Here is a 137,500-nt window from a genome sequence, read left to right on the forward strand (position 1 = left end):
TGATTCCCCAGACATCTTTTTACCTCGCCTAGTTCCGGGACAGCGACTGTTTGTCATCAAATCAATCAAAAGCTCAACACACAGGCTATTTGCAATGTGTGTTGAAATGTCTTTGTACGGCAATAACACCTTTAGATATTACAAGGAAAGCATTTCAACCTTTAGATATTACTAGGAAAGCGTTTCAACCAAGCAAAATATATTCTGAAATTTCGTTCAATTATCTTTACTCATGTGGAAGGACTTGTACATGTTGTTTCCGCTAATTTGTTGTAACAATATTTATGCATGTTAAACATACTAGTTCGAGAACATCCTCATTATAACAGTCAGTATTTGTCGTGTATTAACAAATAAAACACGCGATTCTCCCACTTACATATAATCAATTTGCATAAAATGTAATACGCACGTTGCGGGCGTGGAATGCAAGTAATCTATGGAGTTGATTCTTAATGCAAAATAAAAATTGTTGGTACTTTTTTGTGGAGACTGTTCGTAGTTTTGGACAGATATTCGGGGGCTAATTGCTCGCACTGACGCACCACAACAGATGCACTTTTGAAATACTAATCTTTGTTTTGTTTTATTGACAAAGCTAAACAATACATAAAATAAAGGTACATAATTTAAAGGAGTCTGATCATTTATTCAAAGAAAAGGCCACTTTTAAGGCAAATTAATGCAGGGAAATAGACGTCACTTTCAATTGGAGTCTACAGTGTCCACGAAACCTGTCAAGGCGTCGGTTGTGTTTTTGTGCAAACCAGATGCCACTGGTGAGCGCTCAGCGTGCTTCTGAATGAATGTCAGTCGGGCTTCCAAATCTAGCTGTGGACCATATAGCAAATATCTATTGTTGTAACATAATAAATGCGTTTCTCAAACAGAAACCGAGTGAACGAAAAAGGCATAATTCTCCAATCTTGCTTGGCGACGTTGTAACGTGTTTTAAAGCGTATAACAATCAAAACTGGTATTAACATAGAAACATAGAAAATAGGTGCACGAGTAGGCCATTCGGCCCTTCGAGCCAGCATTGACATTCAACATGATCATGGCTGATCATCCAAAATCAGTACCCCGTCCCGGCTCCCCCCCCCCATATATCTTGATTCCCTTAACCCTAAGAGCCAAATCTAACTCTCTCTTGAAAACAGTAGCGACGTGGGTGGTCAAACCACTGAAATTATAAGCTCTGTGTATAAAAGTTGCTTCTAAAGTTTGTCGAAGATAGACACTAAAAGCTGATGTAATTCAGCGGGCCAGACAACATTTATGGAGAAAAGGAATAGGTGACGTTTAGTGTCGAGATCTTTCTTCAAAGTTTGTCATTGAATTTCGAAAGGGAGCATCAAACGCCACATCATCTTTGAGTGTACTCGATTTTAATTATAGCCGATTAAGTTGAAAAATATATTGATTGAATTCAAATACATTATAATGGAATAAGATTGCCTTTCCGAGTGGGGGCGGGGTAATAATGATTATGCGTTGCCTTTGTTACTTTAGGATTGTCATGGTTTCCTCTTTTATATTTGTTCTGTATGAGTTTTTTAGCAGGCAAGTGTATTTAGTGACGCAAACAAATGCCACATCCCTTAAGCAAACAAATTGATGTTTAGTTTCAAAATGAATTTTGCTATTTGAGAAGACTTCGTTAAAACGATATCAAATTGTCTAATTGTGTTGATTGACATATTTACTGTAATCTTCTACATTGCAGTCCAAGCTTCTTTCACAAATGATTCCCTTTAACTGACAATATTAAAGGAGAAAGAACAACATTCCCGGAAATTCGAAAAATGGTTTCATATAATGTCAACTGGATATCCAACATTTCAAGAACAAATTGTTACTATCGTCCACACTGATAAGTAACGCAGATTAATCAGTTCTCATTTTTATTTAGTGGTTCTTAATTTCTGTCCCGACCTAAAGCCTCACTGTGTACTCTTTCGTTGACAAGGAAACATACGGGAACTTTGCGAATTTCAAGATCATTTAAAACGTTTCGTTTAGGTCAAAAAGTTTTCATTTATTTTCTTGTAAAGATAAACAAGTCAACGTTGTTACCTAAGTCTTTGGTTTAAGGTAGGTGTCTCAATGTAGAAAATTAATAATACTTGAATATAGTTTATGTAAGTTGATCAGCAGTTGTTGAGAAATTTAAAGTTTAAAAGAAAACTTTATTTTCAAACATCGCTATTTTCCAGTCCTTCCCTGTAGTGGAATTTCTGATTTGAAGGTCGTTATTTTTTTTAATTTCCCCTCATCTAATACATAAAAAGTAAACACAGGTGTAAAATGAATAAAAACTCATCCGTGGGAAACTTATCTATCAAAAAACATTCGTCATGGTCCTGCAGATGAAAATAACACCCAATCCTATATTTTCATAGACACAAGGAACTGCAGAGGCTGGTTTACAAAAAAGAAGACACAAAGTGCTGGAGTTACACAGCGGGTCAGGCAGCATTCGAGGGGCGACGATTCATACCGGGACCCTTCTTCAGACCTTTGAAGCAGAAGTATAATCAAGAACAAATCATCTATGTATCTTACATGGAATGTGACATTAGACTGGGCAAACGTTTTTTTGACACGAACAATAAGTTACAATCGACTACCCCACTGTAAATGTGTGGACAGTTGGAACTATTGTTGCTAGCAATATTAAGATTTTCAACCAAATATTTCGTCGAAGCGTAACAATTTGAACAGATTCAACATGATAACCAAACTACCACCCCGAATTAAAATAATTTTCAATCATTTATCCTTGACTCTCCCACATCTCAGGCAATGAAACAACAATGGCGAAATTGTAGTTTGTAAAACGTTATTCGGTTGGTTAAAAATGAAGTTGCCTGAAGAAGGGGTCCGACCCGAAATGTCACCTATCCATGTTCTCCAGAGATGCTGCCTGACCCGCAGAGCTACACCAGCACTCTGCACTCTGTCCTTTTGTGTAAACCAGCAACTGCAGTTCCTTATTTCTATTTAAAAAAAAAGAATGCATTAATTTTGTAATCTGAAAAAAAAACAAAACAAAAGGTTGATTTTTGGAACTACTGTGCTTTTGCAGCTGATATAAGAGGTTGGTATCAGTGAGTTTGTCTTCTCTTGCACAGTTGCCTTACCCTGACTGCAGCGCTTTGTCCAAGCGCACTGGCGGGCGTCACGTGTGGGCGGCGTGCGGGTGAAAGGTCGCGGCGCTCTGGCTGGCTGTTGATCTGCCTGCGCCATGCGGCTGCTTGGTCGCTCGCTCGCTCGGCTGCTCGGTCTGTCTCTGTGGGTCGGTCGGTCGGCAGCGCTGCTGGCTGCGGGCGGGGGAAGCCGGTTCCAGTTCCAGGTGAGTTTGCTGCTCCACAGCGGCGGCCTCACTCCTCAGGCTCGACAGCATGAAGGGCCGTGAGCGCTGCTCTTTTATCACTGTCGCCTCTACAGGCGAGTAGAGTAGGCCTGGGCCGAGACATTCGCTTTTCCGGGCAGGGCCTGGGTTTGCAGCTTAGTTTTCACATGATCAGCAATAGAGACGCTGCAGGAGAGAGGGTGCCCGGACACTGGTGCAACATTGCACGGGCCTCCAGACCTGTAGACGTTTCCCATTAAAATATACAGCTCTCCGGCTGTGATATATGCTTTTAGGCTCCGTGTGTATTTGCAGATTGATGTAAGCAGTTTTCCTGAATGCACTGCACCGTTTGGAATTATTACTAGTTGTCAGGGAACTGAGGGATATGGATAACATGCAGGCAGAGGAGTTTCCCTAATTTAGCAACATGTCCAGCACAGACATTGCATTGCGGGCCGATAGGCCTCTTCCCGTGCTATACTCTTTTATGTCAGCTTCATTTTATTGATCATTAAATTAAACGCATTATAAATACATTAAATCGTCGATTCTTTCAGGCGATTTGAAACTACTACATGACACTTTTTGAGAGTAAGTGAGTTTCTCTGGCGTTCTTGCTAGGTTTAATCTCGCAATTAACGTCATATGATTGCTGTTCATCTGACCTGAATGGCTGAAGAAGGGTCTCGACCTGAAACTTCACCCATTCCTTCTCTCCAGGGATGCTGTCTGGCCCGCTGAGTTATTCCAACTTTTTGTGTCTATCTTTGATTTAAACTGGCATCTGCAGTTCCTTCTTACACACTGAATGTTATTATATTGGCTGTTGTACTGCTCTGCATGTAGAAAACTTCAAAAGCACTTAAAGTAATTTGAACTACTTTAAGGAACTATATAAATTAATGTTTGTTCTTTATAGTCTTGAAATAGGGTGACATTTTAAATAAAGCTAATACATTTCCTATCCTATTCTTCTTGCGTATGGCGTGCACGGCCTAAAGTTGTAGGTCAACTTTTTCTATCTGTTTGTGCATGTCAGGTTGATTGCATTAGTCGAAACGGGGTGGACTACGTGAGGGTTACAATCTCCCACCCCTCCTATCATTTTGAATTATACTTATTTATATTTGACAACATTGTATTTGAATAATGTGCATACATTACCTGAGGCTGCATTTTTAACACTTGGTGCCTTATCAAAATGAAATTTCAGAATGTGGTAGCTATAGGTATAATATTATGTGGACTATCATTTTAAATATAGATATACAATATATCTGATTCTATTTTGATATATGAATTTGCTATTTTTGCAGATCTTGAGTTGCTTGTGCATCCCGATAAATTGATCAGATTATCCAAATTGATATCAATTTGAGTAAACCAAAATGGGAGCAATGCTTTCTTATTGGAGGGTAAGTGAGCAATTACACAATGGTTCAAATTGTATATGAACAGTGAGCTTTAGTGCAAACTGTGGGAATGTATTTTTGTAATCTAAGCATCTCGTGCTTTTGAAAAGTGAAAACTGTGGCAAGGTTTCAAATGTAATGAATCTGTAATGAAAATGTAAGTTTGTGTTTAAAAGTTCTTGCCTTATTAAAGGCAACATGTTTGTAATCTTTAAAAAGAAGATAAATCAGATTGCTGAAATTATAAAGGTATTTCCTTGCGCTTTACTGCAGGAAACAAGTATTGCCCATAACCTCTTACTTCCCCTTTTTCAAAGAGGAACTAATGCTGTCAAGATTATCTGGGAAAATAAATAAATTAACTTCCAAGTTAGTAAATCCTTTTGGAATTTCAATTAATATTAGACCATCTTGCAGCATGACATGATCTTTATTGCCTGTTAAATCCAGGAGAAAAATTGGGAGGGGATGGCAGGAATCAGTGACTGTATATGGTCTTCATTCATTTGATAAATACATTGGGGCTGGCTATAAATGAATACCCCCCAATATTTACTTGGGTCTGAAGCTTTCTTTGCAATCGGTTGACTCTCACCATTCTCTCTATTGACTGGAAGATGGATCTGTTCATCATACAATTTGGGGGTTTAAAAAGTGTTTTTATTTTCCTAATCTTGTTCTCCACCTTCCCGTGAATTATTCTTGCCTTCTTTGGAGACTGTCCTCGTTTGAATTGACATCCAATAAAGAATGGATGAATGGCTCTTTAACCTCTGGGTCAAAACCTGAAATTTCAATGAAACCATCATGGTTTTGCCATCCTTCCACACACTGAAGATAATGTTTGGGATCATTTCGAGCAAAACTGCATATAGCTTAGGATTCTTGATTGATGTTGTTAACGCAAAGATGTTCTGTCAGCATGCTGCAGGCCTTGTATTTGATATATCATAAATTATTATTGAGGCATTGGCCGTGGAGACAATTAGTACTTTGAGAGTCAGCAAAATGCTAACATCAAATTCAGCATGCATTTCATTGTACTTGCAATTGCAATTCAATGCTTCCTCTGCATTCTCACTGTTTGTGGCCTATAAAAGGAAATTAAGCTCCAGGTTTATAACAGTCCTGAAACCTAATCTCTACGAATGATCTCTTTGGAAGGATGAGGGTTATCTCTTTGAAACTGACCAGCTAATGAAAGGACTAGATACAGTTGCCATGGAAAGGATGTTACCAATCATTGGAGTGTCTAGAACAAGAGGGCACACAGAGAATACAGGGATATACCAAAATAGAGATAAGGAGAAATTTCTTCAGCCAGAGGATGGTGAATCTGTGGAATACATTGCCACAGATGGCTGTGGAGGCCAAGACATTGGGTATATTTAAGGCAGAGATTTGATAGGTTTGTTGATTAGCAAAAACGTCAAAGGTTTCTGGGGAGAATGTGTTGGGAGGAACTGAAGATGCTGGTTTAAACTGATGATAGACATACAAAGCTGGAGTAACTCAGCGGGTCAGACAGCATCTCCGGAGAAAAGGAATAGATGACGTTTCGGGCGAGATCCTTTTTCAAACTGAAAGTCGGGAGAGAGAAACGAGAGATATAGACGATGATCTCTTGTTTCCCTTTCTCCTGACTCTCAGTCTGAAGAAGGGTCTCGAAACGTAACTTATTCCTTTTCTGGTTTAAACAACAGGCACAAAAAGCTGGAGTAACTCAGCGGGCCAGGCAGCATCTCTGGAGAAAAGGTATAGGTGATGGTTCGGGTCGAGAAGAAGGGTCTCGAACCGAAACATCACCTATTTCTTTTCTCTGGGGACTGGGATTGAGCAGGAAACATAAATAGAGTAGACTCAATGAGCTGAATGGCCTAATTCTGCTCCAATGTTTCATGGAAACCTGTCTGATATGCCGAGTACCTTTCGAGTCTGGTGAGGTATCACCAAATCAGGCATCAACAGGGCTCGAAATTAGCGGTTGCCCGGTTGCCAATGGCAACCTACAGTCCAGTCAGGCAACCTAAAAGCCAGGCCACCTTACACATGCACACAGCCGCAACCTGCACATCCTCTCCCTCCACATGCGCACAACCACGCCAGCACATCATCTGCCGCCCTGTACATGCGCACTGCCACGGCAACTGGTCGGCGTCGGCCACTTTCTCCTTCCCTTTGCATTGTGGGAGATCTGGCCGCCATTGCTGTCTGGTTGCCGCCTAACGGCGACCGTTGAAAACCAACGCAGAATCACTAGCTTCTGGGACACATGATAATAAAACTCTCTTGATTCTTGACTTGGACTTAAGCAAAAAAGGGTTCTTGGGGGGGGGAAAAATAACTACCTTAAATTTAATTACGTCTGGTTGGGTACCAATAGTAGGGTGAAGACTATTCCATGCTTTAATTGTGCGGGGGAACTCCATGGAACAGCCAGCAACTCTGGATAGAAGAAATTGGGTGACGTTTCGGGTAGAGACCCTTCCTTAGATTTCCTCTGGTTTTAGTGTTTTAGTTTAATTTAAAGATACAGAGTGGAAACAGGCCCTTCGGCCCACCGAGTCCACGCTGACCACCGATCACCCGTACACTAGTTCTATCCCACACATTAGCGACGCAAGTCAAGAGTCAAGAGTGTTTTCTTCTCTCACGTCCCGATTAGAACAATGACATTCTTGCAGCAGTACAACGGAATATGTAAACATAGTACTCTGTAAACAATGTTATAACGAGAAAACAAAAAAGTTTACATTTATATATGAATGTATAACCACACACACACACACACACACACACACACACACACACACACACATTTTCCTCCTGGGATTAATAAAGTTCTATCGTATAGTATTGTGTGTTAGGAACTGCAGATGCTGGTTTAAACTGAAGATAGACACAAAAAGCTGGAGTAACTCAACAGGTCAGACAGAATCTCTGGAAAAAAGGGAAATATTACCTTTTAGGTTGGGTCTAAAAAAGGTTCCTGCACACCTTTGGAATGTGGAAGGAAACAAGAGCACCCAGAGAAAACCCATGCCATCAAAGGGTAAAGGAGCAAACTCCATACAGACAGCACCAATATTCAGGATCAATTCCGGGTTTCTGGCAATTTTAGGCAGCAACTTTATGGCCAATGTACTGTCCCATAGGCTTGAACTGAATTAAAACGTACAGTAGCTGTAAAGGGGGACATAGCGTCACTTAGAGATTTAAGACTGAAAATGGATAGTTTTTTTTTAGTAACCAAAGTTATCAATGTATAATTTTTTGCGTGTTGGAAAATAAAATATAGTGGCACAGCTGGTGGACTTGCTGCCTCACGCGCCAGAGATCTGTGTTCGATCCTGTCCTCGGGCACTGTCTGTGTTGAATTTGCACATTCTCCCTGCGTGTAGGTTTCCTCCCACATCCCAAAGACGCATTGGCTTTGTAGGTTAACCTGTCTGTAAAATTGCCCCTAATGTGTAGGGAGTGGGTGAGGAAAGTGGGATAACAGAACTTGTGTGAATGGGTAGACAAAAATGCTGGAGATACTCAGCGGGTGAGGCAGCATCTATGGGGCGAGGGAAATAAGCAACGTTTCGGGTCGAGACCCTTCTTCAGACTGATGTGCTGGTGTGGGGTGGGGGGGGGGGGGTGGGAAGAAGAAAGGAAGAGGCAGAGACAGTGGGCTGAGGGAGAGCTGGGAAGCGGAGGAGAAAGCAGGGACTACCTGAAATTGGAGAAGTCAATTTTCATATTTTTGCCCAAGCAAAATATGAGGTGCTGCTCTTCCAATTTACAGTGGGCCTCACTCTGGCCATGGAGGACCCCCTAGGACAGAAAGGTCGGATTTGGAACGGGAGGGGGAGTTGAAGTGCTGAGCCACCGGGAGGTCAGGTTGGTTATTGCGAACCGAGCGGTGGTGTTGGGCGAAGCGATCGCCAAGTCTACGCTTGGTCTCACTAATGTAGAGCAGCTGACACCTAGAGCAGCGAATGCAATAGATGAGGTTGGAGGAGGTGCAGGTGAACCTCTGCTGTACCTGGAAAGACGGCTTGGGTCCTTGAATGGAGTCCAGGGGGGAGGTAAAGCGACAAGTGTAGCATTTCCTGCGGTTGCAAGGGAATGTGCCAGGAGAGGGGGTGGTTTGGGTGGGAAGGGACAAATTGACCAGGGAGTTACGGAGGGAGCGGTCTCTGCGGAAAGCCGACAGGGGAGGAGATGGGAAGATGTGGCCAGGGGTGGGATCCCGTTGGTAGACAAAGCTGGAGAAAATCAGCGGGTGAGACGGCATCTGTGGAGCGAAGGAATAGGCGACGTTTCGGGTCGAGACCCTTCTTCAGACTGATGTCGGGGGGGGGTCGGGAAAAAGAAAGGAAGAGGCAGATTGCAGGAGAGCTGGGAATGGGAGGGAAAGGAGGGAGAAAGCAAGGACTACCTGAAATTGGAGAAGCCAATGTTCATACCGCTGGGGTGTAAACTACCCAAGCAAAATATGAGGTGCTGTTCCTCCAATTTGCGGTGGGCCTCACTCTGGCCATGGAGGAGGCCCAGGTCAGAAAGGTCGGATTTGGAATGAGAGGGGGAGTTGAAGTGCTGAGCCACCGGGAGGTCAGGTTGGTTATTGCGAACTGAGTGTAGATGTTGTGCGAAGCGATCGCCAAACCTGCACTGGGTCTCACCGAGGTTAATCATACGCTGAATAATCCAACCAAAATTTTGTTTGGAAGTGGAAAGAAATAATGGAAATTGCATTCATTGCAACGTGTAAAAAGAGATGAGATACTGTATTGTGATGTTGCTGCATGTCATTGTGGTATATATTATAGAAACATAGACATAGAAACATAGAAAGTAGGTGCGAGAGTAGACCACCAGGTCCGTCGAGCCCGCACCGCCATTCGCTCATGGCTGAACACTAAACAGACACACTTACCACAAACAGTAGACACAAGACACAGAACACAAGACACTACCCTCCCCTTTATACCTCTATCACCCCTCTCCACCCCAAGAACCTCGTGATCTCCTGGGGGAGGCAAAAAAACGGATAAAAACCCAGGTCCAATTCGGGAAAAAAAACAGGGAAATTCCTCTCCGACCCCAATCCAGGCGATCGACACTTGTCCAGGAGATCACTCAGGTCTTACTATACTAACCATACCTAGGTCCATATCCCTGCCCTCTCCCCGTAGCCCCTTATCCCCTTGGCAGCTAAAAAACCATCTATTTTAGTCTTAAATATATTTAAAGTTTCTGCTTCCACTGCTCCCTGGGGCAGTGAATTCCATAAATTAACCACCCTCTGGGTGAAGAAGTTCTTCCTCATCTCAGTTTTAAAAGAGCCCCCCCTTATTCTGCAACTGTCCCCTAGTTCTAGTTTCCCCGATCATTGGGAACATCCTCGGTGCATCCACCTGATCAAGGCCCCTCACGATCTTATATGTTTCAATGAGATCGCCTCTCATTCTTCTAAACTCCAAAGAGTTCCAGCCTACTTAACCTTTCCTCATATGTCAATCCCCTCATTGCAGGAATTAATCTTGTAAACCTTCGCTGCACTGCCTCCAGGGCTAGTACATCCTTTCTTAAGTATGGACCCCAGAACTGTACACAGTATTCCAAATGTGGTCTCACTAATACTGTGTACAGCTGCAGCAAGACCTCCGTGTTTTTATACTCAATCCCCCTAGCAATAAAGGCCAAAACTCCATTGGCCTTCCTAATTGCTTGCTGCACCTGCATACTAACTTTCAGTGATTCATGTACTAATACCCCTAGATCCCTTTGCATTGCATTACAACGCAGCTCCTCCTCATTTAGAAAATAACTTGCCCTATCATTTTTTTTCCCAAAGTGAATGACTTCACATTTATTAGTATTAAATTTCATCTGCCAAGTTGTTGCCCACTCACCTAGCTTATCTATATCCTTTTGCAGACTCTTCCTATCCTCCTCATCCCCTACTTTTCCTCCCATTTTTGTATCGTCCGCAAATTTTGATATATTACACTTGGTTCCCTCCTCCAAATCATTTATATAAATTGTGAACAACTGGGGTCCCAGCACCGACCCTTGCGGAACCCCGCTAGTTACCGGTTGCCATCCCGAGTATGAACCATTTATCCCCACTCTCTGCTTCCTATTTGTTAGCCAATCCTCTACCCATGCTAATATATTACCCCCAATCCCATAATTTTTTATTTTTAGCAATAGTCTCTTATGTGGCACCTTGTCAAAAGCCTTTTGGAAGTCCAAGTATACCACATCCACTGGTTCCCCTTTATCCACCCGGGTTGTTACTTCCTCAAAGAATTCGAGCAGATTCGTTAAACAGGACTTCCCCTTCACAAAACCATGCTGGTTCTGTCCGATGAAGTCATGTTTATCCAAGTGCCCCGTTAGTGTTTCTTTAATAATTGTCTCTAACATTTTACCCACCACCGATGTTAGACTAACCGGTCTATAGTTACCCGCCTTCTGTTTACTTCCTTTTTTAAATATAGGTGTTACATTGGCCATTTTCCAATCCACTGGGACCGTTCCTGCCTCCAGGGAGTTTTGGAAAATTATCACCAATGCATCCACAATCCCCACCGCTATCTCCCTCAAGACCCTTGGATGTAATCCATCAGGCCCAGGGGATTTATCCTCCTTCAGTCTCATTAATTTCCCTAATACCACCTCCTTGGTGATCTTAATAGTATTTAGCTCCTCCATTCCTACCGCCCCCTGTTTATCCAGCGTTGGAATATTTTTTGTGTCTTCTATGGTGAAGACTGATACAAAATACTCGTTTAATGCCTTTGCCATTTCCATGTTCCCCACCAACAACTCTCCAGTCTCACCCTCCAATGGACCAACGTTCACCTTAGCCACCCTTTTTCTTTTTATATAGCTATAAAAACTCTTACTATTAGTTTTTATGTTGTTCGCTAAATTCCTTTCATAGTCTATTTTCCCCGTCTTAATTAATCTCTTAGTTATTTTTTGCTGACCTTTAAATGCTTCCCAATCCTCTACCCTCCCACTATCTCTGGCTACCTTATATGCCCTTGCCTTCAGCCGAATACTATCCTTTATAGTTTTACTGAGCCATGGCTGACTGTTCTTACCCTTACCCCTTTTTTTCTTCATAGGAATAAATTTTTCTTGAAGGTTATACAGTATTCCCTTAAACGGTTATACAGTATTCCCTATTATGTCTTGATTGGTTAATATGTTTAATATGTGAATACTTCATTGACCATAATTCTGACTGGTAACTACGCACTTCGTCCGAGCACATTATCGTACGTGTCATGCAAGCCGTCTTAAATGGCCACCTAAACTATCATTTGGCAACCTAAAAAGCTGCCTAGGTTGCCCAGCTGGCAACAGGGAAAAAAAGTTAAGCGAGTGCCCTGCATCAATGATGCCTCCAGAATATCCCAGGCATCAAGCAAGAAGTTTTCCATACTAATGCTAGCATTCTCATTGATCCATTGAGATTCCATTGAAATTAACCACCGGGCTGGGCATTGCTCGGGGATGCCAGATTTTAATCTAACCAAATAATACAGTTCACACTGTATTAGTGATGTCAAAGACAGTAAGAAGAAATTCCAAAATGATGCCTTGAAAATTAATCTTACAGAAACACGCATTCATCAAAAGATGAGAGAAGTGAACAACCGTTTGGCCTCAATTGTGCCATCGGCCAGCGAGATGTGTAAGGATGAATGTTTTTTCTCTGAAGGTGAAAAGCGAGAGAGATGACAGAACATGAAATGACTCTCTGCCATTGGGGTGCTGACCTGTGAGAAAATGTCAACACCTCTTGGCCACTTTACTGCTCGAGGATCAGGCCTCACAGAACTTGTTAGTAAATGTGGTGTTGAGTGTTTGCTGACAACCGTCTCATTAGTGAAACTTTACGAAAGGGTAAAAATTGTTTGTTATAGCTGTCAGATGTTCATAATGTTGTTGAGAATTTGGTTTATTGATTTGCATTTTGAGGAATATAGAAAGGGGCACTGTTTTTACGCTGAAGTGCTTCTTATCTGTTTCAATTAGGACACGATGGTTCCCAAACACGAAAATTGGAATGAGATTGTGCTCCTTTTAGCAGTAATTTAAACATCGAGTTTGCTTTTAAGAAACTAACTAGGCATGGATTTTTCTTATGGTGGAAAGAGTTGACCCAAATTGCAGCATTTTGAAAAGTTAAAATGGGTCAGAGGTGTAAAGAGAAGTGATCACGGTTTTGTATAAGTGATTGCCTGAAGAAATAGATTTTGATATCAGATCTATGGTAAGTTTGGCAAGCTGTCTAGCAGATTTCAAAATGAAACTTGTCTTGTGGAGGGAGGAGCCTCCTATGTTGTACATAACCAAGAAGCTATTCCATAAAGGTCACTGTTTCTTGCATGTTTATTTCCCCTAAAAGTAGCAGCAGTGATTCAATATGCCCTTGTATTGGTCTAAAGAGTGGCTTAGCTAAAGGTTAATTGCTGAAACTTCGTGTTGGCTTGTTTGTAGCATACAGTCCTTTTCCAAGATCTGGAGCTGGTGAGTGTATCTTGCATATTGGCTTGACATATCAGAAGCAATTACAAAATAGTAGTATTGCAATTGAGTTTAGCTGCATTACGTAATACCCTAACAGTCGATTAAATGGTATCAGATATATTGTGTTACAATAGCATTAGAATACAATTGCAAGAGCATCAATGTATGCACTGGATTTGGAAAGGGCAGTTTTGCTCCTTTTTCGTTGCGTTTTTGACACCACGATGTTATATTAAATTGGAAAATAAGAAGAAAATAATGAACTCGCCCAAAAATCGCTACTACCATAGGATCGTTGGGTTTTTGAAAAGCATTAGAGGTTTGATGCCTCCTTGATTTAACTTACGGAGGTACTGACCCCGATAACGGTCGTTGTGACAATGGACACCAAGCACAACGACCGTTACGGAATCTTTGCTAGGCGGAATACCAGACATGTTACTGTATTTTTCTCCTGGTATTGAAGATATTTCCCATGATCATTATCAAAACATATATGCATGAGGGGGCCATATGAAGTTTATTTATACATTAAATATTCATGACAATGTTTCATATGATGGGTAGATTTTGTAGATTTTTGTTAAGAACAGTGTAATGGTGTAAAAACCATATATCCTTCAGAATACTCTGCAGTAATTTGCTCAGCACAGATGATGGGCTCAATGGTCTATAGTTCTAAGGCTTTTTCTTTAAGCACTTCTTAAATGGAGGCAAAACATTAGCCACACTCCAGTCTCCTGGCACCTCACCCATGTCTAATGATGATTTGGATATCTTCGCCAGGCTGCTGGTCATTTTTTCTATAGCTTCCTACAGTGTCCTTGTATAACTGATCAAACTGGGAAATTTATCTACCTTCATGTGCGTAAGGGTGTCCAGCACCTCCTCGACTAATACGGACTATCCTTAAGACATCTCCATTTACTGTCCCATGTTCCCCAGTCTTCATGTCTTTTTCCACAGTAAAATCAGAGGAGAAATAATCATTGAGGACCTTGCCCATCTCCCGTCGCTCCACATACAGATGACTCCTTTGATTACTGAGGGGGCATTATCCCCATTCTAGTAGTGTACTTTATCTAATCTATATCTATATCTATCTATATAATATTAAAACTCTGTGGCTGGCTGGCTGTGTGTGCGTGTTTCTGCCTGACTTGTGGGTGCCAGCCTTTGATTCGTTGCTACGCCAACACCAGACCCAGAAACGCCGAGATGTTTTCCATTTCGGTAGAGATTTCACTTTTCATTCCAAGTATCCACTCCTCATTAAATTTCGTTGTGTTTATGTACACATTTTTAATAAAATCCTTCTTTCCCCTCCCCCCCCCTCACTCATTTTGTCGCCTCCTGCTGGCCAGCGACCATAACGGCTGCTGGCACCCGCCTCTCGCCTCAAAGACGCCATTTAAAAACAGCCGCACTGCTGAGTGCTGGAATCTTATGTTCGGGAACAGCTTCAGTTGGAGGACCACGTCTCCCGTGAGGGCAACGGGTAGGGAACGGCTGCGTTGGGAGAGCAGACCCAACGGGTCTGCACTTGGCCTAGTATACTTATAAAAGCATTTTCGATTTTCCTTCATATTATCTGCCAGAACTATCTACTGCTCCCTTTTATTCCCTCCTGGTATCCTTTTTGGGTCTGCTGCTCACTTCTAGAAACTCCTCTAGGGATACACTTTATCCTAGCTGCCTAAACCTGTTACCAAACAACCTGCTTCGATAAACTTTAGCAAGTTCCTGTCGAATACCGAAAGTTGGCCTTGCCCCAATTCAAAATATTATTGTTGGCCCGCCCTGTCCTTTATCCATGACTATTTTAAAGCTAATAGAGCAGTGGTCCCTGGTCCCAAAATGCTCGTCCATCGATACTTCAGTCACTTGTCCTTCCTAATTACCAAAGAGTAGATCAAGCCTCTCTGAGGAAACTTTCCTGAACACATTTGACAAATTCTATCCTGTCGAAACCCTTGGCACTGTGACAATCCCAGTCTATATTGGGAAAGTTTTAAATCCCCTACTACAACAACCTTGCTTGTCTTGCAGCTGTCTGCAATCTTTTGGCTTATTTGGTCTTCTAATTCGCATGGACTATTTGGGGGGGTGATAAGCACACTCTCAACAAGATGATCATCCCCTTATTGTGTCACACCTTCACCCATCTAGCCTCACTGGGTGAACTGGGAGGAGGAGCCATCTTGGGGAACGGCTGCTATCCAGCAGCCGTCCGTTTAATTCTTTTTTTTTTTTAAAGTTTTTAGTAAGTCTTGTTCTTCTTGTTGGAGAAATGGACTTCTTAATGTGGGGGGTAGGGGGTAATTATACTTCTAGGTCCCTACCTGGTCAGTGAGGCAGCTTTTTTCTCCGGGCTGCCCGTCGACCCTTCCTCGTGGCCTACCAGCGGGCATGGAGCACCGTTTCCTGGCGGGGACCGCCCAGCACCTCGGCTTCGGTGGCGGCACAGCGCTGGAGCACTATTGCGGAGCGGGCGATGCCTTGCATGGGTCGCCACGCTGGATGGACGCGCTGGAGCTCCAGTGAGATGTGACCGCCGAGATCAACACCTGCGGGTCTGCGGAGCGGGCGGCGCCAACCTTAACATTGGGAGCTCCAACCCGGTGCGGCCCTGCCTAGGAAGCGGCCGTTCCAGGTGGCCCAGCCGCTGTGAGGACTCTTCCGACGCCGGGGCAACACCACCCGGCCAGAAAGGCCAGGAACAACGGGCCTCCGTCGAGGGAATAGCGGTGGCCTCAATAGGCCTGACTTTGGATGAACTGGGGTTGGGGACTGGACTTTGTGCCTTGTGATTTTTTGTGTGTAAGTTAACATGTTAGTCTGAGTCCAAGATGGCTGTCGGAAGGGAGAGTGGACGCTGGCGCGCTTTAGCTGCCGCTGCTCTCTCTTCACATTGTGTTTTTTGATTTTTTGATTTTGTGTCTTTGGAACGATTTCTATCTTTAATTTGTGTATTGATGATGTCCTTATTATTTATTTTTCTCCGACTATATATATTTTCTTCTCTTCTGTTAACTTTTGTAAGGTGTCCTTGAGACTTTGAAAGGCGCCCGAAAATAAAATTTATTATTATTATTATTATAACTATCTGATATATATTCACAAATGTTCAATTAATGCAAGACATAATCTAATTCAATTTAAAATTGTACATAGATTATATTATTCAAAAACAAGATTGAACAAATTTTATCCAAATATATCCGCCACTTGTGATAAATGTCTAGCCCAAAAGGCAACTATAACACACTCCTTAGTTTCCTGCATAAAACTTTATAGATTTTGGAATGATATTTTTGAAATATTTACAAAATTATTCAAGACAAGAATGGAACCTAATACTGAAATGATTATATTTGGTGTAATGGAAGATGGGAATACAATTGAACACATCTCAAAATCTATTCCTTAACTATGGTTTAATAATAGCAAAAAAATTAATACTTAAATTTTGGAAGGGTACATCAATACCAACGCTTAAAATGTGGATTGCAAGTATGTTGGACACCGCTCATCTTGAGGAAATGCGATTCCTCCTAATGGATAAATCAGACCAATTCATAACGAGTTGGTCTCCATTCGTCATTTTTTTGGAATCATATGGTGCAACTCAATTGTAAAAAATAACTGTTTCAGGACTGGACGAGGGTTGGTCAAGATTATAAATAATGATCTCCTTTTCTTTTTTAATTTATTTTCTTTTCACTATTTTCTCTCTCTCAACTTTCTTCATTTACTCGTTTTCTTTCTTCACACACTATATATTTCACATCTTTCTATCCTTTACTACCTAACTTCTTTTTCTTATTCTCATCTTTTTTCAATGTAACAAAAAAAAAAGAAGTTGTACATAAAATGTATTATGAAAATATATATTAGGCACTTTGGTGCCATATGACTGTACTTCTAATAAAATAAAATATTTAAAAAAATAAAAATAAATAACTATCTGCAATGTCACCTCAGACTATTGCTGTGACACTAACCTTAATCAATAAAGCAACACCTGAACTTTCACCCCCACTGCTATCTCTCCTAGATGCACCCTGGAACATTAAGCTACCGGCCCCATACCCATCATAATCAGGTTTCAGTAAACGCTACAACATCTCAGTCGCATGTACCATCCATGCCCTGGGTTCATCCACTTTAACTGTCAGGCCTCTCGCATTATGATAAATGCAATTCAATCCAAAAATCCTTTCTTGCATGTCATGCTCCTTATTCTGTCCATTGGATTTTCTTTCACAGCATTCCATACTGACTTCCAGCCTCTCACCTGATGCCGTCCTGCATTGGATCTTGCCCTCCTGCTTATCTAGTTTAAACGCACCTGTGCCAACTCTGGAACTTCTGACTTGAATCTGAGCAGTGAAATAAAATTATTGAAATTATCAGCACAGAAGAAGATCATCTGGCCCATTGTGTACATGCTTGGTAGAAAAGAACGATCTGGTCTAATCACACTTCCCTTGGTTCATAGATTTGCTGATTACAGTATGTCCAAGTTGTTTTTCAAGGCTGTTAAAATCTCTGTCTCGGCTAGAATTTATGGCAGCAAGTTTTAGACCTTCACAATCCTTGGGGTGAAGGCATTTCTAACCATCTCCGTTTCTACCTTTTAGAATTTTGAGATAATAGAAATCCCCTGCTATTCTTTTGTACTATTTTCCCACTTCTGAAACATTGCCCTTTTGTCTCTTGCAGCTGTGCCAACTGCAGTATTTGGTGGAGCTATCCAAATATCTTTTTTCTCTATAGAGCCTGCATAACATGCCTCTTCATGTATATTTCCAAGCCCCAAATGAAATATATGATTGAATTGCTTCCAAACCTCTTCATTGTTCTAAATCGGACATCTGTATAATTAAAAGTCTCATCTTGACCATTTCCTGTCTGCGCTGTATATTGATTTTAGAAAAAACGCTACCATATATCGCTATGATTTTTGGCCATCTTACTCACAGTCCTCCTCGCTGAGCAGGCCCCGAGGTAATGCCCCTTCCCGGGGGGGGTGGGTGGGCCGGGTGGGCCGGGTGCCTGGACGTGACTAAGTCACTCTGCAAGAACGCAAGGGAGAGGCCACGATTCTTATTCTAAGCTGAACTGTGAGTGCAAGGTATTTGCAATAAATGATTTGTTAGCCGTTAATGACAATGCCATGAGTTGGTTGGCCTGCTGCCCTGCGTGTGCTTGAAAATGCAATGCATTATTAGGTCCGACTGTATTTGGAAGGAATAAATGCTTTATTAGGTCCGGCTGTGTTTTGTTCAAAAGTCCCCGCTCATTTCCGCTTAGTAGACCGGTCGCGCTGATTGCGTAATTTCCGGTGAGTGCAGAGGTCACTCTAAATGCGAAAGTGCCGCTGACTGCGGAAGCCCCAAAGTGGGGAGGCCGCGCTCAGCCGTGTGAGTATTCAAGAAAGTTTACTGCCGCGTGTGTGTGTGTGTGTGTTCACGATGTCCATACTAGCCCTCTGGATACCAGTCCCTTCGGCCCACAACACCCATGCTAGTGTTCCAGAACCCCCTCCTGGCCAGCAATATTGGAATTGGTGGAGAGGTGGAATATTGCGCTGGTGGACCAGCCCTCCCATGTGAAGCTGGGACCCAATGGATCCCACTTAGTCTAGTATGTGTTAAAGGAAACAAACACCATGCTGTCCTACTGGTTTCTTTGCCAATTTATTGAAATATTTGCCAAATTTGTATACACCTCAACCAGTGCGAATAGTATTTTCTTAACCAGTAAGAAAATATCTTAAACACTTCAGCAGATGCCTTTCAGATCATAACCAAATTGTTGTTGTGCAAGTCTTGATTGTTTATTGAAGGAAAATTGATCTTTGAGCCTGACTTAATCATTTTACGCCTGCAAATATGTGATCCCAGCCCGAGTTACTGAATTTTATTTTCCTTCTTGGAGGCCTTGTTGTGGGCACCATTGACGGACTAGCAGAAGTACATTAATTCAACGCATGAAGCCCAGATAGATGATTTCATGGTGGATTGCCTATTAAGGTTTGTTTTTACTTCAAACGGATAACAACACAAAAGTTAGTAACAAAGTACAGGTGCGCAACCTTTTATCCGGTGTTCCGGAAACCGAAAAACTCCGAAAACCGGCCATTTTTTCCAGGATGTCGTCGGGCAAACCAAAGCTCGCGTTTGGCGCCAAACTTGACCCGAAACGACCCACGGTCAACCCAGGTCTGTACTACTGTAGCGGCTGCCTCACTTAAACATCTGTAAATCATTGCTTAAATGTTAGTTAGTTAGTTAGTTTGGAGGGCTTTTATGTGAAGGGGGGGGGGGGTTGAAGGGGTAAACTTTAATTCTTAGTCCCCTACCTGGTCGGAGAGGCGGGGAGCGGTCAATGCCTTACCGGGGCGCTGTGCGGTAAGCTCCAGGGCGCTGAGGCCACCTTCGCCCAACATTCGCGGAGCTGGGGCTGTGGGCGGCGCCGCATGTAGCTCCGACCCCGGCAACTCTACCCCTGGCTGCGCGGCGCTCCAAATCCACCGCCGCCTGCGGTCGGCGGCGTCGCAGCGCTGGCATACCAGCGGGAAGCGGGCAATGCCTTACCGGGTCGCCATGCGGTAAGCTCCAGGGCGCCGAGGCCGCCTTCTCCCAACATTCGCGGAGCTGGGACTGCGGCGGCGCTGGATTTGGAGCACCTCGCAGCCAGGGGTAGAGTTGCCGGGGTCGGAGCTACAACCGGCGCCGCCCGTGGCCAGACGGAGCCCCCCAGCTCCGCGATGTTGGGAGTCGCCGACCAGGTAGGGGACTAAGAATTAAAGTTTCCCCCTTCACCCCACCCCACCACCACCACATAAAATCTCTCCAAACTATCTGACTAGCATTTATGCAATGATTTACAATGATTCCCCGGTCTCCGGGGAGGAGGCAGCCGCTCCAGACTTTTCAAGCCGCCCGCGGTACCTACCTAATCTACGCTAAAGATCTTCCATTCGGAAATCCGAAAATGTCCGAAATCTGACAAGTGTCTGGTCCCAAGGCTTTCGGATAAAAGGTTGTGCACCTGTAGTAAAATCTTTATTTCGCCCAGGCGGGTGTGGCAGTCAACTCGCACAGTATGTAAAATACAGACTATAGTCACTCTATCCCCACACACAGAGGTAATGTTCATATACAATATATACTATATATATATATATATATATACATACACAGATATACACACACACTCTCTTATGTATATGTGTGTACATATATATATATATATATATATATGTGTGTGTATATATATATATATATATATATATATATATATATATATATATATATTGTGTGTATATATGTATGTGTATATATATCTATATATCTAACTATAACTATAAGTCTGATCTTGACCACTTCCTGTTCCGTATATTGATTTTACAAAAAACGCTGCCACTTATGGCTGTGATTTTTGGCCATCTTACTCAGTCCCCCTCCGCTGCGCAGGACAAGAGGATTTTTCCCATCGATGAAAAATAAAAGAATTATTAGTGTTAAAAAATGTTGAGATTCTCTCTCCTGAAGGCCACGCCCCTTCCGGAGGGACTATAAAACCCAGAAGTGTTGAGTGCCTCAGTCAATCTCTGCAAGATGGGGGAGCGAGAGGGTCACGTCTCTCAGTCTGAGCTGTGAATAACACTGAACACATGTCTACTAAGTGCCCTTAATGTGGTTTGAAAATGTAGTTTGAAACTACCTCAGTGTTTTTTTGCTTTGAAAATGCCTCGGTGTTGCCTCTGCTTTGAAAGTGCCTCATTGGAAAGTGGTTGGTGTTGCTTCTTATTATGTAATTAAAAGTCTAATCTTGACGACTTCCTGATTGCGCTGTATATTGATTTTAGAAAAAACGCTACCACGTACGGCTGTGATTTTTGGCCATCTTACTCAGTCCCCCTCCGCTCATCAGGTGCCGAGGACCCATCGATTTAAATTAAAAGAGTTATTACTGTTTAAAAAATGTTGAGATTCTCTCTCCTGTCAATCATGCCATAAAGGCCACGCACCTTCCTGTAGGATGGGGAGGGACTATAAAACCTGGAAATGTGGATGTGGCTCGGTCTCTGCAAGATGGGGAAGGGAGAGGTCACGACTCTGTCTTTAGTGGCCTTGCACCCTGCTTGAAGTGGCATGACACTGCACTTCAATTCGGTGGCATTGCACCCTGCTTGAAGTGGTATGAAACTGCACTTGAATTTGGTGGCCTTGCACCTTGCTTGAAATTGAATTTCAAGGAATAGCCATGAGTCAACTGCCAGCCCACCAGCCGTGAGTGAGCTGCCTGCCCAAGAATCCATTCGGCCACAATGTCTATACTAGCCCTCTGGAAACCAGTCCCTTCAGCCCACAATGCCCATACTAGTGCTCCAGAAAGACCCCCCCCCCCCCCCCACACACACTGTCCACCAATAGTGGAATTGGTGGAGAGTTGGAATATTGTGTTGGACCAGCACTCCCGTGTGAACATGGAACCCAACGGGCCCCACTTAGTCTAGTACATGTATAAGTGTGTGTGCGCGTGCGTGCGTACACACACACACACACACACTCACACTCACACTCACACACACACACACAGCAATAGGCTGTTATAGTTCAGAGTTCGTTTGAAGTTGTGTTTAATAGTCTGATAGCTGTGGGGAAGACCCTGTTCCTGAACCTGGATGTTGCAGATTTCAGGCTCCTGCATCTTCTGCCTGATGGCAGCGGAGAGATGAGTGTGTGGTCAGGATGGTGTGGGTCCTTGATGATGCTGGCAGCCTTTTTGAGACAGCGCCTGTGATAGATTCCCTCGATGGTAGGGAGGTCAGAGCCGATAATGGACTGGGCAATGTTTGCAACTTTTTGTAGCCTTTTCCACTCCTGGACGCTCAGGTTGCCGTACCAAGCCATGATGCAACCAGTCAGCATGCTCTCTACTGTGCACCTGTAGAAGTTCGAGAGAGTTCTCCTTGACATACTGACTCTCCATAATCTCAGGAAGTAGAGGCGCTGATGTGCTTTCTTTTATGATTGCATCAGTGTTCTGGGACCAGGAGAGATCTTCAGAAATATGCACGCCCAGAAATTTGAAGTTCTTGACCCTTTCCACCATCGACCCATTGATATAAACGGGACTGTGGGTCCTCATCCTACCCCTTCCGAAGTCCACAATCAGTTCCTTGGTTTTGCTGATGTTGAGAGCCAGGTTATTTTGCTGGCACCATTTGGTCAATCGGTCGATCTCACTTCTATACTCTGACTCATCCCCATCAGTGATATGTCCCACAACAGTGGTGTCATCGTCGCACCATGTCCGGCTAGGCAGTCATGAGTATAGAGTGAGTACAGCAGGGGGCTGAGCACGCAGCCTTGAGGTGCTGCTGTGCTGATTGTTATCAAGGATGACACATTTCCACCAATACCAACAGACTGTGGTCTGTGAATGAGGAAGTCGAGGATCCAATTGCAGAGGGATGTGCAGAGACCCAGATCTGAGAGCTTGGTAACCAGCTTGGAGGGGATGATGGTATTAAATGCCGAGCTGTAGTCAATGAATAACAACCTGACATATGAGTTTGTGTTGTCCCAAGTGATCCTGAGCGGAGTGGAGAGCCAGTGAGATCGCATCTGCCATTGATCTGTTGTGGCGGTAAGCGAACTGCTGTGGGTCCAGGTTTTTGGTGAGGTATGAGTTGATTTGTGCCATGATCAGCCCCTCAAAGCACTTCATCACCACGGACGTTAGTGCCACTGGTCGATATTTATTGAGGCACGTCACCTTGCTCGTCTCGTATTATTGATGCCCTTTTAAAGCAGGTGGGAACCTCAGACCTCAGAAGTGAGAGGTTGAAAATATCCGTAAAACTCCAGCCAGTTGGTCTGCACAGCTTTTAAAATGCCCGGATATACCATCAGGTCCAGGCGCTTTCCGAGGGTTCAACCCTCTGAAGGATCTTCTGACAGCCTCTGTGACTGTGACTGAAATGGCATCACGGCGAATGGGGGCTCGGGAAGGCACATCAGTGTTCTCCCTATCAAAGCGTGCGTAAAACGCATTGAGCTCGTCGGGGAGTGATGCTTCGCTGACATTTGAGCTGTCTCCTGATTTCGCCTTGTAGGAGGTGATTGCATTCAAGCACTGCCACAGTGGCTGAACATCTCTCATCCTCCAGCTTGGAGCAGAAATCCCTTTTGGCCTTTTTGATGGCCTTACCTTGTATCTCAAGCCCTGAATGCCTGGGATGTGTCTTCAGAAGAATGCGGATCTCATGGTTCATCCAAGGCTTCGGAAACACTCGGAAGGATTTTGTTGGGATGCAATCCGCCACACATTTCTTTATGAAGTCTGTAGTGTATTCATTCAGGTTCGTTGCCGAGTCCCTGAACATTGCCCAGTCTACAGACTCCAAACAATCCTGGAGTTGTTCCTCTGCCCCCCCCCACCTCCAATTGCTGGCATGAAGAAGGAGCAGATTTACCAAAGTGAGGGCGGGGGATAGAGCGATAGGCATCCTTGATGGTCGTGTAGCAGTGGTTGCTGGTGCTGCAGGAGACATGTTGGTGGAAGTTAGGGAGTGATTTCTTAGGTTGGCTTTGTACATATATTTATACCCTAATAACCAGATATATTTATACCTTAATAATCAGCAATTCTTTATCTTACAGAACATTGTACAGCCTCTTGCCTGTTAGGATTGACAAATTCTTCCAATAAAGGTTAGCCCATATATGGTTATGCTGAAGAAGTTATTTTTTTGCAGATTCAAGCAGTTGTTTTTTGACCTTGTTGATGTGCATTACTATGTGTGGAGTAAAGGGTAGGAACAAATCATCTGAACATTTTTCTGATTGTTTATATCATAGAGCAAAAACATTAATGTTATTGTGCTGTAATCTCGCTAGTGTTATAAAAGAAAGGCGAAAACATTTCTGTTATTGTGCTGTACTCTTGTTAGTGTTAATCGGAGAAAGGTTAAGCATCCATTTTATTGCTTCTAAATCTACAGCAGAATCCATTTTGTAACTTATAAATCTTTAAACTCTTTCATGCCTTTTTACTGATCAACTGGCACCTACATTGACATTGGTATAGTTTATCTTATGACTGGGTAACAATATTTTATTTAAATTGAGTGGAAATTAATTGCTTTACAGAATAAATGCATATGTTCTGGTGGCAAACATAAGCTGTGATTATCATCTAACAAAAAAATTAAAGCTGCATTTGTTTGTGAAATAGGGTAACCCTCCAGTATTATCATTATTCTGATGTGGAACTGTGTACCTGCACTATTTGATCTCTTTGCTCTGCAGCAATCTCCAAGGCCCTGCTATTCACTGTGAAGGTCCTGCCTGGACCTCACACTTTTCTGCATTTAACCATTCCTCAGCCCGCTTGCCCAACTGATCAAGATCCTGCTGTAATTTTTGATTACCAACTTTGCAATCAACAATACCACACTTTAATATCAGCTGCAAACTTACTAATCATGTCTTCAACATTCTTATCTAAATCATTGATATAAGCCACAAATAACAATGGGTCCAGCACCAATCCATGATGCACACCACTGGTTACAGGCCTACAGTCAGAAAAACCAACAAACCATCATCCTCTGCTTTCTTCCATGAGCCAATTCTCTATCCAGTTGGCTAGCTCCATGAGTCCTATGCGATCTAACCTTCCAGAGCAGTCTACCATGCAGAACCTTATCAAATGCAAAATTGCTAACTTTAATATATCAACGAGCTCTGCATTACAGAAGGCTGTTTCGTGATTTTCCACGATGCCAAGACATTATCTGCACATTCATCAAGTAACAAGAGTTGAACAAAAATCTGTGTTGGTTATTTTTCACAAATTTATGAGAGCAAATTTTATTCAGCTTGTTTCATTTTTGGGTAGTGGTTTACGAAATTTGCAAGATCAAATTTCCATAATCCAAATGGCCATAATGCAATGCCCTGAACTGAATAAAGAAGCTGTAAATGAATGCAATTTCTGCTCATGAAAAGCAATCTGGTTCATTGCAGATCCCGGTTTAGTGTCTTGATTTATCCTTTATGTTAAAAAAAAATAAACAGATCTTGCTTTGTGCTAAAGCTGTGCATTATTTCAATTTCTCTAAGTTTCACATAAAATGTTTTAAAAACAATGTAATACCGTCACTGTTTTCAGAGTTACTTGATTTATATTGGATTACATTTATAGGTAATGTAATTATTGGTAAGCCTATATGTGCTTTGTTTCAGTTCACTGTCTGCAATGCATGCACAGCCATTTTTTATCAGAACCCCATGGAGTCTGTAATTCCAGCTATTTAGGTTCTCCTTTCCAGTATCTGGATGTCTGCTATTTCTATGTAGTTTATCCTCATATTCTCTAACCTTTGCTGCTGGGTCTAGGTAGAAATGTTTCTGTCTGTTTGGTGGAGTACAATTTGACACATTATACATATTGTTTTTCACTGAAGAAATCAAAATATGTTCTATACATTATTTTAATTGGCTCTGGTCTTTTCAAAGTTGAAAACAAAGTGAAGGACAAAACAGAAGAGCAGCAGAGTTGAATAAGTAAAAGCAACATTATAAAATGAAACGCTTTTAACATATATGCAAAACTTTAGAGAATCCTGGCAAAATGTATTGATTGTCCAACTCTTTGCTTTAATAAAATGGTGATGGACTGCCTTTTACTAGTTTGTTGCTGTCCTGTGGTAACATCTTTGTGTGAAAGACTGTTAAGTAGGACATTTCAGGAATTTAATGCTGCAGTGGTGAAGAATGGTTATGGTGCTATACAGTCTATACCAGATTGTTCCAAGGACATTTCTTAAGAAGAAAAAGTCACTTTTTAACTTGCAGGAAACAAATTTAGGAAAAAATCCTAGTTAATCAAACTAAATCTTGTCATATTACATTAACTTGTTGACCCGTTCAATCCCTCTAATTATGTTTCTGTGATCAGATGCTAAATGAAAGGATTATTCTCTGTGAAGTAAGAGTCTGCACAAAAAATAAGAAATCACTTTCCAAAGTTAGTTTATCTCCTATCTGTCCAATCATCGAATGGATAATTAACATGCCTTAGAATGATAATTCTGTTAATCCTGCACTGGTCCCTCATTTGTGCAAAATTTCCTCTTCCCCATCACAATTCACGAGTCTTTTCAGTTGAAGTTCCTTGCATATCATAAAATAGAAAAGCTGTTTTTTTTAAAAAATGATTTGGAAATTACTGCTTCATCTTGCATGCTCCAACTACTGTTTACTTCTCTATCCCTTGCATAGGTAAGTATACACATCCAATTATAGATTTGAATTAATATATGACATATCTGAAATAAGCCTGAAACAGGATACATTTGTCTTCTCTCTCCTATCAGAATATTTCAAAATCTACCTGCAAATCCACTTCAGTATTGTAAATTAATGATTTGATAAATGGTGCATCATTGGTAGCTTTCACTGTTCCAAGAAAGTTAGACATACTATGAATTGAGTTTTTATGTGGATATGATATAGGAAAGAAGCTTAATTGTGTGAGCCATGCTCAAGACATTGGTGCATTTCAGTTGATTTATCATACATAGGACAGTACAGCAAAGGGACGGGCCCTTTAGCTCACAATATTTGTGCCGAACATGATGCCAAGTTAAACTGATCTCATCTGCCTGCACATGATCCATATACCTCTATTCCTTGCACTTCCATTTGCCCATCTAAAAGCCTTTTAAATGCCATTATTGAATATGCATCCACTACCACCTTGGCTACCTGGCTATCCCTAATTAGCCCATTGAATCCTATCTTAAAAAAATGCTCTCCCATTGTTTCCCTACCACTGACAGGAGGCTCACCAGCCGAAAGTTCCCTCGAATCTCTTTACTTCCCTTCTTAAACAAAGGAACAACACGGGCCTCTCTCTAGCCCCCAGGGACCTCGCCTATGGCTCGAGAATAAACAACGATCCTTGTCAAGGCCCCCGCAATCTCTCTTGCCTTCATCAATAACCTGGAATAGATCTCATCAGGCCCTGGGAACTTATCCACCTTAATGATCTTCAAGAGCCTCAGCACCACCACCTTCTCGATTTCAAACTGCCCTTGCATCATTGTACTTTCCACACTGATCTCGCTGACCTCCAAGTCCTTCTTGGTGAATACAGATGCTAAGTTCTTGAGCACCTCTCCTACATCCTCTGACTCCAAGCATAGATATCCCCCATTATCTCTGAGAGGTTGCCCTCTTGTTTTTGAACATGTGTGTAAAAAGCCTTTGGATTTTCCTTAATCCGACTTGCCTATGACATTTCATGACCCCTTTTGACCCTTCCAATCACCCTCTTAAGTTCTTTCCTACATACTCATAAGTTTTTTTCCTTACAAGTTGTTTCCTCATAAGCCCCGATTGATGCCACCTTCATAGACCTGACATATGTTTTGCTTTTCTTCCTGACCAAGCTTACAACTTCTTTGGTCATCCACAGTTCCTTTACCTTACCTTCATATCTATCCCTCCTCCTTACTGGACCATTCACTCTGATCAGCTGCCCTTTAAACATCTCCCAGCTGGGGACTTGTCCAATAACAACTGCTCCCAATCTACCCTCCCCAGCTCTTGCGTAATGACATTGTAATTTGTTTTTCCCTAATTAAGTACATTTCCCCAACATTACTATCCCTATTTAAAATAATCTTAAAAGGAGTTGTCATCACTATCTCCAGTATGCTCTTTCCCTGTAACACCAGGCAGCTGGCCAGACTTGTTTCCCAATACAAGGTCCAGTATGGTCCCTCGAGTCGGACTATGCACGTACTGTTTAAAGAAACCTCCTTGGATTCACCTAACATTCTGCCTTGTCTAATCCTATTGCACTAAGCAAGTCCCAGTGAATATTGGGGAAGTTAAAGTCATCCACTACAACAACCCTGTGGTTCTTGCATCTGTCCTTAATTTGTCTACATATCTGATCCGCTATTCCCTGCTGGGTATTGGGTGGTCTATAATATCCCATTAGGGTGTTTGCTCCTTTCTAATTTTTGCGCTCAACCTCTAATGCCTCAATTAGATGCACCCTCCAGTACGTCCACTCGAGTGCCACTGTGACACTCTCCCTGATTAGTAAAACAACTCCTTCACCTCTTTTACCTATCTCTCTATCACATCTTTGTGGATGGGAATTTGAGACTAAATGCTGTGTTTTGCTGAGGAAAGCATATTTGGATCAGGTAATGGTTATAATTTAGTCCTCTTTTACATCTTACACTTAGTCCTTTTTTCCTATTTCCATTGTGAAATTCAGTGTTCATACACAACAACAGCATCCTATGTAAACTTGTTACACATTCATATGGTGGAAGAATGTAATTAACACTGATAAATTAAGTTTGGATTCCAACTTTGGATATACGAATTTAAAGTCATAGTATAAATGTGCCCTGTAAATCAATGAGTAAATTTATCATGCCACTATGATCATATATTAAAATCTATCTATCTTATATAACTAAAAGTCTTGTGTTTGTGCCCAAGATGTGTCTCTGTGTCAATCTGGTTAATTCCTATCTTCTTCCAAATGCTAGGCCACAGCCTTCCCATTTTCACACATCCTATTCTCCTTTTTCCCGTGGTGGTGATAAACATCTGCCACCTATTTCTAAAGTTATTCGCGATTAAAGCTTAAAAAATGCCAACTTTAACAAGATTTTTACTGTTAAAATCCTTCCTCCCAGCTTCCAACACACATCGATACTAGTTGCAAGACAGGAACACTGAATTTCACCTCAATGGGATATTTCAACAGGAGGGGGGAGGGCTAATTGGTATTGCAGTTGGAACTGCTGCAGCAGACAGGGGAGGTGCAATTGGAATTTTTTTTTAAAGTCCACTGCTGAGGGAGGCAGGGGAGTGCTGGAATCTTGCGGGAATGGTTTCAGTTGCTTTGGGGGTACGGGTGAGTGGTGGAATCTTGCATTGGGGGGTCTGCACTTGGTCTAGTGTATAATAAAAGTTATAATTTTACAAAATGGTGTTGGTTAGTTTTCTGTTCGTTTTTCCTGTTGGACATTTTCTGAGTGCATTGACTTCAAAAGGATGATATTGACGTTTATTTTTTCCCTTTTATGTGCTTGTGATAATAAACAATGTTAATCAAAGTTGCATGTAGGCCTTGCATAACAATGTCAAACAAAGTTGCATTATGGCCATTTGTTTAGTCGTGTTAACTTATTATCATGGAAGGTATGGTTATACAATACTCTTTTTTGTTTAGTAATGCTGTATACCAGTGTCTTTTCAAAGCTGCTCATGTCATCATTTGTCCTAGTTGACATTATGCTCATTCTTGATTCTATTCCATTGCAAAGCAACTGGTAGATTTATTCATTGTATGACTCCGTCAAACGTGAACTATTTGGTAAAGGGTCCATCAAATGTAAAAGGAGCAGTGAACCTTTTTACTGTAATGTATTGCATAAATATAAATACATCATATATAATGTACATAATATTACTTAAATAGTTTTTTTGTACACGATTATGTGAATATGTACCTGTATTTTTACATTTATTTTTATCTTTAACGCAGGCAAAGCCTTCCACGATAGAAATATTGGAAAAAATTGACAAGGTACCATTTTTTAATTCATCGAATACGGAATTCAAATCTCATTCAGCATTAGTGGAATTTATATTTGGTCAATGATCTGAAATGAAAAAAATGGTAATGATATCCACAAAAATAGCAATTGTCATTAAAATCCCAAAACCCATTTTACTATTATTTTTAGGGGAGGTAATTTGCCAAGTCTTGCTTAAATGTGACTCCACACCCACTAAAATGGTGAACTCTGAAATAACCTAGAAAGCCAATCAAAGTTTTCAAAGGTATTTCATTGTCACATGTTCCAGATCTCTTACATTCTGAATGGGTGGGGGATGGAGGGTGACGGCAGGTGGAGAGATGGTGGGAAAAACGGAAGCACACTGGGACAAGTTGAATCAGTTGTGATCTTATTGAATGACAATACTAGTTCAAGGGACCAATTGAGGTTACTCGCACAGAAGTAAGCTCCACCGCCCGCTGTCCTGTTATCCATTGCCCGCTGACCCACTCTGCTTTAGTATCTTTGCTCTTCAGCTGGTCCCCACACTGTCCGGTCTCCGAGCCAGGTCAAAAATAGGGATAACGAGAATTTCAAAACTAATACCAACTGCTTTTGTGCGCGTCTGTTGACAAGGCAGCATCATTCTTATTCTCTCTATTATTCTCACTTGATCTACAATTGTCACACGCCTCCAAAGCATGGCCCTCTGCAAATTTACATTGAAAGACACGAACCGGACAGTGAATGCCATACAGTCTCGCCCAGCGCAGCAAGTGAGGCCATATCCTGCTCCCGGCGGCAGTCGGAATTTAAGGATTTGCGGGAAGCGACTGACATGAGCGAGGCCTGCGAGCGCAGGAGAGAGGTGTTCAGACAGAGAGCACTGCCAGAGGTGAGCGGGCTGGCAGAAGGCGCTGAGGTGGCGGCCGGTTCCGCTGTCTGGTCCCGAGCTACTTCCCTCACCGGCCACAATGCGGTGGCTCCGCGCCTGGAGTGCCGCGGCAGCGGTGAGTGAGTTGCTGGCATGATCCCCGACCCCCCTCCTTCTCAACACTCCTGCCTGTGCTGACCCGGGCCAGATTCCCCACACGCTGTGAAACAAACTATTTCCCCCCCCACCCCCCCACCCCAGCGGCGCTGTCCTTTTACAGCCGCTTCATCAGCTGGCAGCAATGAGGGATATACTTGGCTATCCCTCCGTACAGTAACATCGTTCTTGATGTTGCTGTACTGAGGAATAGCCAAGTCTATCTTTCTTGGCTAACAACCTAACCTTCGGCCTCCAAGACGCAGGTAAATTTTCGTGCCTTATTTTGGGGTAAAAAATAGGGTCTTCATTGCCGGTATTTAATTTGTGGGGTGTCTTCAAAGCATTTCAGGGAAAGGGAGAGAAGGGCGGAATAAAAGAAATGGGTAACTAGGCCATGGGTAGGGTGAGTGGGAGTGGGTGGTTGATGAGCAGACAGCAGAGCGGAAAGGGGCAGGGTGATTGCAGTGTTGGGTGAAGGTCGGAGAAATGTGTGCGCACCGAATTGGGTGGTGGGGTTAGGCGGTTAGAACCTAAAATTGGTGAATTTGGTGTTCATCCCGTTTGATTGTATATCGGCCACCCAAGCAGAATATAAGATGCTGTTCCTCCCGTTTGTGTGTGGCCCTGATCTGGCAATGGCCAGGGACAGAGGTCGTTATGAATGAATGTATGAATAAGTTTATTGGCCAAGTATGAACACATACAAGGAATTTGCCTTGGTGCTGTGCTCCCAACCATTAAAAATAAGACATAAAACATTAAAACATTAAGAATAAAACATTACAGTTTAAACATATGAATGAAATAAAATACCAGAGCAAACGGAGGCTAAAGGAAGGGTGTTAAAGGAAGGGGGTTAAAATGGTAAGCAACCAGGAGCTCTCGCAGGCCTTGTTGGAGAGGGTCCAAGTGTTCAGTGAAACGGCACCTAGTCTATGTTTGGTGTTGACAATATAAGGAGGCCACATCAGGAGCACCGAATGCAATAGGTGTATTTGGAAGAGGTGCAAGTGAACGTCTGTCTCATCTGTAGAGCTGCTGGTGTCCCTGGAAGGAAGTGAGGGAGCAGGTATAGGGACAGGTGTTATAACTCCCAACTGGACATCAGGGGAAATGAAAGGTGTGGGATAATTGTATCAAAGGTCTGTGAGAAGTCAAGAACAATGAAAGGTATTTGCTCAACATGGTTGGGGAATCTAATTGATGACCATATGATCGTTTTGGTGCTGTGGTGAGGCCAAAAAGCTGATTGTATATGTTGCAATAATGGGAGGTATTTTACAAGATTACATTTTCAATATCCGTACAATGGCAGGAATGTTGAAGTCACTTTACTGTGTTCGCATTGAGTGTTTCTTTATTGAGAAATGATGGTAGAACTGAGGACAGACAAAAATGCTGGAGAAACTCAGCAGGTGAGGCAGCATCTATGGAGCGAAGAAATCGGTGAGGACAATGGGCGATAGGAGAGGATATAATGTACAGTGCATTCAGAAAGTATTCCAACCCCTTCACCTTTTCCACATTTTGTTATGTTACAGCCTTATTCTAAAATGGATTAAATTCTTTTTTTAATTATCAATCTACACACAATACCCCATAATAAATAAGCGAAAACAGGTGTTTAGAAATTTTTGAAAACGTAAATAAAAAGAATTAACTGAAATATCACATTTACATAAGTATTCAGACCCTTTACCCAGTACTTTGTTGAGGCATCTTTGGCAGCAATTACAGCCTCAAGTCTTCTTGGGTATGGCGCTACAAGCTTGGCCTGTATTTGGGTAAATTTTCAAATGTTTCTCTGCAGATTTTCTCAGGCTCTGTCAGGTTGGATGCACAGCTATTTTCATGTCCCTCCAGAGCTGTTCGATCGGGTTCAAGACCGGGCTCTGGCTGGGCCACTCAAGGTCATTCAGAAACTTGTCATGAAGCCACTCCTGCGTTGTCTTGGCTGTGTGCTTAGGGTCACCAGTCTCCAGGTGTGAACCTCCACCCCAGTGTGAGGTCCTGAATGCTCTGGAGCAGGTTTTCATCAAGGATCTCTCTATACTTTGCTCCTTTCATCTTTCCCTCGATCTTGACTAGTCTCCAAGTTCCAGCCGCTGAAAAACATCCCCACAGCATGATGCTACCACCACCGTGCATCACCTTGGGTATGGTATTGGCCAGGTGATGAGCGGTGCCTGGTTTCCTCCAGACGTGACGCTTGCCATTCAGGCCAAAGTGTTCTATCTTGGTTTCATCATACCAGAGAATCTTGTTTCTCATGATCTGAGAGTCCTTTACGTGCCTTTTGGCAAACTCCAAGCGGGCTGTCATGTGCCTTTTACTGAGAAGTGGCTTCCGTCTGGCCACTCTGCCATAAAGGCCTGATTGGTGGAGTGCTGCTGATATAGTTGTCCTTCTGAAAGGTTCTCCCGTTTCCACAGAGGAACTGTGGGGCTCTGTCAGAGTGACCATCGGGTTCTTGGTCACCTCCCTGACCAAGACCCTTCTCCCCCGATTGTTCAGTGTGGCTGGGCGGCCAGCTCTATGAAGAGTCCGGGTGGTTCCAACGTTCTTCCATTAAAGAATGACGGCAGCCACTGTGCTCTTTTCTGGACCTGTAATACTGCAGAAATTATTTTATACCCTTCCCCAGATCTGTGTCTCGACACAATCCTGTCTCGGAGGTCTACGGACATTTCCTTCATCTTCATGGCTTGGTTTTTGCTCTGACATCCACTCAACCATGGGACCTTATTTCGACGGGGTGGAAGATTGCAACCTTCACATAGTCCGCCCTGTTTCGACGAATGCAATCAGCCCTTCATGCACAATCAAATAAGATCAAATAGAACAAGTTGTCCTCCAACTTTAGGCTGTGCACGCCATACGCAAGAAGAAGAAGACAGGTGTGTGCCTTTCCAAATTGTGTCCGATCAAATTAATTTACCACTGGTGGACTCCAATGAAGGTGAAGAAACATCTCCAGGATAATCAATGGAAGCAGGATGAACCTAAGCTCAATTTTGAGTGTCATAGCAATGGATCTGAATACTTATGCAAATAATTCTAAACATCTGTTTTCGCTTTTTTATTATGGGGTATTGTGTGTTGATTGATGATAAAAAAAAAAAAAGAATTTAATCTGTTTTAGAATAAGGCGGCAACTTTACAAAATGTGGAAAAATTGAACGGTTCTGAATACTTTCTGAATGCACTGTGTTTGTGGGAGTACAGAAGTGGTCAATTCTTAATTTACTCATAGGTGAGAGGAAAGTGCTGCATCAGAAATTGAAGAAAGAAAATAATTCCTATCTTGGACACTAAACCTTGATGGGAATTTGGAAGACAAAGGGAAGGAAGAATACAGTTAAAGCCAGCTGAGCAATCACAGTTATAATGATCAAGCCCATACACTTCTCACACTTGCGGGAAGCCAAGCAAGACTTGATTCCTAATCGTAAAGAAAAGAAACGTGAATATTTTTCCATTCTGGATTAGTCCAAAAGAAGGGAGGAGCTGCACCAAATAGAGGGTCTTGATGTAGTTCTGCCAGAACTAATGATGAATGTCTAGCGTTTGCCTGTTTAAATTGAGGTTTGTGCCCAGTGGGCGTAATGTGTAGACTAATCAAGAATGTTTGCCCTTGAAATCTTGCCCAAGTAAGGGGAATGTAAGGTTACACAGAAAAGCTGGAGAAACTCAGCGGGTGCAGCAGCATCTATGGAGCGAAGGAAATAGGCAACGTTTCGGGCCGAAACCCTTCTTCAGACTCCAGCCTCCAGCTTTTCTGTGTAACCTTCGATTCTCCAGCATCTGCAGTTCCCTCTTAAACAAGGGGAATGTAAGGACTGTTTAGAGAAATATCCACATTATATTTTAAGAGGATTAATAAATATATATATATATTTATATTTATATATATATATATATATATATATATATATATATTTTTGTCCTCCCCCCCCCCCCCCCCCCCCCCCCCCCCCCCCCCCCCCCCCCCCCCCTCCCCCCTCACCTTATACTAGTCCGACCCTGCCCACATTTGGTTTATATACATCTAAACCTTCCCTATTTATGTACTTGTCCAAATGTCTTTCAAATATTCTCATAGTACTTGCCTCCTCTGGCAGTTCGCCCCATATACCCAGTGTGGAGAAAGTTGCCCCTCAGATTCCTATTAAATCTTTCCCTCACTAATTGAATATATGTCCCCTGATTTCCCCTATTCTGGGTTAAAGATTCTGTGCATTTATCCTATCAATTCCCCTCATGGTCTTATACGCCGCGACAAGATCATCCCTCATCCTCCTGTGCTCCAAGAAATAAAGTCCTAGCCTGCTTACTTCTCCCTATTGCTCAGATTCTCAAGTCCTGGCAAGATCCTTGTAAGATAGTAGTGTAGGAATTCCAGCAATGATTTCACACTTCATTGCAGCGGTACTGTTTTGAGTCCTCCAAGGATTTACCTTTTGCTTAAAAATGGATTAATGTTGTGTCAGCATCCTCCAAAGACATTTCAGGTTTCACGTGTACATTACTGATCTCACCTCTGCCTCGCTACTTCCACTCTGGATCACGCTAATGTCTTAGATTTGTCATCCTGTTTATCTGTTGTGTTGAGGGAGCGGTTATTTCTTCAAACTAAATGGAGGAAGACGAAAGTTATTGTTTTTGATCCCTGCCAGAAACATAGCTCCCTGGCCTCCATTCCCATACCAGGAAATCTATAAAGCTAAGTCAGATTGCTTGTGTTTTGTTTTGTAGAGCTTTATTTTACGTGCATGTTTGCTCCACGGAGGCAGACTATTTCCTCTAATGTAATATCATTTGGTCTACTATTGACTCGGTTCATGTTCTGCTGAAGCAGTCTCCCATGCCTTCAACTCTGGACTGTGCTATGACAATGGTCTCCTGGCCAGCCTCACAGTTTCTATCCTGTATAAAATTGTGTTTATTCAAAGCTTCGAAGATTGGACCTGAGTTTGCAATAAGGCTCATTTAACAGTCATGCCTGTGCATGCCAATCTATGCTTGGACTATTCATCAATTTTAAAATCTTAATGTTGACCCAATCCATGTTCACATTCATGTCCCAGACCCTCACACGATGACTACTTCCAGCTTTGCAAGGTACTTCGATATCAATGATTCTCTAATAATGTCCCTTGTGCGCGCTTAATTTAACTTGTTCCACATTTGAAGACCTAAGCTGCTCTTGGATTAATGTTCTATACTTTTATCCCTAATATGTATCCCACAGTCCTTTTCCATTCGTGCACCACCCCTCACCTCTCTGCATCCTTGCTCATAGATGTAATTTCTAATCTGATTAAAACAGTAAATATAGGTTTGAGAAGCTAGATTGCCAAATGTTGTGATGTATAATATTTTAACAGTGATAGGAAATTATCTTCTATTAGTAATGTTTAGTATATTTGACAGCAAGCGGTGAAACTGCTTAAATGTAATAGGACTTTTTGCCACCAACAAAGATGTCAGTTAATACCTCTGCGCATATTGCACTTTGATTCAGACGTCGGAATTGAACATTTGATATCGAGTACAATAAACTAAATTTAACTGTTTCTATTTATAGGAAATAAATACATTAGAAGAATTCAAGGAAAAGAATCAAAGACTTCAAAAGATCTGGATTGGAAGACTGGTACTCTATTCATCCACAATTTATATCATAGCTTTTATAATTGTGTACATGTGGTGTTTTCCGGAAGAATGGACTGCACGACTAACCTTGGCGCTTCCAGGATTTTTATTTCCTTTATTGTAAGTAATTATATTATCAGTTCAACTAAGTTGAAGAAAGTCTCTGGATTGTCTGCCTCTTTTTTTTATTGCTGCTGCTTAGAATGATTGAAAGAGATAATTTTATTTTGCACTAATATAAATATGCATATTACACATAAGTGACTAACTGATAATTGAAGAGTTCATTAAAGTATTGTTTAAACCAAACCAGTTTTAAATAAAATGAAATATCATTATCTGCACCCGAGTCAAACATTAGATTCTTATTATTGCTCTTTTTTAAATCATAGTTGCCCAGTAATGCACATTTAAGATGATTACATAAGATGCAATAGGCTAATGTATTCCTAACTTGACACTGTTGAGCCTTTAAAACAAGATTGCAGTATTCTGTGTGTTATTATAGCTGATACAATTGGTAAAAAAGTTTATCACATGGTTCCGTGTAAGACTGCATAAAAATTTGTGAACACTGCTCAGTCCATCACCGCCTCTGATCTCTCCATCATCAAAGGGATTTATCGGAGTCGCTGACTCAAAAAGGCAGCCAGCATCATCAGAGACCCACATCACAGTGGCCACACACTCATTTCCCTCCTGCCATCGGGAAGAAGGTGCAGGAGCCTGAAAATTGTAACGTTCAGGAACAGCTTCTTCCCTGCAGCCATCATGCTATTAAACTACAACCTCAAATAAGCTCTGAACTACAATAGACTAATTAATATTATTATTGTTATTATAGCACTACTATTGTCTGGTTTTTGTATGTACATATGTGTGTGCACATGTATGTGTGTGTGTGTGTGTGTGTACGTATATGTATAAATGCGCGTGTGTGTATATATATCTTCTATACTATTACTAAAACTCTCATCTTGACCACTTCCGGTCTGCGTTGTAATTAAATTTGCGCAAAAACAATCCCCCCATAGTGCTACGTTTTTTCGGGGGGAAAAAAACCTGAGTGAGACGTGAGGCAGGACGGGATGCTCCGGGAGGGAGGGGCACTCCAGCGTACTCGCGTGACGACGCTGCCGATGCCCGACGGGGAGGGTGGTGCCGGAGCTGGAGCGAAAAGCCGAGCCCGGGGCCAAAAATGAAGTTGCTGCTGGACCCATGGACATGTCCGGGGTCAGGGCCGAGCCCACTGGAGCCCAGGCGGTGGCCGAGCTGACGGCTGGGATCTACAGCCAGTGCCGGGCCGAGCACGAGAACCAGGCCGAGTTCCAGGCCCTGGCGCTGCTCTATGACCTGGGTAGGTCCTGGGGCAGGGAATGGGAGTGAGGGGAGAAGGATGAGGGAATGAGAAGAAGGGAGATAGAGTGGGATGGTATGGGGGGGGGGGGGGACATGCTGCTCTCCCACACATCTCTCCCCATCCCCCTCCCTCATCCCCTTCCCTGCTCTCTTTTCCCTCCAAAATCTGTCATGTTTCCTCCTCCTCCTCTCCCCTCCCTCTCCTCTTCTCACCCCCCCCCCGCCCCCCCCCCCCCCCCCCCCCCCACCCCCACCTGTGAGTTTGGGGGGTGGTTAATTTGAGTGTGTGATGCCGCAGCCCCTACTCCCCCCCCCCCCCCCCCCCCCCCCCCCCCCCCCCCCCCCCCCCCGCAAACGCTGATGGGGAAACAGACCCAACGGGTCTGCACTTGGTCTAGTATCTATTAAGTCTCTCCTATGATGTTCCAGAGAAAACAATTCCAGTCTAATAAACCTCACTGTAGCTGAAACCATCAAATCCAGGCAGCATTCTGCATCTTCTCCAAAACCTCCACTTTTTTCTATAATGGGGCGACCAGAATTGCAAGCCAAAGTCATATAGAGCTGCATCATGACGTCTTTACTCGTATTCAATGCCCCTAACAATGAAGGCAATACAGAGAGTCGGTCGGTGGGGGCAAGCCAGCGCCCTGTCAGCAGCGTGTCCGTTTTTTTCTACTTTTTTTGTTTTTTTATTATGTTTTACAGTATGTTTTTGATGTTTCTCGGTGTGTTTTGTGTGTGTGGGGGGGTGAGGGGGAAACCGCTTTGGTCGCCTCCTCCACGGAGAGGTGACTTTTTCCAGGTCGCCTCCCCGTGGCCTAACAACAAGGATCGGTGCGGTCATTCCCGGAGACGCGCCAGGGGCTTCAGCTGCGGGCGCAGTGCGGACTCGGCGTGGAGCAGGCGAGCCCTCGCTGGAGGGAAGCGCTCCGTTTCGCTGGCCCGCGGCAGCCTGAAGCCGCGGTCTGCAGAGCTCCAGCTGGTGTGCCGTCTGCAGCCCGGGATCCCTCGTGGGGGGACCCGGGAGGGAGAAGAAGCTCCGAATGCCGGCCCGCGGCCAACTTCTACCGCGGGCCCGGCGTGGACTTACCATCACCCCTGGAGGGGAGCTTCGATCGCCGGCCCTGCAGTCTGCGGTGCTTCTGATTGCGGCGCGAATTTTAAATCTTCGACCACCGGCCTGTGGCCCACACCAGCCTGAAGCCGCAGTCTCCGGTGGGGAAGAGCCGATCCTGGACTTGCGTTGACTTTCACCGTGTCCTTTATCATCTGGACGACGGCTGCGGAGGGTTGAGGTCCCGACCACGGGGGAAAATGGAGGAGGACTGGCCAATTTCTGTGTCTTCCACCACAGTGATGTATGCTGTGGTGGATGTTTGTGTTAAATTTTTATTGTGTTTGTGTGTTCTTTATCATTGTACCACTGCTGACAAATTCATCTCACTTGCACTTTATGTGCAATGTGACGAATAAAACTGATCGATGGATTGAAGCATCCATACGCCTTCTTAACCACCCTATCTACTTTTGTTGCTGCCTTCAGTGAGCTATGAATTTGTACTCCAACATTCCTCTGCTTGATGCTTCTCATCTCATGTCTTTACATGGTTATCAATGTTTATGGATTGAGTTTGAACTAACTTTTTTTGACGATGGTTATGTTAGAGGAAGGCAGCTCCCGGTGTCATAATGGCCTTTGTCCAAGTAGGGACAAAACAAGTGGATAGTATCTACCCTTGATTTCTAGGTAGAGTTTACTGAGTGAGTTGCCAAGGAGGAAGCATGGAAGGGTAGTGGGAATTGGGGAATTTGCTCCATTAGCTGAAGTTATAACTGGAAAAAAGGAAGATGATTGCAAAAGGTTAATCATTAGAGCCACATTGCTGCATGAGCTGCTTCAGGCCCACTTATCTTCAGTTTCGCCACAATAACCTTTCCTGTCATATGACCAGTATTCTGTTGATTGCGGCATTTGTCTCTATTTTTGGTTCCACGCCTAATGAAGCAAGAACTGAACAATGTTTCAATCCTGAGCAGGAGTGCCTAGTAACACTTTTACCATACAAGTGTACAAAATAATAATATTAACCACCTCTCCTTGATATTTGGCATCAGTTGTCAACATCCTGCGATCATCATTGATGAACTTAACAAGAGCAGCCACACCAATATTCACACTACATGAGCAGGCTAGGGTTCTGTGACTCACATCCCCGCTCCCCAAAGTAATTCCATCATCTACAAGGTATAATCAACTGGTGCAATGAGGTGCGCTCATTGAATTCGGTTCCAATGTTTGACATCATTCTAGTCAATCTTATTAGCAACCCACCCATCACCTTAAATACTTATTCTCTTCATCATTGGGAAACACAACAGTGGATGTCATTTATGGACATGTTGCAGCAACTACTCAAAGTTGTGTTTTGTCTGGCACCTTGTAAACTCATGTATTCTGCCAGCTAGAAAAAGTAAAGACAGCAGGTGCATAGAAATACAAACCATGCCAAGCTAATTTGCAGGAAAGACATATGATTTATTTCTTTCATTGCCATCAGTCATACTGCTGGAACAACATTTCTGGTATTCCTTGATATAGAGTGATTCAGGAATGCACCTCAGCATCACCTTTTGGAAGGTACTCAATCGGTGATGAGCAATATATTTTGGATTTTTCCAGATTTTTCCATATGTTCTGAAAAAGTTAAACAAAAATCAAACAATACGATTTAGTGTGCAGATTATTCACTGTAACTAAAATATGTCTGGTACAATGAACCTTTTTCTAACGTAGTAATGAACAGGACTAATGTATAATTTCCAACAGCTTTTTGTAATCTTTTTGAATTAACATTTTCGCTGCAGACTGTAGAAAGGCATTGTTTTTAATTGGAGTTCATTAGAATCTATCTGGCAAGGCAGCTTTAATCTTGTGTTTCACAAATAAATCAAGATCTTTACCATAAAGTGTCATGGATGTTTGGCAATTTAGCTGTTTAGGCTTCTTATCTACATGAATAGCTAATGTACTAGAAGATTAGCAGAATTCTCCCCAGTGAAAACTATTTCCATCACCTTCAAGAAGTGGTAATTTACCATTATTCCTGCTCTCTAGTTCACTGAGAAGAGGACGTATTTTCCATGGGTTTAATAGCCGCAGCTACTGGCTTTATTAGCTTGAAGTTCAAAGTTATATTTCCCACCATTTAACTGTAGTTATGACTTTTGGAAAGCACTGAATGGTGCATATGTGGGTTCCCTCTTAACCTTAATAGAGGCATTCTTTAAATAATTGCCCTTTTACAACCCATGTTGATTTTTGGTTTATTACCTTGAATTTATCTCAGCTGCCTGTTAATAAAAAGCTGCTATGTTTTTATAATGACACTAGACTAAGTGGGACCCATTGGGTCCCTGTCACACTGGAGGCCTGGTCCCCCAACACAACCCGTTCCCCAAAGCAATATTCCACCACTCACCCATAGCCCCCAACTATGCAGGCGCGCTCATTTCCTTTCATCCCCTGGCACCCTCTCCCCCTCCCCTTTATCCTCCCTCTTCTTTCCCCTCTCTGCCTCCCCTCGCCAGTCGCTCCTTCGCTCTCCTTTCCCCTATCCTCAGTCACAACCCCCTTCCTTCCCTCCCTCCCTCCCTCCCTCCCTAACTTCCTCCCACCCTATCCCCCACTTCTCACCTCCCCCTATTCCCTCCTCACCTCCCTCACTGCCCTCCTCACCCTCTATTCCCCACTCCTACCCCCTCCAGACCAGCCCCTCCTCCCTATTCCCCCCCCCCCTCCTCCCCCCCCTCTCCCTCCTCTCCTCCTCCCCGACTTTCCCCCCCCTCTCTGTCCCTACCCCCTCCTCCCCCCTCAATCCCCCCCACTCTCCCTCCTCACTTCCCCGGGATCGCGAGGGTGCCGCTCCTTTCCCTCCTTGTGTGCCTCTCACCTCTCCCTCCCTCTCCTTTCCCCTACCCCTCAGTCACTCCCTCCCTCCCTCCATAACTCTTCTCCCCTCCCCTACCCTTGTTCTATCCCTCAACCCCCCCCCCCACCTCCCCATCCCTCTATCCCTCCTCACCTTCCCCCACTGCCCTCCTCTCCCTCTATTACCCACTCACTATCTCCCCCACTCCTCTCCCTCCTCCCCCACTTTCCCCCCCTTTCTGTCCCCTACCCCCTCAATCCCTCCCCCCCCCCCCCCCCCCCCCCACTCTCCCTCCTCACCTCCACAGGTCCCCCTCCTCCCTCCCTACCCCCCCCCCCCCCCCTCTATTCCCCCTTCTCCCCCACTCTCCCCCCTCACCTCCCCCACTTTCTCCCCCCCCCAAATTCTCCCTCCTCACCTCCCCAGGATCTCGAGGTTGCCTCTCCTTTCCCCTGGAGCAGCGGCGCCTACGGCCGTGGCCCGCAGCTGTGACCCGCGGCGGCTATGACCGTCCCCTCCAGCCAACTGGCTGCGTGGCTGTAACCGTGCAACGTTGGGCAAAGCTGGGCGAGGCGGGGGCCGCCGGTGAATGACAGGACAGGAGATCATTCTGCGTGCCGGTCACTGATGGGAGAAGAGACCAGTCTGTGCATGTGCGGTTTTAAGATTTTCAAACCTTAATAACTTTGAAACTGTACCAGCGATTGGAACAAAACTTGGTGCACTTGAGCACAGGAGAATGGTAAGGTGGCGAAATCGTGTACCGTTTTTGCGCAAAGAGAAAGAAATGCAAACCGGAAGAGCACACGATCAGAGTTTTAGTTATAGATCGATAGATATATGTTAAGCTAATTGGTTCCCCACCCTTTTTTTTCGAACAATGGAGTTAAAATTTACAACCTCCAGTTGAGTAGCAGTTTTCCTGAATCTGCGGACTATTGGCAAATAAAAGCCAAATAATCAATTATCTGGACTACACTTCTACCCACCCTGCTTCCTGTAAGGACTCCATCCCCTACTCCCAATTCCTCCGTCTACGCCGTATCTGCTCCACGGATGAGGCGTTCCACACCAGGACATCTGAAATGTCCTCACTATTCAGGGGAACGGGGGTTCCCCTCCTCCACCATAAATGAGGCTCGCACCAGGGTCTCTTCCATACCCCGCAACACTGCTCTCTCTCCCCATCCCCGCACTCGCAACAAGGGCCGAGTCCCCCTAGTCCTCACCTTTCACCCCACCAGCCATCACATACAAAAAATAATCCTCCGTCAGTTTCGCCACCTCCAACGTGACCCCACTACTGGCCACATCTTCCCATCTCCCCCCATATCTGCCTTCCGCAAAGACCGCTCCCCTCCCTCCATAACTCCCTTGTCAATTCTTCCCCTTCCCTCTCGGTCCACCCCCCCCCCGGGCACTTTCCCTTGCGGCCGCAGCAGATGCAACACTTGTCCCTTTACCTCCCCCCTCAACTCCTTTCAGGGACCCAAGCAATCGTTCCAGGTGCGACAGAGGTTTACCTGCATCTCTTCCAACCTCATCTATTGCGTCCGCTGCTCTAGATGTCAGCAGATCTATATCGGTGAGACCAAGCGGAGGTTGGGCGATCGTTTCGCCGAACACCTCCGCTCGGTCCGCAATAACCAAGCTGACCTCCCCGGTGGCTCAGCACTTCAACTCCCCCTCCCACTCCATCTCCGACCTCTCTGTCCTGGGTCTCCTCCATGGCCACAGCGAGCAGCACCGGAAATTGGAGGAACAGCACCTCATATTCCGTTTGGGGAGTCTGCATCCCGGGGGCATGAACATCGACTTCTCCCAATTCTGTTAGTCCTTGCTGTCTCCTCCCCTTCCTCAGCTCCCCTGCTGTCTCCTCCCACCCTCCAGCCTTCCGGCTACTCCTCCTTTTCCCTTTCTTGTCCCCACCCACCCCCACCCCTGATCAGTCTGAAGAAGGGTTTCGGCCCGAAACGTTGCCTATTTCCTTCGCTCCATAGATGCTGCTGCACCCGCTGAGTTTCTCCAGCTTTTCTGTGTAACCTAATCAATTATCTCGCCACCTCGCTGTTTAAATTTCCAGTTTATGAGATAGGGTTGAAAATGTGACCCTATTGTCTCACTGTTTCATCTTGACATTTTCAAATCTTCTGATGACACAGGCAGTCAATTGATAGCCCATAAAATAATCACAAAAAGCTGGAGTAACTCAGTGGGACGTCACCCATTCCTTCTCTCCAGAGATGCTGCCTGTCCCACTGACTTTTTGTCTATCTTCGGTTTAAACCAGCATCTGCAGTTCCTTCTTACACATCTTGCCCATAAAATTATAACGGAAAACTCTGGAGGTCAGTTCATTATGAAGTAAAATACAAATCATTACATGAATGTATCTGTGTAGGAAAGAACTGTAGATGCTGGTTGAAACTGAAGATAGACTCAAAGCTGGGGAACTCAGCGGATCCGACAGCATCTCTTTTCTCCAGAGATGCTGTCTGACCCGCTGAGTGACCACAGCTTTTTGCATCTTACTGGGTACTTATTTTAAGACCACTGTCTGAATACATCAGGACCAGTGACTTGTTAGCCTGCATATTTATAAGATACTGTTCAATCTAATGTTTCTTTCCGAAGAATTATGTGCATTTAAATTAAGAGGAAAGTTATTAAGAGGAAAGTTATATTGCAGTGAATTACAATTTATGGTTTAAATTTGTTTTTAATGACTGATCTTTTCACTCCATTTGTATTTATATGCATGTGTCATGTTGCTTCTGTTTTGTTTTTAGGGTCTGGTTAATAAGGAAAGTTTTGATTTGGTTATTTTGCCGAAGAACTGAAAAGAACAGTGAGTTTTTCTTGGATCTTTGTACATTGCTTTAAAAAATGCAAAATGATGTGTAACAATATATTTGCCATCTGTTATATTTGTAAACTATGACTAACGCTCAACATTTCATTACAGGTGAAGCTCTCGAAGATTTAAAAATCCAAAGAAAGAAAATAGTAAGTAACACTAAAATGATTTTCTATTCTTTAATCTTCCTTTAAAACAATGTTATTTGGAGGCATTTGCTGTCCTCATTACCAATTTAGTGGTGATTAAACACGGAAAGCCTTTGGAAGTTTATAATAAATTTTCTTGTTAATCTCCAGTGTCTGGGCAAGAAACTGCAACCTAAACAGTGCTTTAGCAATTATACAAGTAAATATGTGGATTTGTACATAGAAAGCTTTACAGATTCTTAACTCCTTTAAAAATGCTTGCCTTGACCCGAGCAGGAATTATCCTGCTAATAGGCTGTGATAATTAACTTGCTCTGACACATTAGGTTATCTTGGAGATATTTGCAGCCACGACTCCCCGTAAAGGCAAACAAATCAATTCAACAGTGAAGCAAGATAAAGTGGACTAAACAAAAGCTGGAAAGTTTAGAACATTTATCATTTAAAAAAAAAAAAAAGAAAAAAAAAAAAAAAAAGCAAAGAAAATCACAATGCAACGAGTCTTGAATATTTTTTTTTTACTATAACAGATTTTCTTTTTCATTTGAATTGATCTGAAATTTGAGAGGAATAGTGATTAAAAATAAATACATTGGAGGGAAAAAAGCTAAGTGTTCAACTCATCGATGGTTGATTTTTTTCTGTTGGATTGATCCTTTGGTAATTTAATATGGAATAATGTTGGTCAAATAACAGATATGTACTTCTGGTTCCTTTTATTACATTGTTTATCATCTCATTCATCTTAAATTTGTAATATTAATCATTGTCAATATTGCATTTGCCACATGCACGTAAAATGCACAGCTTTCATGTTCATCTTATAAACTGCAAAATCTGTTTCAAGAACGATAGGAATGACTGAATATTCTGCATTAGTGGAATTATTTCGTTGGATCGATTCACTTAGTACTTAGATACTGCTCGCATAAAACTAGTTAACCCAATTAGGTCTTGGATATTACTTAAGTACTAGTGTAATAGCTTTGATGGATTGTAGATAGTTAGATTTATGGTATTATACAACATTGAATTGGGCTTTTCAGTCCAATCTGTTCATGCTGACCAAGATGCCCATCCATGCTAATCCGATTTGCCTGCATTTGTCATGCATCCTTCAAAACCTTTTAATATCAATGTACCTGTTGTCATGTGTTTTAAGCCTTGTAATTGCACCTGCATCCATTATCTTCTCTGATGGCTCATTCTATGTAACAACCACATGTATGGGGCAAATCCTCCCCCTCCAATTATTTTTAAATCATTCCCCTCTCACCTTAAATGTATTGGCGCCCTCTAATTTTAAACTCTCATATTCTTGTAAAAAATACCATGACTCTCTCCCCTATCTAAATAAATTTATATGTTAGATTATCACATCACTGCCTCCTCATTTCTCCTTGTAACTCGAACCTTCCAGTCCAGGCAACATTCCCTCATGCCTTTGTAGATGGGGCACTTACTCATGTATCCGCTGTGTCCTGCCGTTCTCTTCATGCCCAGACAGAACAACGTTAGACTTCTCCAGGTGCTCGCTTTCCACCTAACCACATTCAACACATTGTGTAGGAAGGAACTGCAGATGCTGGTCTATATATAGCGAAGATAGGCACAAAATTCTGCAGTAACTCTGCAGGTCAGACAGCATCTCTGGGGAAAAGAAATAGGTGATGTTTCAGGTCGGAACCCATCTTGAGACTGAGAAGTCTGAAGAAGGATGTGTTCACATCCAACAGAACATTCTGAGGTGTTCCTGCCACCTTCAACTTAATCCCACTGAAGATGAATAGATAACAGAACCAAAATTTCTCCCGGCCTCCCCCTCTCCCCGCCTGCCCCTCTCCCCGCTTCTCATTCCCATACCAACCTTTTTGTCATTGACCTCCTCCATTGCCAGAAGTCAAGAGTCAAGTCAAGAGTGATTTTTTGTCATATGTCCCAGATAGAACAATGAAATTCCTACTTGCTACAGCACAACAGAATATGTAAACATAGTACATAACGGGAGAGAAAAAAAAAGTTCAGTGTGTGTATACACACATACTCAATAAACAACCACTTACAGTGCAATTATAATAATAAGTCACTTGTGGTTCAGAGCTTATTTGATGTCGTGTTTAATAGCCTGATGGCTGAAGGGAAGAAGCTGAACGTTAGTTCCCTGAACGTTACAGTTTTCTGTCTCTTGTACCTTCTTCAGGATGGCAATGGTGATTGTGTGGCCAGGATGATGTGGGTCTCTGATGATGCTGGCTGTCTTTTTGAGGCAGCGACTTCGATAAATCCCTTCGATGGTGGGGAGGTCTGGGCAGTGGTCACATCTTTTTGCAGGCTTTTCCGCTCCTGGGCGTTCAAGTTGCCGAACCAAGCCATGGTGCAACCAGTCAATATGTTCTCTACTGTGCACCTGTAGATGATCAAGAGGATCTTCGACATACCGAATCTCCATAATCTTCTCAGGAAGTAGAGGCGCTGATGTGCTTTCTTTATAATTGCATCAGTGTGCTGGGTCCCGGAAAGATCTTTGGAAATGAGCATACCCAAGAATTTGAAGTTTTTGACTCTCCACCATCGTCCCATTGATATAGCAGCTTGTATTCCACTTGGGTATCGTACAACCCAAAGGTATGAGCATTAAATTCTCCAATGTTAAGGACTACTCCCACCCCCACCCCAGTGCCTTTTCATTTCTCCCACCATCTCATAGACGTAGCAAATTATCGTCATACACCATAGAAGCAGGGCCTTTGGCTCAAGATGCTCACGCAGCCCAAGATGCCCTTTCTACAATAATCCCACCTGCCTGCATTTGACCCAGATCCTTCTAAACCTTTCCTATCCCTGCACTGTCTAAATGTCTTTTAAATGTTGTTATAGTACCTGCCTCAACCACCACCTCTGGAAGCTCATTTTTTTATACCCACCAACTGTATGAAAAGGTTGCCCCTCGGGTTCCTTAAAAATGTTTCTGCTGTCACCTTAAACCTTTGTTTGGTCCTTGATTCCCCGACTCTGGGTAAAAAAAAAATTAAAAAACTCTCTTATGATCGTCTACACCATAATAAGATCTCCATTAATTCTCAGCTGCTCCAAGGAACAAGGTCCTAGGCTGCTGAATTTCTCCCTATAGCTCAGTCCAAGCAAATCCTCATAAATCTTCTCTGCACTCTTTCCAGCTTCTACCTCCCGTGTCACTCTGCGTCTTTCACCTCCTCCAAATGTTCATCTCCCATTCCCGAGTCCTATGTTTCCCTCCCTCCGAATTTACATTTCCCACCTCCTCTTCTTTTCTGGTCTGATGCCCCTTTGTCTCCTTTTCATCTTTATAGCCCTGTCCCACAGCATGAGTTCATTCCAAGAGCTCTCCCGAGTTTAAAAAAAATCAAACTTGTGGTAAGCAAGGAGAATGAATGTAGCGGGTACGTCGGAGCTCGGGGACGTCTCTTAGCGCTAACGGCAGGTACTCGGGAAGACTCGCTAATGGCAGGTATGCACGGGAAGACTCGTGAAGATTTTTCAACATGATGAAAAATGTACACGGGAGCCCTGAGTACCGACGAGTGGCCATTACCGTAAATCTCCAAGTTTGAATCAGGGCAAACTCGGGAGAACTCTTGGAATTAACTCGTACCATGGGACAGGGCTTTTAGTCTTTGTCACTTATTCCACCCTCCTGCCCATCATTTTGCAGGCTTTGGCTCATCCCAGCTTTCTCTCCCTGCACCATCAGTCTGAAGAAGTATCCCAACCCAAAATGTTGTGTGTCTATTCTCTCCACAGACACTGCCTGTCCCGCTGAGTTCCTCCAGCAGTTTGTTTATTCCTCAATATTCCTGTGAATCCTTTGTGCATCCTCTCTTATTTAATCACAACCTTCCTGCAGCATGGCGACCGGAACTCCAGACATTATTCCAACTGCGACCATATAATCATATAACAATTACAGCACGGAAACAGGCCATCTCGGCCCTACAAGTCCGTGCCGAACAACTTTTTTCCCTTAGTCCCACCTGCCTGCAATCATACCATAACCCTCCATTCCCTTCTAATCCATATGCCTATCCAATTTATTTTTAAATGATACCAACGAACCTGCCGCCACCACTTCCACTGGAAGCTCATTCCACACCGCTACCACTCTCTGAGTAAAGAAGTTTCCCCCTCATGTTACCCCTAAACTTCTGTCCCTTAATTCTGAAGTCATGTCCTCTTGTTTGAATCTTCCCTATTCTCAAAGGGAAAAGCTTGTCCACATCAACTCTGTCTATCCCTCTCATCATTTTAAAGACCTCTATCAAGTCCCCCCTTAACCTTCTGTGCTCCAGAGAATAAAGACCTAACTTATTCAACCTATCTCTGTAACTTAGTTGTTGAAACCCAGGCAACATTCTAGTAAATCTCCTCTGTACTCTCTCTATTTTGTTGACATCCTTCCTATAATTGGGTGACCAAAATTGTACACCATACTCCAGATTTGGTCTCACCAATGCCTTGTACAATTTTAACATTACATCCCAGCTTCTATACTCAATGCTCTGATTTATAAAGGCTAGCATACCAAAAGCTTTCTTTACCACCCTATCTATATGAGATTCCACCTTCAAGGAACTATGCATGGTTATACCCAGATCCCTCTGTTCAACTGTATTCTTCAATTCCCTACCATTTACCATGTACGTCCTATTTTGATTTGTCCTGCCAAGGTGTAGCACCTCACATTTATCAGCATTAAACTCCATCTGCCATCTTTCAGCCCATTTTTCCAAATGGCCTAAATCACTCTGTAGACTTTGGAAATCCTCTTCATTATCCACAACACCCCCTATCTTGGTATCATCTGCATACTTACTAATCCAATTTACCACCCCTTCATCCAGATCATTGATGTACATGACAAACAACAAAGGACCCAACACAGATCCCTGAGGCACCCCACTAGTCACCTGCCTCCAACCCGACAAACAGCCATCCACCATTACCCTCTGGCTTCTCCCATTCAGCCACTGTTGAATCCATCTGCTATTCCTGCATTTATACCCAACAGTTTAACCTTCTTAACCAACCTTCCATGAGGAACCTTGTCAAAGGCCTTACTAAAGTCCATATAGACAACATCCACTGGTTTACCCTCGTCAATTTCCCTAGTAACCTCTTCAAAAAATTCAAGAAGATTAGTCAAACATGACCTTCCAGGCACAAATCCATGTTGACTGTTCCTAATCAGACCGTTTATCCAGATGCTTATATATATTATCTCTAAGTATCTTTTGCATTAATTTGCCCACCACTGAAGTCAAACTAACAGGTCTATAATTGCTAGGTTTACTCTTAGAACCCTTTTTAAACAATGGGACAACATGCGCAGTACGCCAATCCTCGGGGACTATTCCCGTTTCTAATGACATTTGAAATATTTCTGTCATAGCCCCGGCTATTTCTACGCTAACTTCCCTCAATGTCCTAGGGAATATCCTGTCAGGACCTGGAGACTTATCCACTTTTATATTTTTCAAAAGTGTCAGTACTTCTTTTACTTTGAAACTCATAGTATCCATAGCTACTCTACTAGTTTCCCTTACCTCACATAATTCAATATCCTTCTCCTTGGTGAATACCGAAGAAAATAAATTGTTCAATATCTCCCCCATCTCTTTTGGCTCTGCAGATAGCTGCCCACTCTGTCTCTCCAATGGACCAATTTTATCCCTTGTTATCCTTTTGCTATTAATATAGCTGTAGAAACCCTTTGGATTTACTTTCACCGTACTTGCCAAAGCAACCTCATATCTTCTTTTAGTTTTTTGCTAATTTCTTTCTTAAGATTTTTTTTTACATTCCTTATACTCCTCAAGCACCTCATTTACTTCATGCTGCCTATAATTATTGTAGATCTCCCTCTTTTTCCGAACAAATGTCCAATTTCCCTTGAAAACCAGGGCTCTTTCCAAATTTTACTGTTTCCTTTCAACCGAACAGGAACATAAATATTCTGTACTCTTAAAATTTCCCCTTTAAATGTCCTCCATTTCTCTTCTACATCTTTCCCATAAAACAAAATGTCCCAGTTCACTCCTTTTAAATCATCTCAAGTTAGGGCTTTATTCTTTGGAGCGCAGAAGGTTAAGGGGGGACTTGATAGAGGTTTTTAAAATGATGAGAGGGATAGACAGAGTTGACGTGGAAAAGCTTTTCCCACTGAGAGTAGGGAAGATTCAAACAAGGGGACATGACAGTTTAGGGGTAACATGAGGGGGAACTTCTTTACTCAGAGAGTGGTAGCTGTGTGGAATGAGCTTCCAGTGAAGGTGGTGGAGGCAGGTTTGTTTTTATCATTTAAAAATAAATTGGATAGTTATATGGATGAGAAGGGAATGGAGGGTTATGGTCTGAGCGCAGGTATATGGGACTAGGGGAGATTATGTGTTCGGCACGGACTAGAAGGGTCGAGATGGCCTGTTTCCGTGCTGTAAATGTTATATGGTTATATGGTTATATGGTTATCTGGCATCTCATCAAAGTTAGCCTTTCTCCAATCAAAAATCTCAACCCTAGGTCCAGTTCTGACCTTCTCCATAATTATATTGAAACTAATGGTATTGTGATCACTGGACCCGAAGTGCTCCCCAACGCATACCTCCGCCACCTGTCCCGTCTCATTTCCTAACAGGAGGTCCAGCACTGCCCCTCCTCTAGTAGGTACCTCTATGTATTGCTGCAAAAAACTATCCTGCACACATTTTACAAACTCCAAACCATCCAGCCCATTTACAGAATGTGTTTCCCAGTCTATGTGTGGAAAGTTGAAATCTCCCACAATCACTACCTTGTGCTTACTACTAATACCTGCTATCTCCTTACATATTTGCTCTTCCAATTCTCGTTCCCCATTTGGCGGTCTATAATACACCCCTATAAGTGTTGCTACACCTTTCCCACTTCTCAGTTCCACCCAAATAGCCTCCCTAGATGAGCCCTCCAATCTATCCTGCCAAAGCACTGCTGTAATATCTTCCCTGACTAGCAATGCAACACCTCCACCTCTTGCCCCTCCAATTCTATCACACCTGAAGCAACGAAATCCTGGAATATTTAGTTTCCAATCACAGCCCTCCTGCAACCATGTTTCACTGAACGCCACAACATCATACTTCCCGGTGTCTATCCAGACTCTAAGCTCATCCACCTTTCTTACAATGCTCCTAGCATTAAAATATGCACATTTAAGAAACCCCCCGTCTCTTCTTCTCTGTTTATTTCCTTTTTTTTCTTTCTCCTCTTGTGTCCGAGTGCTTCCCTTTTCTGCTTCCTGCCTCCCATTCTGTCTACTAGCTTTCTCTATTTGAGTCCCTCGCCCCAACCATTCTAGTTTAAAGTCTCCCCAGTGGCCTTTGCAAATTTCCCCGCCAGGATATTGGTCCCCCTCGGGTTCAAGTGCAACCCATCCTTTCTGTACAGGTCCCACCTTCCCCAAAAGAAGTCCCAATGATCCAGAAACTTGAATCCCTGCCCTCTGCACCAGTCTTTCAGCCACGCATTTATCCTCCACCTCGCTCCATTCCTACTCTCACTGTCGCGTGGCACAGGCAGTAATCCTGAGATTGTTACCTTTTTGGTCCTTTTCCTTAACTCTCCTCCCAACTCCCTAAATCCTCCCTTCAGGACCTCTTCCCTTTTTTTACCTATGTCATTGATACCTATATGTACCACGACCTCAGGCTGATCTCCCTCTGATTTCAGGATATCCTGGATGCGTTGAGACACGTCAGAGACCTTGGCACCAGGGAGGCAGACCGCCATCCTGGTCTCCCGACTGTGTCCACAGAAACGCCTATCCGACCCCCTAACAATAGAGTCCCCAATTACTATTGCCCTCTTTTTTTCCCTAGCTTTCGGAGCAACAGGGCCGGTCTCTGTGCTGGAGGCCCGTCCGTTGTTGCTACCCCCAGGCAGGCTGTCACCCCCATCCGTACTCAACCAGGAGTACTTATTTGCTAGGCGTACCGACATTGGAGTACTCACTCGTTCCTGCCTCTGCCCCTTGCCCTTCCTTAGCGTGACCCACATGTCTCCCGTGGGTTTGAAGTGACCACCTCCCTATAACTCCCCTCTATGACCTCCTCACTCTCCCTGACCAGACAGAGGTCATCGAGCTGCTGCTCCAGGATCCTAATACGGTCCCTTAGGAGCCCCATCTCGCTGCACCTGGTGCAGATGTGGACGTCTGGAGGGCCATCCGACACCATGACCTCCCACATCTGACATCCAGAACAGTACACTGCTCTGACTGTCATTCTCCCGCCTTACCCTGGATGAAAGGAAGCAGAGCATGCCTTTCTTTTCACCACTCTGTCTATCGGTGTTACCACTTGTAGGGGACTATATACTTGTACTCCAATGAATCTGTTGATAATTGAGAGGCATTTTTCTCAGAATAGCCAAGAAATGCTTCACATCTTTGGTTAGTCATTTAAACAACCCCAATTCAACAGCATGGCGTTCAAGATTTTGTATCTTCTGCTCGATATGGGAGACAAGAAGAGGGAATGATGGAGAGAAAATGGCCCTTGATTATGTTGGCTGCTTTCTTGAGGCTGCATGATGTGTAGAGGGAGTTACTAACTGGTAGAGAGTGTCAGACAGCACGGAAACAGGCCCTTCGGCCTAACTCGTCCAAGGTGACCAAAATACCTCATCTAAGCTAGTCCCATTTGCCCGAGTTTGGCCCATGCCCCATTTGCAACCTTTCTTATCTGTGTAACTGTCCAAATATATTTTAAATACTGTTATCATATCTGCATTAGCTACCTCCACCAGTAGCTTGTTCCAAATACCCTCCACCCTCTGGGAGAAAAAATGACCCTGATTAAATCTTGCCCCTCTCACCCTAAACCAATGTCTTCTGGTTCTTGATTCCCCTACCCTGGGTGGAAGAATCTGTGTATTCAACCTAGAAATTCTCTTGATTTTCTTTACCTCCATAAGATTGCCCTGCAGCCTCTGTGCTACAAAGAATAACGTCCACACCTGCTCAACCTTTCCTTATAGTTTAGGGCTTTGAGTCCTGACAACATCCTTATAAGCAATCTCTGCTCTCTTTCCCGCTTACTGCCATCCTTTGTATAACAGAGTGACCAAAACTGAACACTGCTCCTAATGTGGCCTCACCAATGTTTTGTACAACTGTCCCAACTTCTATACTCAACACCCTGACTGATGAAGGCCAGTGTACCAAAAGCCGCCTTTACTGTACTGTGAGGCCATTTTCAGGGAACTGTGTATCTGCACGCCTAGATCCCTCTGCTCTACAACACTCCCCAGGGCACGATCACTGGGAAGGACCTGCCTTTTTTTGACTTCTTAAAATGCAACACCTCACACTTATTTGCAATAAGCTCCATTAGCCATTTCTCAGCCCATTTGCACAGCTGATCAAGAGCTTACTGTAATTTTTGATAGCCATCTCCACTGTCTAAGATACCACAAGTGTCATTTGCAAACTTGCTAATCACGCCTTGCACATTATCATCCAAATCGTAGATGTAAACTGCAAACATTAATGTACCAATCCATGAAGCACACCAATAGTCTCAGGGCTCCAATTGGAAAAACAAAACCCTCCACCCTGCTTCCTACCATGAAACCAATTCTTTATCCAGTTAGCTAGCTTTATCTGGATCCCATGAAATCTAATCTCTGGACAGCCTACTGCGCAGAACCACATCGAGGGGTTCGTTTTGGTTCATATAGACACCATCTGCGGCCTTGTCCTTGTCAACCTTCTGTGTTACTTCAAAAAAAATTCAGTCAAAATCATAAGACACGTACTCCCATGTGCAAAATCATGTTGGGACAAGAAGATGGAAACTGACACGATAGGCCATTTTTATAGTTTCCTGTGATGTCATATACCACTAGATCTAGTACTGTGAATATTGGGGTTTTAAAATATGATAGAACAAACTTGAAAGGTGTATTACTTTTGCTCAGCCATTTCCATGCCTCTGACATACCATAAAAAAAGTTTTGGGATCACAGTTAATTCAAGTTTATTTAGTTCCAAACTTAGGATGGAATTAAACTAGGGAGACTGAGACTAGAGTCATTAAATTAAAAAACAAAAAAATGATAATCTGGTTAAATAGTGAACCAATGCAAAATATTAATGAATATGGAGCAGGTCCAATAGCAAAGTGAACAGTTTTGTTTTTTATCCAATCGAATCAGCATATAACTTTTTCTGCTTGCCTTTCTAAAAAAAAAAAACAACTTAATATCTATGAAGAGAATTATTTTGTTTATTATGACTAGAGCCAGGATGTTTGGACACTAAAAAAACTGAAATAGGCAGGCAAAAAGGGCATAATAAAATTACAAAAAAGGCACGAAAAAGGCATTTATTGACAAAAAAAAGGCATGTATTTCTATCACCAAAAATTGTTAAAAATGATAATATAGAGGTATACTACATTAAATGAAAAGTTGCCTGGTTGCACATAATTACTAGCATTTTTTTCAAATTATCTGGTGTTAAACTATGCCGTCTGTCAGACAGAATATGCTTCAGTTGTGAAAAATCTCTACCTCAGCTGAGGTCACTGGTGCATACCCGAAACAAGCTACAGACTCTATATTCATGTCGATATCTTGTGCATCACAACTACCTTTGAGAACTTTGGCTATGCTTTGTATTTCTTCAAAATCTTTGTTAGCTAAAATCACTCTCTCACATTTTCCTTGTATGTCTTTACCTATATCACCAGGAACTTTATGAATATCGTCAGCTACTTTGTTGAAAACCTGCATGTTATTCACTAATTTTTTGCCACGTTTCTCAAGCGAAGTGATAGCTTGTGGTAAGTTTGCGAAATTGGAAGCAATAAACACAAGATCGCAGTGGAGGGCCTTTTTCTGCCATGATTTCACTGACGATCCTGATTGCAGCAGATTCTTCTTCTTCAACTCCCAGCTGCGAATTATGCGGCCCAGCCGCCTGCCCCCGCCCCCCCACCCACACCTGCTCTGGATTTAAGCTGTTGAACACGTGATCAAGTCGTGCCGCGCGTTCCGCTGGGCTTCTTGAAGTTCTGCAACATGGCGGCGGTCGTTATCGCAGCGCGGCTGCGGACAAGTGCAGTTGAAAAGTGGCCGTCGCGCCCGGCACAGGGAATGACCTCCTTTCCGTCTCCCCGCCCGATCATCTGTCAAGCTGGTGGGTGTGCTTACCTTCGCGGAAGCCACGATCGGCCGGCCCTCCGCTGTTTTTCACCGTCCTCAAATCTGAGCCTAAGGTTTGGCTGATGTTTCTAACAGTTTTATTCTTGTTAGTCATAACGGCCTCTTTGACCTTCATGGGGACAACTTTGGTCCTAATGTTGTTAAACAGCAATAAAAGTTTCCAAAGGTGATGGAAAGACTGGAGGAAAGACTGAGAGGTGCCCTTCAATGGAGGGACTAGTATAAACACAGATGTAATTTCTACATGGTGAAACCAAAATGTATGAAAATGGCCTTTAATAAAATCTGACTTATCCGCTTTGATGTAGTAAGTGCCGCCCCATCTGTCTTTTTGTCTAAATACAGTCCTTTCTGCTCTGTATACGGCCCATTAACAGATTTTCTATTACTTTCTCTACATCAATATTAAATTTTGTCAGTTCTTTGGGACATGTATATTCCCCTAAACTAATTCCAATCAGCATAAATTGAAGTAGATCGAACTGAATTTGTTCAGTTTTCAAAAAGCTGATTCTGGCCAGTATTCATGCAGGAAGGCGTTTAAGTTTTAATTTGTTAATTTTGCCTTGCCTTACATGAAAATCACAGATTTCACTCCACACTGATGCTTTGAGATTAACAGTAAAGCAAATGAGATATTGGCCCTTATATGTCATTAAAGGAAATTTCATTGCTCCTTTTTGCCTTTATTTAGCTTCTGCAACGCTTTGCACCATGCTAATTGCTTCTGCTAATAAATAATCTAAAATCAATGCTGACAGCGGTTAATTGGCACACAGACTTTATTTCTTAAAGCACTCTGCTAATGACCTTCCTTAAATTAATAGCATTAAGTGCTATGAGAAAATAAATCTGAAGAATTGCCTGTCATTTAGTGTCATGTCTAATAACTTTCAATAATGACTGCTGATAGATTTTTGTACATTCCATTATTGAAGTAGGTGCATGTAATTATTCTCCTCATTATATTTAAACAATTAGCAATATTTGGCATTTCTTTGCTATAAAGCTGTTAACTGCAATTACCAGGCTACCAGCTTCAGGAGTATTTTGCTCCTTAACATTTCTCTTGCAGATTCCTGTTAGAAAATAGTTTGCTCGACTGTAGCAAAAAAACAATTTTTTTTTTTCTCTGCGGGTTTGTATAAATTCTACTATCTGCATTATGTCACTATTTCCACCAATTCATTGGTTTACTTTAGAGATAAAGCGTGGAAACAGGCCCTTTGGCCCACTGAGTCTAGAGCGACCAGTGATCCCTGTACACTAGCACTATCCTGCACACTAGGGACAATTTACAATTCTTACTAAAGCCAATTAAACCACAAGCCTGTATGTCTTTGGGGAATGTGAGAGGAAACCGGAGCTCCCGGAGAATATCCACACGATCACGGGGAGAACGTATAAACTCCGTACAGATAGCACCCGTTATCAGGATTGAACCCAGGTCTCTGGCACTGTAAGGCACCACCGTGCCACCTTGTGCACCACCGTGCCACCCGAGTTATTTAATTAGCTTATCTTCAACCTCTCAAAGAGTGAGATTAGAAGTAGACAACGTTTGAAACTCCATTGCTCCTCCAGAGGTGATCCATGTGGTAGGGCCCAATTTGAAGTGGCTGATGTTAATCTGTTTTTTCATTGCTGCCTTGTTACTCCCAGCATTGGTATTAAATTATATATACCAATTATTCTTCTCTGTTCCTTGGCCCACCAATCACCTTTAGCTTCTTTCCCACTGCTCCTTCGCCCCTCTTTTCTCTTGCTATCTCCCCTCTACACTCTCAGTAATGGATGCAGAGTTTTGACTCCAAATGTTGGTAATTCCTATCTTCTCCACTGATGCCGTTTAACCCATTGAGTTTCTCCAGTTGTTTATTTGTTGCATCAGTTTGCAGCCTCTGCAGTTCTTTGCATCTCCTTGATATTAAATCAAGGGCAGATCACTATGATCACTGTCTAAAAACTGGAAATTAAGCACTATTTGATCCCATAAACCTATGATGATTAGGTTTAACAATGTTGATTGCAAGTCAAACTTTAGCATGGATACAGGAAATTAGTCTATAGGATCTTTTATTTCTAACAAGGGTCAGACTGAGGCACTTCCACATCTCAATTGAAAAATGACATATCTGGCCTTGCAGCACTCCTCACGAGTAATTTGAAGTTTCAGCCACCCAAAAAAAGGATCTAGAGTCGTCATTAAACCCAATTTTGTGATTTGGAGGCAATGATGCTATCATTAGAACGTGAAGTGGCACGTGGAATCTGAAATTGCAAGGATTGAAGCCAGTTGTTGAGACTGGAACCACTGAAGGGGAAAAAGGCTGATATTGGTTTGTGGAATTAGCAAAAGTTGCTGAATCGAACATCCATTATATACTTTTTCTGCATTGCTTTACGATCGTATTTCACTGGACTGGAGAGCGGCATCTTCGGCCTGGATCGATCGCCTCAGCGCAGAGGGAGAACAAGGAGGGAAGAGACAGAGACTAAGACTTTTGCCTCCATCACAGTGAGGAGGTGCTTGGTGAACTCACTGTGGTGGATGTTAATTTGTGTTTATTGTATGTTTTGTTATTTATTGTTACGGTGTATGACTGCAGGCAACGTCATTTCGTTCAAACCGAAAGGTCTGAATGACAATAAAGGAATCAAAATATTTCACTGTGGTTTCAAGTTTTAACTAATCAGAATCAAGAGGCAATTAAAAGCAAGGTAAACAGCTAGGTAAACAGCAAGGTAAAATAACACTGAGAAAGTGTTGAGGTCCTATCAGGAGAACCAATGGCATTGCAGGAGAACCAACCAACAAAAAATGTAAATGATGCTTAAAGGAAAAGCACCATCTGCCTGACTTTTCAACTTTAGAGATACAATGTGGAAACAGGCCCTTCAGCCCATCGAATCTGCACCGACCAGTGATCACCCCGTACGCTAGCACTATTCTACACACTAGGGATAATTCACAATCTTTTTCGAAGCCAATTAACGTTAAAACCTGTATGTCTTTGGAGTGTGGGAGGATACTGGTGCAACCAGAGAAACCCACGCGGTCACGGGAAGAACGTGCAAATTCCAACCTGCTGAGCATTTCCATAATTTTCTATAATTTGTGGGGGGTGAATGTAATAAAAATTGGAAGAGAATATCCAGCGGTTTTCCTTATTTCAAATACTTGAAATTTAAGGAACAAAGATTTTACAGAAAATATATATGGCACTTTTGTCAATAATATTTGAAAATACAGATGCAATGGAGACATCTGGTATTTGGTCAGTTTATTTAATATATGTTTAATGGTACATTTTAATCTTTGATTTGAGATTTTTATTTCTAAAACTATTGTTGGAATCAATCATATGGTCAATGTTTGTATTATTTATATTTTCTATAAAATCGCCGATCAAAGCTATTGACAGAGAATTGAAATAGTTGTCAGTCCCATCCTAATGTTTTTTTTTAATTTTCCTGTAGCCATTTCTGTGTCACGTACCCATGACTCCAGTGCTCCCCCTCCCCCCCCACCTCCCCAAATTCTCATAGCACACCAGCTGGTTAACCTACCATCTAACATGCCTTTTGTGATGTGGGAGGAAGCACACATTGTCACAGGGGAGAACATGCAAATTCCACACAGACATCACCCTGGTCTGGAATTGAACCAAGGCACCTGGAACTTTGTGAAGCAGCACAAACCGATTAGCTGCCATCATGCCCCATTTGTAAAACAGTACCTTGCAGTCAAGTTATTATTTTTTTATTTTTTAACTTTAATCTTGCATTTAATCTAATACTTAATCTTCCGTAGGCTTGTTCTCTGTGTTCCAAAACATTTTTCATAGTGTGGTTAGCATTAAAACAATGGCAGTTGCTGTTGACTTCTATGAACGTTTAAAAGACTCGATGAATGCTGTGGAATGTTTTTACCTGTTTCTAGCCACAATTGCTATGTAATGATTTCTGGTTGGGCATCTCTGTGTACCAGCAAGATTGTTGCTAAATTGGTCAAACAGCCAATCATAAAGATGCAAAGAAGAAATACGGTCCAGTTTGTTTAACAAAAATCTACAAAAATCTAAATAAAACTTGGAACACAGTCATGGATTAAAGTAGAAAATTGAATATTATAGATGATTTGGCCGTAATACAGTACGGAAACAGGCCCTTTGGCCCAACTTTCCCATGCTGAACAAGATGCCCCATCTATGCTAGTCCCACCTGCCTCCTTTTGGCACATATCGCTCCAAACCTTTCCTATCCATGTACCTGTCCAAATGTACTTTAAATTGTCTCTTCTGGCAGCTCATTTCATACACCGACCACCCTCAGTGTGAAAAAAACCCTCATGTTCCTATTACTTTTTTCTACTCTCTCCATAACCTTTGTCCTCTGGTTTTTGAAAATGTTATTTATATTTCTTTAACTTACAACAATTTGAAATAACTATTCTACTATTCACATTTGTATGCTTAGTTTTTTTAAGAGAAGGTTGTTTAATAACAATGTTTAAAATATTTTGGTACAAAAATAAGGCAAACTATTTTCTGCTATTTAAAAGGAAAATGCTCAACCAATTGGAGTTAACTTAAATTGGTAATGATTGCTGATTGCCCTGACAAATACACCAACTGTAAGCCTTATGACTAGAGCCAGGATTTTGCCATAAATGCATGTGCCATTTCATGCCTTTAGATGATTTCACCAGCATAATGCATTTTTCTCGATCGAGTGCCTAAATCGGCCTTTTTTTGCCGTTTTGTTAAAAGGTTGTGCTATTTTCTCTAGTTGTACCGTGATTACAATAACGTTTTCTATGTTAACATGTTAATATTGATTTTAGCTAACAAAGATCTTGAAGAAATACAAAACATAGCTAAAGTTCTCAAAGGTAGTTGTAATGCACAAGATATCGACATGAATATAGAGTCTAACTTGTTTCGGGTATGCACCAGTGACCTCAGCTGAGGTAGAAAGAAGTTTTTCACAACTGAAGCATATTATGTCTGACAGGCACCAGATAATTTGAAAACAATGCTAGTAATTATGTGCAACCAGGCAACTTCGGTCATTTAATGTAGTATATATTATCATTTTTAACCATATTTTGGTGGTGCAAATAAATGCCTTTTTCGTGCCTTTTTTGTAATTTTATTCTGCCTTTTTGCCTGCCTATTTCAGTGTTTTTTTGGTGCCTAAACATCCTGGCTCTACTTATGACAGAGTACACGATCCAGCAACTTCTCGATTTCTGCACTTCGCTGCACACCAGTGCCAGAAGATGATTTTGCTTTCAGTTTGATGAATGATGAGGGTTTCACTTTCATTATCAATTGAAAATTGATTTTACTTCTTTACATGTAGAGCCAGGATGTTTAGGGACTAAAACACTCTGAAATAGGCAGGCAAAAAGGCATAATAAAATTACAAAAAAGGCACGAAAAAGGCATTTATTGACATGGCCTATATTTCCATCACCAAAATATAGTTATAAATGATAATATAAAGGTATACTACATTAAATGACCAAAGTTGCCTGGTTGCACAAAATTACTAGCATTTTTTTCAAATTATCTGGTGTTAAACTATGCCGTCTGTCAGACAGAATATTCTTCAGTTGGGAGAAACCTCTTCCAACTCAGCTGAGGTCACTGATGCATACCTGAAACAAACTACAGACTCTAAATTCATGTCGATATCTTGCGCATAACAACTACCTTTGAGAACTTTCGCTGTGTTTTGTATTTCTTCAAGATCTTTGTTAGCTAAAATCACTCTTTCACATTCTCCTTGTATGTCTTTACCTACATCAGCAGGAACATTACTGATATCATCAGTTACTTTGTTGAAAACCTGCAAGTTATTCACTAATGTTTAGCCACGTTTCTGAAGGGAAATGATAGCTTGTGGGACGTTTGCAAAATTGGAAGCAATAAACACAAGATCGCGGTGGAGAGACTTTTTTTGCGAGCATCATTTCACTGACGATCCTGACTGCAGCAGATTCTTCTTCTTCAAAACAGTTGACGATTTATTTTATCTTTTCAAAATTTGCATCGTAGTAGAGTACAGCAGAGAGCCATGTACCCCACATAGTTAAAACAGGCTGAGGAAGTAGCGGTATCTCGGGTCCCATTTCCTTGAACAACTGCACACGTGACAGTACTTTGAGGAAGATTTTCTTGACGTTGGAAACTAGGCGATTGACATTTGGAAACAAGCTACGTATGTGCTTGGCAATTCTACGACGTCCTTGAGCTAAGCATGTCAAATGCAACAGTTTGGGGAATAAAACTTTAAGCTTTTTTCATATACGGAGCTGCATCAGTCACAAACAGAAGAACATTCTCCTGTTTTATACCTTCTGGCCAAAGTACAGCAAATGAAGATGTAAACAACTGAGCAATAGTTGAGCTGTTTGACTTCTCCAATATTTCCGATGTCAACAAATACTCCTTTGATGGTTGACCTGCCTCCAGTGTACCGATGACCACATTAGCAACATATCTCCCCACATCATCGCTTGTCTCGTCTATTGAGATCCATATTTTGTTGCATGTAACTTCATCTTTAATTTTCTTCACAACAATGTTGAAGTTGCTGTCAACTTAATTTTTCCGTAATTATGACTCGCTTGGTATGTGTTCCTCTGTGTATTTCTCTAAAAAACCTCAGAGATTTGTTTTCTAATTTCCACAGTGGAATTCCAGCATCACTGAATGCCTTGCACAGATCACTCAAACTCAAATTTGCGACTAGAGCCAGAGTAAATGTAGTGAGGAGACAAGACTGGGTATTTTGCTTGGGTAGTCTACACCCCAGCGGTATCAACGTTGACCTCTAATTTTATATAGCCCTTGTCCTCTCCCTCCTCCCCCTACCCCTTCCTAGCTCTCCTTCTAGTCCTACTGTCTCTGCCTTTTCCTTTCTTTTTTCCCGCCCCCCCCCCCCCCCCCCCAGGCATCACTCGACAAATGCTGGAGAAACTCAGCGGGCGTGGGAGCATCTATGGAGAGAAGGAATACACAACTTTTTGGGTCGAGAACCTTCTTCAGAAGGGTCTCGACCCGAAACGTCGCCTATTCCTTCTCTCCATAGATGCTGCCTCACCCGCTGAGTTTCTCCAGCAATTTAAGTCTACCGTTGATTTTTCCAGCATCTGCAGTTCTTTCTTAAATGGATCTTGGAGAAGACTGAAACAGCGGGCAGCGGCAATGAATGACCAACGGTGGCGCCCCCGGTTTCGCCCCGGTGGTGGAAGTTTTCTTGTAAGTTATACTATGTTAACACGTTAATAATAACATTAATATTATCGTGTTAACATAGAAAACGTCATTGTAATCACAGTACAACTAGAGAAAATAGCACGACTTTTAGCAAAACGACAAAAAAAGGCTGATTTAGGCACTCGATTGTGAAAAAGGCATTATCCTGGTGAAACCATCAAAAAAGGGATGAAAAGGCACATATGGCATTAATGACAAAACCCTGGCTCTATTTAAACGTTATGGTTTTCCAGCTGTGAAAATTTGAGACTTCTCTTTATGTCCATGGATTCTGCTAAATTCTTCCCTCGTCTCTATATGCTGTATATCTTGTGCTGTTCCTTTGTTCCATCTGTTGTTTCCAGTGCTTAATCGCCCTTGAGGAAATGTTTTTGTTCTGCTTCCACTATTGTGTCCTTCAACAATATTGCTACTCTTATCAATTAACTTTTCAATCATTTCACCACAGTCTGTTATATTTTGCTTCATATAGTTTCATTTTTGTACGGAACTCAACTTTGGGAGTTTATCCATGTCACCGATTGCATTTACTGTTATTCTTTTGTCTTAAAATTTTTTTGTTAAAGTGTTAATTAGTTGCAATTTAACAGCATAAATTGTGCTGGATGATAGCTAGTAGTTCTAAAGGAAAACTTGACATATCAGCTATGGAAATATTTTTTTTTAATTCATAATCTTTGGGCAGTAGAATTGTTGAAAGCTGCTCAACTTTTGTTACACCCACCACTGTATGGCTTAGCACAGCTGCAACACTACATAAAAAATTGCCGCGATACCACGGTTATTGGCAGAATCATCTGGTGCTGTGTACAGGAGAGAAATATAACGTTGTTGTTGAGTGATGCTGCAACGATTACATTGTCAATAAGACCAAGTCTGAAGAAGGAGCCCGACCTGAAATGTCACATATTCATATTTTCTAGAGATGCTGCCTGACCTGCTGGGTTACTTCAGCACTTTGTACCTTTTTTTTAATCCCCCATTGGCTTCAGAGAGGGGAGATTGGGATACCAGAGCTGCCAAGTAGTACGGATTTTCAGTATTTTGTACGGAAATACGATTAGAATACGGATGTACGATTTTGTGTTGTTAAATACGGATTTTAAATGCAGAGTTCAGTCAATCTGAAGAAGGGTCTCGATCAGAAACGTCAACCATTCTTTCTCTCCAGAGTCGCTGCCTGTCCCGCTCCAGGTTTAAACAGAGCGCTGTCAGTTTAACGTGTGGGAATTTAAGCAAAGCGCTGTGGGTTCTAAATATAGCGCTACTGGCTGGAGCGCCATGGGCTTGACACATAGCCCTATGGCCACAGCGCTATGGTTCACAGACTGTTCAGGAAAATTCCCGTATAACAATGTCTTTGGAATTCTCTTTCTCAGTGGAAGTTGAGCCATTGATTATTTTTCAGGCAGTGGTAGAATTCTGGATAAGCCTAATGGTGAAAGATTACCAGTGGGATTGCAATTACATTGGGATTGGCCTTGATTTTACAGAACGGCGGGTGGGCTCAAGGGGGAGAGATGGAGGGGTGGAGAGATGGAGAGGAGAGGGGAGGGAATAAGAGAGGGAGGGAATGAGGGAGGGAGAAAAGAAGGAACAAAGAGGAGTGAGGGGGAGGGATGGAGGGAGAGGGAGGGATGGGGAAGGGAGGGAGAGAGGAAGGAGAGAGAGAGGGAGGGAGCAAGGGAGGAAGCAAGGGAGGGAGAGGGAGGCTTCCAAAATGGCTTCTACATCATCTGGTGCTAAAAGCAGGAAGCAGTCGTTCAAGCAGCAGTATACAAAGAGATAGCATTGATTGCACTGTCAAGTAAGGTGCGTAGAATACATGTTAATTGGTAGCAAAGTTATGCATTCTTGTACTCTTACATGGGTATGACCGCACATAAAAAAATAACACTTTTTTTCAGTGAAATGGCACTGTGTAAAAATATAGATTTTCTCAGCAAAATACTGATTTTCAGGTACAGGTACACAACCTTTTATCCGAAAGCCTTGGGACCAGACACTTTTCGTAATTCGGAATTTGTCGGCCTTCGGAATGGAAATTCTTTAGTGTAGATTTTAATGGCTGGCTCAGTGGTAGAGTGCTCGGCTCATATCCGCAAGGTCGCGAGTTTGCGCCTTGATCCCGGCAGTTCCTCGGTCGCGAGTTTGAGTCTTCAATGTAGTTTTTTCTTGCAGAATAAATGTCTGTATGAAATGCAGTGTGTTGAATGAATTCCTGAATTTGTAAATGTGCCCGCAGCATTGAATCACCTCTCGCACTCATGTCACCCTAGCGGGGCTACATGCCCTTAGGCGACATTTTCACACTCTTATATCCGTGTGCAGCAGAGGCGTTTGGCACCAAACGTGAGCTTTGGTGTGCAGACGACATCCTGGAAAAAATGTCTGGTTTCTTCCAGGTAGGCGATATGCCCTCCCGGGCAATATACCCTCCACTTCTCTTTTATGGAGGGGATTTAGTTCCCCTTTCTTCCAGGACCGACCGGAGGTTCCGCTGTCACCTCTGCGGGCCGCTCTCGGTGAACGTCCTGTCTCCCTGTCCCTGGGATAGCAGGGGGCGATCAAACAGCACAATACCCCCCCTCCCCCTCCAACTCCAGAGGAATCTGCTCCCCGATGGGCCGCTACGGCGACAAGTGGCAGTTCGCCCACAGCCCGAGCTGTGCGACCCCAAGAACAAGACGTCCCTTGCACACCATCAGCTTCTGCCCATACGGGGAGCGTGTTCCTCTGGAGTTGGAGCGGGGCTGGGCTGGAGTTGCTGATCTGGGATCTCCGTGCTTGCAGTGGGCCTGGGGGTCGGTGTCCCGATGAGGGGGCGCAGCTCGGGCTGTGGGCGAACTGCCACTTGTCGCTGTAGCGGCCCATCGGGGAGCGGCTTCTGGTGGTCCTGATGTCTCCGGCCAGTTTGCAGTTTTCCTCTGGAGTTGGAATGGGGCTGGGCTGCTGCTGGCTGTGGGTCTCTGGGATCTCCGTGCTTGCAGTGGGCCTGGGGGTCGGTGTCCCGTTGGTCCTGACGTCTCCGGTGACTGGGATTGTATGCTGGCATCGCCGACGTGAAGACAGTGCAAAGCCCCCACGCCGGTGCAATGGGCGGGGAGCTGGAGAGGGGAGGGAAGGGGTCACACACATGGCCGGGAAGCAGAGGGGTGTAGGTGGGGTGAAACTGAAGGGAGCGACAATATGCTGCTCCCTGCCCGCTGAGTTAAAAAGTTCCCACGCAAGACTCACGATACACTGTGTATCGTGAGTCTACCGTGGGAACTTTTTAACTCAGCGGGCAGGCAGCAGCATATTGTCAATTATTAACCCTCCCACGCAATATACCCTCACCTTCTCTTTTATGAATGGGGATTTAGTTCCCCTTTCTCCGAGGACCGACCGGAGGTTCCGCTGTCACCTCTGCAGGCCGCCCTCGGTGAACGTTTTCAAGGACCTTTCTTCAAGGACTGAAAAAATATGAAGGTTTCAAATGAAGACCATGGAAATGATCTTTTGACCTTGAATCTTGTCATTTCCAATCTGTCGGCTATAGATATTTTATGATTATGTACTCATGTGTTTCTCATATGTGTTTCCAAACAGCTTGAAGAGGTCATGGAAAAGGAGACATACAAGAGTGCCAAACTAATTTTGGAGCGGTTTGACCCAGAATCCAAGAAAGCTAAAGTAAGTCTCTAAACTAGAGAATTGGAAAGAAAAATGCATTTTATCTTCAGGACTTTTTTGTTTAGCAAGTTGCAAATAATGGTTTAATGCTCTGATCATTTTGCATTCAATAAATTTTTTGTAATTAAAGTGCAATCAAATATCTATTAAAATGAATTGATGTGAAAAATTGGAACGTTTATGAAACTTAAAATTTCCAAACAGTTTCACAGTAGGGATTTTCTGTTTCTTCTCTTTAGTCAGAGGATGGTGAATCTGTGGAATTCATTGCCACAGAAGGCTGTGGAGGCCAAGTCAATGGATATTTTTAAGGTAGAGATAGATTGTTTCTTGATTAGTATGAGTGTCAGGGGTTATGGGGAGAAGGCAGGAGAATGGAGTTAAGAAGGAAATATAGATCAGTCATGATTGAATGGTGGCGTAGACTTGATGGACCGAGTGGCTTAATTCTGTATCTATCACATGAATGTATTCCTCTATTCCTCTTTTTGAAGACTGGTGCTACTTTGGATACTTCTACAGCATAATTTGTATGCTTAAATCAGCTGAAATAATTCTAGTCAAAACATGTGCTGTATCCATCTGTTGGAATTGCAGTTGCTGGTTTACACAAAAAAAATCAAAATGCTGGAGTAACTCAGCGGTCCGACAGCATCTCTGGAAAACATGGATAGGTGACATTTTGGGTTTGGACCCTTCTTCAGACTGGTCAAGTACATCTGGATTTCTCCAGAATAACAGCTTAAAAAGTTTATCAACATTTCATTTTCTATATATGTTGCTAATGATGAGTGTGGTGACTGGGTTGACACTTATCGGGCAGCTTTGTCCTGGAAGATGTCATGATGCTTGATGTGGTTTGAGGTGTACTCATCTAGGCAAATGGAGATTATTCCATCTGAAGAATGTCACCCATTCCTTCTCTCCAGAGATGCTGCCTGTCCCGCTGAGTTACTCCAGCATTTTGTGCCTACCTTATTCCATCGGAATCAAGTGGGGGAAAGTGGGATAGCAAAAGGTAAATCAATTGTGATGGAAATCAAAGTGTTTGTGGTTAATGCAATTGACCTCCAAATGTACAGGTAGTTCTGCGATAATGTGTTTCCACAATACGCGGGGGGAGCGGTGTCACAGGGGAGGGTTGGTCCCCGAATGCAGTATTCTACCACTCACCCATAGGTCCCAACTGGACGCTCTCTGAGAAAGCGGTTTTGGCTTTTTGAAACTTTAAATCATGAAACACTTTGGAAATATAGGTTGGAATGTGACGGGAAGATGTATATCGCTTCGACGGGAAAAATGTGAGTAGAGTATGTGAAAATGGGAAGGCTATGGCGTAACGTTTGGAAGAAGATAGGAAAGGGCAGAGCAGAGTGACACATTGCCGGCACAAACAAAGAGTTTTAGTAATTATAGATAATAATGCAAACGAGAAACTATTAGTATTACATGGGCCAAATTGGTTATAAAGTGACTTGAATCAGGAACTAGAGAAAAGTTACTTTGGAAATTGACAAGCAGAAAAATACCATCTTGAGTTTAAACAGTATAGGAGGAAAAACTGTTACCATGTATCGTCCCCACAATAATCATCCACCATTGTCTCTTACGAACACGACTGCTACTTTAAATGCCAGTGGCCATTGAATGGACAAGCTGTAAAGACATTTATTTTTGAAAATCCTATGGAAAAATAACTCATTGCGAGTCTGAAAATCTCTAGCCAAGAGCCCCCTTTTCCGCATACCCAAGTAGTTCTAAGCAGAGCTAAAGAAAGGTAACTGAAATTCCTGTTGCCATACATAAGCTTCCAATGAATGTTGACACATTCACCAAGTTATTCCAAGTGGGGTACTCAGTGATGGTATCACCATTGAGCCTCAGTGGTAGACGGTTAGACTCCTTACACTGGTATGAGTGCTGCATGCCGATTATTATCCCGCAAATGATTAGTGATGTGATTTGATGGTGGTGCAGGCGTCACATGTTGAAAGGTTGTAGTTTTCCACCTTTCTTCTTAAAGAAGGGCATACAGATCAGCCAAAGTTTATATATATTGTCAATATATCGACATGAAGGTACATGTTGCTTCATTGAGTAATCTCAAAGGGAACTGAAAATTATAGTCATCAGCAGACATCTTTTTTTTCCACTTGCTGAATATCTTAAATCAGAGTTGGAATGCGGTTGTGGTGGATGTCCTCTGACAAACATGACCATCTTCCTCTGTGCCAGGTATAATCGAGCCACTGGTCAATGCTCTCTGCATGCATTATGTTAACATTTTTGTTTAATTTTGCTGAATCTGCAAAATTCCCATCAGACCGATCAGATAAAGTTGGTCACATCTTCATCAGTTGTTTTTGTAGAATTGTTGTTCGGTTGGATTTCTGGTATTTTTATTAACCGCTTAGGTGCAAGATACAACTGGTGTACAATTTTGGAAGTTTATGGGTTTTCCTTCCCAATTTTCCCTTGTTTCTTCATATATATTACGTAGGTAATTACCCACATCCTTTCTTACTTCGGTGTCAATTGGGTTCTGTAGACCATCATCAGGCCGAGAAACCTCCCCAACCCATGTTTCAGAATTAGGCACAGTTGTTCCATGAACTTGGCTTTGTTCCACTCAAGATACAGTCCTTTAACTCTTGTTATTGAATATGGTGTACTGTATTTTGGTGATCTAGGATAATTTATGTGTGCAAAATCTACACCGCTCCAATTTGATCATGGCTGTATGCTGGTGGGTTTACTTTTTCTAAACCTGTAATTCTGCTTAAAAACTAATTTCGATCACTTTGACTATCTTGAACTTTTTCCTTTAATTGAAAATGAAAACTGGTTGCTATCTGTCTGAATGGTGGGGGTTGGGGTTTTGTAGGGAAAAGTAATCCATTAATTGACAAAGGTTGGGTCATTTTTGTTTTGTGCACTTGTATGCCAGTTGTACAAATATTGAGCAAAGATATTATTCACTGTGGCACAGCCCCTGGAAATCCTTTTAAATCTGGAATTTGACACTGCAAATATAGATGGCTAATCAAATGGAATTAGACATATTAGACTGCATTAATAGAGTTGTGTGGGAGCCAAAATACATTGAACTTGAATTTCATTTATGCAACTACTGAACCAGCTGTAGAGACATGTAATGAAATTGGAAATATTAGACATTCGAAATAAAAGCAGTTTGTGTTGAACAAGGCGAGGATATCTTTAAGCTGGTAGAGCACATTCTCAGAGGGGATGGTGACCAGCCAGATGTGGTGGTCCATTTTGGTCCCAATGACATGGGTAGGATGGGTGAAGAGGTCCTGCAAAGAGAAATTAAGGAGTTGGGTAGTTGGTTTAAAAAAAAAAACAGAATTCCAGCATTGTGATTACTACCTGTGCCATGTGCTAGTGAAGCAACAAATAGAAAGAGAGTGCAACTGAATACATGGCGAAGGAACTAGTACAGGAGGGAGGGCTTCAGATATGAATCACAGGGCCCCATTTTGGGACAGGTGGAACGTATAGAGTCATAGATTCTTACAGCATAGATTCTTCGACCCAACATGTCCCATCTTTGCTTGTCTCGCCTGCTTGCGTTTGCCCAATATCCCTCATGGATAGGTCAGAAACCTGTTCTATCCATGTACCTGTCTAAATGTTTCTTAAATGTTGCGATCGTACCTGCCTCAACTATCTCCTCCGGCAGCTCGTTCCATACACCCACCACTCTTTGTGTGAAAAAGTTACCCCTCGGGTTCCTATTAAATATTTGCCCTCTTACCTAAAATCTATGGACCTCGTTTCCCCTACTCTGGGCAAAAGACTCTGTGTGTCTAACTGATCTATTTATCTCTGGATCTTGTACACCTCTATAAGGTCACTCTCTTGTACAAGAGAGATTTATTCTAAGAATGTGACCCCTGGTTTAGGACTCGCCCAACATTGAGAACATTTTTCCTGCATCTAGCTTGTCCAGTCCTTTTATAATTTTATGTTTCTATAAGATCCTCCCTCATCCTTCTAAACTCCAGTGAATACAAGCCTAGTCTTTTCAATCTTTCCTCATATGACAGTCCCGCCATCCCAGGGATCAATCTTGTGAACCTACGCTGCACTGCCTCAATCACAAGGATGTCCTTCCTCAAATTAGGAAACCAAAACTGTACGCAATACTCCAGATGTGGTCTTACCAGAGCCCTATACAACTGCAGAAGAACCTCTCTACTCCTATACTGAAATCCTCTTGTTATGAAGGCCAACATTCCGTTAGCTTTCTTCACTGCCTGCTGTACCTGCACGGCAACTTTCAGTGACCAGTGTACCTCTCCCTTACCTAACCTAACCCCTTTGAGATAATAATCTGCCCCCTTGTTTTTGCCACCAAAGTGGATAACCTCACATTTATCTATATTATACTGCATCTGCCACGCATCTGCCCATTCACTCAACCTGTCCAGGTCACCCTGCAACCTCCTAACATCCTCCTCGCAGTTCACACTGCCACCCAGCTTTTGTGTCATCTGCAAACTTGCTAGTGTTGCTCCTAATTCCATCTTCCAAATCATTAATATATATGGTAAACAGTAGCGGCCCCAATACAGAGCCTTGCGGCACTCCACTCGCCACTGCCTGTCATTCTGAAAAGGACCCGTTCACGCTTACTCTTTGCTTTCTGTCTGTCAAACAATTTTCTATCCACGTCAACACCCTACCCCCAATACCACGTGCTCTAATTTTAGTCACCAGTCTCCTGTGCGGGACCTTATCAAAGGCTTTCTGAAAGTCTAGATACACTGCATCCACTGGCACCCCTTCATCCATTTTACTTGTCACATCCTCAAAAAATTCCAGAAGGTTAGTCAAGCATGATTTCCCTTTCATAAATCCATGTTGACTTGGACTAATCCTTTTACTGCTATCCAAATGCCCCATTATTACCTCTTTAATAATTGACTCCAGCGTCTTTCCCACCACCAAAGTCAGGCTAACTGGTCTGTAATTCCCCGTTTGCTCTCTCGCTCCTTTCTTGAAAAGTGGGATAAATTCCTTACGCATCTCATCATTCACATCGATCCCTATTACACTTGGCCATACTCTCCTATCCCTTTGTGGGCTTTCTTTCCCGTTAATTCTGGGGTAATTAACTATCCCTTTACTCCCTTTCCCTTTAACTCCGTCCTTGACTATCCCATTTGACCCCCCCCCTTATTTAGTTTAAAACCACCTGTGTCGCAGTGGCAAACCTGCCTGCCAGAATGCCGGTCCCCCACCTGTTAAGGTGCAATCCGTCCCTTTTGGACATTTCGGGTCAGGATCGTTAGTTCTGGCATGGCTTTGTGTAGGGCTGGTCATGTTTTAAAAACTTGAAAATTATTTAAAGTTGAAAAATCTTTTAGATGTTTCTTGAGGAAGTGACAAAGCTGATTGAGGATAGAGTGATTGATGTTGTCATGGATTTTAGGAAGGTGTTTGATAAAGTCCCCTTGTAGGCTAATCCAGAAGATTAAGATGCATATGATTCATGGTGACTTGGCAGTTTGTGTTCTATGGGTAAGGCAGTTCCGAATCCAGAGGGTAACGGTGGGAAGGTGTTATTCCAGCTGGAGGCCTGTGATCAGTGGTATTTCGTAGGAAGTTTGCAAACGACTAAAAACATGAATGGAGTTGTAGACAGTGAAGAAGTCTGTTAACGGATACAGCAGGAGACAGATCAGTTACAGAAATGCATGGAGAAATGGCAGATGGAATTTAATCCAAGCAAGTGTGAGGTGTTGCATTTTGGGAGATTCAATGGAAAGAGAAAATATACAGTTAATGACAAGACTCTTATGAACAGAGGCACCATGGGGCTCAAGTCCATAGCTCCTTGAAAGTGGCAACACAAACATATCGTGATAATAAAGGAATATGATATGCTTGCTTTCATTTTAGAAGATTTGGGAATTCATGTGGCAGCTTTATAAAACATTGATTTGGCCACTATGGAATGTTCTGTGCTGTTTTGGTCGCCCCATTAGAGGAAAGGTGTGGGGGCTTCGGAGAGGATGCAGCAGAGGTTCACCGGGATGCTGCCTGGATTGGCAACTAAGCTCCAAGGAGAGGTTGGACATATTTGAATGTTTTTTTAGAATTTTGGAGACTGAGGGGAGACTTGATAGAAACATAATATTATGAGTCATAGATGGATTAACTGTCAGAACCTTTTTTTCCCTGGGTTGAAATTTCAAAGACTAGATGGCATAGCTTTAAGATGAGAGGGGAAAACTTTAAAGGAGATGTACATGGTAAGTTTATTTACATTGAGTGGTAGGTGACTGGCACACGTTGCCAGAGATGATGGTGGAAGCAGATACTATTGCGTTGTATGCAGTACTTTTTGATTGGCACATGAATATGCAGAAAATGGAGACGGTCTGAAGAAGGGTCTCGACAAGTCATGTTATTTGAATCGTGTTTCGTACAGGAGGCCTCATTTGCTGAGAAACTGCAAACTGAATTGAATGCTGTGCAGTTATTCACAAACATCCCCATTTTTGACTTGAGAAGTAAAAGTTATTGCTGAAGCAGCTGAAGTCTGTACCTTGAAATCTTTCATTGATTTTTGCAGTATTTTCTTTATGTAAATTAATGAAAATATCTCAAATGCTGCAAAGGTTGATTGCTTAGCAGTCCAAGAAAACTGTGCATTGAAAGACAAAATGCTGGAGTAACTCAGCGGATCAGGCAGCATCCCTGCCAAACATGGATAAGTGATGTTTTGGGTTGAAACGCTTCTTCAAACTGTCCTTCTGTCTTTTGACACCTAGAAAATATAACAGTTTCCTTATGGCTTTGATATTGATGTATGTAAACATTTCGAGAGTTGGCCATCAGAAAGAAAGCTATTTTCAAACCTTAAGAGACTTTGTCTTTTTGTAAACCACCATCTGTAGTTCCTTGTTTCTATATTCTCGGTAATGCCTTGGGTTGGTGTGATCTTCTACTTGTTTAAAAATCCAGTTGGAACACAACATAGGCTAAGTACATTAGAGGCAAGAGGTTAATTTGGGACCAAGGCCAAAGAAGTGATCTTTGTGTCAATCCAGATGATGCGGGTGAAGTCTTAAATAAATACTTCTTGATTGGATTTCCAAGGAGAAGGATGTGGAAGGGTAAAAGGTCAAAAGAGGAGTACAAGGATAATCTGGAGCTCATCACTATTAAGGAGGAGGTGTTACATGTCATGGTTGTATAAAGGTTGATTAATCCCCAGGGCTAGATCTATGCCAGGTTGCTATGGACAGCACATAAGGGATGGAGGCAGTTATGCTACTGTTAGAGGTCTTTGCATCTTTGTCAGCCACAGGTGAAGTGCCAGAAGACTGGGGCATAGCGAATGTCGTTGATATATTTGGGGAGAGTAGCAGAGATAAGCCAGGTAACTGCATGCTGGTGCATTTTATGTCTGGTAGGATAATTATTTGGAGAAAATCCTAAAAGATGGGATTTCTTTACTCTTGGCAAAGGGAGGGACTGATAGAAGGGGTTTATGCAGCGAAATCCTGCCATGCTAATATGTTTTTTGGGAGGGTAGCTAGGAAGACTGATGAAGACAAATGATACACAACAAGCAACTCAGTGGGTTAGGCAGCATCGCTGGAAAAAAGGATGGGTGGCGTTTTGGTTCGGGACCCTTTTTCCAACAAAGTAGAGTATAGGGAGTGGGATGAAGAACTGGAGGTTAGAAAAGACCTGGACCATCAGGGCCAGCCACAAATGACCTTGGGCAGGGTGGTGCCCTGGTGGGCCCACCCCATGTCTTCAATCTGAAGAAACATCACCTATCCTTTTCCTCCAAAGATGTTGCCTGGCCCATTGAGTTACTCCAGCACTTTGTGTGTATCTTTGGTACAAGCCAGCATCTGTAGTTCTTTGCTTCCATAGATTGATAAAGGCAGTTGTCTGTGTGGACATTCATATAGCGTTTCACAAAGTCCCACAGATGATATTGGTCCAGAAAGTATAAGCACATGGCATCCAAGGATAGCTGGTAATGGATCCAAAATTGGCTTGGTGATGGGGGGAGGCTGTATTAGGTAAGGCAGCAGGATGGCTGGTTGGAACCATGTCAAACTGACTCTTACCACATCTTGTGGCCAATTTTGAGCGATAGTAAACCCCTGCTTAATTGCTGCATAACAGTCATCCCATAAACTACAGTGCGCGAGTTTGAGTCTTCAATGTAGCTTTTTCGTGCAGAATAGGAGAGAATAGGGAGGGTTAGGCTGGGATCATTCTCTGCGAGATGATCTTAGTGCGGGAGACAAGTGTAGGATAGGTGTACTGACTGTGTGGGCAGAACTTTGGAAGTGATTGCCCACTATTCTCAAAAGCCGCTGTGTCTCCCTGTCCCTGGGATAGCAGGGGGCGATCAAACAGCACAATACCCCCCTCCCCCTCCAACTCCAGAGGAATCCGCTCCCCGATGGGCCGCTACGGCGACAAGTGGCAGTTCGCCCACAGCCCGAGCTGCTCCACCCCAAGACAAGACGTACCTTGCACACTATCAGCTTCTGCCCCTACGGGGAGCGTGTTCCTCTGGAGTTGGATCAGGGCTGGGCTGGAGTTGCTGATCTGGGATCTCCGTGCTTGCAGTGGGCCTGGGGGTCGGTGTCCTGATGAGGGGGCGCAGCTCGGGCTGTGGGCGAACTGCCACTTGTCGCCATAGCGGCTCATCGGGGAGCGGCTTCTGGTGGTCCTGACGTCTCCGGCCAGTTTGCAGTTTTCCTCTGGAGTTGGAATGGGGCAGGGCTGCTGCTGGCTGTGGGTCTCTGGGATCTCCGTGCTTGCAGTGGGCCTGGGGGTCGGTGTCCCGTTGGTCCTGACGTCTCCGGTGACTGGCACTGACCTGCTGGCATCGCCAGCGTGAAGACAGTGCAAAGCCCCCGCGCCGGTGCAATGGGCGGGGAGCTCGAGAGGGGAGGGAAGGGTTCTCACACATGGCCGGGAAGCAGAGGGGTGTAGGTGGGGTGAAATTGAAGGGAGCGACAATCTGCTGCTGCCTGCCTGCTGAGTTAAAAGGTTCCCATGGTAGACTCACGATACACTGTGTATCGTGAGTCTACCATGGGAACTTTTTAACTCAGCGGGCAGGCAGCAGCAGATTGTCAATTATTATCCCTCCCGCGCAATATACCCTCACCTTCTCTTTTATGAATGGGGATTTAGTTCCCCTTTCTTCGAGGACCGACCAGAGGTTCCGCTGTCACCTTTGCGGGCCGCCCTCGGTGAACGTCTTCAAGGACCTTTCTTCAAGGACCGAAAAAATGTCCGCTATTCGGAGCTTTTCGTTATTTGGAATTTTGAATAAAAGGTTGTGCACCTGTATTGTAGATAGCAGGGAAGTTTGTCTAAATCTACAATACGGTATAGATCAGATGGAAACTTGAGTGGAGTGTTGACCGATGAAATTTAACCCCAACAGGTTAACGATGAGGCATTTCAGTAAATCAAATAGAAATGGGGCATATACAGCAAATGATAGTGCACTAAGGATTATTGATGAACAGAGGGACCTTTTGGGTTCAGGTCAATAGTACTCAAAGTGGCAACGCTGGCTGACAGGGTGGTGGAAAAGCGACATGGCACGCTTGCTTTCACAGGTTGGAACATTTGGTGTATGTGTGCAATTCACCTCACTATTGGGCGGATATGGTTGTGCAGAGGAGACTTGTCAAGATATTGTTTGGATGGAGGACTATCGTTATGGACAATGTTTGTCGAGGCTGGGTATGGTTTCCAACCATTGAAGAGGTATGAGGGGTGACCTGCCAGATACCTTTTTTCCCCCATTAAGTTGAAAAGAAGATTTAAAGGGGGCTTGAATGCTATGATTTTTTTTTAATGTGATGTGGTTAATACCTGGAACGTGCTGACAGAAGAGGTGGTGGAGTTAGATACAATTGCAATGGGAAGGGACAGAGGGATCAAATGTTGTGTGAATAAATTGGCTTACAGCTGATGAGCCAAAAGGTCAGCATGGATGGAAGGACATGCTTCTGTGCCATATGGCTGTGATTAAATATAATTTCTTCTTTGGATGCATCAACTAAATTTGGCAATTTTAATCTCTGTACTCGGGTATTGGAAGTAATATTATAGGGTGCCTAATTTTGTAAACAATAATAATTTCGAATTATTATTATAGGAGCTTGATCAGTTGACACCTGGAATGCCAGTATCTCCAAGGCCAGGCCAAGGTAAGCTTTAATATTTAAGAATATGCAGTATGATTTTTTTTCAGTGAAGCAGAGAGCATCATTCACCTTGTAATAACGAAGTGTGAAAAGTATATTATTGATTTATGAATCAAAGTTGGGAAAGAAAATGTCCTTGACAATTGCTAGTCGCAATGCTTTTATGTGAAAGGGTGTTAATCATCTATGGAGGAAATGAATATGAATAGGTGACGTTTTATGGTGGGAGCCTTCTTATTAGAAGGATTATTTACATTATTTAATTTATTCAAAATAATTTTAGTTAAAAGAAATAAAATACACAAAATTGGAGTAAAATAAAGAAATTATTTGCCTGTCCTTTTTCAGTCGGCTACCTCCATCAAATGAATCATGTTGTGCTCCTTCTGCCAGCCAGTGTGGTGTTGAGGGGCCAGATGTGAAGTGCATCTAGCATTTGCACACAGTAGTTTAACTTCTGCCATTGGATTTTGAATAGCATTTTGAACAGGAGGTCAAATGAGACTGTAGAAACATAGAAACATAGAAATTAGGTGCACGAGTAGGCCATTCGGCCCTTCGAGCCTGCACCGCCATTCAATATGATCATGGCTGATCATCCAACTCTATCCCGTACCTGCCTTCTCTCCATACCCTCTGATCCCCTTAGCCACAAGGGCCACATCTAACTCCCTCTTAAATATAGCCAATGAACTGGCCTCAACTACCCTCTGTGGCCGAGAGTTCCAGAGATTCACCACTCTCTGTGTGAAAAAAGTTCTTCTCATCTCGGTTTTAAAGGATTTCCCCCTTATCCTTAAGCTGTGACCCCATGTCCTGGACTTCCCCAACATCGGGAATAATCTTCCCGCATCTAGCCTGTCCAACCCCTTAAGAATTTTGTAAGTTTCTATAAGATCCCCTCTCAATCTCCTAAATTCTAGAGAGTATAAACCAAGTCTATCCAGTCTTTCTTCATAAGACAGTCCTGACATCCCAATCCCTTGTGCACATAATATCTCTTGTGCTCCTTGTTATTGCCAGCCAAAGGGTGTGAGTGTTTCATCGTTCTATTTTTCAGTCCTAGTCAGGTTTTGTTTCTGTGAAATATATAATTAAATACAATTTGGATGCTTTTTCATTTTGTCATTAACAGAAATTATTATTTAACAGTTAACATTTAAAAAACAAATCTAATCAACACTTTAAGACTGAATTATCATATCTACCTTTAATTTTGGTTTTCATTTTACTTTCTGCTCTCCCTAACTTCATGCACAATAGGTTGTTATCCTCTTTCAGGCTTTCTTATAATGTTGGTAGGATGGTGGAAAATTGTATAAAGACATCTTTTAAAATATTAATTTTTCACTGCTTTCTGAATAGCATAGAAAGCCTCTGCTAAAATTATCACGTTGTTACTGAAAATTCATAGAAGAAAGATTGAATCCAAGACCTTAATTCTTTGGATGTTCATTTGACATCTCTATATCAACCACTGAAGTAGAGATGGGTTTTGCAAAAGAACTGTAATTTACTCGGCCAACAGTAATGCAAACTAAATTTAAAGGTTAATTTATTAAACTCACTTAAAATGCAGCAACTCTCAATGAAAAGTGGAATGCTTTGAGTGGATGCTAGCTGTACAATTCAAGATATGTAGGGGGGAAAAAAACAATCCCAGTCACTGACAACAATGTGTGGTTCCTTGGATTGATTGGAGATATTGCCCAATCATTGTTTGAACAGGGATGGTGAAGTTACAGCAGTAACCTTTTGTGGTCTATTGGCACTTCAATATATTTGTTCACTCAGAGATAATTCAATTCTACTGTTGTTTCCTTCTGGCTTGTACAATTGGTTGCACATTTATTGTCATACAGGTTTCTTTCAAGTTTGGCTCCTGACGTTATCCCAAAGTGGCATGCCTGAGGAGCACACATTTATTTCACTTCAACAGTACATTGAGATGCTCATCTTGATTTATAATTTTAATTGTTTTCACACAGAGAAAATAATCTTTCAAATGAACTATATGAATATTTAGTTGGGTTTTTTTTAATTCCATAAAAATGTATTATAGGATTTGATGTTAATTTTTCAAGCAGCATTATTTTTTTTCATATTCCACAATCCTCTGGGTTTGTTTGTTTAGTAAGAAAAATCATTTTTCATTACTGCTACATTACTTCATGTGATCGCCATATCTCAGAATATCGTGGAATGGCAGGATTTATTGTGAGGCAGCACTAAAAAGGATCTGATTTTAAAATTCTGCATCTTATTTTCTAATATCTTAAAAGCCTCCTCTCAAATTTCCTTCAGCACTACTTTTTGTGGGAATTTATATTTTTAGTCTCCTCCCGCCTCTCCACTCCAATATCTTGCCATTTGTACAATGCACATCTTTGCCCCAGTATATTGGCACATATGACTCTCTAGATTGTACATTTTAACTTTCCCATACCTTGTTAAAACGTTTAGCATAATTTGTAAATTTAAATCTTAATCTGGGATTTTGAGAAAATATATTTTGAATATACCATGACAGCAAGATAACAAATCAGGAATATTAAAAGGCAGTTAAACACTCATAATGTAAAACAAATTAACTGATTAGAACTGTCCAAGAATTCTGGATTTTATTTAATGCAAAATGAATTTAAAAATTGTATTTTTAGAGTTTAATACTAATATGGTGGAATACCCTAAAAATACAAGCATTATGTTTTCATCATATTTGAATGTAGCTCTCAGGCTTTGATAAGACCATTTCTACTGCGTATCCATTGACTTAATAAAGCAATTCTCGTTTGCTACTGAAAGTATCATTGGCTAATGTTTCAGGGTGATCTATAGTTTTGTGACCCTGCTTACCATGCCTTCTATGTAGTTGCGAACATTGTCATGTTGCCATGTCCCCATCATTACCATTGGCAATGGTCTTACCAAAGCGACATTTAAACATCATTTGCTTCTGTCATCAGCTGTAGTTTCCCACTTGATGTTAAATGTTTTCATTTTCCCTCTACTAATATCTGGAAAATGTACCTATGAGTCTCCTTGACTTTTGGATCATGTCATCTCCCTGCACAGTATATCCTTGGGGGAAGCAGTGGTCTGTCATCTTGAGCTAGTGAAATAGTCTTTGCTTAATGAAAACAGAAGTTTGGCAACTTGGCTTCCATGAGAGTCCAAAAATCTGCCAAGTATGTCAAAAGTGGAAGGCACTGAGCTGCTTTTTCTGGCAGCTGTATGCAATCTGTGCTTTATTAGTATTCATTTTTGGGGGGGGGGTCTGGTTATTGCTGGCAAGGCCAAAATTTATGGCCTTTGGTGAGCTCCCACCTTGAACCAGTGTTAATCTTTCACCTGAAGTTATTCCTATTGCGCTGTTGGATAGGGAGTTCCAAAATTTAGAACATACAGTACCCTCCATAATGTTTGGGACAAAGACCCATCATTTATTTATTTGCCTCGGTACTCCTCAATCCTCAAAAAAATCACGTGGTCAAAGTGCACATTGTCAGATTTTAATAGAGGCCATTTTTTATACATTTGGTTTCACCCATGTAGAAATTACAGCAGTGTTTATACCCCCCCCCCCCCCCCCCCCCCCCCCCCCCATTTCAGGGCATCATAATGTAGGTATGTTACAAAACTTACCTTCAGCGGTGCTGCAATTCTGCCACTGGTCATGTGAATGTTATTTGGACACTTAGGCTATTTAAAAATGTTAATGTATTCTTAAGAAATGGATAGATGTTTAGATCTAGTAATTGAATTTTGTAATTGGCTACAATTAGGTAACTAACTAATTATATGCTTTAATTTCAAGTCATCTAAGTAAGATTGTTTCATATTTGTTTCAGAATGCTTCAATCTATACTAACTGATAATTTCTTTCAGTTCTCTTAAAGTTATGGGCTTTTTAATGTTCTCGATCACAGCTTTTGTGTTAAGTCAATGAAAAAGCAATAGGGAACAAGATGCCAATTTCCGAGTATGAAAATGGCCATAACCTTTTTAATACTGAAGATATGAAAGTGAATTAGGTGTCAAATTAAACTTTTTTTATGCTTCATCTGATGAGATAAATTAAAGACTTGATTTTTAAAATCTCAAAATTTTGTAACATTGCTTCATAATGTTTGGGACGCATGGCTTTTCAGATTTTTGCAATTGCTCAGGTGCGTAATAATTATCTCCTTAATGCAGGTATAAGAGAGCTCTCGGTACCTAGTCTTTCCTCCAGTCTTTCCATCATCTTTGAAAATTTTTATTTCTGTTTATCAACATGAGGACCAAAGTGACAATGTGCACTTTAACCACATAATGCAGCATAGGAATAGGTTCTTCAGCCCACAATGTGTCTGCTGAACAGTCATTATGAAATACCAGCAAATTATTTCCAAGTTACAACAAGTGTGCAGCTTGGAGGAAAATTTGCAGATGCTGGCATTCCGTGTGCCTTTTTGATGGCCTATGTCGTGAGTTTGGGATGTGCTGTTGGAGGAGCCCTTGTAAGTCGCTGTTGAGCATTTTGCCATTGGTGTACACTGCAGCCACCGTGCACATAGGTGAGCGAATAAATGTTTAGTATGGTGAATAGGACAACAAGCAAATGGTTGCCTTGTCCTGGATGATGTTGAATCTCTTTATTTGTTGGAGCATGTACGATCACTGAATTCTCAATGATTTGCCGAGTCCAGTAGTCACGTTTTAAAACTTTTATTCAAGCACAACGTTATACGGTACCAGAGCAAAGCATTAAAATATCTGCAGTCCTTAACTAAAAATTGAACATATCATAACTAACAAATCAAAGAAACTATGGAACTGTAAAGGACTGAAGACTGAACATGACAAGAATCAAAAGATACTGGACTAAGACTTTTACAGAACAGGCTATAGAACATTTGTTTAGGAAGGAACTGCAGATGCTGGAAAATCAAAGGTAAAATGCTGGAGAAACTCAGCGGGTGAGGCAGCATCTATGGAGCAAAGGAAATGGGCAACGTTTCGGGTCGAAACCCTTCTTCAGACTGAAGACTATAAAATACACTGCTGAAAACAGGCTTCCTTTTTATATATTTAGGGGTTAAATTGCTGTACAGCCAGCTAACATGTCATTAGTCACAGATAATTGTAGAAATGTCTTTGTACTACATTTAACAGAGACGAGGCTTTTGCAGTCCCCTGTCATCAGAAACAACAATTCTGGGAGTCTCACACCTTGTAAAGTGCAGACTCCCACGGAGCAGAAAATATGAGGACTAAAAATTTACAGCACCATTAAAGAAGGACTTGATCAAAATGTAATTTGGATAGAAACAGATGACTTGAAATTCAAACCAATTAAATAACCCGGACAAAAATGAAACCACCCCCAGAGATGAGTAAGCTCCGCATACACTATCTTTTTGAGGCAAATATTCCTGAACTGTCAAACTGGGAATAATTTACTGAAGCCTCCAAAGTGTGACTGCTCCTTCAACATCTACTCACCTTTTAAGAAACAAAATAGCTTGAACCCACTAATAGATCCGAGTTTAATGTGGATAAACACAAGTGGAATTGGACTCAGAAAGTGAAGATGTGGGCCAGACAAATTGGTCATTATCAACAAGGCTAATCATCTCTGGTGATGAGAATAATAAACATGAGGGGCAATTGACCTGCTGTCAGCAAGCTGACACGGTTTGAAATGCTTGTGGTGGTGGTGTTGAGCTGCCACCAGCTCCTACGATGGTGAAGTAAAGGTGATATATTTCCACCACTAGAATCAAGGAACTACAGATGCTGGTTTACAGAAAAAAACACTTTGTTTCTAGATGGTAAAGATTACAAATCTGGGTGGAGATTTTGAAGAGGCCTTAACTATTTTTGCCACAGTATTATTGGTAAATGAATTGGGTACAATGTATCGACTATGAAGGATGTGCACGCCCATTGTGATGAATTGGATGCAAATCAAGTGGATTATTTTGATTTCTATTGTTATAAGCTGCTTAAATTGTGTTGGAACTGTACTCAAAAAGGTGGTGCGTTCAATCACACTATTGATGTGCCCAGTAGATGCGAGAAAGATCTCGGCAGGAGTCCAGATATTTTCCCCTGAACTGTTCTGGTTGTGACAATATATACAGCTGGTCCAGTTGACTTTCCAGTGCAAGCCCATCCTCAATAATAATAAAGGGGGATTTAAAGTAAAGTAAAATATCCTTTGTTGTCATTCAGAGAATTCCGTGCCTTGTAGTCATACATATAATAAAAATGACAAAAACACATAATAAACACAAATGTAACATCCACCACAGTGAGTTCACCAGGCACCTCCTCACTGTGATAGAAGGCAAAAGTCTTAAAGTCTTTGTCTCTTCCCTCCTTGTTCTCCCTCTGCGCCGAGGCGATCCAGGCTTCGGATGTTGTGACCCCGCCGGGTGATGGGAAGTAAGTCAGTCCCGCGGCTGAATCCAAGCGCCGCGAACGAGCCGGTTCAAACTCCACGGCCCGGGGTGGTCGAAGCTGCTGCCCTCCAGTGCAGCGGACGAAACTTGTTGCGGGAGCTCCGGAAAAACAGGTCACCAACCTGTGACCTGCGAGCTCCCGACGATGTCGTCCACCGGGCATGCGGCCGAGCCTCTGAAGTCGGGCCGCCGTAACGCCGCCACTGCTCCGGGGGTCAGGTCGCCGCTGCCACTGCTCCGAGATCGGGTCGTCGCTGCCGCCGCCGGAACGCCGCCACTGCTCCGAGGTCGGGTCGCCGCTGCCGCTGGAGGTCGCCGCTGCCGCCGGACGCTGCCACAGCCCCGAGGCCACTAGCTCCGCCATTCGGCCTCGGCGGAGATGGGGATACGACAAGAAAAGTTGCATCCCCCCGGAAGGAAGAGACCAAAAACATGTTTCCCCCCCCCCCCCCCCCCCCCCCCCCCCCCCCCAACCCACAAAAAAAATCAAAAAAAAAAAACAAACACAAAAAAAAAAAAAAAAAAAAAAAAAAAAAAAAACAACAGAAATAGCTGATGGCTTTTGAAGGCTTTGGGAAGATGGTTCAACACTCTTATGAATGTTGGTCACTGCCTTGGACTTGTGCAACAGAAAGATTTCTTGTCACATAGGGGGGCCCCATGCCTGAATGTTATCTCAGTATTGCTGGACAGGAATGGGGACTGCTCAAATATCTGAAAAATATACATACAATTGAACCGTTCAAACTTAAATGAGCATTTCTGGCTAGAACCTAATGATATTCATCCTTCATAAAATAGTAGCTTAGATGTTTGGCCATAGGAATTCTTGAAGTCCTGGAAGTGAATGATTGGCTTTTAACAATTACCTCAGACTTTCTTTCTGGTGTGCATGACTACAAGCATTGAAGGGTTTTTTTTTCCTTGACTTCAATTTGGCTTCTTTGTTAACAGTCAAATTTTGGCTTGGTGCTGAGGGCAGGTATTCCATTTCGAATTAGATTATTTTGTACATGTTTGCACCAAGGCTGAAAAAAGATTGAAACCAAAATTAAGCATTGCTTAACTGCTTAATGGTGATTAAGTGATGGTTAGTAGTACTGACTATGTGTCTTCCCATCATTTTGATGGAGTCAATTTTGGGCCAGCAATTGATTGGATTGGATTTGTCCTGCTTTTTGTGAATATTTGGACTAATTAGGTATTGCTCTTATCTGCCTATTAACCTATGATTACAAACATTGATTTTTTTCTCTCTCAGCATTTTGTTTAAAATTCTTTGATGGATATAAGGTACTTTATGTATAGAAACTGCAATTGGAAGGGTGAATTTCCTGAAAGGAACAATTCTGCAGAAGGACGACTACTCAAATTTGTGATTGAAACAAAATCTTCATTTTGTTTATTAATAATGTTTATAACATGAGCATTTGTTCATCTGCAAAGTATACACTTTAAATGGTAATCATTCAGAAGAGGTATGAAGACAACACATTTTCAGCAAAAATAAGTTTTCTGTGGCCGATTGAAGTCGAAGCAAATGAAGCTTTGTGAATTTCCTTAGCTGAGGTGTAACTATTTGCAGTAAATACATGAATCATACAAAACCTGGGTCCACTGCACTTAAAAATAATTCTAAATGTTCTTCTTCCAGAACTTCGTCAAAGGACGTCAGCTCAAGTAGCATCTACTCCACCAAACCTCAAGCAGGGAAATCCACAAAGCCTCACGCCTGTTCAACAGACCACATCAGCTCCTGGTGGCCCACCAGAAAAGACCGCTCATTCAGCTCTACATACACCTGTACTATCGAAGCGGACACTGCCTCTGGCTACCTCAATTCCTATAATGGGTAAACAAAACAGTTGGCTTTAATGACGGCTTTTAGTGCCATCCCAGGTTACCAATAAGATTGGTTCTGTTTAAATTAAGGGCATTTTATTTTCCACACTTTCAGAGGTAGTTATCTGATGAACGAAACATCCATATTTAATTAGCCATTAGTCATTCACAGCTGGTGTCTCATATCTTTATAGACCCTGATTAAGCTTATTAAAATGTTACATTGCCACTGTTTAAATGGCAGTAAAAGTTCATTGGCAAAATGGTAAGCTGCTTTGGCATCCTGTGCTTCTACAAAAAAAATGAACAGTTTTCCATGAACTAGTTGTAAGTAGTGATTTTTATTCATCAAATTCATGAACTGCTTTTGTACTTTTTCCTTATGTTTTTCACATCATTCAACAGTCCTAAAATCAATTAAATACAAAAATGTTGAACCACTGGGCTTCCATATGGTAGTAAATTAATAACCAGCAGGTATCTGAGGGCTTGCCAAGATTTGCAAAATTGACCAGTCATCTTGCAATAATTACCCTTGATGTTTAATTACATTAATTACTCTTGGCCTGAGTGGCAGGAAAGAATGTTAGGCCAGTTTCAGGAGGAATTCAAGTGCTTAAGTTGCTAAATTGTGCTTCCTTGTGAAACTGTTTCACATCTGGCAAAAGCTTGAAGCAGCAGTAAATATTTTTGTGCACTGTAAAACAGTACTTTTCCCTAAAAATATTCCTAATATATAGGAATATGAGGTTGACCATATTTTCTTATAGTGTGTACTTTCTGAAGTTCAATATAACATTTATTGAAATCTCCACTAATTTGAGGTTTATTTAATTTAAAAGGGACGTGCAATTACTGTAAGTTTACTGCATTCCTAAAACCAAGATGTTTGGAGAATGTACATATTGACAGTTAAAACTATACACAACGACAAAACATTAGTGAATCTTCAAGTTGATTTAGTTCAGTTAAATAAATATTTATATCAGTGATGAAACAAGATTGTTCTTTAATATCAGCTTCCATTAGGCATTTATCTTCTGGTTCCTTGATTGTAGGTCTTCATCCTCCAGGTCCTCCTCTGGCAAGACCAATCCTCCCTCGAGATCGAGGAGCAGTTGATAGAGTTATTGAATATTTGGTTGGTGATGGTCCACAGAACAGGTGAATTTCAAGAATTATTTGAACACTTGAGAACACATGAAGTTACAATAGGAATGCAAACTTTCACTGATAACGTTTCAATTCAGCATAATTTCACTGATTTACCTGATTTCAATTTAGCCTGGGTCAACCAGAATTTCTCAAGCATAATTGCACATCTGAAATTATTCATAATAATGCTAGTTTAATGTCTTATATTTAACTTTTAATCTTCACAGATATGCGCTTATTTGTCAGCAGTGTTTTTCACATAATGGCATGGCCTTGAAAGAAGAATTTGAGTATGTTGGTAAGAACTTATGAAATGAACTGCATATTTTCAAATTTGCGCTTATATGGTTATTCTTGTTAAGCAACAACTATTGAAACTCATGGATTAAGTTTGAGGAAATTGTGTAGCAAAGCCTTTATTTCATAAGAGCATTCTTAATGTAATTTATCTTCAATTTGTCTTGTGCTTAATATTCAATAGCATTACTGTCATAGGATGCTCTGCCATCAACATCCTGGGAAACGCTAACCAGGAATCTAATTTGAGTAGCAACTGCAATATTGTGGCTGCAAAGGTTATTCTGTGGAATAAGTGACTTGCCTCCGGACTCTCAAGTCTTTTCATTATTTACAAGGCATAGAAACATAGAAATTAGGTGCAGGAGTAGGCCATTCGGCCCTTCGAGCCTGCACCGCCATTTAATATGATCATGGCTGATCATCCAACTCAGTATCCCGTACCTGCCTTCTCTCCATACCCCCTGATCCCCTTGGCCACAAGGGCCACATCTAACTCCCTCTTAAATATAGCCAATGAACTGGCCTCAACTACCCTCTGTGGCAGAGAGTTCCAGAGATTCACCACTCTCTGTGTGAAAAAAGTTCTCCTCATCTCGGTTTTAAAGGATTTCCCCCTTATCCTTAAGCTGTGACCCCTTGTCCTGGACTTCCCCAACATCGGGAACAATCTTCCTGCACCTAGCCTGTCCAACCCCTTAAGAATTTTGTAAGTTTCTATAAGATCCCCTCTCAATCTCCTAAATTCTAGAGAGTATAAACCAAATCAATAGCATGATTCAGAAGTGTGCCATACACCATTCAATTGCCCGGATGAATGTCTTTCCAACAGTGCACAAGAAGCTTCACTTCAATCATCTACTATCCTAAACATTCATCTCAACCAAAACTAACTCACCGTAGCTAGAATGTGTACTGGCTACAAAATGCCCGTCAGAATGTTAATCAATACATTTAAGCAGAGCTGCCAAGCAGTACAGATTTTCCGTATTTTGTACGGAAATGCGATTAGAATACGGATGTACAGTTTTGTGTTGTTAAATACGGATTTTAAATACGGAGTTCAGTTCAGTCTGAAGATAAGTCTCGACCAGAAACGTCACCCATTCATTCTCTCCAGGCTGCCTGTCTCGCTCCAGGTTTAAACAGAGCGCTGACAGTTTAACGCGTGGAAATTTAAATAAAGAGCTTTCGGCTGCAGCGCTGTGGGTTCTAAAAATAGCGCTCCAGTTGGAGCTCCAGTTTTGGCCACAGCGCTATGGGTCACAGACTGTTCTGGAAAATTCTCATATAACAATGAGTCTTTGGAATTCTCTTTCTCAGTGGTAGTTGAGCCTTTGGTTATTTTTCAGGCAGTGGTAGAATTCTGGATAAGCCTAGTGGTGAAAGGTTACCAGTGGGATTGCAGTAATATTGGGATTGGTATTTATTTTACAGAACGTGACTAATGTGGGCTCAAGGGGAAGAGAAAGAGGGGTGGAGAATGGGAGAGGGATGGAGAGAGGGAGGGAATAAGAGAGGGAGGGAGAAAAAAGGGAGGAGAGAGAGAGGGAGGGGGAGAGAGAGGGAGGGAGAGTTGGAGGGGGGAAGGAGAGAGAGAGAGAGAGAGAGAGAGCGAGGGAGGGGGAGGGAGGCTTCCATAATGGCTTCTACATCATCATCTGGTGCTAAAAGCAGGAAGCAGCCGTTCAAACAGCAGTATACAAAGCGATGGCAATGAATGCACTGTCAAGTAAAGTGCGTAGAATACGTGTCAATTGGTAACAAAGTTATGCATTCTTGTACTCTCTAACATGAATATGACCGCACATAAAATGTTTTTTAAAATTTCAACAAAATGGAATTGCGTAAAAATACTGATTTCCTTAGCAAAATACTGATTTTCAGGTACTAGAATACTGAAATGCTCTGACAAAACTTAACAGCTCTGTTTAAGGTCATATGTGATATAGGCCAAATGGCATAGTTCTGCTCAAGGCTAATCTATCTCTCCTATTCTCCAGAGATGCTGTCTGACCATTGAGTTACTCCAGCATTTTATGATTTTTTTGTGAACAGCCACAACAGTTCTGAGTTTTTACAGATGGATACAGCACATGTTTTGACGAATTATTTCGTCTGATTTAAGCATACAAATTATGCTGTAGAAGTACCCAAAGTAGCATTCTTTCAAAAAAAGAATAAGTGATAGCAGAATTAGGCCATTCGGCCCAAGTCTACTTCACCATTCAATCATGGCTGATCGATCTTTCCTTCTTAACCCCATTCTCCTGTCTTCTCCCCATCATCCCTGACTCCCGACTTATCAAGACTCTATCTATCTCTGCCTTAAAAGTATCCATCGACTTGCCCTTCACAACCTTCTGTGGCAATTAATTCCACAGATTCACCACCCTCTAACTGTGGTGATTACCTAAGTGCACTTGGTGCCTGCCCAGTATGGAATGCACATTGCTTATTTACTGCTAGGAACATTTAGGCATACGTTTGAGGGTATGTGAAGAGGAAAAACTTAGTTAGAACAAATGTGGGTCCCTTGAAGACAGGAACAGGTGAATTTATTATGGGGAACAAGGAAATGGCAAATGAGTTGAACAGGTACTATGGTTCTATCTTCACTAAGGAAGACACAAACAATCTCCCAGATGTACTAGGGGACCTAGGGTGAGAGAGGAATTGAAGGAAATTCACATTAGTCACGTTAGTCAGGAAATGGTGTTGGGTGGTCTGATGGGACTGAAGGCTGATAAATCCCCAGGGTCTGATAGTCTGCATCCCAGGAGGTTGCACCAGAAATTGTGGACGCATTGTGATCATTTTCCAATGTTCTATAGGTTCTGGGTCAGTTCCAGTGGATTGGAGGGTAGCTCCTACTTTTTAAGAAAGGAGGGAGAGAGAAAGCAGGGAATTATAGACCAGTTAGCCTGACATCAGTGATGGGGAAGATGCTGGAGTTGATTATCAAATATGTGATAGCGTCGCATTTGGATAGCAGTAACAGGATGGGTCCAAGTCAGCATGGGTTAACGAAGGGGAAATCATACTTGACAAATCTTCTGGAATTTTTTGAGGATGTGACAAGTAAAATGGACGAGGGAGAGCCAGTGGATGTAGTGTACCTGGACTTTCAGAAAGCCTTTGATAAGGTCCCACACAGGAGATTGGTGGGCAAAATTAGAGCACATGGTATTGGGAGTAGGGTATTGACATGGATAGAAAATTGGTTAGCAGACAAGAAACAAAGAGTAGGGATTAACGGGTCCCTTTCAGAATGGCAGGCAGTGACTAGTGGGGTATCGCAAGGCTCAGGTGCTGGAACTGCAGTTACAGTGCCCTCCATCATGTTTGGGACAAAGACCCGTCATTTATTTATTTGCCTCTGTATTCCACAATTTGAGATTTCTAATAGAAAAAATCACCTGGTTAAAGTCGCATAGTCAGATTTTATTAAAGGCCATTTTTATACATTTTGGTTTCACCATGTATAAATTACAGCTGTTTATACATAGTCTCCCTTTCAGGACACCATAATGTTTGGGACACATGGCTTCACAGTCATTTGTAATTGCTCAAGTGTGTTTAATTGCCTCCTAAATGCAGGTATAACAGAGCTCTCAGCACCTAGTCCTCCAATCTTTCCATCACCTTTGGAATTTTTTATTGCTGTTTATCAACATGAGGACCAACGTTGTGCCAATGAAAGTCAAGGAAGCCATTGTAGGAGCCATTCTTGCTTAGGCTAGTTACTGTTAGCATATTTTATTATTTTGTCTAAATATTTCTTGCAGAATTATTTTGTACGCTTGGGGTGGGCTTTTGATACGTAGATGGGCGTGACATACATCGGATGAGGCTAGCAAAACCATTGGGTGTGGTCAGAACGACTGAAGTGAGCAAGAGAGAAGGAATGTTTAAGAAGGAACTGCAGATGCTGGAAAAATCAAAGGTAGACAAAAGTGCTGGAGAAATTCAGCGGGTGCGGCAGCATCTATGGAGCAAAGGAAATAAGAAACGTTTCGGGCCAAAACCCTTCTTCAGGAGAGAAGGAATATAGTTGTTTACCAGTTCAGACAGTAAGAACGGCAAGCTACAATTTGTATGTATAAAGAGGATCTGGCATCTTCACTTCTTTGTATTTACAACAACTTCAATCAGTGAAACTGGAAATAACGACTGGAAGATTTGTTTTTATCATCGACTGCGTAAATTCGTTTCACTCCCTCCTGCCTGCGTAGTAATGACAATGGAAAGGTTTGAAATTGACATTACAGCCATTATGAGACTGAGAAACAAGAATAAAACTGTTAGAGACATCAGCCAAACCTTAGGCCTACCAAAATCAACTGTTTAGAACATCATTAAGAAGAAAGAGAGCACTGGTGAACTTACTAATCACAAAGGGACTGGCAGGTGAAGGAAGATCTCCACAACTGACGACAGAAGAATTCTCTCTGTAATAAAGACAAATCCCCAAACACCTGTCCGACAGATCAGAAACACTCTTCAGATGTGGATTTGTCAATGACCACTGTCTGCCGAAGACTGCATGAACAAAAATGAGCCAGACATAAAAACAGCTTTTATCCATGAGTAGTAGCTCTAATCAATAACCAAAAACCTGTAGTCCCCTTTTGCTCTGGTATTTTATTTAATTCACATGTTTAATCAATAATGTTTAATTATGAATGTTTTATGTATCATTTGCTAACTGTCACTGTATGTCACGTCACTTGCGGGCGCAGCACCAAGGCAAGTTCCTTGTATGTGAATACGGCCAATAAACGTATTCGTTTATTCATTCATATAGAGGCTACGATGCAAGATGCAAATCACTGGTTAGCTGCAAACATAGGATGGCCAGGTTACAGTTTGCTAAGAAGTGCTTAAAAGAGCAACCACAGTTCTGGAAAAAGGTCTTGTGGACAGATGAGACGAAGATTACCTTATATCAGAGTGATGGCAAGAGAAAAGTGGTGGAGAGAAGGAACTGCCCAAGATCCAAAGCATATCAACTATCTGTGAAACACGGTGATAGGGGTGTTATGGCCTGGGCATGTATGGCTGCTGAAGGTACTGGGCCATTTATCTTCATTGATTATACAACTGCTGATGGTAGTAGCATAATGAATTCTGAAGTGAAGAGACACATCCTATCTGCTCAAGTTCAAACAAATACCTCAAAACACATTGGCTGGCGGTCCATTCTGCAGCAAGACAATGATCCCAAATATACTGCTAAAGCAGCAAAGCTAAAAAATGGTCAATTCTTGAGTGGCCAAGTCAATCTCCCAATCTGAACCCAATTGAAAATGCCTTTTATATGCTGAAGAGAAAACTGAAGGGGACTAGCCCCCAAAACAAGCATAAGCTAAAGATGGCTGCAATACGGGTCTGGCAGAGCATCACCAGAGAAGACACCAAGCAACTGCTGATGTCCATGAATCGCAGACTTCAAGCAGTCATTGCATGCAAAGGATACGCAACACAATACTAAACATGATTACTTTCATTTACATGACATTGCCGTGTCCCAAACATTATGGGGCCCTGAAATGAGAGGACTATGTATAAACACTGCTGTAATTTCTACATGGTGAAACCAAAATGTATAAAAATGGCCTTTATTAAAATCTGACAATGTGCACCTTAACCGTATGTGATTTTTTTTCTATTACAAATCTCAAATTGTGGAGTACAGAGGCAAATAGATAAATGATGGGTCTTTGTCCCAAACATTATGGAGGGCACTGTATTTACAATATACAATTATGATTTAGATGAAATAATCATTAGTAACATAAGCAGATTTGCAGATGACACAAAGCTGGGTGGAAGAGGATGCAATGAGGATGCAGGGTGATTTGGACAGGTTGGGTGAGTGGGCTGATGCAGTTTAATGTGGATAAATGTGAGGTTATCCACTTTGGTGGCAAAAACAGGAAGGCAGATTATTATATGAAAGGTGTCAGGTTAGGAAAAGGGGAAGTACAACGAGACCTAGGTGTCTTTGTACATCAGTCACTGAAAAGAAGCATGCATGTACAACAGGCAGTGGAGAAAGCTAATGACCTTCATAACAAGAGGAGTTGGGTATAGGAGCAAAGAGGTTCTGCAGTTGTGCAGGGCCCTGGTAAGAACTCACCTGGAGTATTGTGTGCTGTTTTGGTCTCCTAATTTAAGGAGAACTGCACTTGCTGTTGAGAGAGTGTAGCGTAGGTTCACAAGGTTAATTCCCGGGATGGCGGGACTGTCATATGATGAAAGAATGGAGCGACTGGGCTTGTATTCTCTGGAATTTAGAAGGATGAGAGGTAATCTTATAGAAACATATTAAATGATTAAGGGATTGGACATACTGGATGCAGGAAACATGTTCCTGATGTTGGGGGAGTCCAGAACCAGGGGCCACAGTTTAAGAATAAGGGGTAGGCTATTTAGAACTGAGATGAGAAAAAACCTTTTCACACAGACAGTTGTGAATTTGTGTAAATTCTCTGCCTCAGAAGGCATTGGAGGCCGATTCACTGGATGCATTCAAAAGAGAGTTAGATAGAGCTCTTAGGGCTAGCGGAATCCAGGGGTATGGGGAGAAGGCCGGGGTGCTGATTGTGGATGATCACATTGAATGGTGCTGCTGGCTCGAAGGGCCGAATGGCCTACTCCTGCACCTTTTGTCTATGTATCGATGTATCTATGAGGGAACCAAGGTTTAGGAATCTTCCAGGCTGTGTAAGACAATGCTGCTAGAACTTTCCAATTTAATTTCTAAGTAATTATCTAAGTAATCATAAGAACCAGATGAGCATTAAATCGCCACAATCACTCATGAATTATGGGTTATGCATTGAAGTAATGAATCAGATGCAAACTTGTACGAAATTTCAATTGTTTGAAATGTAATTTTAATTTCCATTCAACATGAAAGACTTGTGTAGGAAGGAACTGCAGATGCTGATTTATACCGAAGACAGACACAAAATGCTTGAGTATCTCAGTGGGTCAGGCAGCATCTTTGGAGAAAAGGAATAGGTGACGTTTCGGGTCGGAATCCTTCTTCAGACTGGAAGATAGAGGAGGCCCATAAAAATGGCCTCAGCCCAGTAGAGGTCAGCTCGCCAAGGAGAGCAAAATACTTTCTCTTGCTTTCCCTGCTGTTCAGCTGCCTCCCCTATACACTTCTGCAGTCCTCTCTAAAAGGACAATTAATTGAGGATGTGCCTTTGTAATCAAGTGCCAAGTTAACTTGCAAATTACAGGAGGCACAACCTTTGAAATGAGTGAAGCCGAGGGGTTCATATCTGTAGCATACCCTGTCATACAGCATCTCCACTATGTGGAACTTTCCATAACATGCTCTATTTGTGATATGCCAAACACTCAAAGAAAATGATAATAGATTTTGTTGACTTTTATGGCTGAACTGATTTGAGATATTTCTGTACACTGTTTTTAACCATTTTACGCTTATTACCATGAACGTGTTTTAGCTGCATTAAGTTTATCATTTTGTTTTCTTCTATAGCATTTAGATGTGCGTACTGTTTCTTTCTTAATCCGGCAAGGAAAACAAGGCCTCAGGCTCCGAGACTTCCAGAATTCAATTTTGAAAAACGACCACGTTCTGATTCCCCAGGCCCAGTTAGCTCTCTAGCTGCAGCACTTGATGATCAAACTGATCTTGGTAAGCATGTTAATATTGGCCAAATTAGAGGTATTATAAAATGGAGGATCTTTGCATTTGCAGGGCCTGCACGGACTCTTTCTGTGAGAAGTTACAAGCTGTGAGATGGTTCCAGAAAGTCTGGACCCCAGGTTGATATGCAGTATAAGGTCACGTCTAGATGTCCTTTCCTTTGCTAAAATTCATGAGGACATTGCAGAAGAGCTCAGAGGTATTGCAAATGCATAGTCTGGATTGGCCAGATTAAGGGGGAGTTGTCAATACTGTTAATAATGTTGCAGAGTGTTGTACTGCTGTTTGATGATTGGACGAAGTGTGAAACTTTGTTTGAATTGTTTATACAATCTGGGAAAATGTTGCATTACCTTGATTTCCAGAACCTTCTGTAGAAATATTTTAATGGGGTACTTTGTAAATGGGTTAGGGATCTGTCAATAACAGTATAATGTAATCAATATCCGTGATTGGTTTGTAGCGGCTGCCACCCCCATCTAGTTTCGTTTCACAGGGTCCGATGACCTATAAAGAGTGAACCCCACGAGGATCGAGGTCGATCTTCTTGAGGGGCGCTTTGGACTGCGTAACCTTTTGGAGGTGTCTGCTTGCACGAGGCTGAAAGGCTTGAACGAGCAGAGACAAGGATCGGACCTGCGGTGGCCTAGGGACTTCGTTATTGTTGGAAAGAATAAAGAATAGTGATCCGGTGCGTGACTCAGTGTTTTACTGAACTAGACTAAGGGGGATAAGCTCTAGGAGCATAATTACAAGCACATTTAAACAGATCAAAAAAGTTTTCAAAATTGGAGGAAAAAATGTGTTGCACTAAATGAAGGCCATGTTACTTGATTCAAAAACGATGTAAAATTCCAATGTTTTATTCATTCCTATTCTGCTGCAATTTACAAGTGTATTACTTATTCTCTAGTCTTTGGTAAAATGACATTTAGTATTAAATGTGTGCCAGGGCACAAGGAATTGCAAATGCTGGAATCATGAGTAAAACATTAAGTGCTGGAGTAACTCAGTGGGTCAGGCAACAGGCCTGGAGGATATGGATAGACAAGGTTTTAGGTCAAAACCTTTCTTCAGACGCTTATGGTTTTTAGTTGTATGTATAATGCTTTTAATTTAGTGTAGAGATACAGCGTGGAAACGGGCCCTTTGGCCCACCGGATCCATGGCGACAAGTGATCACCCGTACACTAGGACCATCCTACCAGTGTTTCCACTTTGAAGGAGATTACCCGAAATTCAGGAAATTCTGGTTGTCTTTGGGTTATTTTAGGGAAATTAAATAATTTTGCGAAATTTCCCGGCCCGGTATGCCTTCCCCAACTGCGCATGTGCGACTGCCGCCCCAACTGCGCACGCACGGATACCTGGCCCTCTGCGCACCTGCGGGGAGATGCGAAGGGGTCCAATCAGGCCTGCGGGATGATTTGTGGGATAAAGTATGTACCTGTATATTTACGACCATCCGCGCCCGCGCTGTTGGGGGAGGCTCGTCAGCCGCGTCACAATTGCAAATGGCGCTGGTGACGCCGGTAGGGATACCGTCTCCCCGCGCATGCGCAGTGGGCCCGGTATCCGCCCATGCACAGTTGGGGCGGCAGTCGCACATGCACAGTTGGGGAAGGCTTACCGGGCTGGGAAATACCATCAAATTCCAGGTAATTTGGAGTTCTATTTCACGAAAAAAAAATTGAGGTGTGGAAGCAATGCATTCTACACAGTAGGGTCAATTTACAGAAGCCACTTAACCTACAAACCAATACGTCTTTGCAAGGTTGGAGGAAACCGGAGCACCTGGAGAAAAGCCACGTGGTCACAGTGAGCCACTCTACCACTGTCCCAATGTGCTGCCCTATGACGGTGATCAGAATATTACAGGCAAAGTTCCTGAAATATAAAGAAAAATGCTGGAAATGCTCTGTAGGGGTTTGGGTTAGAGACCCTTTGTCAGAACTGGAAAGTGGGAAAAAAACAGCGGTGCTTCCCAGTTCTTACTAAGGTTCCATCACCTGAAATGCTGATTCCATTTTGCTTTCCACAGATGTCGCCAAACCTGCTGAATATTTCCAACATTCGTTTTTATTTCCGATGTAAAGTGACAGTGATCCCAAAGGCCAAATAACTGCTTCCTGTGTCATTCTGATTCTGTAATACTAAATTTCATTTGCTTCTCCAAGAATTAAAAGAGAAAAGCACATTTGTGAGAAATGGAGACTAATTATTGATGAATGCAGTGGAGAAGATTTTGCTGATGGATAGGCATGTAACATTCTCTGCATCTATCATTGCATAATATTTTTGGTGGGTAACTTGCTGGACGTATGGCACACAAGAACAGTGAGGCAACTGAGATAGAAACATAGAAATTAGGTGCAGGAGTAGGCCATTCGGCCCTTCGAGCCTGCACCGCCATTCAATATGATCATGGCTGATCATCCATCTCAGCATCCCGTACCTGCCTTCTCTCCATACCCCCTGATCCCCTTAGCCACCAGGGCCACATCTAATTCCCTCTTAAATATAGCCAATGAACTGGCCTCAACTACCCTCTGTGGCAGAGAGTTCCAGAGATTGTCCCACTCTCTGTGTGAAAAAAGTTCTTCTCATCTCGGTTTTAAAGGATTTCCCCCTTATCCTTAAGCTGTGACCCCTTGTCCTGGACTTCCCTAACATCGGGAACAATCTTCCTGCATCTAGCCTGTCCAACCCCTTAAGAATTTTGTAAGTTTCTATAAGATCCCCTCTCAATCTCCTAAATTCTAGAGAGTATAAACCAAGTCTATCCAGTCTTTCTTCATAAGACAGTCCTGACATCCCAGGAATCAGTCTGGTGAACCGTCTCTGCACTCCCTCTATGGAACAGTATCTCTTGCGTGAGATTTAAGACTTAAGAAAGAAAAAGGATGAGTCGAGTGAGAGGAAGACAAGGAAAAAGGAAAAAACAAAGTAAATGTAGTTCTTAAATGCTTTGCAAGCAATGAAGTACTTTTCAAATGTCAACACTGTTGTAATGTTAAAAGAAGCGGCTAATTTTGTCCACAGTAAGTTCCTATATACAACATTAAATGTTGCCTGAATATTGGATTTTAAATGTCATTTAAGGGACAAATCTTGGCCATGGCTCAAGGGAACTCGTAAATATTTGAAAGTGGGATCTTTTACATGCACTGAAGAGGCAGATAAAGACCAACTAAATGATTCATCTCTTAGATGAGAGGCCAGGGATGGCATGACAATCATTTTAATGAAATATTTTTTAGATTTAGCTTTATGGCACACAAGGGGCAACTAAACATATCTCTTGCCAACATAGAGAAACATAGTGCAGTGGAGTAGGCCATTCGGCCCTTCGAGCCTGCACCGCCATTCAATATGATCATGGCTGATAATCCAACTGTATCCCGTACCTGCCTTCTTCTCCATACCCTCTGATCAGATTAGCCACAAGGGCCACATCTAACTCCCTCATGAAATATAGCAAGAGGGAATCTGGGGCTGGAATCAAAGAGATATGGGGAAAAATCAGGAACGGGGTACTGATTTTAGATGATCGGCCATGATCATATTGAATGGCGGTGCTGGCTCCTGCACCTATTTTTCTATGTTTTCTAGTGTTGCACACATTCTAATATAGGATAGGTTCTCAAATCCTGTGAACCTTCTGGAAGTAAAGGCACCACCAAGATCAAAGATCATTTTTTGAAGTATTTGGCTTAGCCAAATAAGTTGTCTTGGCTATTAACAATATTATTGAGTTTAATGTTTCTTGCATTATTCGGACATGATCTGCAGAAAATTGCAAATACACAATTATTTGGTATTGAGGCACTGATTGTAAATCTCAGTGTCAGATACGCTATATCTATATTACTAAAACTCTTCTCTTGTTTGTGTATGTGTGTGTGTGTGTGTCATCTGGGCTTAATCTGTTTAATTCCTATTTTCTTCCAAATGCTAGGCCACCGCCTTCCCATTTTCACACATCTTACTCACATTTCCCCCCTGGAGGCGATAAACATCTTCCCGTCGCGTTTCCACCTATATTTCTGAAATTATTTATCCTTGAAATTTAAAAAACAGCCCAAACTCGCCCTTTTGTGGCTGAGCTGGCAGGTGGAGGCTGCTGCTAGAACCAAGAACGAGCATGGGTCTACAGCCAGGTCCGGGTCGAGTACAAGAACCAGGCCGAATTCCATGCCCTGGCGCTGCTCTGCCACCTGGGTGGGTCCTGTGACAGGGAATGTGAGTGAGGGGAGGAGGATGAGGGAAATGAGGATGGGGTGGGGGGGGGGTGATGGGGGTGATGGGTTATGGGTTAGGGTCTCTTACCCCCCCCCCCCACTCTCTAGGGAGTGGTGAGTATTGGGACCTGTGGGTGAGTGGTGGAATATTGCATTCGGGGGCCAGCCCTCCCCTCTGACGCCGCGTGTTTCCCTCTCCCCATCCCCCGCAGTATTTTCTAAAACTTTTGTGATATTCTTTAAAAGTTTAATACTATTTTGGCCATTTTTTTCTATATATGACAGGTCACATAGAAAAGATCAATGTTTCTTAAACCTGCATCATTGACCAATTTTTCTTCATTATTCAGAAATTTTACGATAGAGTGCTTTGTGATATAAAACAATACATGGTATTATTTAGCTTACTCAAATGGCCGAAAGCAGGGGTCGGCAACCTTGTTCTGCATAGGGGCCAGGACCCATGTCTGAGCGGATGGCGGGCCACATCTATCGCCATAGTTAATAAATGGAGGTAATAAAAATACATACTAAATTAGTAATTAGTAATAATACATACTAATAGTACATAAATTAGTAATAATACATACTAATAATACATACTAACTAATGTGACACTTGGTTGTGTTTTTCGCATTAGTTTTCACGCATTTTTCAATTAGTTTTCTGAAGATCCTTCGTGTCCCCGGGGCTAGCTGCAGTTCCCTGTTCCCTTGCGTCGCTGGGACTAGTTACAGTTCCCAGATCCCTCGCGTCTCCGGGACTGGCTGTAGCGCCCAGGTCGCCTGCGTGCCACGGGACTGCTGTAGCGCCCAGGTCAAATGTGAGTCCCGTGTCTACTGGCTGTAGCGCCCAGGTCGCCTGCGTGCCACGGGACTGGCTGTAGCGCCCAGGTCAAATGTGAGTCCCGTGTCTAGCTGCAGTTCCCAGGTCTCCTGCCTGCCCCGGGACTGGCTGCAGTTCCCAGGTCACGAAAACGAATTGGAAAAAAAAAACGCCTGCAGGCCAGATGATTTTGGGTTAAGGGCCGGCTCCGTAGGTTGCCGACCCCTGGCCTAAAGGAACTGTTTTTATAGAATTCTGAATTCCAAGGTGAAATATCTAAATCTGTACATTTTAATGGGCATGCTAGATTATGATATTCTGCTACACCAGAATGAGGAATTGCATGTTAATTTCTCAAACATAACATCCATTTATGTAGTTAGGTCTTGCATCAACCACACATTTCTTGCAAGCTGCCATGTTTTTCAAAGGCCTTGTACCTGAAAGTGGGGGGCGATGTAATCAGTGACTGACTAAAATCAGTCCTCAAATTGGTAAGTTATCAATTAAGCAATGAACTAAACCTGAGTGAATCAGAAACTATGAAAACTTGTCTAGAAAGAATGAGTAATAACCGAACAATGCAACCAGATATCTTTTTTTTAAACGCCCTTTGTGCAAGTGATCACAAAATTGACTGGTCTTATTGCTCAAAAACGCTTTCTTTAAAAAAACTAAATGTCTTTCTTACATCACTGGGTGTATGCAATTGGAATGATCATTTCTGTATTCTAATTTACTTTGTATAATTCTAGGGAGGCTGCACTTCATGATTTTTCTTATTTAATATGACACGTTTATTTCTGCACCTAGCCAGGAGTCTGGGCCTGGTGGAAATGTCTCCCTTTGTCCATTGGACAATTCAAGTAGTTTGTTCTTTGAGAGAATAGGGAAAGCATAATGGAAATCTAATTCTCATTAGAAACCACAAGGCATTGACTACTCAAGACCCATGTTCCATGATAGTCAGAACTTCCAAGTCTTGGATAGAAATTAAATAATCTAGCTGTACTGTGATAAAATCAAGTGAAATACTTCAATATAACTTCAAATTGAGGAGAAAGGCAAATTATCTGTTTTTGTACAGAGCTGTTAGATAATTTTTTGAACTATTGTTGCTTAGAATATTACTTACTTTTCCTCTAGAGCACAGTGTTGTGCAGAGGCCAAGGAATATGTTGTGGACCATTTTGTGGAGAAAAGATTGCAGTGTGGGGATTACTTAACTTGGAAGAAATAAACAAAATTGCACGCATCTTCGACAAGTTATATAAAACAGGTTAATAGTATTATCTATAACCAGAGAATGAAATGTTTGAAAATAAATCTGAATTGGTAAGATGTCTAATGTTTTCAGTGATGAATGTATAATACTCTTATTTGTGTGATACAATTGAGTAGCAATCACTCAAATAGATTTCTAAATTCATTGAAATTATTGAAACTTTTTCTTATATAGAACCAATTGAGGAAGTTGGAGGTCAAAGTGTTACTTCTCTTCAGAATAGTAAACAAGATGAGAGTGAAAAAGAAGAATCCGTTCCAGCAGAGGTTCAGCTAAAACATGACCAAGAAGTGGAGCATGATGAACAGCCAGAAGAAAATAAAATGGATATTGAAATGAGTAAGGATGAAGAGTCTGCGATTAATACACAATAGCAAAGTTGCCTACTCAGCATGTAGCTAGAGCTTTAATACATTACCTAGAACAACGTACCAATTAATTGAGCCAGATTACCAATACAATAGGTTAAACTGATCAGGCAAAAAAAAATTGAAAGGTTTAACTATTGTAAATAACAATGACAAGTTTTTCTGAAGAAATTTAAAATGCTGTATGTATTTTGATCTTTTGTGATAAATCTGTGAATTATCCATGGTATTAAATAGCAAAGGCTGCTTTATTGCTTGTCAGGTCACAGAATACAATTTAGTTGTTGGATATTAATATGTACAATGACCTATAAAATTGAAGGATTACAATCCAATCATAATTTAAAATTGGTTGACCCTTTAAACCCTTTACACTTTGGGAGTTGACACAAGATGCACTTGGATTGGAGTCATTCTTTTGTATATTTTAAAGACTGTTTAATTTACAAGGCTTTAAAATCTTGCAAGTTTGAAGCTGGATTAGGTAAAAGTGTTTAATTGAAAATAAACTACCACGTCTATGTGTGCTATAAAACTCAATGTTTACAGTCAGCAATGAAAAACTAGCTTTTATATTTTTAGCATGAAATGGGATAGTGGGATTAGCTAGTCCTCTGTATATTTAATATTTAAAAAATCCAGTTCATTTGGATAACATGTGTTCTTTGTCATCAAATTCACATGCTGTTGTAAAGGAGGTACCATGCAGATTGTTCTGCTAAGTTTACATGAAATGCTATTGTATTACAGGGACTAATATAACGGTCGACAGATACCCTGGTACTTTTTGGTGTGGCTGCATTTTTTTGTTTATAATCTGCCAATTCAGAAATGTGTGCTGATGTGTTTTAAATATTTTGAAAGCTAAATAAATTGTAGTTATTGCATCAACTTAGTGCTTTATATAGAATACTGAAATATTGCTTTGCTGCTTGTAAAAAAAATCGGAATGCTTTACAAAAAGTGAGATGCTGCCTTATTCATGTACACTTTCAATTCATCCAGATACAAAACTGATTTCAGTCCTTGAACATCTAAAGCTCAAATTTAATATGTATTTATCTTGGTTTAAAAAAAAAGAGCAATGCTACCCAAATCTGCTGTTAAAGTTGAGCACTGGAGTACATTTGTCTGAATGGCTACTGCTCAGTTCTGGTAATGTATATTTAGCTTCACTTATTCGGTTTACGAGCTGCTAAGAACAATTTCTGGCAAGGATTTTTTTAAAAGCTCCATTAAAGCCATGCTTTGTTTCAGTAGTTGACTTCTGTACTCAAACTTTAAGCTAAATTTCCAAGTCCATGTATTTAGTTTTTTGATAGGCAAAATTTATTTTGTTATTCAGCACTGTGGAATTGTGAGGAAAGCAATATCTGTTTCATCTGTTTCTCATGTGTTCATACTTCTGAGCCAAACTATACTGCTGCCGCAACTGAAACAGCTGCATTTGACAGCTTGTACAATTTACAGCATTTTCTGACGAGCAAGGCCAATGTATATTCATTGCAAGGTGGTTCTGACCTACTTCACATAGGAAGGCTGAGACAATCTTTGTTCAATAAGCAGAATATAATCAAGGGATCAAATGTCACATTTTGGAAAATTATAATAAACAATAGAATCAGTGGATCAAATTTAACATTTTTGGAAGTTATTTGCTTTGGAAAAAATTGTATCATTATCTCTTGCGTGCACATAAATGACATTTTCTGGCATCTTTTTCCTTTTCATCCTCCCCAAAAAAAGTGTTGATTACTGCAGATACGTTCTCTTGTTCATTGTTTGTTGTATATGCAGTAATGATGGCCCAGGTTTTGTTGCTATTATTACCATAAATCTATCAGTTTTGCGATCAGTACACTATTAAACTCACAGGAACTTTGAGATTTGAATGCATGTCGCAATTAATGTGGTAATGCTGAAGTTGTGAGCTACATTTTTCATCTTTCAAGGGAATCTAGAGAAATAGACCTGAACTTAATTATGAAATAGACTTGTAACACAATGCCCTTAATGTCATATTTTTCCATGAGGTATGAATGAGTTTATAATGGCTTATTAAAATAAAATTACTGATTCGCAAACTCACCAATCCCATGATTTAACTTGTATGAATTATGATTCTCTTGCTTATTTCAAAACAAACTAGATTTTAAAATTAAAATGATTTGATATTTCAGCTGCCACCTTAATTGTTTGTCTGTTTTGGTCCTTAGCCAGCAATTTGGAAAACATTTAAAAAGTTAACTAAACATTTATTTTTTTTGCTTCCTGACTTGCTCTCCAGGAAGACTTTAATGTGATTGGCTGCATGGTCAGTTTGATAATCACCTGATAGATACTAGGATCATTTTGATTCTATACGATCCCAATTAGCAATCTTTTCAGATTTCATACTTTTAGTGGGCTGCTTTCTTCAAGGTCATCTGCTGCAGCTGGAATTGACAGCAAATTGAGGGTCAGTGTGTAGATATATAAGATAAATACGGAAAATTGGCTTTTATCTATTAATAATGACTTTTTCTGTGGAATATAGGTATCTCTGGCTATCATTTATTGCCCATTCTTGGGTAATAATCTTCTTGATCGCCCACAGACTGTATTGATGATACGCCCATGTTGCCCTTAAGTGGGGAGTTCAGTCCATCTGTTTTTCTTGCTGCATTTTCTGCCAGTTTGATACTTAGCTATTCCAGATGCATTGCTGTAGGTCTGCAAGTCATTTTTAAACCATACTGGTAAAGGATTAGTGGGATAAGCTTCTTCACAAAGGTCATTAGTAAGACAGAAGGGGTTTATAATAGGATTGTAGTTTTAGGATAACCTTTACATATGTTTTTAAATTTCAGATTTATAGAATTGACTTTCTATTGTGATGGGATTTGAATTCTCCTCTGCATCGTTACTTTAGTAACATGATTACTGTGCTGCTGTAGCTTGGAATTTCACACGCAGAATGGTATTTCCATGAGATCTGGGAATTATTACAACTTGTTTTATTGACATTTGTAAAAGAATGTGGTGTTTCAATTTCAACTCTTAACGCGAAAAGAATATACGAGCAGGAGTAGGCCACCTGGTCCCACAAGCCACCCCAACCTTTAGTCCTTCTCTGTACCGAGCCCCCATAGCCCTCAATCCCCTGAATTTTCAACAGTTTATTTACCTCCACTTTAATAAGCTATCCTCTGCAACTCTTGGGATAGATAGTTCCAGTCCCCGATGTTAAATGTCTGACCGATTTTCTTGCAACTATTTCCCCTTGCTCGAGATTATCTCATGAATGAAATTATGTTGACAGCTACCCTGGTATGCCCCATAGTACCTTCTTTATGTCAATAAGTTCACCCTTATTCTTCTCAACACAAAAATGAACAAATCTAATCTGTTTAGCTTCTGTTAATAGGCCAAGCCTTTCATCTCAGTAATGCCGGTGAATCTCTTTTGGACTGCCTTCACTGCTACTATCTCCTTTCTTGGGTGAGATCAAAATTGCATGATAACCCAGTTGTGGTCTCACCTATACACTGTACAATTGTGTTTAAAACAATCCCATTGTTTCTAAACCCCAACCCCTTTAAAATAAAGGCCGACTTGCGAGGTGTCCTCTTAATTCCATGCTGTACATACCTGCTAACTTTTTTTGATTCGCGCAAAACAGCACTCAAATCCCTCTGTACTTCACCAATTGGTGTCTCTTTTCGTTTAGATAATCTGCATTTTGATTCCACTTATCAAAATGCTGAACTCCCACTTCCATCAGTCTAAATCTGTTGCAGTCATATTTGCATTCCAGCTTTTTTCCCCCAAGAGTTCTAATTTGTGTATTTCATTAAGCATATTTCTTTTTCAATTTTTTTAACTTGTGGTATATTTTTTCCTGCCACCCCTGCATGTGCAGGGCATTTGCTATTTAAAAATCTCTCCTGAACTTTCCATTTAGTTCAACAAATTCAACTATTATTACCAGGAACTATGTATAATAACTGAAATTCAGTGTATACTTGGCCAGTAAGTCCATGCTTTCTCATAACCATATAACCATATAACAATTACAGCATGGAAACAGGCCATCTCGACCCTTCTAGTTCGTGCCGAACACATAATCTCCCCTAGTCCCATATACCTGCGCTCAGACCATAACCCTCCATTCCCTTCCCATCCAGATAACTATCCAATTTATTTTTAAATGATAAAAACGAACCTGCCTCCACCACCTTCACTGGAAGCTCATTCCACACAGCTACCACTCTCTGAGTAAAGAATGGTTTCATTTCCCCGCTCTTATTTTCCCATTAAAAACTTATAACCTACATTGTATCCTACTATACAAGGTACTATACAAACATTATAGTTGACCATTGTGCAACTGGCATGGCAAGAGTAGAATGGGCAGGTCTTGTATCTCTAATTATTATCGAACATCAGCTTCTAGCAAAGTTAGGTGTAGATGGTCTGTGAGATACACAGTGGGCTTTGAGTTCTATGTCAGCCTTTCCCCAACCCCTCCCAATAAATAACGTCAATATTAAAATGTGTTATATTAAAATTGTATCTGCTCTGTATCTTCCAGTCACCTGTTCATAGACCCCATGTGCTCTCATCACTCGCCTTTCTTTACAATGTTATATGTCCTTTTTGAACTTGGAATGTGGATTATGAGTAGAGGGTTTCTGAGGAATGACTAATGCAAAACAGCAGAATGGTACAAAGATTGTAGTATGGTATGTGTGGTCTCTATTGTAATGTTGAAAAAGGTGAAAGTGGTACAGCATCTGTTAGGTGGTAACACCACACTGGAAGTGCAAAGCTGAATTTATTAAATGTGAGTGGTGAGATGTAAGGTGGAAACAAGGTAGAGATAGGAGGAACCCTGTCAGATTCCCTGTCGGGAATCATTGTCGACCACAGTGGATGGAGACTTTCCATCCTGACAATCCAAAACCCCAGAATCTTGCACACCCTCTGGAGCTCCAATTGTCAAAGTTTGTTTCTTAAAAAGCAGATAGCAACAAAAACTGTTAAAGGTAAACCATGGCAATCTTTAATTGATTCGGGAGACGGGAGTGGCGAAGATCTACAATGAGCACAAACGTTGCTCAGTGCTTCTCGGGCTCCACTCACAGAACCAAGGAAAGTTAGCACAATTATATCAGTAAAACACTCCTACCAAGTCTGAATATGGCATGACTGAAAGATTTTGCAGCCTTTCAGAATATAGGAAAGCTGGGTCAAAATCAAGCTCATCCAATAACAGGTTATTACTTATCTCTGGAGCGTCAGCTATTTTTTTTTCAATCTTGGCTTCTTTAAGGCCTTGAAAAGAAGCACATGTTATTAAGCAGGCTGCCATCTTAATGTCTTTATTGAAAAGACAACCTGTCCTCCATATTGTGTTCCATATAATTTGCAAAGTCATTCAGACTTGGCACCGAGCCATTCTTTTAGACCATGCTTTTGTAGAAGATCGACTCCATTTTAGAATTGACTATTGGCTCTTTCACAATGACTTTCTGTACCTACACCTGTTTGTGAATCTTAACCACCCCTTGCATTATTCCAACTTCCTGGATCTGAAATAGAAGTAAAAATTGACGCATTTTCTATGTTGCACTTCGGCCAGTTACTGCAGATTTAAGAATTTATAAACCCGCAGGTCTATAATTACTTTCTAAATTGTTTTAATTTTTTATGTAGCTACATGTGTGCAGGTAAATTGTCTAACGATTTGTGTGTGTACAGTTAAACCCTACATGTGAGTTAAGGGATAAATCAATGATTTCCAATGTAGCAATTGTACTGGTCTCCTTTGTTGGGGTGGACTTTGAGAAGGAAACTTTACATCATCAGAGTTTACCAATAAAGTTGACGAACAATGTTAACATTGCTTTTATATTTTTAAAAGATCCCTTTCTATAAACCTTCATTCAGATTGACAAGTGGCTCAACTTTACTTAGTTCAGTTTATTGTCATGTGTACCGAGGTACCGTGAAAAGCTTTTATTGCATGCTAACCAGTCAGCAAAAGGACAATACTTGAGTACAATCTATCCATTTATGGTATAGATGCATGAGGGGATAATGTTTAGTGCAAGGTAAGTCAAGTCAAGTTTATTCATCACATCCACATACGAGATGTGCAGTGAAATGAAAAGTGGCAATGCTCGCAGACTTTGTGCAAAAAACAAACAAACAAACAAACAACAAACAGAGTGGAACAGAATCACATATTCTTTTACATATTACATATTGTGGGAGGAAGGAAAAAGGAAAAAAAAACAGCAATTTAAAAAAAAACTGTAGAATGGTTCAGTAAAAGTTAGTCCCTGGTGAGGTAGGAGTTTACAGTCCTAATGGCCTCTAGGAAGAAACTCCTTCTCAACCTCTCCGTTCTCACAGCATGGCAATGGAGGCGTTTGCCTGACCGTAGCAGCTGGAACAGTCCGTTGCAGGGGTGGAAGGGGTCTCCCATGATCTTATTGGCTCTGGAGTTACACCTTCTGATGTATAGATCCTGCAGAGGGGCGAGTGAAGTTCCCATAGTGCGTTTGGCCGAACGCACTACTCTCTGCAGAGCCTTCTTGTCCTGGGCAGAGCAGTTCCCAAACCAAATCGTGATATTTCCGGACAGGATGCTTTCCACAGCCGCTGAGTAGAAGCACTGGAGGATCCTCAGAGACACTCTGAATTTCCTCAATTGCCTGAGGTGGTAAAGGCGCTGTCTTGCCTTATTCACGAGTACTGCGGCGTTTGATGTCCATGTCATATCCTCAGAGATGTGGACTCCCAGGTATTTAAAACAGCTCACCCTATCCACAGTATCCCCATTTATCCTCAATGGTGTGTATGTCCTCTGATGATGTGCCCTCCTAAAGTCCATGATCAGCTCCTTCGTTTTTTTGATGTTCAAGAGGAGGCTGTTATCCTGGCACCAGAGTGCTAGATCAGCCACCTCCTCCCGGTAGGCCTTCTCATCGTTATCTGAGATCAGGCCCACCACCACAGTGTCATCAGCAAACTTGATTATCAAGTTGGAACTGAACCTAACCACACAGTCATGTGTGTACAGGGAGTACAGTAGGGGCTGAGGTAAAGCCAGCAAAGTCCGATAGTCCGAGGGTCATCAAAGATAGTCGTTCAGCACTGCTCTCTGGTTGTGGTAGGATGATTTAGTCATGGTAGGATGATTCAGTTGCTTGATAACAGCTGGGAAGAAACTGTCTCCAAACCTGGTCGTGTGTGTTTTCACACTTCTATACCTTTTGCTTGATGGGAGAGGTGAGAAGAGGGTGGGGTCACAGTTTAAGGATAAGGGGAAAATCTTTTAGGGTCGAGATGAGAAAAACATTTTTCACACAGAGAGTGGTGAATCTCTGGAATTCTCTGCCACAGAAGGTAGTTGAGGCCAGTTCATTGGCTATATTTAAGAGGGAGTTAGATGTGGCCCTTGTGGCTAAAGGTACCAGGGGTATGGAGAGAAGGCAGGTACAGGATACTGAGTTGGATGGTCAGCCATGATCATATTGAATGGCGATGCAGGCTCAAAGGTGCCGAATGGCCTACTCCTGCACCTATTATCTATGTTTCTATGAGTGGCCAGGGTACGACTCATCCTTGATTATGCTGCTGGCCTTGCGTTATAAATGGTGCATCTGTAAAAGTTGGTGAAAGTTGTAGGGACATGCCAAAGCTAAGCCTTCTATGGATGTAGAGGCGTTTGTGTGCTTTCTTGGTCTTTGCTTCACAGGTGGCCCAGGAGATGTTGATGATATTGACTCCTAGGAATTAGAAGTTTGCAGCCATCTCTACTTCGGCACCGTCAATGCAAACTAGGGTATGTTTACTGCTTCACTTCCTGAAGCCGATCACTATCTCCTTTGTCTTGCTGACATTGAGAAAGATTATCTCGATACCAGGACACGAGGTTCTCGATCTCCCTCCTGTACTCCGTCTCATCGTTATTTGATATCTGGCACACAATGGTGGTGTCGTCTGCGAATTTGAAAAATGAGTTAAATTTGTACATGACCGCACAGTCGTGTGTGTACAAGGAGTAAAGAAGGGGGCTGAAAACAGATCCTTGTGGACCCCCCGTATTGAGGATTATTGTGGAGGATGATTTGTCCCCTATCCTCACAGATTGGGGTCAGTTGGTAAGCAAGTCGAGGATCCAGTTTCAGAGATGAGTGTTGATACAAAGTCCCACTACTTTGGTGATAAGCTTAGTTGATACAATGGTATTAAAGGCTGAGCTGTATTCTATGAATAGGAGTCTGACATACAGTAGGTGTCTCTCTTATCCAGTTATTCTAGGGATGAATGTAGGACGATGGCTGTGGACGCATCCGTGGCCCCATTGTGGCTGTAGGCGAACTGCAGTTGGTCAAGGCTGCTGGGTCGACTGGATTTAATGCGTTCCATAAACTGGCCTCTCAAAACATTACATGATGGTGGATGTCAAGGCTACTGGATGGCAATTTAGGCATGAGGACCTCAGAACGGAGTAGGGAGAGATTAAAGATGTCCACGATTACTCTTGATAATTGGTCGCGCAGCTACTAAGGAACTCCGTCTGGGCCAGTTGCTTCTCGCGGGTTTACCTTCAAGAAGGCCGATCTAACCTCTACCACAGTCACCCTGGGGAGAGGCACACTGTCTGAAGGGTTAGGTGTCACCGCCCTGGTGGCCTGCTCGAAGCGAGCATAGAAAGCATTCAGTTCATCGGGTAGAGTCGCACTATCATGAATGATGTTGCCTGACCTTGCTTTGCAGCCAGTTATCTTATTCAGACATTGCCACATTCTCAGTGTGTCCTAGTGATTATACTGGGACTCGAGTTTGTCCTGGTATTGTCTCTTGGCATCCTTGATGGCTTTGCGGAGATCATAGCGGGCTTTCTTGTACCGCTCGGGGTAATTTGACGTATGCAGAAGACCTGGCCTTAACCTGTGAAGGTACCTCGAGGTTTATCCATGGTTTTCGGTTGGGGAACACTTGGATTGACTTCGCCGGCGAACAGTCTTCCACGCACTTGAAGAGAATCGCATACACTTGACTGCACGACTTTGCCACAATGTTTCTTTGTAATTGCTTGCCCTAATATTTCCACATGGTACTTTTAATAACCTTAATTGCCACTTATTACTTTAATAACATTAAAGATTTTTTTTAAAAGGTATGTGGTTGAATTTTGTCTAATTTACTATATCTTGTGGAATTTAGTTAGGACTAAATGTAACTGACTACATTTGGTTTTATGTACTGTTTTAAAAGATTAGTTTAATAGGGACGCGCATCTCAATTTACATTAGAGAGCTGCCAACAGAAAATGTGTCCAAACGCTCTTACTTGGTAAATGAAATTGAGAGCTTCAGTCCTGCATACCACATTTTCCCACAGGGTTTACAGATTTGGGTGGAAGCTGTCTCAAAACTCCAAAGGATGAAGCATGTAAGTACTTCCTATCATGACTGGTGTGAATAAGTAGTTGGGTTGTTTGAAATTTCAGTTACTTGAGAGGTCAGCTCCTGGACTGAACAAGCTCAGTTCTGGCAATGTGATTTAAAGGAATGTAACACATATTGCTTTTTATAACCAATGTATCATAATTGTATACAAAAATCCACTGACCAAGAACTGCAATATTTGCGGTTCTTGCTCCACTGGCAATTAATCTGTGTGTTCTGATGCTGATCTGGATGTTAGAATCTGCCAGGTAGTTTGCTAGCTGAGTGTGGTGTTTGGTGATTTACTAGAAGCTATTGATTATATTCTGAGCTGCCGTTTAATGATGAGGATTCACAATGGCAGTGGTGGTTTGCAACATGTTTATGCCTTAGATTTTTCTGGCATTGATTTAAGGAATACAGTCCTATTATTTTCACTAAGGCAGTTGGATAGCAGAGTGCCTTATTGTCAACATTGACCACAGGTACCTAATATCTAACCAAGATGGTGATCATTAGAGTTTAGGCAAATGTGAAGAATTCTCATTGAAACATGAAAACATTACCAACAGGCTGCTTACAGGGAGGATGTATCCTCAGCTGAAGAGTCCAGAAACAGAGGTTACATTTTAAGTTATGCCATAAGACATTTAAGACTGAGATGAGAAATTATTTCTTTGAGAATCTATCACAAAGAGCTATGGAGGTGAAATTATTGAGTATATTTTAAAAAAGAGAGGGCTTTCTAGATGCATGCCATCAAGTATATACAAAGGAGTGATGTGATGTGATATGATATAGTATAGAAATAGAGAATCCCAAGTTTTATTGAATGGTGGAGCAGGCTCAAAATGCTGCATACCCCACTAAATTTCTATGTTCACCATGATAACTATTGCAACTAAGTTATTTTTTTATGGAGATGCAGAATTACAGAATTTCCCTACTCCAATGTACCTAAGCCACATAAATTAGTTGCAGAAACTTGGTAACAGCTTCTCTGGTGATGATGAGAAATTACTGGATTCCCAATGCAACAAAGGAATTTCTGTTTGTGTTCATCATTGCCACTTGCCCAGTTATCCACTAAACAATTATGGTGATTGCACAAAAAATATTTTCTGAGAAAATGAAAGTGTTTTGGACAGATGAGTAGGTGATTATGCACTGAATCTCCTCCCTTAAATGAACGGCATAATACTTATTCATTAGCAACCCATCTAAATTGGTTTGTCTGCAGCTGCCACCTCACCAGCCCAGATAGAATGGACAGGATCAGTTGGACACTGGCATAAACAGCTGCAGCATTTTTATAAGTGCATCAGAAGTCCAAGTATGATCTTGTCCATATGATGAAATAATGACACTTGTCTTCTTTTTTCAAAGTTGGAATGTGTTATCAGAATATCTGAGTGGGTTGTGGAACAATAAAGGAAGTTTTATTTTCTCACATGACATAAAGTAGTTTTTTTTATTGTTCTGCCTCCTGAGGTACAATGAAAAGCTTTGTGTTGCATGCAATGCAATCAAATCACATACTGTACATGAATACAATCAAGTTGAAGTCAGGTACAATAGGTAGGGCAAAGGGAAAGATAGTGAAGAATAGATTTTTCAGCATTGTAGTACACCAGTTACAGAGACAATGCCCACGATGGGATAGACATGAATCCGAGAGAATCCTAGCTTATGGAAGGACCGTTCAGAAGCCTGATGGCAGAGACTAGTTTACCTCTATTGTCAGTGCCTTACAGCACTGATATGAGCCATTTGATCCACTGGATCTGCATTGCCCGCCAATCTTCCCTCTGCATTAAATCTATGCTAATTCCTTTTTTAAATTCTCTCCGCATTCTCATTGATTCCATCCAGATTCTGTTAGGCGCCTGCACATTTGGAGCAATCTACTATGGCCAATTAAACTGCCAATCAACTTGTCACTGAGATGGAGGAAATCTAGAGTTCAAAATGAGAGAATAGAGCCACATATATGCAAATAATTTTGCAAATGTTCTATTGAATCTCTGTCAGAAATTTGAAAAAAAAAAATAATTTTTATATTCCTGATTTCTCAACTTTCCAGTGATGGAAAAGCACATTGAACATAGAGAAGTACAGCACAGGAACAAGCCCACAATCTGTGCTGAACATGATGTTGTTAAACTTAACTCATCTGCCTGCAAGTTACCCATATCCATCTCTGCCCTGCATATCCATGTGCCTACCTAATAGGCTTTTAAATGGTCCTATATCTGCCTCCACCACCACCCGTGGCAGTATGTTTCAGGCACCCACCACCCTCTTAAACTAGAGGGCAGAGCTTTGCCACTTTCACCTTATTTTTCTCATAACAGTCCAGTGAAGCTGATATTTTGGAATCATTGTCCCAATGTTGTTGACTTTGGCTTTGCCACAAATGTATGGCCAGATAGTTGACTTCCCGGTTAATGTGGAGGCTATTCTGGAGGCATGGTTGGTGGTCGCTCTCCTGGCTCTTTAGCTAGCTTTGGTATATCCAGTTTGACATTATTGAAGAAGAGTAGAGAGGAGAGTCAAACATATTCTTGAATCTTGGTGTCAATCTAAAGAATAAAAATGCCATGAAGCAGATTCACAAACAAGATGCCCTGAAGATCGGCACTGGATTCAATACCTGCTGTTGGGAAAGGTATCTATGAAGATGCTTGAGCAAAGCACAGAGTGCTTGTGGAACTCAGGCAGCATCTGGGGAGGGAAAGGACAGGTGGCATTTCAAGTCAGGACCTTTCTTCAGACTCTAAAGATGCTTAACTGGCTCCAAGGTCATACCAACAATGGCAAATTGTGAAGGTTGGTGTCCAGGTTGATCAAACACTTTGGTGTTTTTTGGGTGATTTTGTTTTCTTTTCCCCCAGGCTTTGGTAAGTTTCTGCAAATAAATTTTAGTTACAACTATTAAACCATTCCTAATAAGTGCAAGGACGGCAGTCATCAATGCCGTCCTCCCTGTCATTTGAAGAAATAAGATGCGCCATCAAAAACAAAATGCCATCACCAGGTAAAGTCTTCAAACTTGAGGTGAGGAACTGACACTGATGCTCCACAAACTCGTTCTCTGGTTTTGGGTCACCGTGAAATGTCCACGGAAACTTTGGAATTGTGACTATTGGTTAAGGTAGTGGAAAAGTTAGTGCACAAATTGCTGAGGCATTGTCTATTTACAACTGAAGAAAAGGTTCTTGCCGGTATACATCTGAAATTACGGTGAAGGAAAAGAAATTATGAACGACTTCATGAGTATGAAAAATAAATAAAGCTATTGGTTCATACTGGCTCATAAATTTGATGCCGTTCATCTCAATAAGTATACATCCATTTGTCATGCAAATGGCTGAACAAAATTCTGAAAGATTATACCCCAGGATTAAAACTAGCCCAGAAGACCACCATGACCCTGAGTAACTACGTACTTAACTCTTGTTCAAGGTGATCCTGGCTCCACACAGTCTAGCTTTTGCTTGAAGGAACTTAATGAATGTTCACAATGTGAGGCACTAGTTAGTCCACACATCTTATCTTTCCTGGAGAAGAAGCTATTAATCGATATGAAGCCTAGGTTAATTTTGACATCTCATTGTTCTCCCTAAACTGTTTATTTAAAGCAAAAACCGTATTTTAAAAATCCTTCACATTTTATATCCCTTTCCGTGATTCCAAATTTTAACTTTTCTAAAGGATAGAAATAATCTTCCAAATGCTTCCATATGCTTTTCTAGAGTGTAAAAAAATCTTTAACTAATGCTGTAAATGGTGAATTAATTTAATGACGGTCCTTTTCTGAACGATAGAAATTAGATAGGAAGGTAAGTTAGTAAGAGTATTTAGAGGCTATGAAAGATTATTAAAAAGATGGGTGGGTGAAGATATGGCAAATTTGGATGGGCAAGGGCTGGTTAGGGACAGTCAGCATGGTTTTGTATGTGGGAGGTGTCTCACAAATCTGATTTTTTTTTTTTGAAGGCATGGGCAAAAAAGGACGACGAGGGCAGAGCTGTAGATGTTGTGTACATGGACTTTAGTAAGGCGTTCAACAAGGTGCCGCATGTTAGGCTGCTCTGGAAGGTTAGATCTCATGGGATCCAAGGAGAGATAGCTGAATGGATAGCAAATTGGCTCCATGGAAGGAAGCAGAGGGTGATGGTGGAAGGTTACATCTCCGAATGGAGGCCTGTGACTAGTGATGTGTCACAGGGTTCGGTACTGGTCCTGTTACTGTTTATCATCTACATCAATGATTTGGATGAGAACATACAGGGCAAGATTAGCAAGTTTGCTGATGATACAAAAGTTAGTGTTTTGCAGATAGTGAAGAAGGTTGTGAAATATTGCAGCAGGATCTGGATCGATTGGCCAGGTGGGCGGAGGAATGGTTGATGGAATTTAATACAGAGAAGTGTGAGATGTTGCATTTTGGGACGTCGAACAAGGGCAGGACCTACACAGTAAATGGTAGGCCTCTGGGTAGTGTTGTAGAGCAGAGGGATCGAGAAGTACAAGTGCATGGTTCCTTGAAGGTCAAGTCACAGGTAGATAAGGCGGTCAAAAATGCTTTTGGCACTTTGGCCTTCATCAGTCAGAGTATTGAGTATAGAAGTTGGGAGGTCATAGTTGCAGTTGTATAAGACGTTGGTGAGACAGCTTTTAGAATATTGTGTTCAGTTCTGGGCACCGTGGTATAGGAACGAATATTGTCAAGTTTGAAAGGGTTCAGAAAAGATTTACGAGGATATTGCCAGGACTAGAGAGTGTGAGCTATAGGGAGAGGTTGAGTAGGCTGGGTCTCTATTCCATGGAGTGTAGGAGGATGAGGGGAGATCTTTTTCCTAGAGTAGGGGAATCGAGGACCAGAGGACATAGGTTTATGGTGAAGGGGAAAAGATTTAATAGGAATCGGAGGGGTAACTTTTTCCCACAGACGGTGGTGGGTGTATGGAACAAGCTGGCAGAGGAGGTAGTTGAGGCTGGGACTATCCCATCGTATAAGAAACAGTTGGACAGGTACATGGATAGGACAGGTTTGGAGGGTTGTGGACCAAGCGCAGGCAAGTGGGACTAGGGTAGCTGGGACATTGTTGGGCGAGTTGGTCCGAAGGGCCTGTTCCCACACTGTATCACTCTTTGACTCTATGACTCTAAATTGACTATAATGTGTGAAAGTATCAAATTGTCTATTGTCCCTTTGGCAAAATGAATTATTGGAAATATTATCTAACTGATGAGACACTATAGAACACTGAAATGCAGAGGGATCCAGGTTTACCCAGTGCATGATTTATAAAAGCCATGAATGCAGCTAAAACAAGTCATTAGGAAAATCAACATAATGTTTGGGTTTAATGCTGGGGAATTGAATGTAAAAGTGAGAAGATTACACTTCAGATGTATGAGATTCGCATGGCCATATTGGTGTGGACGCTGTATTGGTCTCCTTGCTTAAGAAGGAAGTTGTTTACAAGACAAAGCTGCAACGGTCAGGTTGCCTGATGAGAAAAGGTTGGGTTTGTATCCACTTGAGTAAAATGGGGTTATTTGCACATATTGGTACATTTTGTAGAAGTTGCATGGACTATATTTTGATTGGTAGCAAAATCACCTAGTGGTCACCCCCAAGAATACTGGGCGTCAGTTGTGGTGAAGAACCTTAGGGATTGTAACATCCAGTCCTACTAATCAAAATGAACATCTGGATCAAACTAGTGACCGCTGCGAAAGGGCAGCTGACAACCAGGGAAACACCTAGTGACAGCCTGGAGAGACGGCTGACCGGAGGGAATAGACACCACCGGGGCTGGCATGGGCTAGCTTCTCATGCCAGCAGGATCCATCGCTAATCAGCGTTTTGGATCCACCCTTATTTGCTACGGAAGGAATCGACTATGAATAAGAGAACTAGCACAGCAATTGACAGAGCAACAGCACCGGCAGGACATAAGCTATGAAGCTGCATCTGTGGCTGGGAAAATATAACATCAGAGAAGGGTCTCAATATCCACCAGGGCAGGGATAAGTGCCTGGGAGAGCTTGGTGTGGGGCCTCGCATTGACCATTACCTTCTAAGAGGAAGGCCAAATCAGTCGAGTGAAGCCTAGTGGCAGGTTAACCACCACAGTCCACAGGGTATCAGCACCCCAGGCCAAGCTCAACCAAGTACTGTCCCACCAACGGACACGAGTCCAGAGCCCAACCAGCCACAGTCAGCGGTAGAGAGGAAGATGGAAGGAAAAAAACAGAATGGAGCAGTCACTGGCTGTGGCTGAAGAGAAAAGATGCTGTCTGGGCTGCCACGTGACCATCTAGAGGCTAACCATAAGACGCACACCCTGCGGTGGGCCTGCCTCGACTGAGGGTGTCTTGTGATAAAAGGCCGAAACACCCAGTGACGTTGAGGTACACAACTGAAGATATGTCTGATTGGTAGCAAAATCACCTAGTGGTCACCCCAAGAATACCGGGTGTCAGTTACAGTGAAGAACCTTAGGGATTGTAATATCCAGTCCTACTGATCAAAATTTCCCACTGGAAGCTATTGAGACATGGATTGTAATATTTCAAATCAAACTGGGTAAGTATTTGAAAAGGATTATGTGTAAAGGAAAAGATCAAAAAAGGTGGTTCCATTGGAGATCAATAGACAATAGGTGCAGGAGTAGGCCAACACTGCCATTTGGGTGAACTTTGGGTGAACTTGGGGATGGGGACTGGACATTGTGCCTTCCCCCACAGTGGTAACCATTGTGGGTGGATGATTTTTTTCTTTGTCTGCAAATAATCCTGTTAGTCTTTGTCCAAGATGGCTGTCGGAAGGGAGAGTGGACGCTGGCGCGCTTTAGCTGCCGCTGCTCTCTCTTCACATTGTGTTTATGATTTTTTGTTTTTGGACTGAATTCTGTTTTTAATTTGTGTTTCTGTGATGTCTTTATTATTTATTTTACTCTGATTATATGTTTTATTATTCCTGTTAATCTCTGTAAGGTGTCCTTGAGATTTCTGAAAGGCGCCCAAAAATAAAATGTATTATTATTATTAATGTGATCGTGGCTGATCATCCCCAATCAGTACCCCGTTCCTGCCTTCTCCCTATATCCCCTGACTCCACTATCTTTAAAAGCCCTATCTAGCTCTCTCTTGAAAGTATCCAGAGATCCAGCCTCCACCCCCCTCTGAGGCAGAGAATTCCACAGACTCACAACTCTCTGTGTGAAAAAGTGTTTCCTCATCTCCGTTCTAAATGACTTGCCTCTCATTCTTAAACTGTGGCCCCTGGGACTGGACTCCTATCCTTCATCGGGAACATGTTTCCTTCATTCCCTAACATCGGGAACATGTTTCCTGCCTCCAGCGTGTCCAAACCCTTAATAATCTTATATGTTTCAATAAGATTCCTTCTCATCCTTCTAAACTCCAGAGTATACAAGCCCAGCCGCTCCATTTTCTCAGCATATGACAGTCCTGCTATCCCGGGAATTAACCTTGTAAACCTGTGCTGCAGTCCATCAATAGCAAGAATGTCCTTCCTCAAATTAGGGGACCAAAACTGCGCACAATACTCCAGGTGTGGTCTCACTAGGGCCCTATACAACTGCAGAAGGACCTCTTTGCTCCTATACTCAACTCCTCTTGTTATAAAGGCCAACATGCCATTCACTTTCTTCACTTCCTGCTGTATCTGCATGCTTACTTTCATTGACTGATGAACAAAGATCCCCAGATCCCGTTGTACTTCTCCTTTTTCCAACTTGACGCCATTTAAATAGAAATCTGCCTTTGTGATTTTGCTACCAAAGTGGATAACCTCACATTTATCCACGTTAAACTGCATCTGCCATGCATCTGCCCACTCACCCAACCTGTCCAAGTCACCCTGCCATCTCATAGCATCCTCCTCACAGTTCACACAGCCACCCAGGTTTGTGTCATCTGCAAATTTGCTAATGTTACTTGAATCCCTTCATCTAAATCATTGATGTATATTGTAAATAGCTGGGTTCCCAGCACTGAGCCCTGCGGTACCCCACTAGTCACAGCCACTGCCTGCCATTCTGAAAGGGACCTGTTAAAAATCAAAAATTTTCACTGGTTGAAAATCAAGTTCTGGTGCAATAGCACATACAGTGCCCTCCATAATGTTTCGGACAAAGACCCATCATTTATTTATTTGCCTCTGTTCTCCACAATTTGAGATTTGCAATAGAAAAAAATCACGTGGTTAAAATGCCCATTGTCAAATTTTATGAAAAGCTTTTTTATACATTTTGGTTTCACCATGTAGAAATTACAGCTGTGTTTATAAATAGCCCCCCATTTCAGGGCACCATAGTGTTTGGGACACATGGCTTCACAGATGTTTGTAATTGCCCGGATGTGTTTTAATGCCTCCTTAATGTAGGTATAAGAGAGCTCTCAGCACCTAGTATTTCCTCCAGTCTTTCCATCACCATCTGAAACTTTTATTGCTGTTTATCAACATGAGGACGAAAGTTGTGCCAATGAAAGTCAAAGAAGCCATTATGAGACTGAGAAACAAGAATAAAACTGTTAGAGACATCAGCCAATCCTTAGGCTTACCTAAATCAACTGTTTGGATCACCATTAAGAAGAAAGAAAGCACTGGTGAGCTGGTCATGGTGGCACAGTGGTAGAGTTGCTGCCTTACAGTGAATCAATGCAACGCCGGAGACCCGGGTTTGATCCCGATTACCGGTGCTGCCTGTACGGAGTTTGTACGTTCTCCCCGTGAGCTGCGTGGGTTTTCTCCGAGATCTTCGGTTTCCTCCCACGTTCCAAAGACATACAGGTTTGTAGGTGAATTGGCTTGATAAATGTAAAAATTGTCTGGTATAAAATTGTCCAACTTCTAGTATAGTCCCTGGTAGCCTCTTCGGAAGTAATACTACAAAGTACAAGGTACTAATCGCAAAGGGACTGGCAGGCCAAGGAAGACTTCCACAGCTGATGACAGAAGAATTCTCTCTATAGTAAAGAAAAATCCCCAAACACCTGTCTGTCAGATCAGAAACACTCTTCAGGAGCCAGGTGTGGATTTGTCAATGACCACTGTCCGCAGAAGACTTCATGAACAGAAATACAGAGGCTACACTGCAAGATGCAAACCACAGGTTAGCTGCAAATATAGGATGGCCAGGTTACAGTTTGCCACAAAATACTTAAACGAGCAACCACAGTTCTGGAAAAGGTCTTGTGAACCGATGAGACGAAGATTAACTTGTATCAGAGTGATGGCAAAGTATAGAGGAGAGAAAGAACTGCCCAAGATCAAAAGCATACCACTTTATCTGTGAAACACGGTGGTGGGGGTGCTATGGCCTGGGCATGTATGGCTGCTGAAGGTACTGGCTCACTTATCTTCATTGATGATACAACTGCTGATGGTAGTAGCATAACGAATTCTGAAGTGAAGAGACACATCCTATCTGCTCAAGTTCAAACAAATGCCTCAAAGCTCATTGGCCGGTGGATCATTCTACAGCAAGACAATGATCCAAAACATACTCCTAAAGCAACAGACAAGTTTTTCAAAGCTAAAAAATGGTAAATTCTTGAGTGGCCAAGTCAATCACCCAATCTGAACCCAATTGAACATGCCTTTTATATGCTGAAGAGAAAACTGAAGGGGACTAGCCCCCGAAAACAAGCATAAGCTAAAGATGGCTGCAATACAGGCCTGGCAGAGCATCACCAGAGAAGACACCCAGCAACTGGTGATGCCCATGAATCGCAGACTTCAAGCAGTCATTGCATGCAAAGGATATGCAACAAAATATTAAAAATGACTACTTTCAGTTACATGACATTGCTGTGTCCCAAACATAATGGTGCTCAAATGGGGGGGGGGGGGGGGGGGGGGGGGCTATGCATAAACACTGCTGCAATTTCTACATGTTGAAACCAAAATGTATAAAAATGGCGTTTATTAAAATCTGACAATGTGCACTTTAACCACATGTGATTTTTTTTTTCTATTACAAATCTCAAATTGTGGAGTACAGAGGCAAATAAATAAATGAGGGGTCTTTGTCCCAAACATCATGGAGGGCACTGTATCTGCTGCAATTTCATGAATACCCCTAAGAGGTTTGCAACTGGAACAGCCCAGGAAATCATCAAGTGCACTAAAGGATACAAAGTACTGGAGTACCACAACAGGTCAGGCAGTATCTTTGGAGAGCCTCCTTGACCTGTCCATGTTCTCCAAAGATACTGCCTGACCTGTTATGTTTCTCCAGCACTTTATGTCCTCTTGTGTTTTAACCAGCATCTGCAGTTCTTTGTTTCTACAATCAAGTGCACTAATCCCATTTTCTCTGTTACATCAAATCCCTGCAGATTTTGCTATCCATCTGCACATAATGGACAGATTGCAATGACCAATGAACCTGTACATCTTTGGAATGAGAGAAAGCTGAAAAGTCCAGGGGAAACCCACAAACTTGCGGAGAAGATGGAAAACCCTGCATAGATAGAGCTCGGTCAGGGTCGAACCTGGGTCACTGGAGCTATGAGTGCTTAAATCTGCTTATTGAGTGGGTTACAGTTTGTTTGACGTAGCTTTTTTCTATCTTGCTGTGGCCGTGTGCCAATTCAGCTTTTTTTAACCATTAGTCCACATCGTTTAGATTTGTGAGTCATTCATATTGGAAGGCAGTTGAAGAGGGGTAGACCTCCCCTTTATCCATGAACAAAGACATTATTGATTGATGACCTACAGGAAGAGCATTACCCCTCCACCTAAAGCCTCCTTCATGTACATAATTTTCCAGCAAGAGAATATTCTGTAGCTGTTAACTGAGAAATGATTATGTCTTCCATTACTCTGGCCTGTGTGCAGCAATGTCAGTTATTGTGCCCTACCACTTCTATAACTTGGTGAAATTAAAGATTAGCCTTGAGGAAAATACTAGCTTTTAATCAAGCATTTGCATTGGTGAAAGTGCTCATTGGGAAAGTGCCCACACACAAAAGTGGGTTTGAAATAAAAACCGGCTAGGTATGATTCTGCAGTTCAAGATGGGTTATTTGTAGTGTTTCTGGAATATGGTGGAAAAAGAATTAAGTAAAGGAGTTGACTATTTGCAAGTTGTCTTCATTTAATTTTCTTTGTAAAATGTTGCATCGTGATCCGTTGGTTCACACGATAATAGATTTTGTTTTGCTGGGGCTTTTGATAAATGGGAAGATTGGAGGAAAGTTTGCATTAAGTGGGTAATCTCAGTTTAGCTTCATATCAAATAAATTGGCAAGATGGTCCTGATCCAGGGATCCATTAAATACACTTCAATTTTACGATGATATTTGCTTAATAATGTTCAGTTTAAATGACCTGATTCGAGATGGTAGTTTTTCAGCTCCATTTTATCATACTCAGTCATAGTGTCGTACAGCGTGGAAACAGGCCCTTCGGCCCAACTTGCCCACGACGACCAACATGTCCCAGCTACATTAGTTCCACCTATGTTTGTCCCATAATCCCTCTAAACCTGTCCTATCCATATACTTGTGTACAAAGGAACTGCAGATATGCTGGAGTAAATCAGCGGGACAGGTAACATCTCTGGAGAGAAGGAATGGGGAGAAGGAATGAGAATTCAGTCTGAAGATGGGTCTCGATCCGAAACATCACCCATTCCTTCTCCGCGGCTGAGTTACTCCATCATTTTGCATCTATATATCCATGTACCTGTCTAATTATTTCTTAAGCATTGCGATAGTCCTTGCCTCAACTACCTCCTCTGGCAGCTCATTCCATACACCCACCACCCTTTGTATGAAAACGTTAAGGGGCTGTTCCACTTGGGTGACCTAATTGGCGAGTTTAGGAGAGTTTGAAAAAATGACATGTTGAAGACCTCCCTCGAATATGTAGAAGACCTCCTTCGACTGTGTAGAAGACTCCTTCGACTATGTTGAAGACTAGCTACGACTAACTTCGGGAAAATTGGACACCGAATAGCGGAGAGTGAAGACGACCTCCTTCGACCTCCCTTCGACGATGATGAAGAGTACCTACGACTACACTCGACTACCTACAACTACCCTCGATTACTACAACTATAGTTTTTTTCCATGGCGACCTTTTTTTACTCGCGGGCATTTTTTAACATTGAAAAAATCGCCGCGACCTAGCTGAGGCCTCGAATATGCGGAGACCACTCTCGAGCAGGAAGGAAAGTTACGAAGACCTCCTACGACCTCGTGTCGACCATGCTGCGAGTACGAGTCGAGGGCAAACTCGCCAGAACTCATGGATTAGGTCACCCAAGTGGGACAGTCCCTTTACCCCTCCGATTCCTATTAAATCTTTTCCCCTTCACCTTAACATTTTGAGTTGTTTTTAATGGTTATCATTTTATGAATTTTGTATATCTCTTGAATGTCCAATTATACCTTATTATCAGTATTTCAATTAACTTTAAATGAAGAAAATTAGATTCATTGTTAAAACTGAAAGGAATAATGTTATTTTCTGGACCAAAGTACCAGTTGACCACTTGTATTTATTTCTAAGTTGCTTCTCTGATTGTAGTAAAATACACATACTGGGGTATCAAAACAACTTCTGTAGGAAAATTCATGTGAGACCAAATTATGGTTGAAAGCAATTTGCATTGTTGACAATGCTGGAACTGTACTTTAATAATTTAGGAAGTTCAGATAAATTTTTTTATGAATATGGTTTGAATCCAATGTAAATATTTATGGCAGAAGATTCAAATGCTAATACAAGAATGCATAAAGTAAATATGTCCTACTTTAGAATAAAATCAAGAGTTAAGGCTTAGTGTGCTGTCTTGATATAGCTTACCAAGCCAGTTCACAGACTGAACTGCAACAGTTTAAAGTGTTTTTGCATAAACTTGTGATCTTTGCCACCCTTTCTGGTGTGAAAACTAGTTGGAGAAAGATAATTAGATTTGAATTGTTATTTATACTGAATTTAAGTTGCAGTTAGACTTGCAGCAAAAGTGAGTTGATACTATTCACTCTGGGGACAGGTACGAAAGCTGCGGCATTTATGATGTTCAGCCTTTAAGAATCGAGTCAGCTACATGCTCATAAAGAGAGATTTAGTCCCTGATGAGAACATTATAGTGTCCGCATCTCTCTCTATATATATTGAGCCTAAATAGAAATTGCCCGATGATGTATTACCATTACCCAAGTACCATTTGGTATATTAGAGTATTAAAGGTCAAGTGATAAGGTTGAGCCTTTTTACATAATATGCAGAGGTACATGAAATACAATGGCAATAATTCTTCCATTTTATAATCCATCTGTAAACAGTACGTTTAATCTTCAGGACATGGGGGATAAATCTGACACATTAAAAAAAGGGTTTGTATAATAGCCCTTGTTAACCATCAGTGTTGAGCTATTACATCTCAAACACTGAAATTGATGTACTAAAATAGCTTGGAATAGCGTTACATAGAAACATAGACAATAGATGCAGGAGGAGACCATTTGGCCCTTCGAGCCAGCACCGCCATTCATTGTGATCATGGCTAATCCCCATCCCGCCATCCTGGGGATTAACCGCATCAACCTACGCTGCACTGCCTCAATAACAAGAATGTCCTTCCTCAAAGTAGGAGACCAAAGCTGCACACAATACTCCAGATGTGGTCTCACCAGGGCCCTGTACAATTGCAGAAGGACCTCTTTGCTCCTATAATCAAATCCTCTCATTATGAAGGCCAACTTGCCATTAGCTTTCTTCGCTGCCTGCTGTACCTGCATGTTTACTTTCAGTGGCTGGTGTACAAGGACACCCAGGTCTCATTGCACTTCCCTTCTTCCTGATCTGACCATTAAAATAATCATCTGCCTTCATGTTCTTGCCGCCAAAGCCGATAACATCACATTTATCTACATGATATTGCATCTGTCCAAGTCACCCTGCAACCTCCTAGCATCCTCTTCGCAGTTCAAACTGCCACCCAGTTTTGTGTCTAATGAATCTTGTCAGCCACGGTTGCCTCTTACTCCCCTTAGAATCTTTCTTCCTCTTTGGATTGAAATGATCCTGCATCTTCTGGTTTGTGGCCAGAAGTTCCTGCTATTGCTGTTCCACCATCATTCCTGCTAGGATCCTTTTCGAATCGAACTTGGCCATCATATTTCCCTTTGTTCAACTACAACACTGACACCTCTGATTTAACCTTCTCCCTCTCAAATTGCAGATGAAAACTTATCATATTATGGTCACTACCTCCTAACAGTTCCTTTACCTTGAGTTCCCTTATTAAATCCGGTTCATTAGACAACACTAAATCCAGAATTGCCTTCTCTCTGGTAGGCTTGGAGAAGCTGCTCGAAGAATCCATCTCAGAGGCACTCTGCAAACCCTTGGGGTTCAGAACCAACCTGATTTTCCCAGTCTCCCTGCATATTGAAATCTCCCTTAACCACAGTGGCATTACGTTTGTTACATGCCAATTTTAACTCATGCTGCAACTTGCACCCTATATCCAGGCTACTGTTTGGAGGCCTGTAATAACTCCAATTAGCGTCTTCTTATCTTTACAATTCCTCAATTCTATCTTGAAAATGAGAAGATTGTCTAATTACAGTATAGTATCTATGTTAAAAGTACCTGATGAATTATAAACAAATCACAGTTGGAAAATCTAAAAATGAAGCCGGTGTGTTGTTGCATTTTGTGATAAAATCACTGTTTGTCATGGAGTTTCCTCCAAATGTTGTGGAGAACTTTTTCAAAGGTCTGCATACCATTACACTGTTTTATCTTGTATATGATATGATGTGCGTTCCTGGCTCAGACCCTTGTTACAAGTGAAAACAACATTTGTTATTAATTCATTGCTCCATAGTTTGAACTTTATGTGGTTGTGCATTATAATGTCATAGTGTTACTGTATGCTTCTCTATTTTCGTTTCATTAGCAAAACTATTATCTTGTGAGTTTTTTCAACCTCATTGATCATTTAAGACAAAATTAAATGATGTTCTCCTCCTTTAATCCTGGGACTTGACTTTGAGTTCATATTGCTGAAAGGGATTGTCATCCTCACACTTCATCTTGGAATAGACAATTGCTTTCTACATTAACGGCTCAGGGTGTATAGATGCGTGCAGGTATGTGGATTGAGAAAATATGCATATCTCCAGCAAAAGGAATGTCAAGTCAATATTTATTGGTTTACATAATATAAACGGTATTTTTCCAATGTTGAAATCCTTACCAGATTGAAAAAATGTTTAAGCTACATTCCAGGATTTAAAAAGTTAATTCAGGCAGTCACTTCTTGGTGTTCTCTCCTGGGAGAGCATGGCTTTGTCATTACAGTGCACAACTGTTTAGACTCTGATATAAAATTGAAGTAATCTTTGACCTCTCAGGTGGATATAAAATATCCTGTTGTACTTCAATATAATAAAGTTCACCCTGTGCCTTGGTCAATATTACTCTGGACAGAATAATAACGATTGTTGCTTTATTCGTCTGCTTGCTGTTTTGGGACTTTACAGGGTGAAGATTTGACTGTATTACAACATTATACCTAGTTTAAGAGAATTACTTTCAAGTGCTTTGGGACATCCTTGGGTCATTAAAAGTTGGTCCAGTTCATTAAAAAAAAAATTCAAGCCCATGTCTATCTTAAATTATAAAATTACCTTGTTTATACTTTTGTGCAATATGCATCCATGTGCTTTTTTAAAGCTAAAATAATGAAATAAAGGAAAGTAATGATTTTTTAAATATATCTTTACCTGTCTTCATCAGATAGTGTTAGAAATATTAAAAACCTGGTGAAATATTTTAAATCTGTCCCAGGCAGCACAGTGGCGTACAGCGCCAGAGACCCGGGTTCGATCCTGACTACGGGTGCTTGTCTGTACGAAGTTTGTACATTCTCCCGTGCCCTGCGTGGGCTATCTCCGGATTCCTCCCACAAGCCAAAGACGTACAGATTTGTAGGTTAATTGGCTTGTAATAATTGTAAATTGTCCCTACTGTGTGTAGGATAGCGTTAGTGTGCAGGAATTGCTGCTCAGCATGAACTCGGTGGAACGAAGGGCCTGTTTCCATGCTATATCTCTAAACTAAACTAAACAATCAGAGATTTACTTTAAGCTTAATCTTAGTTCCAGAACTTGTAACAAGTTCCCCTTAAAGAATCCCCATAAATGGTCAAAACAATTAAAATAATATTTCAGTTAACAATACATAACAATTATACAGCTTTTTACAATTTGGTTCTAATGTTTCATTTGTTTGTGTAATGTAAATTAAACAATGAATTTTCAGGAAAGCTGCACAATAAAAGTGCGCATAAAATACCAAAATGAGTATTCTTATTTTGTATATGTATCCATAGGCTCACATTAGAAGCTGTGCCCCAAAAATCTCTGCCCCAGTCTGAAGGAGGGTCTCGACCCAAAACATCACCCATTTCTTCTATCCAGACAAGCTGCGGGTCCCGCTGAGTTACACCAGCATTTTGTGTCTATCCCACAAAATCTTGAGTCTTCATTTATCAATAATTTGCCAGGTATTCTCGATGAACAGAGAGACTTGGGTTTCCTGGTTGCATTTTTTCCTCTGTGGCAGACGACTATCAATGGTTTTAATTCCTACTTGCCGTGCGCTGGTGACTCCTGTTTAGCTTTTTATTGATGGCTGCTGTTTTGAGAACAGGGTATTTGAACCAATGAAGAACAAATGTGGTCCAAACACTTGTGCAGTTTTGACCAGATGCTTGCACTGCAATGATTTTATAAGTTACAGCTGACTTGCCAAGGCATCCCTCTGTATTACATCAATCATGGTACCATTGCTTCAGCCAAAGTGAAGAATGTATCCAAAGATTGTATTCTGTGGGCTCCTGCAATTTTTAGAATTGAGTTTTTAAATTGTTCAGTTGATTTTTATTTATCTATTGTTCTGATTACACCTTCCATGACTGCTTTCTCGTTTTTTTCTATCTCATTTTGGACACAGTGGATGATGGTCAATTGTACTAGATTTAAGGTAGATGTCCAACGCACAGATAGTGGGGGAGGAGGTTGATTTTTGTACCACATGGCTCCCTTGCTTTGTAATGAGTTTTTGCCATTTTAGATTTAAAGCTAGTTTACCCCTACCCATTGTAGTTGGACAGATGAATGGCCAGCGCAGCTGCACATTCAACTACCATGCAAATAAATCATTGTTTAGATTTCTGAGTGTTAATTGATTACCACAAATCTTCTAATTATTCTCATTCTTCCCTTCTCTCTGAGGTTCTAAAAAAAAGTAACCATCTCAGTTGTTTGCTGGCAACATCATTATCTGAATATTTTTTTAAAACAAAGACTCTGGTAAGTTTAAGTTTTGTTCCCTTGTTCTTTTGAAAATTGTTTTGAAAGATGGACAAGTAATGTTCGAACGTGAAGAGAAAAATCCTCTGATTATGTTGGTTAAATTCTAACAATATATCTTGATTCAAGACATGAAAATTAGACTTGACTTTAGAATTTAAGGCCGGCACAGTGGTGCAGCAGTAGAGTTGCTGCCCTATGGGCCAGAAACCTGTGTCCAATCCTTACTACGGGTGCTGTCTGTATGGAGTTTGTACGTTCTCCCTGTGACCGCTTGGGTTTCCTCCAGATGCTCTGGTTTCCTCCCACACTTCAAAGACATACTGCAGGGTAAATGGCTTCTGTAAATTGTCCCCAGTGCGTAGGATAGTGCAAGTGTATGTGTGATCATTGGTTGGTGTGGACTCTGTGGGCAGAAGAGCCGTTTTCTAAGCTGTATCTCTAAATTCTAAAGGCTTCAAAATTAGTTGGCTAATTAACATTACCTCCCAAATTGAATAGCCTAGACTGCGGGAGACAAATTCCACAGCTTGCTGCAGGAATACTGCACTGTACCCACTCCCTGGTATTTTTCTTTTCAACATGATCTAGTTAAGGGGTTGGACAGGCTAGATGCAGAAAGATTGCTCCCGATGTTGGGGAAGTCCAGGACAAGGGGTCACAGCTTAAGGATAAGGGGGGAATCCTTTAAAACCGAGATGAGAAGAACTTTTTTCACACAGAGAGTGATGAATCTCTGGAACTCTCTGCCACAGAGGGTAGTCGAGGCCAGTTCATTGGCTATATTTAAGAGGGAGTTAGATGTGGTCCTTGTGGCTAAGGGGATCAGGGGGTATGGAGAGAAGGCAGGTACGGGATACTGAGTTGGATGATCAGCCATGGTCATATTGAATGGCGGTGCAGGCTCGAAGGGCCGAATAGCCTACTCCTGCACCTAATTTCTATGTTTCTATGTTTCCTTTGGAAAGTCACCATTCATTATATCTCCACCCTTTCAGATGCCAACCAATCTCTGTAAAACTGCAGTTTTTTTACTTCTTGCACTTTTTTTCACTTTATTGTAGTCTTGTTATGTTGAAAGCACTTCTTAACATTTCTCCTGATGTTCTCTGCTTTGAATAGAACCATCTCAATTTCTTCAGCTTTTCACTATTACATAAGTCCCTCATACCAGTACTCCTTCGGACAAATTATAGCTATCCCCTCTCCCACGCCTTCAATTCCTTCCACAAGTATGATGACATCAATTGAATGCAAAACAAATTGTGGTCAAAACAAATAATTTATAATGTTTCTTATGCTTATAAAGCAGATTATTCTAGATGGGTTTTCAATGATTAAACTATTTCAAAAGGATTTATCCAGATTTTAAAAACTTGGTCTCCCTGTCCCTGCATTCTCTTTTGAGTTGTATCTTCTTGATCATGTTGTCTCTCCTCATTCTTCCTTCAGGGACTGTCAAAAATATCTAATGTTTCGTAACCTGTAAAATTTTAACCTTAAATCAAACATTTCGCCAAAAAATCTGGTAGAAAAAATGTAACTTGTGTTTGGGAAGTGCGTCAAAAATGTTCAGCAAATTTTTCACGCTTTAATATTCTATGCCCCTATTGATAATATTGATAATTGTGTATGTCGTATTGTAAATGTATTCTGAAGCTGTCCTGCCATATTCAATTATTTGTGCACCCTTACACCCAGGTCCCTCTTTTCTGCGTTTCTGCTTTCCTTTTAAAACCGTATCCTTTGCATTGTTTCTCCTCTTTCTACCAAAATGCATCACCTCCCATTTCTCTGCATTAAATTTCATCTACAACTCTTCAGCCCAACCAATTGACCAGTTTATATCCTTCTGTAATTCATCACTATCTTCTTCGCAGTTCACAATACTGCCAAGATGTGCATTATCTGTAAATTTAGATATTATGGCTTGCAAGTCCAAATCATTAAAATAGATCAATAAACAGTAATGACCCTAACATCAATCCCTGGGGAAGGTCACTGCTCACCTTCTGCCAGTCTGAAAACAACCATATACCATGACCATCTGTTATTTCTCAATTGCCCAACTTCATACCATGTTATTCAATTTAACTTTGCTTGAAGGCCTTTTTATTGATTGATTGAAAGATACAGCATGGAAACAGATCCTTTAGCTCACTGGATCTACACCAACCATTGATCACCCGTTCACACTAGTTCTATGTTATCCCACTTTCTCATTTACTCCCTGCACGCTGGGTGTAATTTACAGAGGCCAATGAACCTACAAACCCACAGGTCTTTGGAATGTTGGAAGAAAACAGAGCAGCTGGAGTAAATCTACGCGGTCACAGGAAGAACGCGGAAACTCCATTTACAGGAACATCGCCCACTTCCACAGCTGGGTGACTAGTTATTTTTGAACCAGAATGCAACCATAGATAAACATAATAAGATAACTTTATTGAAATATAAAATCAATAGAATACTATCGGCAAGAGTAATAAGATTATTTCAAATTACAAAACAAGCACACTTCGAATTTGGGGATAAGCCACATAAATTACTTGCGAGGCAACTAAAGCAACAAGAAAAGGGAAAAAACTATCACTAAAATTAAATCGGATAAGGGTGAGTTTCTAACACTGCCAAAGGATATTAATAATAGGTTTGCCCAATTTTATCATAATTTATATACATCTAAAATAAATACAGATGTTAGTAAAATTACAAATTTTTTAGATAATTGTAATCTCCCAAAATTGGATAGTTTAGAACAAGAGCAATTAGGAGCATGGATTACTAGTGAAGAAATAAAACAAATAATAAACTCACTGAAAAATGGGAAGACCCCAGGACCAGATGGTTTTAGTAATGAATTTTATAAAAGATTTCAGGAGTCAATTGTACCGAGATTATTCAATTTATACATGCAGGCTTATAACGAAAATAAACTACCAGAAACCCTAGCAGAAGCAACAATAACGCTTATACCAAAAAAAGATAAAGATTTAGATGAACCGGGCTCTTATAGAGCTATTTCACTTCTAAATACGGATCAGAAAATTTTAGCAAAGATTCTAGCTAGAAGACTAAATAATTATATTAACAATTTAATAAATACGGATCAAACGGGATTGATACCCAAAAGACAATCATCTAATAATTTGAGAAGGCTTTTCAATATAATGTACTCTCACAAGGAGGACAATGAAGATATTTTAGTTGTTACGCTGGATGCAGAGAAGGCATTTGATCAGGTAGAATGGCAGTATTTATACAAGGTACTCCAAAAATTTAATACGGGAGAGAATTTTATTAGATGGGTTAAACTACTTTACGATAGACCTACGGCAAGAATATTAACTAACAATATGCTATCTCCAAAATTTTACTTATCAAGGGGTAATAGGCAAGGTTGTGCCTTATCACCATTGCTATTTGCCCTTATGATAGAACCGCTGGCCGAAAGGATTAGAAATCACCCGAATATTCACCGATATAACACTAAGGACTCAAAGAATAAAATTTCATTTTACGCTGATGATATCCTTGTATATATTACTAATACACAAACAAGTATACCCACATTATTAACATTAATTGAGGAATTCGGCTCTTTTTCAGGATATAGAATAAATTGGGATAAAAGCGAAATTATGTCTTTAAAACCACAGGATTCGAGACACTTACTAAAATTCCCCTTCAAAATTGCAACAGAAAAATTCAAGTATCTGGGTATTCAAATTACGAGAAGACACAAATGATTATTTAGTGCCAATTTTATGCCACTATTAAATAAACTGAATGATATGATTATATTTTGGAAAACGAAAATGATGAATTGATAATTTAGATAATTTTGAGTCGTTCAGCATGGAAACAGGCCCTTCAGCTCTACATGACACAACGACCAACACATCCCATCTACACTCCTTCCATCTGCCTGTGTTTGGCACATATCCCTGTAAACCTATCCTATACATGTAACACCAACAACAGCACCTCCACAGACACCTCTGTCAAGCTTCTCAAGTTTGCAGACGACACGACCCTGATTGGACTGATCCAGGATGGGGAGGAATCTGCCTACAGACAGGAAGTGTCACAGCTGGCGTCCTGGTGCCATCGCAACAACCTGGAGCTCAATGCTCTTAAGACAGTGGAATTGATTGTCGACTTTAGGAGAGCTTCCTCTCCCCTCACCCCACTCACCATCAACAACACCACACTCACATCTGTGGAGTCTTTTAAGTTCCTGGGAACCATCATCTCCAAGGACCTTAAGTGGGGGGCTACCATCGACTCCACAGTCACAAAGGCACAACAGAGGATGTGCTTCCTACGGCAGCTGAGGAAGCACAATCTGCCACAGGCAATGATGGTCCAATTCTATACGGCCATCGTAGAGTCTGTTCTCACCTTCTCCATCATGGTCTGGTTTGGCTCAGCCACCAAGCATGACACCTGGAGGCTGCAGCGAATCGTCCGATCAGCAGAGAAGATTATTGGCTGCAACCTTCCCTCCATTGATGAACTGTACACTGCAAGGGCCAGGAAGCGAGCGGGCAAGATCATCTCTGACCCCTCACACCCTGGCCACAAACTCTGTGAATCAATTCCCTCTGGAAGGCAGCTCCGGATTGTCAAAGCTGCAACAGTCAGACATTAAAACAGTTTTTATCCACGAGTAGTTGCTCTACTCAACAGCCAAAAATCTGTAGCCTCCCTTTGATCTGGTATTTTGTTGGTTCACATGCATGATCAATGGTGTTTTATCATTAATGTCTTATTATTATTAATGTTTAGTGTTTTCTGAGTCATTCGTAACTGTCACTGTATGTCATGTTGTTACTTGTGGGCGGAGCACCAAGGCAAATTCCTTGTATGTGAATACTTGGCCAATAAACTTACTTACTTACTTACTTACTTACTTACTTACTTACTTACTTACTTACCTGTCCAAATGTTTTTTAAACGTTGTAATCGTACCTGTCTCAGCTACTACTTCTAGCAGCTCATTCCATATACCTGAAATAAAAAGTTACCCCTCAGATTCCTATTAAATATTTTCCCCGCTCCCTTAAACATATGTCCTCTCTTCTCGATTCCCCTACTTTGGGCAAAAGACTGCATGTCAACCCCCCTATCTATTCATCTCGTGATTTTATACGCCTCTATAAAATCACCCCTCATCCTCCTACGCTCTAAGGAATCCCTGCCTGCTCAACCTCTCCGTATAGCTCAGGGCCTCCAGTCCTGGCAACATCCTCTTAAATCTCTCCGTCTTTTTCAGCTTGACAACATCTTTCCTATAACATGGTGTCCAAAATTGAACGCAATTCTCTAAATGAGTCAACATGACAATTGAATAATTTGCTGACGATGGAGCCTTTTGGAAGGAAGTTTATATTTTTAAATAAATAAATATAGATATGACAATATTTCTGGCAATATGTTGACGGCCCTACTCAGGAGAGCAACGCTTATCTAGTCGGGAAATTGGAAGGGCCAAGTGGATGAAGTGTTTGTGGATGAGCATTTTGGGAGGGAGGTAGATGTATGGAACAAGCTGCCAGAGGAGGTAGTTGAGGCAGGTACTATCACAATGCTTAAACATTTAGACGGGTACTGGGATAGGACAGGTTTAGAGGGATACGGGCCAAATGCAGGCAGGTGAGACTTGTGTAGATGGGACACAATCTACATCCGCACTTTGCAATAAATAGGGGGAAAGGAACGTGGAAAAGTGAATATATGGGAGTTGTTTATTTAGTTTCGTTTGGCGAAAAGCAACTCCCATATGTTCACCTCTCCAGGCCCTTCAGCCCACCGAGACCGCCCCAACCAGCGAAACCACACACTAACCGACACACACTAGGGACAATCTCCATTTATAGCAAACCAATTAACCTACAAGTATGGAAGGAAACCGAAGATCTCAGAGAAGTCATAGGGAGAACGTACAAACTCTGTACAGACAGCACCCGTAGTCAGGATTGAACCTGGGTCTCTGGCGCTGAAAGGCAGCACCACTGTGCCGCCCAAATCATGGAACATTTTCTAATACAGAAAAGTATATTTGGAGATATACACTATGAAGATAGCTTTTAATTTTGAAATTAGATTGTAGTCCCTGACAATGCCTCAATTATTTGTTGTATTCATTATGCCTGGTACACTACTTTACATCCTGTAAAAGGTTCTGTTATTGAAATACTCAAATTAGGTGTCTATTTTTGTAGAATAACTGCAGCAGACACTGCTGTGGCCATGGTATAAAAGATGCACTAATTTAGGACCATATTAATTAAATATCTGAAAAGGCAATTGTTATGGCATGAACAATGTTTGAAATAATTTTGGACTATACTGCTGTCACAACTATGAGTTAAAGTGCACTGGATGATTGTTGTCATAGGTTATAATGTAGAATGTTATTGATTCAACTGTTATCTTAATTTACCTGTATGCCATTTTCCATTGCCTTTATTATGTTATCTGATTGATATATAATACTAATATCTGATATTTTCTGCTCCATCTGACTAAAATTTGTAGAAATCTTTTATTTATGGTTTGAAAATCTTTTAGATGAAAAAGCCATAAGTGTTCTATACAACCTGTTTAGTAATCTCTAACAAGGGAGATTGAAATCCTGAGAAACAATTTTCGGAAGAAATGAAATAGTATGCCCTTCTGAACCCTTGGGGGGAAATAATGTGCCTATTTGTTTGGATATGAAATAGTAGATCAGAATAACTCAAAGACAAGGACACCCAAATATTCTCAATTTGTCGTGCAAAATAGAAAGCCATGTTAACTATTGCATCTGGTCTCTTATTACAGAACAAAAAAACACATCATGCAATTTACATAGTGCTTCAAATTGGTCTGTGAATAACTTTGATACTTTTTATGTAAATCTACTTTAGCATGTACCGACTAAAAAATATATATACTCTCATTTTTAACGTGGAGGATGAATGAAAACAAGGATTGGGAAGGTTAAAAAGCAGAAAGTGCAGCATGTTGATTTCCAGTTCTTACAATGCAGTTCTGAAGACCTGCAGATTTTCAATGCTATTCACTTATCAACTTTAAATTCACGTAAACCAACGTTTCTTGTTGGTTTATTTGAAGTCTGCCCTTTAAGGCTTCCATTGTATAGAGATTTTAAAGAATGGTACTACATTTTCAATTATTTGACTGCCTATGTTTCTAAATGCAGTCAGATCAAATTCTAAATCAGGAACAACTATCTTCATCTACAGTAACTTAATCTACTGAATCCGTTGTTTTTGGTGTGGGCTCGTATATATCGGCGAGACCAAGTGCAGACATGGCAATCGTTTCGCCGAACACATACACTCAATCTGCCTTGGCCTACGCGATCTCCTGGTTGCCAAACATTTTAATTCCCCTTCCCATTCCCACACTGACCTTTCTGTCCTGGGCCTCTTCCATTGTCAGAGTGAGAGCACACGCAAATTGGAGGAATAGCACCTCATATTTCTCTTGGGGTAGAAGCAACCTAGCGGTATGAATATTGATTTCTCTAATTTCTATTAACCCTTGCATTCCCACTCTCTCCGTCGCTCCCCCACCCTAGTTGGTCTGCTAGTTTTGCTGTTCATATCCCTTTGTTATCACCTCTTCCACAGCCAAAAATGGACCATTGTGGGCTCCACCTTACCATCGGTGCCAGCTCTGATTTGTTCTGTACCTTTTCATACCTCTAGTTACCCACTCCGTCTGAAGAAGGGTCACGACCCGAAATGTCACCTATTTATTTTCTCCAGAGTTGCTATCTGACCCGCTGAGTTACTCCAGCATTGTGTGTCTATCTACCTTTAGAGAGCGTACAGAGGAGATTTACTAGAATGTTGCCTGGGTTTCAACAACTAAGTTACAGAGATAGGTTGAATAAGTTAGGTCTTTATTCTCTGGAGCGCAGAAGGTTTAGGGGGGGGACTTGATAGAGGTCTTTAAAATGATGAGAGGGATAGACAGAGTTGATGTGGACAAGCTTTTCCCTTTGAGAATAGGGAAGATTCAAACAAGAGGACATGACCTCAGAATTAAGGGACAGAAGTTTAGGGGTAACATGAGGGGGAACTTCTTTACTCAGAGAGTGGTAGCGGTGTGGAATGAGTTTCCAGTGGAAGTGGTGGAGGCAGGTTCGTTGGTATCATTTAAAAATAAATTGGATAGGCATATGGATGAGAAGGGAATGGAGGGTTATGGTATGAGTGCAGGCAGGTGGGACTAAGGGAAAAAAAAGTTGTTCGGCACGGACTTGTAGGGCCGAGATGGCCTGTTTCCGTGCTGTAATAGTTATATGGTTATATGGTTACAGCACTAAGCAAGCTGGTTAAAGAGGTGAAATATTTCTTTATTGAGGCGTTTCCTCCATTAAGGGCTCTGTTTATTCCATGTCAAAGAAATGCATCGCTCCTCCATTCATTGTGTGGGTGTATGACTTGATTACTAAGCTTTCAGGAAACTAAAATGCTGCTGTTTCCACACAAACCCATACATAAATTCCAAGTAAACAAAAACTGCTGAACACAATGTACTAAAAATAAACCAAGTATTATTTTCAAAATACAGTGTCGTCCGCCACTGTCTAGTAATAAATGTGTAATGACACAGGGCGACAGTGGCACAGCAATATGGCTGCTTACTCACAGCGCCAGAGACCCAACTGCAATCCTGACTACTGGTGCTGTCTGTGCAGAGTTTGTACGTTACTCCTGTGACCGCATGTGTTTTTTCTGTTTGCTCCGGTATCCTCCCACAGTCAAATGACATGCAGGTTTATAGGTTAATTAGCATCTGCAAATCTGCAAATTGCCCCTACTGTATAGGACATAGAACCAGTGTATGAGTGGTCGATGGTCAGCGTGGACTCGTTGGGCCGAATGGCCTGTTTCCTTGCAGTAAAGACATCAGAATTGCTTAAGATGAACTCCCCACTGATACCCATTGATTAAGGAGCACAACACATTGTGTTACTGAGCCTGAGTTTGTTACTGAATTAGCTGATGTACTGAGGCTATAAGTCAAGGAGTGTCTATGCCTTCAGGTTGCAAACATTATTTTCCTTTGCAAGAATGAATTCATACTGACAGAGATTGCTTAAATTTGCACATGGATAGATGTCATGTAAATATGCTGCGGTAGATCC

At 41.8% G+C, this 137,500-nt stretch overlaps 1 protein-coding gene across 2 annotated transcripts; it reads left to right on the forward strand.

The window, feature by feature from the left end:
* Positions 1 to 3,210: 3,210 nt before the first annotated feature.
* On the forward strand, positions 3,211 to 103,134 carry lnpa (limb and neural patterns a). Of its 2 annotated transcripts, none has more exons than XM_055637926.1 (13): positions 3,211 to 3,355; positions 4,675 to 4,773; positions 29,914 to 29,955; positions 36,550 to 36,737; positions 44,698 to 44,756; positions 44,874 to 44,914; positions 67,030 to 67,113; positions 77,297 to 77,348; positions 85,449 to 85,646; positions 86,695 to 86,800; positions 87,019 to 87,089; positions 94,611 to 94,769; positions 101,307 to 103,134. In XM_055637926.1, the coding sequence occupies exons 2-13, from the start codon at positions 4,747 to 4,749 to the stop codon at positions 101,504 to 101,506; spliced, it is 1,227 nt and encodes a 408-aa protein (XP_055493901.1). In that variant the 5' UTR covers positions 3,211 to 3,355; positions 4,675 to 4,746; the 3' UTR covers positions 101,507 to 103,134. The 2 variants fall into 2 exon arrangements, with proteins under 2 accessions (XP_055493901.1, XP_055493902.1); XM_055637927.1 differs by having other exon boundaries at positions 86,710 to 86,800.
* The last annotated feature ends 34,366 nt before the right edge of the window (positions 103,135 to 137,500 follow it).

This window comes from Leucoraja erinacea, chromosome 7 (assembly GCF_028641065.1).
Source record: "Leucoraja erinacea ecotype New England chromosome 7, Leri_hhj_1, whole genome shotgun sequence".
Lineage (NCBI taxonomy): Eukaryota > Metazoa > Chordata > Chondrichthyes > Rajiformes > Rajidae > Leucoraja > Leucoraja erinaceus.

What these genes read in the sequence shown, in the direction of transcription:
- lnpa (XM_055637926.1), top strand. Translation starts at nt 4,747, where the DNA reads ATGGGAGCAATGCTTTCTTATTGGAGG. An exon ending in GGATTTTTATTTCCTTTATT is followed by an intron (nt 36,738 to 44,697) that starts GTAAGTAATTAT and finishes TTTTGTTTTTAG; the next exon opens with GGTCTGGTTAATAAGGAAAG. An exon ending in ATCTCCAAGGCCAGGCCAAG is followed by an intron (nt 77,349 to 85,448) that starts GTAAGCTTTAAT and finishes TTCTTCTTCCAG; the next exon opens with AACTTCGTCAAAGGACGTCA.